At 42.1% G+C, this 121964-nt stretch overlaps 1 protein-coding gene across 1 annotated transcript; it reads right to left on the bottom strand.

Moving 5' to 3' along the window:
• Nucleotides 1-29592: 29592 nt before the first annotated feature.
• Nucleotides 29593-101549, bottom strand: TAF4B (TATA-box binding protein associated factor 4b). Its single transcript, XM_034060240.1, has 15 exons — nt 101255-101549; nt 86725-86873; nt 85774-85881; nt 81558-81725; nt 81335-81457; nt 79056-79145; nt 75266-75844; nt 70127-70259; nt 69448-69553; nt 63930-64102; nt 61094-61224; nt 55425-55550; nt 54311-54367; nt 42389-42508; nt 29593-31436 (listed from the first exon to the last, which is right to left on the bottom strand). Exons 1-15 carry the CDS (start codon nt 101547-101549, stop codon nt 31269-31271), a joined length of 2526 nt encoding a protein of 841 aa, XP_033916131.1. The 3' UTR covers nt 29593-31268.
• Between the last annotated feature and the right edge of the window lie 20415 nt (nt 101550-121964).

The following is a 121964-nucleotide window of genomic DNA, read 5'->3' on the forward strand; positions in this document are numbered from 1 at the left end:
CCAGGCTGGACAGGGCTGTAACCAGCCGGGTTTAGGGAAAGGTGTCCCTGCCTATGGCAGGGGGGTTGGTTCTAGATGATCTTTAAGGTCCTTTCCAACTCAAACCATTCTATGATTCTGTGTTGCTGATCTTCCTTCAGCACTGCCCTTTTTAAGCTTTGTCCCAGTTTTAAAAGATGCTGTTGATCAGCCTTAAAAATAACACCAGCTCAGCCCAGGGAAACCCATCAAGAGAGTACGCTTTCTTCTGTAACCTTCAATGGAGCAGTGAATAGTTGCATCCTTCCCTCTGGACTAAGGAGTTATCAGCTTCAACTCTCCAAGCCCTTGCCCTGCTGAGTGTTAGCCTGTTTTAATGTTGTTCATTTCCCTCATTTAAAGCTAGTATTCTTCTCCTGGAGAGTGAGATGGTCAGCCCCTTGCATTACACCTTCTGCTGCATTGCTCTTGATAGCAGGTGGTAAGTCAATGTCCTGCAAGTTATTCTCTTGCAGAGTCTCACCAAGGCCACCGCTGCAGCTGCCTGGTTCAGGATGGTGAGATTTTGCAAAGGCCCCACGCCACGATACTGCTGCATGGACTGTTCATGGGTTGATGCTTTCACCACCTAAAATGCACCAGCAACCACCACTTTTCCTCCAAAGCATCTTTTTATGCAAGATTCCAGAATATGACTGTGTATTCATCCTAGTACGGAAGTTTCTACTGATGCAATGGTGCCGGCATTCCGTTCATTTTGGTGACACTTTGCTATTTATTTAAGAAAAGGGGGGAAAAAAAGAAAAAAAAAAGAAATTGTTAAATACATGTAACAAGGTTTTTAATATAGTCTCGTAACTCAAAGTACCATTTTTCTGTTTTTTTATTAAGATATGTCAGAGGGCACACTTGAATAACTGTCTGGTAACACACAGCAATGGCTTTGATATTACTGAAATGTGGAAACGGGTGAGGGAGGGGGCTCCAAAAATTAAGATTCATTAGTGGGTTATTAGACCTTCAATGGGATGCTGATCTGTCTATTCACAGTACTGAAACAGCTGCCTCATTGAAAATGCTTGTTTTCAATTAGCAGCTAGTAGTCCTCTTGCAAAATAAACAAAGGGTTGCTCTTACTGCCCACAATTTGGTTGTTAGTTTGCATAGAAGTTGGAAAGCTAAAACCCTGGGGAATAAGGATTTTTAACAGCTCTTCAAACCATTGGAAGTGGTATGAAATTTGCCATGTCCAGAAAGGTGCCAGTGCCTGTGGATTTGAGAGTATGTGAGTACCAATGCACAGCAATGTGATGCTTCAGAGACCGTTAGCTACAGAAACCTCCCCTGTACTTCCAGGTGCAGCCCTGCCTTCCGGGGCCTCTACAGTATACCCAGGATATGTTTACACTGTCAAGCCCAAAGGTACTCTTGCACCCAGACTTGACATGCTGGCTGCCATGTGTATGTATGGACACATGTTTTGACGTAGGCTGGAGCCAAGGGGCTGCAGCTTCTTTCCCTGCTGCTTAGAGAGCAAGTACCCTAAGCCTGCCATTGTTGATGGGTCAAAACCCACTCTTGAGACCCTGAATGTGAATGTCTCTGCACTTTCAATGTGGTCATGGAGCAACAGGTCATGAATAAACAAAGTGATGGCTGATGAAAGATGTATGCAGGAAGAAACTAGATGTAGATTTTTAGAAAGCGAAGAGATTAGTCCCGTTTGCAAAAATTTAAAAACCATGTGTTTCTAAAATGTCCTTTAGAAAATATGATCAACAGACAAATGAACAATATATCTAGGAAGAGGGAAAATGGGGGAACCAAGAAGGCCCAAATCATGATCAGCTCATTTCTGGAGGTTAGTGATTTTGACATGTACAATAGTTGGAATTGATCTAATTTTCTATTAAAAAGTATTACTCCAATTTATGCTATCAGTGGTGCTGTATTTAATAACAAGAGGAAAAGCTGCAGTGGAACAGTAGCTGCCAGCATTGTACTTCAGCAATTTGGCTGAGCAGCTGCTGGGAGAACTGCTGTGAACATGCAGAGATTGCGGATGCTGCCCAACACCCATTCCCACAGTGAGACACAGGCAGAGGAACTGGGTCTTCACGTGTATTTTGGTAATGTGAATGGGTTTAGTTCTCCTGTTGACTCCTTAATGAACCAAACAGCTATGCAATGCAAGTGTGGATCCTGGCATGCTTGGATGAACCTTTAAACTGTGAGTGTCCCACTGAAGTTTACCCTGCACAAGAGAAACTGAAGTCCCATTTAGTCACTAGGTTAGTATCTCTTTACAGAAGCACTACTTGAAACAGGTTCTGCTAATTTATTCCATCTCCAGGTACTTATTGGCCAGATAGTCTGGCCTGGCAAAGGTTTTTCCTCTTCATTGCCGCATGTCTAAAGCAAGCTGATCATATATTTCAGTGCGCAGTTGGCACAAGCAGGTATAGTCAAAACATTGGGTTTTGATGCCTGATAGAATCCAATGAGGACAACCTACTACCCTCTGAAAACTTGAAAGCTGAGCCACGCATTCAATAATTTTTCTTTATGCTAAACAGGCACCAATTTCAATGTGAAGAGAAACATCTTGTTCATGAGCATATTTTTTTGCAGCAACCTTTAAAAATTGATTGCTGTACTAATTACAGGGTTCTTGCTTTCACCCAAATGACTTGTCAAGTGCATTTTTCTTTAACGTTCATGGTTTTGGAGACTTCTGCGAGGAAGGGTATGGTTTTTTGAGGGCAAGAAAAAAATACTTACTGACCAATGGACAGTCATACAGAGAAATAAAAACATTTCTTTCCATCTGTCATTTCTTGACTGCAGAGTTCTATATTATGAATTATTTCTCAGGACAACTGGTATTTGTATGTCGGCATTCATGTTGCCTGAGGTTTATTTACAGTGGAAATGAAACCAAGACATCCTTAGGGCCTGTGGACCAGTTGCTTTTTCTCAGGCTTCAGTTTGAGTGGTTTATTATTTCTTGAGGGTCTGGAGGGATCGCCGCCACCAAAAATCAATATATTGCATCAGGTCCCTGTGCTGGCTTTGGCTGCTACCTCATTGATCTGGTTATTGAAGACCCCAGAGCTGACTTAGCATTTGGGATCCTCTGTTTGAGATTGAAACTGCTAAAATCATATCCCCACTCTGCTTAAAAAAAAATACAAGATGCAGGCACATAGTACAGAAGTTCATCCTTTTATAAGAAGGGATGGAGCACCTCTCCTATGAGGAAAGGCCAAGAGAGTTGGGGTTGTTCAGCCTGGAGAAGAGAAAGCTCTGGCAAGACCTTACTGCAGCCTTTCAGTTTCAGCCTTTCATTTTCAGGCCCTACAGGGGCCTATAAGAAACATGGGGAGAGACTTTTTAGCAGGGCATATTGCAATAGGACAAGGGGTAATCATAGAATCATAGAATAGTTAGGGTTAGAAAGGACCTTAAGATCATCTAGTTCCAATCCCCCTGCCATGGGCAGGGACACCTCACACTAAACCATATCACCCAAGGCTCTGTCCAACCTGGCCTTGAACACTGCCAGAGATGGAGCATTCACAGCCTCCCTGGGCAACCCATTCCAGTACCTCACCACCCTCACAGTAAAGAATTTTTTCCTTATATCCAGTCTAAACCTCTGCTGTTTAAGTTTCAATGGTTTTAACCTGAAAGAGAGAGATTCAGGCTGGATGTGAAGAAAAAATTCTTTACAATGAGGGTGATGAAACACTGGCACAGGTTGCTCATAGAGGTGTTGGGTGCACCAGCCTTTAAGACATTCAAAACCAGGTTAGATGTGGGTCTGGGCAACCTGATCTAGTTGAAGATGTCCCTGTTCATTATGACCTCTGAAGGTCCCTTCCAGCCCAAACTATTCTATGATCTGATGAACTAGCTCTGCTAGCTGGTAACCGTGACACTAATGGTGATGCTGCGGGTGAAACCTTATTACCAACCTGCTGAAGCATTTTCTGTTTGTGCTAGAATGAACTCTGGAAACAGAAGTGTCCTCTGACAAATGGGGAAAACACCACTTTTCCTTGAATCTGTGATTTTATGTTTTCTGTTGTTTTCACATTTGTTGACTGGGGGTTTAGTATGTTGTTGAGTTCTTTGCCCTAAAGTAGTGTAGAGTGTTTTATTTTTCAACTGCTGTCAGATATTAAGGGCCAGATCCCATATTCTGCTCTCCATATTCATGGTGAACCTGCCCCACACTAAAGTTGTTATATGAATTACATATTCACATTGTAGTGTAGATCAGATTAGTGTAATTTAGGGATTATGAGAAGAGGGGTGACATGGTGATTGGCTGTCAGTATTGTTGCATCGACATCCATAGTATCTTGTCTCTGCTGCATTTCGCTTCTAAAATAGTGAAAAAAAGCTATTTTCCACATCAGGTCAGAGGAAGCATGGTTTGATCAGACTTGCCACGCAGCCCCACTGAAACTGTATGTGCATGGAATCTTCGCTCTGGAGCGGCTGTCACTAGGATGGGCAGCCTGGATTTGTGCGCCTCAGGGACCATGCGTGATGGTGCCCTTGCCCAACCCAGTGAGACCCATCTCCTGGTCCTCAGATCAAAGCTCTGGCTCGCTGAGGAATGATAGAGGGAGGGAGATTTGTCTCTGTACTCTGGAGTATGGGCTGACAAATGATCTAATCTGCAATCCAAAGTGGTCTTCTAGCTTCTGTTCTATTGTGTAGCTTGTCAGTGTTATTAATTGTGTAGTGTGGGATGGGTGGCCTTGTTTGCTTTTGGGATTCTGTGTAAGGGGCGGGACAGTAACCTGCCAAGTGGGCATGGATTTAAAACAAAACCTGCATGTGCTGAAGTCCCCTAAACTCATGTACTGCGCTCATTCTGGCTTCAGTTCAAAGCAGAGGGCTCAGCAAGGATCACCAGTGGATGTTTGATACTTCATTTGGTTAACCTCTAAGAAAGTGCTAACATAAAAGACAAAACAAACAGAGTACAGACATTAGTTCTGAAGATCTGAAGCCATGATTTCCCTAATCCCTACCTCTTTTAAATAAATACTTCAGCTCTGGTTGGCTCACCTTAAAATACTTAATACCAGAAAACAACAAAAATAGACTTGCCTTTTTCCCCCACTTTCTCCCATTCAGGAGCTTTGTTTTTCTTCTGCTTGGGTCTGTGCCTGGGCAGTTCAAGAATAATAATTTTGGCCCTAATGCCATGCTTGGTCTCTTCAAAGCATTGTACAAGCCTTCAATTAAGCACTTCTCTACCTGTAGGGGAAGAGGGTAGCAAGAAGCAGATCTTGCAGCTGGAGAGGCAGAAAAGACTTGATTTCTACCCACCCAGGTGGCCAGCTATGCTTCAAGAGTGGCACTCAGCTGCCACCCTCTTTCACAATCCCTCTTGCAGTACAGAAAGATGTTGGAATCGGTGAAGTGCTATGACACGGGGTTTTCAGCGCTGAGAGTTGCGAGCTATTCAAGCAAACACAAGGCATCCCCAAGATGTCTGAGTAAGCTCAAAAGGAACACCACATGATGCAGCTTGATGTGTCTTTGGGAATTTTTTTTTTACTAATTCCTTCCCAATTGAGAGAAAAACAAATGAAATAAAAGTCCCTTCATGTTTTAAGTAGGGTCTACCAATGTCTTCATCTCCTTCTTCTGGCTCAGCTCTTCTAATGACTATAATTTTCCATTTATGATGTTTTGGTTCCTCAGCACAGCACTCAGGTGTTATGACAGGGGAGGGAGAGGGGAATAACAACAGAAACCACCAGCGTGATTTATGGAAGAGCTTTGGTTTTTCGTATAGTGGTCACAACATAATCCTGATGCATGCCAGGGTGGTTGATGGCAGGAACATGTTTCAGGTGTGGTTGTTGAGATGGGGCAAGGCACAGCTGGCTCATGGCTTCAAACACTCCAAAATAAAAATGACAACAGCGGGAAACAAGGGCTCAAACCCTCATGGATTATCTTCCTCCTTGAGCATCTGCTTCTCTTTCTCACAGTTGTATCCTTTAGATAAGTAGTTTAAAAGCTGTGCTATCGTCTCCACTATAACCAGTGCAGCTATTCCAGGGGAGAGTTGCTTGGCTCAGGGACAGCTGTTCTGCAGAAAAATTCTCTTCTGATGCATTATTGATAGATGTAAGTTGAAGCCATAAAGCTCGCAGCTTTATCGGGCAATATCTACTAAATCCTGGAAGCATGTAAGATAACCTAAATGTAATCTACTGCATACCAGCTCCTTCAGTGATGGATAGCACAACAAAAGCAGGACTAATGAAAAATTAATGAAAACAGTTACTTCCATAAGAAAAATGATCTGCTTTCTCCCACCTTTGTATTGATTTTAACTGGCCCTGTAATTGGAAGTGTGTAATTTTTTCCTAAGGTAAAGGGGATTGAGGGCAAGGGAGAGCAAGCGTATAATTCTATTCATGTTTGTGACATACTTTCAGGCTACAAAAACAAAGCATTTTCCTTAGGATGTTGAAGCTGCCTGTGAGTGCAGACTTCAAGCATATTTTCCCAGCTCAGGCAAATTGTTTTTCAGGCTGGTTTGCCTGAAACCAGATACTGCATGAGCAGAGTACTTGGAGTACTTTGAAGCCTAGAGAGGAAGTACAAAGGAGCGATGTTTAAGAAAAATCAAATACAGTGCATGTAACTTGGTGGTTTTAACGTATTTCAAGCATTCCAGTTCATTCCTGGTTGATCTGCCACTTTCTGAAAGGGAAGAATCCTCCAGTTGCTCTATGGAGAGTGAATGGATGTCAGGCTCAGAGGAAGGACCTTCTCTGTGACACCAGTTGCACCACATTGCTCATACACAGGCTTTGCTGTGAATTCACTGCCATATGTAGTCTCACCACCTTCTCATCAACATACTCAAACACAACTGTCTTTGTCTATATTTAGCCAAACATTTCTTTTTCACCACACAACAGCAGAAATCAGTCTGTGATTGCTGTATTCTATTTTAAATTATTCTTAAGTCTTTACCTGCTAAATGTTAATATATCCACTAAGCCCAAAGGGCACTGCAGAGATAATAAATCAATCAGAGCAGCATATAGTTTGTTTTGGTAGGGGGAAAAGTGCATTTCTCAAAGTGTTTAGGAAATGTTTCTTTCCTGTTCTCTGTTGGTCTTTTTCTAATTTCTTCCAACAAAGACATTATACGGGGCCATGTTGTGATGAGGAACTGAGCAGTAATATGTTTTTGCATCCATTTGTAATAAATGTTATTTATTTCGACATCTTTTAGGCATTATGCATTCATCTAAAATATGTATCTATTTTTTAACTTGAGAGATTTAGCCATATCCTTGGTTGTTGGGGTTTTTTTGTTATGTTTCTCATTGGCCTGATAACAGCTGCAAACAAGATGAACCACCTCCTCCAAAGCATATCATTACAAATTAGGGCATTTTCTTGTCCTCAGTGTTTGCCTTGGCTTTGTTTTTGTGGCAGCAGTCTCAGTGGGTCTGGTCTCAGCTGGTGTTCCTCACAGCAGATGTGGTGACCAGTTGGCACGGGTGACCAAGGGCCCCATTGCAGTGGTCACCTCCACAGCTGGCTGTATGAGCCAGTGCTGCAAGAGCAATACCAGTGAGGAGAAACCACCTAGAAGTCACTGTGGCTGTGCTGCTGGCAGTGAGGTGTCCTGGGACCTCCAAGCAAGTCCTCCAGGTCTCCTGGAGATACTCAAAAGCCATCTGGCCACAGCCCTGGACAACTGGCACAAGGAGGCCCCTCAAGCAGGGGGCATGGACAAGATGATCTCCAGAGGTCCCTTCCAACTTCAACTGCTCTGTCATTTCCAAGAGGATTGGGCTGACTCAGGTGTGAAAGGTTTGCCAGGGAGAGTGAAACATGGCCCTACCTGCCTACTTGGTGCCGTCAAAGTCCTCTTCTTTTTGCAGAGCAGTGCACCAGTAATGCAAAAAAATTCCAGAGGGGTGATAGTGCTGGCTACAGAAGTGTGCATGAAACAGCATTGCTGTAAACCTGGTGCTCACAGCACCTTGAATAAACCAGCAAGACTTGTTTAAAACAATTACAGCAGGGAAAGCAGGCTGGAAAAAGGCATCAAAGCCTGTCATGGAAAGGTGCTGTGGCCTCCCTGGGGGCTTTGTGTGCTGGTGAAGCACTCTGGGGTGTGAGCAAGGCATTACTGGGATGGGCCAGCTGTATCCCCCACTGACAATTAGTGCATGCTTGAGTAGTTAGCTGGATGGAGGGCTCAGCGCCCTGGGTCCCAGTCCTGCTGCTCTTGTAGTGCAAACTCAGCTCTGCAGGGGTGAAAGTAGTGTATGGATGGAAGAACACTGTGTAAACAAGAAAGGATCTTGATGTGGGAAAACGAAGCTATAAGTCATCAAAAATGGTTAACAGCAATGTCACAGGTGAAACATTCAGGGTCATTGGCAACTCTGGTATTAGGTCTATGTTTTGTGTGATACTTGCTAATTCAGGTTAGCAATGGCAAAATGTGGGAATGATAAACAATAAGGGTGAGTAAAACATGCATGCAAGGAAGCGATTAGCACATACTTTCTCCTTAGCATGCCAGGGTGAGAGACAAGAGAGTAATCTGATTGAAATGCATGGAGGAGAAAATTATCTTGATTGCTTTCCTTCTTTAAAGAAGCAAAAGTTAACTGTTACACCCGTTAGTGCAACAGAAATTCAGGCCAGCCACTTCATGCTGGGCAAAAATGAAGATACATCCTTTTGTCTGCAGATTTTGTTCCAGATGCTGTTCTCATTGCTTTCTCCTACCGCCATCTGTACATTAATTACAAAGTCTGCTTGGCCATCACTTCATTCTGTCCTGATCAAAATGTGCTATGAACTGTAAGAAAGTTCATCAAAAGAAATAGAAACTATATAGGGATATTTTTTTCAGAAACGATCCTTATTTACACTAACACATGACTGCTTTTCTTAAAAGGATCTGTCCGTTCCCTCATATTGGTGCTTAATTGTGTTTTGAAGAGACCTGGGCAGGGCAGACCCTGAGTAAAGGTTTGCTTTGGGAAGTGCAGGAAGAACTTCTCCATGCACTGGGATAAAGTTGATACTCGCTTGCAGGAACAGCTCTTCTCCCAGGCAACAGCTAGGAGCTCATAAATGAAACAAGCATAAATAAAACCAGAGTCTCTCAAGCAGTGTCAGAAAGAGAATAGTCTGTGTGTGTTGCCTCAAAAATAAAAAACAGCAGGGAAAGGGCTTTCATGCTTCCTTGCACTTTGCAGCGATCCAAAGAGACCACAAACGCATTTCTTCCTTCAAGTGTCACTGTTATGTTACACTGTTTATTCCTGGAGCACCAAAATTGTCTTCCATCTTCCTAAAACTAAGACATCACTTCGTTCGGCTTTCTTCCCCTTGTCATATTATCTGATGGTTTAATGCTCTCCTCTCTTTTTTCTTTCAATCCAGAGAGATCATTTACAACGTTTTCTTCAGTAAGGAACAGGATAGGGATTCCATCCTAATGGGGGTTGAAAGCCATTGGGTGCCAGTGCCAAGCTTGGTGTAATAAACTATATTTAAAGTGTTACTCATAGAAATGCTATGGACAGCAAAGCTGCAGATCATAATTGCATGACTTTGTTGATGAAGAACGAGCAAACGAAGAGCAGAGCTTCAAGAAATGTAGAAAGATAGACCCAGTGCTCCTCACAGCTCCTTTGCGGAGCCCCAGCTTGGGAAAGCATTTCAGGGTGTCCTTAGCTGTTGGTACAGTAGAATTTTAGTCTTCATTTCAATGGGATACTCATAGTACTGAAATTGTGCATCTATTTCCACACTTCACCAAGTTAAGACACAGATGCCTAAAGGAAAGAGGGGCGAAAAGACACCAGAGAATGCTCCCCAAAGCTCATTCTTCCTGACTTCTTGTTTGTTTTAGTGATTGTAGGGCTAACTATTGACTTTTTCAGCTCTGATAAACTGAAGACAGCATCTTCTTTCTGCCATGTTCTCAATATGCTTAAAAAGAAAAACCACTTCATGACCACATTTTTCCCCTATAAAAATGTGAGCAATTAACACAGCAGGTTCTCAGTTCAATATGTATAATTTATCATAAAACATATATAATCAGTCTGGCAGACAGCAAATGTACCAACACAAGTGTAAACCTTTTTATGAATCCATATGTAATACTGGATGTGATGGATTATCACTACAGCAAGATGTCATGTTAAATAACTGATGTACAGTGGCAAATTCTTGGGTTTACCATTTTCATTTGAAAGAAAACAAACAAACAAGACCCCCCCGTTCACATCTCAATTATTTATTGGAGATTTTTCTTAATACACTCACTGCTGGAGCATCTGGATATATTAAACAGCTGAATTCTGTATCGCATTAAGCTAAATTGCCCACAATGGGCATCTGCCTCATTTCACTGTTCTTAAAAGTCCAAAATGTGTTTTCTGAACATGAAGCATTTGTCTCCTTGCTGAAGTGGTATGCTGGGGAGTATTTCACCAAAGGGAAGGGGAAACAGGAGGGAAGTATGTGTGTCTTGTGTGTCTGCTCCTGATACCTTGGCCAAACTGTGGCCAAAACTTTCCAAGTGCAGAGGAGAGGACAGAAAGAGGAGGAGAGGTCAAAACGGTGCTCCAAGGTTCATATGCATGGACCTGGTTTAAAACCTGGTGGCCAAGGAGCATGGTGTGCTGTCACTGAGCTGCCCAGCAGTTACAGGGCTGGGTCTGTGGGGAGAGCTGCCCTCTGGGGTTAGCTCAGCGACCTCTGAAGACCCCTGACTCCAGATAAATATAGCCACCTGGTTCTGCCCTACTCACTGTGCAGCACACCCCTGCCCTGTTCTCCTCAGTCCTTCAGGAAGAGCTAAAACCCCTCAGGATAAAGCTGAGGCTCCTGCAGCACCTTGGTCTTTGGGGCATGTCCAGCAAGGTGGGCAAGACAAGGGGACACCCTCCTCACTCCTTCCCTGGCCCATTATCCCTATATCCTTTTCTATCAAGGTCACAAAGAGCTTAGACATTTTCCAGCCTCTGGATGTGTAAATACTCCTCAGGCAAACCTTCTCCTGTCACTGATGAGGCTCAGATCCTGTATCAAAGCCCCTGTGTCCATCCTTATACCCAGAACCTCCTGTCTTTCACACCAGTGTTCCTCCACTTGTGTCCTCCTTTCACATCTTCTTTGTTCTCTCCCTCATCCTGGAGTGGATTTTCCCATCTTTTATATCTTCCTCCTCCCTTAGCCCATATTTTCATCATCTCTTTTCAGTTGTCTGTTTTCTTTCTTCTCTTATAATCCTCTACATTTGGATAATTTTAATTTGGACTGTTTAACATAACCACTAGATTTGTGTTTTAGCCTTGTTTGGCAGGTTAAGGGCTCCCTTTTCTATATTATGCCCTGCATTTTCTTCTCCCTCTTAGTATGTCAGGGTTTACAGACTTGGAATCCAGCTTCACTTTAGTGGGAAGCTTCACCAGTGATTTCCATAGGAGCAGGGGAAAACACTCAAAATGTTCCAATGTGAGAGGCTAAAACTAAGCGTCCGGGTTTGTCTGTGGCCAGATTTCCCAAGTTACTCCATGCTCCCAGCTCCGAAGGGAGCAGTAAGTAGAAAGAATAATGTTTCTGGAAAGCCCACCATGTTTCCCTAGGTTACAGATGACAGAGACAGCATCCTACCTTGTTTGATCCAACATATCAGAGCAGGGACCTTATCTCCAGTGAGCCTCTGCTAGGCATTGTGCCCAGTCCTTCTGCTACGTTTAGATTTATCACTAGTACATCTGGAATGAAGGATAAAATCTTTTTTGCCTTCCAACCTCTCCCTGTTGGCAGCTCATAGAGGTTCACATGTTTCAGGAAAGACAGAAATGTCTGTCCCATCACCCAGCTTACACACTCACATGTCGCCAGACTGTGGTGCTGCCCTACGGTAGTTCCCTGAGCACGTTTGTCCTGCAGACATGCTGTGGCTGTCCCAGACCAACAGCTATGGTGGGCGAAAACACTCATCCACATAGCTAATCCAACAAAACAACCCTGTAAAGTACACTCTGTGATATGCCAGGAAATGTGCTGGAAGGATTTATTCTGTGGTCCTGCTATCCTCAGACAGCAAAGCAGGGACAGACATGAGGGATGCACATGGGAAGCCCGCTCAGCCTCTGAATAACCTGTGTTGTCTGTGCTGGCAAAACAGACCTGTAAATAGGCAACCCTGGTTGTTTCTAGCCTTGGAGTGTAGAAGGAAAGACATTCACATTAAGCTCCCACTACATTCAGATGTTTTTTATTCTTCAATTGCAAAACACCACAGAAATGCAATCCAAACCAATCTCAGGAGTGAAAGAAAAATGAAGCAGCAGCTGGTTTTGAGCAAGGCTCCTTTATCAAAGGGGATCTGTACAAACACCTTCTGGTTAGCAGGAAACATCCCACTAGAAAAAGTCCCCATTTCCAGCTTATCTTTTCTGCAGCTGTCATTGCATTGCTCATTTGTGAAGTTACCGGCACCTGTGTCTCCCCTGCGATGATGTGATCTAGAGGCTCCCACTGTTTATTTCAATGTAAATATTTTTTTTGTTGAGAAACAAAAGGGCTGGAAAATGGGAGGTTATGGGAATATTCAGGATGAGATAAGGAATCTAAGGCAGAAAAGAACACACCAATTACCTCAGCTCACACGCTCATCTGCCAGATGAAACCAGTTTTACCGGCTGTTGCCCAAAGGCAAAACACCACAGGGCTTCTGATGTCATGTTGGCCTTTGGTTATGAGCCCGGGTAAATGGGTACCTGGCAGAGAGAGAAAAAGGTCTGTGCTGCTTAATGCCAGCTTCATCTATTTATGTTCGTCTAGCATCAATTAAAAATATCTCTGTCTCATTCTGCCTGCCTGCCTGCCTGCTAGTGTGGTATTCGTTTTCTTTCCATAACACTGTAAATTGCCTTGCCTTACAGTTTACAACAGTGAGAGCTGGCATTTGCCTTTGGCAGGGTGGAGGATGAGAAACCATTTTACTTTCATACCACTTTTCCTCTGCTCTGTCTCTCTGCAGAGCAGCGAAGGTGTTTGATGTGCCAGTTGTCATGGAGGGGTGATGTACAAGGCCAGGGGTGCTGTTAATTTGCAGTGCTTCAATAACATTAACTTTTTCCTTAGGATTTAAATTGAACTGGTGGCATTGCTGGGGCAATATAGTGCTGTATATCTGAACCATGTTCCATGTACTCATCTGTCTTTTTTTCCCTTTATTATATTAACCTTCTTTTTTTTCCTTTTTGTTTTTTTCCTTTTTATATCAGCAAGACCCAGTGAAGCAGACTTTATGTTGCAATAATTCTGCATGTTTTGGTTATAAATATCCTGAAGCAAAGTGAAGGTTTTTTTCATATAACTATCAAAGCAAGTGTCTGCTTCGGCACAGAGTGAAAGGGACGTTTTACACATAAAAGCTCATCAGTGGGTGGTAAACAGCTTTTGTTCTAATACATATTGCAAATACTCTGCTGCAGCACAGGATGGCTTTGGTGAAATTGGTAGCATCTGACTGAGACGCAACAGTTCCCTGTGCGAGCTGCTATCGTGGGAGCCTAACCAGGGTCTGAGCACTCAGGAAATCCTAGGAAAATCAAGTCTTTCGCCTGTTGCACTACAAAGGGCATCTTCTCGTGTTTTAAATTCCCAGTTGTCTCCTTGGGAGCAAATAACACCGCAAAGTAATTTAAAAACAGAGGAGGTAAAAATCAGTAACTTCAGCAGTAGCACTGTAGACAGTTTGCTCCATCACGATCTCCCATCTAGATTTTCCAAGCAGACCTGTGATTTCAGCAGCTGCCTTGGCAGGTGCCCAGCGTGATGCACCTGAAAGCAGTCAGGCTGTCTGAGAGCAGATGTGCAGTGGTTTCAGAAACCCAGAGTTCTTCAAGAGTTCTCGAGTTGATCATTGAAAACTACTAAATATTTCACATTTTTCTTCCTGCACACCCTCAGAATGGCAACATTTGAAGTCAACACAACAGCACTGTTGTATCGCTGGCTTGCAATAACATCTCTGTGAAAGGATTTCTTAAAGCAGTCTGCAGTGCTGGAAGGCGGCTTTTTCTGTACTGCTTCTAGCAAGGATGTGCTGATCTGAGCACTCGGTAGCATGATTTATTTATTAGAACTTCATACCATTTTTTTTCTTCCCATTGACACAGGATTAAAATTAAACATTCTCAACCTCACAAGATGAAAGAATAGCTTAGTTCAGTCAGGTACGTCTGCACTAGATACATGTGGAAGTGATTGCTCTCCACTAGCTTGGTCTTGCACTCCTGTACAGGCAGAACTCCAATGAGATGGGTCTCCTCAGCTGGATGTTCAGATGAACCACAACTGAACCAGGCCGGGACAAAGCTTTGCAGCCTTTGATTCTCCAAAGACCCCATCAATAGCTGTCATTAATACTAAGGGGGGCTGTAGTTAAGGCTGAGCTCCCTGGAGCTCAATAGTTAAAGATCATCCAACAATAATTAAAGCTCAGTAACTCACCTCTTCACCCCTTCACTTCATAACCCAAGACGAGTCCTTGGGTCATGCACCTGCCTGGCAACTGCTCTCCAGCGGTGCTGAGAGGCCATGGGGACACCCATGCTAGAGGAGTCTAGCCAGGCAAGAGGTACCTCCATGAGTGAGAGCCTTGTGGTGGGGTTTTGACATTGTAGGAGCACTGGAGCAGAACTCCATGCATTGGCAGCAAGTGGGGCTTGCATTCAAAGACCCATTAGAGGTGTGCTAAGCTGAGGATGATGCTTTAGCACATGCAGATTTTGCAGCTGATAGGAGCGGGGTGGGAGGTGGTCATCCATTCTGGCTGCAGGAAAGGGACCTGCTAGTCTTCTGCTGATGGACATGGTATGGAGAAGTCAGAATCAGACAAGATGGGGTGGTGTTTTTTGGCATGTTAAAAGCATGCATGGTGAGGACTTGCTTTGACTGAGTAAAGTCTGAAAGAGCCTTCTTGAGGATATAGAGGGTTTTTTGGAAGAGTGCTGCCCACAAGTGCCCTTAAGCTTTGCAAAGCACGGAAGCCAGCACAGTTCCTTCTAAAAGGAGAAGGAAGGACTGTGGTGGGAAGTGGGGTGTACTCAATCTGCCAGGGGGTCTGCACAGCATCCAGCAGAGCAGTGCGGATGTGGGTTTCAGAAGAAAGCAGCCCCTGGAAGTAGTGTTACCTGGAAACTGAATGCTCTCCCAGCAAGGATGACAAAGGAGAGATGAAATACACTTCTTGTTGGAAATACCATTGAATGCACAGCTTGTTGTCTTTTACACAAACTGTTTTGGAACACAACCTCATCCTGGTGCAACCATCTACGAAAGCAAGGTCTACTTTACCCTTCAGACTGCCCAGTTTCCCTCTGTGATAACTAACAAGTCTATTACTTTATCCATTGCTCTGTGCATACATTATGTGGTGGCATATGATGTGGTGATGGGACTGAAAACAGCTGCCCTGTGCTTGAGATTGCCCAAGGTTTGGAAAGATGGGCTGGAATGAAAGCCACCATCACAAAGACCTTCACACATGGGTTGGTTGGTCAGTGATTATAGAGTATGAAGGGATGCACTAGTAATGCTTGGGCAGTTAAATTGCAAACACTGTGGTGAAAGTTATGCTGTAAATTTTGTGGTGTCCTCATTCATGAAGCTTAAATCACCCAACAGGAGAAACAGCCATGCTACCAATGCTTGAAGAAATGTAATGTATATGAAAGTACTTCAAGTGCTTCCATCTCCCCAGAAGTAAACAGAAATTAAAATGTGCTCTAAGTTTGCACACACAGGATCATTAACTCTGTATAGTTAGGGACTAGAGGGAGGGAGGGAAGGGGATTTTTTGGTAGGTTTTTTTCCTTTTTTTTTTACTTATGCCCTGGGCAAAATTTTCAACATTAACTAATTAATGTTTATAAAGCACTTTGCATATATAGTGCCTTTCATCAGGGGATCTCCAAGTATTAGATTATATTATCTTGAAGGCCCCAGGCCTGTGCATACTAGCCCTATAAAGTATTAGCCTTATAAACTTCAGTAATGCGTTTTGGGTTTTTTGTGTTTTTGCTGGGCCTTTTTTGGTTGGGTTTTTAATCTTGCCTCTTCTGAAAATGTGCCGAGCAGTTTGGCTGCACATGTAAAAAGGCGGTGAAAAGGGTGGTGTCAGCCAGAATGACCATATGAAAAATCAGGGCCCCACAATGCACTTCTCAAATCCTCTAATTGCTGGAGTTGGGGAGCAGCAAACGTGCCAGGCTTAAATTGAACTATAAATCCCACACGTCAAGTAGGGATCAGGCGGAGGCATCATCACAGGTGGGGGAAGGAGCTCTGATATTTGCTCTGCATTACATGCTAATGACAACGGGGATAGGGAAAGAAAAGGAGACCTCTGATCTCCAGCAGCGTCACAAGGCAAACGCAAGTTCCAGTACAAGGCAAGCTGGTGGCTCTTCTGTGTCACATCAAGTTTCTGTTACTGGTGGCTGGGAGCTGGGAACCTGAGGATGGTCATGCAAATGGCCACATTTATCCCATCTGGCGTCTCCCTTGCTGTCACCACACTGGGGGGAGGCAGGAAGCAGAGTACCCCAAAGCCACGCCAACAGTAGTGAATCTCCCATGTGTTAAATATGAAAAGCCTGCCTGGGCGTGGGCTCAGTGGATGACTCAAACAATTACTTAACAATAGCTGGTTGCATGAGCTGGCAGGGATGTAGCCAGGTTCACAATGGAAAAAATGTGTGGGCATCTCGGCTTTGCAAAACACATGGGGAGCAGACTTGCTGCTGCATGCAGGAACTACCAACAGAGAAAGCAAGGCCTTGGGGAGCAGAAACTTGACAGGGACAAGGCAGAGGATGTCTTTGCCTTTACTTGCACATCTTACAGGTGGAATTCCCCCAGCTGAATTTAGCTGGGTAAGGGCTGCTGCTCCAAGGGCAAAGACCGAGCAGCAAATCCAGTCTTTCTAAGAGTCAGCGGTATTCAGAGGAACAGAACCACCTCCTCTGAGGCCATCCTGCTCTGACCAAAGCACCCTTGTGAGCAGTGAAAGTCCATAGCAAAGGGTGGGAAATCATAGAACAGTTTGGGTTGGAAGGGAACTTAAGCTCATCCAGTCCAACCTGGCCTTGAGCACTGCCAGGGATGGGACAACCATAACTTCCTTCCCCTCCAAACAAGGAGAGTTCAGAAGGCTGATGGCACATGTAGCTTAAATCAGACAGGTCATAAGACCTTCATTAGAGCTCTTCCAAAGCCTGCACACATTGATGAACTTGATGGGGAGATTAGAATGAATAAAACCACTCACTTGCCACTCATGGGCTGATGTTCTGAGTCCCAAAATAACCCCTGTGTGGGATTCCCAAGGGAGAGGCAGTTGGGAGAAGTGTGCCAGAGGTCTGTGAGGAATGTTTCTCCAGCCTGGGTGCAGGCAGCATTTGGACACGGAAAGTCATGTCAGGAAAATGAGCAAGTAGGATTCACTCACCAGGCCTGAAATGTGAACAAGAGGCTTGGGAGGCTGTCTTGCACCCTGCACTGTGTCCTGAGGAAGAGTGAGAATCCCATACAGATCTGCAGGGTGCTCACTGTGTTGACCTAGAGCAGCATTCAGTTGGAGGCATAGCTGTGGCACTGCAAGTCACAGCCAGAAATGGCTTTTCTGTGGAGCTCCGCATCCTCTATCCCTGGAGCCAACACTGTGAGAGGCCAAGAGACCTATGTGCTGTGCTAGCAGATCTCCTAAGAAGCATGGCCCACATGGGCTTCTCAACAGAGAAGCAAGCAAGCGAAGTCTGTGAGGGCCAGCTGTGGATTGAAAGTGAAGAAAGAGCTAACTTTCCTCCTCCTTTCCTCTTTCCTTTACAGTACAGAGTGAGCCTGGGAGCAAGCAAAGGTCTCGTCATCTTGCCCCAGCCAACAGTGTAGGCTGATGTATGTGACCCCAGGGAGCACTGAGAACAATGCTGCTCTTCTCTTCCCCCTTAGGTAGTTATGACGGAAGAGAGACTGGAAGAGGAACCAAAGCAAGAGCTATGCTGGGGTATGGCTGCATCTGTGCTCCTTGGCTCCAATGGTGCTCTTTTCCTGGGATTTCCACATGTGCTGGGCTCATTTTGCTCTTACATCTTCTCCTGCGCTACACACACTGTGCTCATCTTCCACTAGCAAGTTGTATTTACACTGGCAAATGAGACCATGCAGCAGACAAAGGGCATCTGATGAGGCAAGCAGGCACATCTGCAAAGTGTCACTGCCCCTGGCTGTGTGTGCATGTGTTATTCTCACCTCATCTTTGATACAGATGCTTTTCATTCGGGTCAAGCTAACATGCCTGGTCCTTCAGGCCAGGGTACTTCCACACTTGGTTGTTATGCAGCAGAAGGGAGAGCTTGGTCCTGTTGGCGTTACCTCCAACCTAGGGCAAGAGTGGATTAATCCACGCTCATCAATAAGGAGCAAGGCAGCTTTTCCCTTTCACTGAACTCAGGAAGCAGACGCTGCTGCACCAGGCCCGGAGGAGCCTGGAGCCAGTCATGATGGCTCACAGGTAACCATAAACTGGCTGTGAGTCACTCCAGTGCTGGAAGCCAACCAGCTCTCTCTCATAAGCTACCGTTGCAAGCACTACAGCCCCAGTTAGACACGAGTGGTTTCCCTGCCCGCTGGTTGCTGTCCCTGCCTAGTGGGTTGGAAGTCACCTGCATTCCTCTGCCATGGGTAGGTGGTACAAGTGTTTTGGAGCTAAATACAATGCTCAACTTGAAAGGATGTGAGGTTTTACCCATTGCCTGGCTGCAGCTCCACCCTTCACCAAGGCAGGTGCATTGCCAGCTGCAGACTTCAGCCTCAGCAGGGCTGGGAGAACCGGAGCCCTTTGGTTGCTCTTCCTATTTGCATTCAATTCCCTCTACCTCCTGAATCCTCTCCCTGTGACAGGTAATTTGCCTACCTGGCAGGAGCTTGGGAAGAGCCATGCAACCCGGGATTTCCCCACACTTCACACCAATGAGTCCTGGCTGGTATGTTCCTGTAACTGTGAGCTGGGGTGTAGAAGCAACAAGGGAGCAAAACACAGGGATGAGAGTGGCTTCTGCTGAAGTAGAAGAGATGTTGGTCCAGTGCAGGGAGGCAATGCTAACATGTGTGGGCTTGGGAAGACCATCTCATGATGCTGTGCAGGCACTCATCCATGGGAGCCCTCATCCACAGAGGTCACCCTGCTGCTCCTCTGATGTGTGCAGCTGTAGCTCAACTGAAGGGTTTGCAAGGACCAACATCTCAGCACTGGCAGTGGCTGAGGGACTCCGGAGGAACAGGCAAGAAAGGACTTGCAGCAGAGCTGACTCTGCAAGGCTGAGTTGGGCAACAGCAGTTTAGATCAGCTATAGATCTAGAGGCCCTCAAGTGAAGCAGGAGACAGAGGCAGCTTCCCTCTCCTGCCAGCACATCCCTGGTTGGAGGCGTGGGTGATGGCTGCTCACTGCCTAGAGGCTCAGGGGCCAGCAAATTGGGCAACCTAGTCTAGCACTGAGGAAGTTCTCCACAGCACTCTCCTTCTCACGTTTTGGGGCTTTGGAGTGACTTTGGAGGAAGAGGCATTAATTCATACCCCCCAGATGAAGGATCTTCAGCTCTGTCTTATAGTGAGCTCTTGTGTAGTTGTGGAAAGCAACTCATGTCCCTCCAAAATGGTTATTGTGGGCAGCTCTCCCTACCTTGGGCAGTGCTGCTTTGGTTTAAGGCCCAAGCTAAGTACATCTTTCCATTAGTCAAAAGAGTGGCTCTCTCTTACTAAGGTCAATGGTACAAAACAGAGATGCCACTTCCTCACCACCTATCCATGCAACCGGATAAATGCAAGTGGCTGGTTTTCCCCACTGTGTCAAGATGGGCACTGGGGCTCTACCACCCCTTCCAGGGAGCTCAGCAGGGATGTGGGGGAGCACAGTGGGGGTGAGCACTGCAGTGTTACAGGTTTAGGGGTTTGGGGGGTGGGATGTCTGTCAGGATGATCTCAAGATCCAGCATAGAGAGGCTGGGCTCACATAAGCACGTGTAAGCCTCAACTCCAGCTCATCAGGGCATTCTCTCCCCAATGGAGAGCGTGCAGATTCCCCTAGAGCACTGAAAACACGAGGGAAATACCCTTCAGAAACTGCCCAGATTTCATATTTGAAATTCAGACCACCAGTCTTGTGATTCCTGGAGATCTGATTCATGCTTTTTGAACGTGTGGGTTTGGCAATCCTGTGCTTGCACTTACAGCCATTTCCCAACCCCTTATTTTCCCCAGAGGTGTTCTTACTTTTCCCTTTTTTCACTCCTGTATACATAAAATAAACTGCTTGGGGGCTAGAGGAGTTGTTACCGATAGCAAAACTTATCTATTAAATCCACAGTGAGCTGCTCACTAAACAGCAACAACTAAAAAATCCCCCCAACTTCACAGTCTAAAATAACCACAGCGAATTGGAGCAACTCTTCCCTGCTCCTACTTTGCCTTGGGGTGGGTTAGACTGGGCAAGGGCTCTTTTCCCCAAGGAGCAGCAGGAAAATGATGTCTCCCACCGCAGCCATGCTGGTGGTGGCAGACAAACCCTGGACCATCGTGGTGGATGTGACGTGTCTGTCCCCATGTGTTGCTGTGGGGAAGCTGAGCTCCTCCCTGTCCACTGCTCTGGGGTGGGAGGTCTGGGATGCATGCAGGCACATAAGCCCCTAGGAGAGCATCTAAGGGCCTTTCCTGGGGTCACAAGAAGGATGGTTTTGTTTTGGGAGATTAAGTGTGGGAGTTTTGGACCTCTATTCAGTCAAGTAGCAAAAACCCCTTTTTTTCCTGTCAAAAGTTTTTTTCATCTTGTCATGGCAGGGACCATATTATTATAACCATAGATATCAATCGGGGCATGAATGCTACCTTAGCTCAAAGAAACAGTATTAATTATCCAAAGCCTGTGCTGAGCACCATTTATATTCCCATAGACAGCCTGTTGCTGGCACGATGGAAGGCAGAACCCCACACCCATGGGAGTGGAGACTGTTTTTCATTCCCTGTGAGGGATCCCTGCCCATTTGAAGAGAAAGCAGCCATCAGTGAGAAAAAAGGAGCCCCACTGAGAGGGAGAAGGGTTGTGGGGTGCTAACGCTGAGTGGGGCAGCAGCATCCATGGGAGGTGCTATGAGTGTAGCTTTGTTGGTGGGTTTGGGCTCGCAGCTAATTTCAGCAAAGGGCTTTGTTGTGGTAAATGTCAGGGAGGTATAAATAGCCCTGCTGCCCTTAGCTCCACTGCCTCCAGTGACATGCCAAAGAGATCCCCAGAGGGTGACACATTGGGAAGGGGAACTACCAAAACTAGATGGAGGGAAATTCCCAACACAGGGCTTTAGCTGTTGAGAAGCAAGTGCTTCCTTCCAGCAGCTTTCACTGTGATGCTGCAGAACCCTGACAGCAGCAAGTTTTTATTGGCATGGTAGCAAAGCCCAGCTTGAAGGAGACAATCGAAAGCTGCCTCCTTACTGCAGTGGGCATGCAGAGGGGTCTGGGAAAGGAAAACTGCTCCACCCCAGCTGCCCTTCATCTCTGACACCTTGGGAAGACAGAGATGATGGCAAAGACCTTTGCAGCCAGCACTCCTCAAGGTCCTCCAGAAGTCATGTCCCAGATTTGGAAGCTCTGGAGAGGGCAAATATAACAGGAGCAACATCACCTAGTCATTAACAAAGATCATAGGATGAGAATGTAGCTGAGCCTTATTTTTGCCCCATTGAATTTATCTGTCTCAGCATGCCCAGAGGATCTCCAGGTGATCACAGTTTCTACATATGTAGGGGACAACAGGTTTATGATCAAGATTTGTGAACCTTTAGCCCAGACAAGTGGCAGCTGAGGAGCTGCTTGCGCAGGAGGTGTCTTCTATGGGAGGCAATCAAGGCAGTGAGGCTGGGGAAGCCTGGGAAGGGATGGTAATCATCCAAGGGCAGCAGGTTATTTGAGGGATGGGGATAAGAACCAGGGGAGGCATGGAAGCTGATGAGGAAGGTGTTTTTTTTTTCGGAAGAGAAGTACCCAACAAGCTGTGCAACACAAAAGAAGCAGCACCTGGTCTGGGTATTTCTTGGACATGAGAATTGACTTTGGTTTCACCTGAGCAGAGAAGGTAAAGACAGACTGGAGGGTGCCTGGACAAAGCAGACAGTTTGCTCTGTATTTACAAGTCATTCCAGTTCTTAAAACACTGGGAAAGGGGAGTGGATAGGGAGACCAGAAAGGGAAGAAGGTTAACAGTGTTATAGAGTGCGTGAGCATGGGGGCAAAATACACCAGCATTCCAGTACCTAAAGGGGGCCTGCAAAATATCTGGAGAGGGGTTTTTACGAGGGCAGGTAGTGACAGCTTTAAACTGACGGAGAGAAGGTTTACGTTAGGTATTAGGAAGAAATATTTCCCTGTGAGGGTGGTGAAGCACTGGCACAGGGTGCCCAGAGAAGCTGTGGCTGCCCCACTCCTGACAATGCTCAAGGCCAGGTTGGACAGGGCTTTGAGCACCTTCATCTAGTGGAAGGTGTCCCTGCCCATGGCAGGGGTTGGAACTGGATGAGCTTTAAGGTCCCTTCCAACCCAAACCATTCTATGGTTCAATGAAAATGCAAAACTAAGGCAGCTGTGGGTGAGGAGGGAAGGGGAGGTGGGGAGGAGATCCAGTACCACAGAAAGCAGGTGGATGGAATGACAGATAAGAGTGGAAAAGGTGAGCAGGCTACCCTACATCTCAGCCAGAGGCATCTGGGAATTGTCACTCAAAGACCTGGGGAGCACTTGTGCCGCATTCTCATGTCAGGAGCTCGAGCCCCTTACATTTGGGTTTGCTGTCCATGACAGAGGCTGTCTTGTCAAGGAGACCTCCTCAGTGCGGAGTGTGCCTGAGCACAGGGTGCTGTGACAGAGCACCCAGGCGGACCAGAGGGGCCAACTAGGACTCACCCCCCCATCCAGGGCTCATCCCCCTGCCGGGACCCACCGTCCCCAGGCCGCTGCAGCCGAGGGGCAGGGCAGTCCCGCAGCAGCTCGCTGGCAGGCTGGGCCGGGCCGGGCATGCCGGCGGCCCGGGGCGGTGCTGGCTCCTCCGGGCCCTCCGCCAAGCGGGCGGCTTTCTCAAGGGCGCCTCCGCCAGCGCAGCCCCACCGCTCTTCCCGGGACCGGGACCCCATGCAGGAGACAAGGGAGAGTCGCCGCCAGCTCCTGCCGCTCGCTGTCCCCATGTCCCCTGCACTGTCCCCACCTCCATGTGCCATAGCACCTTCCAGGGCAGGCGGCAGACACACAGGGTTTAAAATCCCTTCTCCAGTAGCATCCTGTGCTTCTGGAGGAAAAGACCACTCCAAGAAGCAGCGCTCTGCTGCTGTCTCCCTTGATAGATGCTCCCCATGTATCCCCCTTTCCCAGCCATCCTCAGAATGCAGCTCAGGACTGCAAAACGTTTAGTCTCTTATGGAGAAAGAGCCTGAAAAGGCAGCTGTCCACCTCAGGAGGTGCAGCAGCCTCACCCAGGTATAGGGAGGTCTGAAAGAGTTGGGTCTCTGCAAAGTTTTCTTACATTTTGATCAAGATTATAAAGAAAAAGAAATCAAAAGCAAGCCTCCTGACTCATCCTCTTCCCAAGACTGCCCCAGCCCAGGGCATTTTCTCTGCCTTGGGAAGTGTTGCAAAATTTGAGCTTGCCCCGGAGGTATCTCTCACTAATTACTGGATATCCTGGTTTTGTGTAAGGACATAGGCAGAACCTTCCCACAGCTTCTTCTCTATGGCATGGGAAAAAAAGCTCGAAACACTGACTTCTGTTTCAGCATCCCCAGCAGACTGCTGTGAAGGGCTGATTGCACACTCGAGAGAATGGATCTCTTTCTGGAGCTATCCTCCCCAGCTCTGGGGCATCACTCACCAGCAGTATCTAAGCAGAGAGGAATTTCAAAGGCAAAACCAGCCTCACTTTTAATATTTGCCCTCTGTACCTGAAGTTTGGGTCACTTTCAGTTTTTTCCCCCTGTAATAAGGAAGGCTAAAGCTTTCAAATTAGAAGCAAAGACTGAGAGCTGTGTGAAATGAGGCCTGTTTCAGTTCGTACTGCTGCCAGCTGTGCTGCAAAGGGCTAATGAATTAGCTGGTGAAAGGCAGGGTACAGAAAATTACAGCCCTGGCCTTGACAAGAGGTAGCACAACCCTAATTACCATGTCAGCTTGATGCAAGGCAGATGCTGGCATGGGCTGTAAGCCTCCATCCATGGTTTATTCACATCAGGAGAGGCAAACTGCTTCAGCTCTGAGATGTTGAATAGCCCATGCTGTATCCGCTCTACACATCCTCTAGTATCTACCTTGTTCAACATCTTTGTCACTGACATGGGCAGTGGGATTGAGTGCGCCCTCAGCAAGTTTGCTGATGACACCAAGCTGTGTGGTTCGGTTGATACACTGGAGGGAAGGAATGCCATCCAGAGGGACCTTGACACACTTGTGAGGTGGCCTGATGCCAACCTCATGAAGTTTAACCATGACAAGTGCAAGGTCCTATACCTGGGTTGGAGCAATCCCAGGCACAGCCACAGGTTGGGCAGAGAAGAGATTCAGAGCAGCCCTAAGGAGAAGGACTTGGGGGTGTTGGTTGATGAGAAACTTAACATGATCCAGCAGTGTGCGCTTGCAGCTCAGAAAGCCAACCGTATCCTGGGCTGCATCAAAAGGAGCGTGACCAGCAGGTCGAAGGAGGTGATCCTGCCCCTCTACTCTGCTCTCTTGAGACCTCACTTGAAGTATTGTGTGCAGTTCTGGTGTCCTCAACATAAAAAGGACATGGAACTGTTAGAACAAGTCCAGAGGAGGTCCACGAGGATGATCAGGGGACTGGAGCACCTCATGTATGAAGACAGGCTGAGAAAGTTGGGGCTGTTCAGCCTGGAAGAGAAGGCTGCAGTGGAGACCTCATAGCAGCCTTCCAGTATCTGAAGGGGGCCTACAGGGATGCTGGTGAGGGACTATTCATTAGGGACTGTAGTGATAGGACAAGGGGTAACGGGTTGAAACTTAAACAGGGGAAGTTTGGATTGGATATAAGAAAGAAGTTCTTTACTGTAAGGGTGGTGAGGGACTGGAATGGGTTGCCCAAGGAAGTCATGACTGTTCCATCCCTGGTGGTGTTCAAGGCCAGGTTGGACAGAGCTTTGAGTGACATGGTTTAGTGTGAGGTGTCCCTGCCCATGGCAGGGGGGTTGGAACTGGATGATCTTAAGGTCCTTTCCAACCTTAACTGTTCTATGAGTCTATGATCTACTGTACCTACACATCTACATTCAAGGCCAGGCTGGATGTGGTTCTGGGAAGCCTCATCTAGTTGAAGATGCCCCTGCTCATTGCAAGGGGGTTGGACTAGATGACCTTTGAAGGTCTCTTTTAACCCAAACTATTCTATGACTCTATGATTCTATGATCTTCCACTTATTCCAGCCTCTTCTTTCTGTATCAGCCAGGCCACAGGCTCCCGTGAACAACATATGCGCCCCAGTCCTGCATCCAGTTCTGCGACTGGTCTGCAGCTGGCCATTGCCCTTCTTGCTGCTCCTTCAATGACAGATGAGATAATTACTGAGTGCTTCTCTAAGTTGTAACATTCTCTAAATTGTAATTGAATGAAGACTGCGTTGAACAGGAAGCAATGATTTAAGGATTTCTTCCTCAATAAATCATTAAATACACAGCCTGCACTCAAATACCCAACTACTTTGATGGATTTTTTATTTTATAGCTAGGCCCTTTTCTGTCATTTCTGTAAATGAAAGCCTCTGCCCGAACATACATAAAGGTATCACCAAAGGTCAAGGACAGAGGAGCGAGCTCTGTCTTCAATCCTCTGAGTGCCTTTTCCTTTCCTTACCCTCCTTCCTTGAGAAGCCCTGCTGATCACCTCTTCAAGAGACTCGTATTTTCTGCCCAAGTTTGCACAAAGGTATCAAAGGATTTTAACATCCTAAAACTGGCAACCGCACCAAGAATTTGTCCCCTTCCTCCTTCTCTCTGTGTTGCTGCAGTTTCACACCTAGGAGCTGCTGTAACTCAGTCTTTACAAGAAGTAGGGTATTTCTTTTTAGAAGTTACTCAGCCATCCTTAGACACACACAGTACATGTATATTCACACAGAATTCCTTGGGAAAAAAAAATACTTCCCCTCCTCCTTTCCAGCTTCTCAGGACAAAAATAAGAAACACCTTCAAATAACTGTAAATCATAAACCCCATCACGTTAACACTTCAAAGTGGAAGTGCAAATATCTCAAGGAGCTTGGGGAACTACACATAATTATGAATTAGCTCTCAAAAACAGACACAGATGATCTGTCAGATAATAATTCATTCCAAATAGATTAAAAATTATATTCCCTGTGATCTGGTAGAGAGAGTAACTGCTCACCGCTAACTGAAGCTCTCCAAGTACAGCCTGTGGAGTGGGAGCATGTGTGCCAAGCTGCTGCCATGAAGGTGACTTTTCTGCCTTAGCAGTGCCCATGTATAAGACTCCCACCTTTTCTCCCTCCCACCATGGCACAGCCCCAGGGAAGGCAGTGACAGTACTGATGGGCAGAGCTCTGGAGAAACATGTACTGGTCACCCGCTGGGTCCTCAGGGCAGGTCTAGATACCACTCAAGGTCCTCCTGAAACACACAAGATAGCTCTATACCCTTCCCTACTTGTGGGAGAAACAGACTGAAGAGGAGATACCTGGAAGAGATGTAGGACTGTGAGATCGGGGTTGGGGAAGAGAACGATGACTGACTCTAATGGGGTCTCCAGCATGAATTTTAGGTGTCTCTGCCAGGGAAGCATCTCTTGGAAGGTGGAAGCACCTACAGCTGCAAGGACATTGTAGAAAGCTCAAGTGAAGTAGTACTTAATGGTGTAAGTCTTGGCCAGCATGAAACACAAGCTTTCTGCAAGGAGCTGCTCCCTGCACAGAAAGGAGCAGCCTCAGGGCTGATGTGAGCTGACCTGCACCACCACCTCCTTCCACTCCACAATAGCCTTTCAAGTCCAGAACGGAGATCCTCCTTCACAGCAAAACCCCTTTCAAAAGCAGGCTGCCAGGCTGCTTGGAGACAACTTGGGATCTGTGAAGCAAGGGATCCTGAGGAGAGACTGAGTACCAAGGTTAGCAGCTGGCATGCCACAATAGTCACAGAGAGCAGGCAACGGGTGACCAACTCTTGCCTATAGTAGAAGAGGAAAGAAAAGCTGGTAGGAGCAAGGACTGATGTATTCAGAAGGAAAACACAGTGTTTCTTGCTTATTCCTTCAGTGTTACAAAGCCAACAGAGGTGGTCATCTACCTTACGAAAGGCCTGCACCAAGTGGAATGCTAGCACTGTGGCCTGCATACAGGCAGCCTTTTTGTCAGATGAGGATGGGACAAGCCCCTGACACGTGGTAATGACCCCAGTCCTGAAAGCTCCAAAACAGAGAGATCTGTTCTTCCACATTCTTCAGCCTTGGTACTCAGATTTGCATCCATCAAAGGAGTAAAGCCTTCATTGCACACTGTAGTTATCTCCACAGCTGTAGGCTCCAGCCATGAGACCTTGGATAAGAATGGCTGGATGCAGCTCTCAGAGAGAGCTATGTGTGCTATGTGCATGCAGAGGGAAGCATGTGCAGCATTTGGCCTCAGAAACCCAGCAGCCCTCATTTGAGAAGCTGCTGCAAGCAAGCCCGTTTTGCTAAGTCCAATCACTTGGACTGCCTGCCCCTTCAGGACATCCTCGTTTGCTTTAGTCTTTCCTTCTTCACCCCAGAGATTACAAATGAAGAGGAAAGCAAAGAACAGAGCAAAGAGATGAACCTGAAGAACAGCTGACAGCATTTTTGCTGAGCACAGTGCACTCACATGGCAAGACACAGGTGCCTACAAGAGAGTGGGCTTAGAACAACTTCATGCAAACAGTAGCCTTAAGCTACTCGTGTCAAAGTGTCCAAGAGAGTGCAATGGCTTTGAGGAATCATCTAGCAGTGTCTCACAGTTTCCCGCTACCTTCCTCATTAAACCTCGAACAAAGCTGCGGGGTGTGTTAGTGCACTCCAGCTAGTCTTTCCCAGGGGGAGAAGGGAAAAGCTGGAGTCAAAGACAGTGCAAAGGGCTGGATTCAGTGGTAAGACTTGAAAATGCCAATAAAAGGAAAAAGCAGCAGCTGGAGGAGAAAGAGTACAAAGCCCCTTTTGTTACCACGTAACATACAAAACTTGGCATACTACACTGCTAAGATAAGTAGTAGTCAAGAGCCAGCGACAACAGCTTTTCCCCCCACAACTGTATACAGTGTTTTCCCTAAAGGCTGAATACTTGAATGCCAGGGATAGCTGCCCAGATAGCTAGGTGCCACTAGGCTAGCAGACCATCTGGACAGCAAGAAGTGCCTGGAGCAAGCTTTAGAACCCTCGCAGCATCAGTGGCATAGACAGCTCTGCTGCTAGGCTCCCAGGCTTGAATATGAGCGTGCCAAGAACCAAGGGACTGTGATGGCAGGGTTTGTCCTCATCACCTTGTGACTGGGATTTTAGTATTCCCATAAAGTGCAGTAAGATTGTGGAAAGTGGGAAGTGAACTACTGGTTAACTCTCCTTCTACTCCTAATGTGCATGAGTAAAGCCCAAGTATCTGCTAAGTGCCACTCTGGAGGACACTTCTTATTCTCAGAAGCCAAGTTGTGCTTGAATGAGAGGCAGGCTGAACCCTTTGGAGGGAACAAGTACTTTCAGCGTTTGCACCACAGCCTTCTCTGTCCTGTCTGTAATTAGGCCTAAGGACTGGCTGAGAAACCTTTCTGAAAACATCTGCTACTCAGACTATTTATGTTACTACAGCCTAAATTTTTTGGGTTGGGTTATGGGGAGGTGGTGGACCACTGGTGAAAGAGCAGGGCAACAATGAAAACATGCGATCTGCATTGCACTTGAACCATCTATCATGTTTTTTAAGTACCTAGTTATCAATTATTGTCTCCAACATCTTTCATTTCAGTATCGCACTGATTTAAAGATGAGGAAGAGGCAGGCCAATGTGCAGATGCTCATTTTTGTTCTCCAACCTACACTTAATGAATTGGGAGTTGCTTTAAAAATAACTCAGGACTGTACAGTGCTGAAGTCTGTGTTTTTACTGCCCAGAACACATGCAAAGCACTAGCCTCTGCCCAGCTGTTAAGAAAGCCCCAACCAACAACAAACCCCAGCCTCTGCGCTGACTGACTGGGAAATCAGACAAATGACAGGTTGCTTTTTCTCCCTGCCCACTCCCCCTTCAAGTAAACATCTGCTCTGTCACCTCATTCTGTTTAAAAACCTTAAAATATAGATGTTTATCACTAATATGTCACGTGAGGCAACCGTGCCAAGCACTGCGATGGGCAGATAGACAGGGCTCTCTCTCAGAGCCACTCCAGAGTAATGGTGATGACTGCTTCAGATGCTGAATTTCTCATGTTAGGAAACAAAGATACTGATTTATTATTTTTAATAAAATAATTGCTTTGATGCAGTATTTAAAATAATTTTAAACATCTGCTCAATAAGATACAGTACACAAATATGGAAAATGCTGCACTTTACATAAAAAGTAAAGCTAAGCATTTAATTATACAAAACAATTTTGCCTGATGCCATCAATATCTTGCAAACTATAGCTTACTCAAAGTACTGCTCTTCTTTTATATATATATATGCTATATATACATATATAAATAATTTACAGCATTCATTTACTATATTTGTTTACTACTGTTTCAACAAAAAAAAACCCCATAACAGATTCAAAACTGAATGAATTTGGTAACTATCTTCAGTGGTTCTGAAAGTGGAAGGTGTTTGAATCATCGCTTCAAGTTTTGAAGTAGCATGCCAAGTAACCATAGGAAGCTCATTTCTTGAAAGAAAAGGTTTCAGCAGGAAGCCATTCAATACAGTCAGTGCCTTTCCCACCGATCCTGGGAAACAGCCATGCTATACAGCACTGTGCTATGGGAGGCAAAAAGTTTGGAGGCTGGGGAGAAGGGTGACCCTGAGGGTATTCCTTCCACCACAAGCCAAGCAAGTACAAAATCTCTGTATCTATCTTAGCAGTCTTAATAATTTGGAGCCCTCCTCCTTCTCACTGAATGGAAACCAGGCAACTACCTAAATACTTTCTATTTGGTAATTTTCCCTGTTACAGCACATTAAGGTATTAAATCAGTATTCTCAATAAAGCAGTGCATCTGGTGCTTTGTAAACACTGCTTTTCTCCTTAAGAGAGTCTCCAGCTGCAAAGTTACAATGCACCTCAAGCTTTTCCGTTTTTGTAGTCAGTAAAGGTTGCTTTTGTTAATTTCTTTCTACATCTATGCTCAAGTTGAATGCTACAGAAAAATAAACTGTTTCTTCTGTTTACTCTTCCTTTTTAGGGTCTTTCACTCCTTGTATTCAAGTTTATTAACTCCAGATTTTCCCCAAAGTATGTCCTAACTACACTGTCTAATGTACTTTAACCACAAGAACCACCAATTTTCTCACCTCCCGAGTCACTTTCTCAGAGGAAAGGGGGAGGGCAGCTGAGGCAAGGTGAGGGGGAGAAAACACCCCTCACTCCTTTTGCTTGTTACTTTGCTTTTCACAAATGAGCATCGAGTAGTAATTATAAACCCAGAAAATTTAAGGAGATGCTGAGCCTGATAGGCAATACATTAGCATATTGACTGACTGCTGGTTCATGATTACAGTTACCATGCTGTGCAGTGCATTTAAAGTGTTACTTGTCTCCCTAAATAAAGTTGGATTCAAAGAAGGCACTACATGTAGAACAGATGTGACAGACTCTGGAGTACTGAAGAAAGCGACATACATGAGCTAGGGACATGTATCAAGCCCTCAGACCCTGCATGACAGTTAAATGTAAGCAGGTAGTAGTCAAGTGCTTGTGTGTGCAGCTCAGAGTTTTCACTGTTTTAGAGACTGGTTTAAGCCAAGTATTATTAAAACCCCTATAGGTGCTAGGTTAAGCATTTAATAAAAATGTTTATCTGTAAACAAGAGTTATCCTTACAACGGATCATTTTCCAGAAATTGGAATTTCAAGACAGTGCAACAATGCTTCAGTGTTTTCTTTGGCAGTAGACAGCAAGGTGAAATGTAAAATTCAAATCACTTCAGAAGAGCGCGGTACAAGGTTAGAGAATGCTTCATGTCCCTCTCTTGTTCCATGCAGAATATCAAGTCCCTGAGACAAACACGGGTTATTCTTGGAGAGAGCAGCTGTTTCGTAAGGCTAAAACCCGATGATCCAGGAGCAACTCCATTGCTATTCAAACCCTAAATAGGGGAGAGACCAAGAAAAAATTATTACAATTCCATGTAAATACATGTTTTTAACTGAACTTGTTGGATTATACTGCCTGCTTGTATAAACCTAGCCTGCTGATGTTCAGCTTTACATGTTGAAACCCAGTCCTTGCACATTAGATAGTTTAAAAGACAAAGCAAGCACTTGCCAGTTACTGCTTTATTTCAGTCAAAGCAGCCAGAAAAATTCATTCTTTAGACAAATCTTTCTTTAAAACTATACTGTTATGGTAAGATGAATAACAGCCATTTCACTGAAGTCATATAACACAGATGCTTGCACTGAGAAAGAACAAGCTAACTATGAAGAAGGTACTACCATAGTTCCTGTGCACAGCTATTACTCCCACTTGCAGACCCCTAAGCCAGATGTTCATGTCTCTTCTTGAAGAAGTCCATCACTGCGAGTGGGCTCTAGCCTTGCAACACAGGCAGAAGAAACTCTTACCCTGGCCATCACCTGTGAATTGTCCTTTAAAGGGAGCAACAAATACACACAGTCAAAGCATCTGCATGTTCAGAAAACTGTATCTGAGTCTATCCATCTCAGTCGGCTGCCTCGCTTGGTTATGAAAACACAATTGGTAGGAGATGATGATGTTGAGTAGTTGTACATTCAGGCTACTGGAATGAGCAACCCCCACGCATTCCAAAATGCCCCAAGATTTATTATTAGGGGCAGGGAGGAGGAAGATTACCATGAGCTGCACAATAGACTGGCTACTTATCTTGGAGCCAATCTATGCTACACAGCCAGTCTCTTATCACTACTGGAGGGTTCTTGGTAATGAATGCAATTTGTACAAATACGAGTGCTCAGTCTCTGTAACTTCAGGAAGGCAATGCCTGCCAGCATCAACACCACTTGAAGACAGTGTTGCTGGGATGCCGTGTTAACTATATCAGTTCTTAGCCTAACACTCTCCACAAGACTTCTGCAAAATGACTTTGCCCACTTTGCTTAGAGAAATCTGGTTAAAACCCCCGTGTATTAGAAACAAATACCAGTGCTGGACTATCTGTAGCAGTGAATGCCACTGTTGTTTGGGGGGAAGCATTGAAATTTATTTAAAAAATAAGAGATTCACCAGAGAGCACATGCTAACCACAGAAAACCCAGGGCATACTGCAGAAATGGAAGCTGTATTTCTTCCTAGCAGCATGCAGGGTATTCAGCACCATTTCATTTGCTTTACAGTCGATACTATTAAACACTATGAAATGCCATCATTTGAAACTTTCAGTTTGTTAAATGGCTTGGAACAAATGCGTGCGTGGGGAAGACTGCTGGCCACATCGCACAGAGAGGGCACTGCTGGCCTGGTAAGACACAAAAGGGTCACAGTTCAAGTTTGTCATATGACAACCCTGAAGGATCCAGGGAAAAGATAACTCTGCAATGCAGCTGCCAGCACGGGTTGAAAAGGAGGTCAATCCAACAGGATGCAGCAGAAGGCCTGAGGCAATGTTATAAATGAAACAAACCCCAAGGGTTTTCAGTAACCCAACAGCAATGTCCTTTATAATTCAAAGAACTTTATTGAGGTGAAACTCTCTAAACAGTTATTAGACTAGAAGTCTTACCTTTAAAGGGACACCAAACAAAGCCACCTCAATCCTGTTCACTCCCTTACAAAAAGGAGGCAGGCAGCACAAATCCCCCAGCCTGCTTTGGATGCTGTTGGGAGCTGCAAGATGCTACAATAGGGCAGAAGTGCCAAGCTGCCTGCATCTGAGACAGTTACAGATTTGTTTATTCTTAAATTCTTACCCATCATGCCCAGTGCAGAGATGTAAAGTGATGTTATGCTGTAATAACACATCCAAAGCTTGTCCTGGAATCCTGTTTGCTAAGCCAGACAGTTCATACTTCTAAGTTCCATGTAGCATCATACCAGTTTATCAGAGCTACTGAGTAGAGCCTTACAGAGGCCAGGTGCTCTTTGAATAGTTACTGAATACATTTAAAGCAATCAACAGGTGCCACCACATCCAAATTAAAAGAAAAGGTCCTTCTCTCAAAGCCTCAAAAGGTTTAAAATTAAAGAAGCCAACAGATAACCTAGGTCATTCCAGACTAGACTGGGATTGTGTTGGGGGACTCACTCTAAGTTTATAGGGAGATGAGCACTAATTCCATTTAGCTACTGTCCTGCACAGCTGCATCAAAACATTGGTCTTTCATGGTTTGGTTTTGGACCAAGCAGTGGAGGGTGAGGAGTCCTAACTTTTTGTAGTAAAACATTTAGAGAACCAAAAGTTCCTGTTGGGCAAAAGGTTGATCTTGTCTGGCCCTAGGCAACAGCCAGAAGGCCTCTCCCTTACATCTCGTATACCCCTTTCTGCACAGAAGCTTCCTCACACTGCTTCTGAGACTTTAAATACTCTGTTTAGAAAATCAGTCTGCTCCCTGTTCCCAACCATCTCTATTATGTTCCTTCCAGTTGGGCAGCAGCTGTTTCTTGCATCTTGCTGTAGTGGGGGTTTCTTCACTGCAAAAGTCTTCAGCCTACCCCAAGACAGCCTCTTCTGAGGGGAAGTGACCAGTGCTACTTTTCAACCAGGCTACAGACAAGTACAAAAGCAAGTGAATACAAAATGTGTCCTTGTAGGTCCAATGTTAGCAAAGGGTGCTGCCATCAGCCTGCACTCCCCCTTCTGCAACATCTAATTATTAGTGCCTTAATTAGCAACTGATGTCAGCCATATCCTGAAGTTCCTAACTTCCACTGAACCCCCAGCACCCTGCTTTCCTTCTGAAAGAGAAATGACAGAGACATGTAGCTCAGGAAGGGCAACTACCAGCACAGATACGACCAGTCAACCTGGGTACCAACAGCTGATAGATCCTGTTCACATGCCAGGTAAGGTGCTTATGGCAATGGCACTGGAAACCACCCTTCATAGCAACAGGAACACCAGCTGGCTTAAAACAGTCCCAGGAAGCCACAACAGTAGCAGTCCTGCTTTCAGCCTATCCTCAGAGTCAAGCCAAACCAGCAACTTTTCCAAAGCAATGTGCTGTCTCTCTTTCTTCATCCTTAGAGCCTCTTATACACAGCTGACAGCGATCAGTTGCTCTCACTTATCTGGGCAGAATACACTGTGGAGCTCCTGTTGTAGTCCCATGCCTGTTGTGAAGCTAGTTTTGTTGAGAAGTTGCTCTTGAAACCTGTTTTAAGATCTCTAGAGCTCTCTCCAGTGGCTGGACTGAGAATTAAATACCAACTCTGAAAAGGCAAGAGCCAAGTTGGTACAGAGCCACAGATTACACCAAGGCTCTTAATTTACCCGAGCTACCATCACCACCTTATTCCTAGTCTCTGAGGTATCTGGAGTACGTGACCTACAAGTCTGCATCACAAATATTGACATGGATATCAAAGTTGCACAGAGCTACTCTACAGGCCTTGAAACAAAGTTCAGAGGGGTCAGCAGACAACTTCCCTCCCATCAAGTTCAGGTGAGGCTCACTGAGCTGTTCCTGGCTCCCTTCTCAAATTCAGTGGCTTCACACCAATCAGTTGTAAAACTTTAAACTCTTGAGAGGGGGACACTTTAAGGCAGCAAAGTGCTCAGTCAGAAGTCAAGCCAAGAGTTCTCATTTCAGCTTCAGGTGTGGCACAAACATATTCCAGTCCCAGAGTTAAGATCCTAAGAGAGCAAACTGTCACTGCAGCTCTGCCGCACATTATAAAGAACACCACCAGCAGAAGGAAGCAAAGTCACTAGAGTTTTCAATGACATCTCCAAACACTGAAATATCACAGCTGCATGCAGCAGAGACATTGTCAGAAGGTGGTAAGAGCATCTAGCAAGTCAGAGCCAAAAGCATCCAGGTTCAACCCCCAGCTCTGTCACCTGTGGTCACACTGAGGTTGGTGGTGTCTAGTGTACCCTGTATGGCAGTTTCTCAACTGTAAAAGACAGGACACATTCCTGTCTCACAGAAGGAAAAAAGGTTAAAAATCATTAACACACTGTGGAGCACAAAAACACTTTCCTGGGTCTCCCTCAGCAGCAAGGGGGAAAAAAGAGACCCTGTCAGAATTGTGACAGTTTTGCTCGTACAAATAAGTGCTTAATTTAAGCCTGAGAAAACAAAGTGAAAGAAGTTGATAATACTTTGGTTACAAGCCAGCCTACTGATGCTCCCTTTTCTAACAAACCTTAGCCTAACAGAAACACTCTCACATTCACAATACTAAATATCACACTGCTCAATATTTACATGATTCTTTTTTAAAAATAAAGTTGGATGTGTTAAATGGTTGGGATTTGGGAGAGCTGGGTTTTTTTTAACCTTATAGACTATTAAGGTAGATCAATCCAATGACTGAAAGGCTTCAGATCTTTTTCTAGGCTGCTTCTCATGGTGCTGAAAACAAACATGTATATTTATGATGTTATCTGCAGCACAAAGCTGTCAGATCTATGTAATAGAGAACTCTATTCAACTACACATTTTTCCTCAGATTTCATTGCAACATTCCTACAAGTCCTTTCAAAAGTAGGCAACAACATGTTTTACATATTGAAACAAATTACTGTGAATGTAACGTCAGTTTATTCACTATTATGCCCAAGATTCATGTACGCATGTCACTTTGTATGGGTACATCAGATGCTTAATCTGTACCTGGAGGTAATGAGTACTATACAAATATGTCATGTTAGTTAATAGACAATTATTAAGCTGAAATTTTCTGGCTCTTTGCCACTTCATTTTAAGCAATGTATTGTCAACTAAATTATAAATCTCTTGACCCTTCACATGTCATCAACATTTGCACGTTACCAATATGCTCAGCCTAAAGCTACAATGCAATTAGTCATTTAAATTGCAGATATCTTTCACACGTAAGAAGAATTAAGTTCATCCCTAGCACAGAGAAGGCACAATATGGGCCAAAGAACTGTATTTCTGAAGTGTGTGAATGGCAGATGAGAATAATTTTGCCTATTTACATGGGGAAAATTCACATCAATTGTATGGCCTAGACTGACAGTAACCAGGAAAATCAGCACTGAAACTGAAACTCTCTAGCTGACAGGGCTGTACTTTGTACTTAGATAAGCACATATCTATGTGCTTATCTTGCAGTAGATATAAAGATTCTGAAGACTTATTTTATAATTGCAGTAACACTTTCAGCTCCCCTCTTTCCCCAAGGTATGATCCCACTGTAGACACTTCCATTGTCTGGTAGCTTAAATAAGAAACAGAAACTGAAATCAAGAGTCTGCATATGTTAAGCCTAAGCAAAGAACCTTCCTCCTCCCCCCCACCCCTTCCCCACACCAACACTGCCCTCCTGTACTGCTTCAGACCTATAGACCATGTGGTTGTAGAGACACAAACTCGGAGAAATCCCTCCAGTATAGAACAGATTTTGTAACCTGGCTCTGAACACCTACTTACATGCAAGTCAATCTAGGTCCAATTTAAAGTGATTGCTTTTAACTTCATTTTCTGCAGCTTTTAAGAAATTATTTTAGCAGACTATCACATACCACTGCCAAGCACCACCAGCCAGCAGCCTCCCTGCACCTTCTGGATATACAGGGAACAGCAAACTTATCATGATTCACTACAGAGACTTCTGCATTTAACTCACATTTAGACACAATCACAACCTTAACAATGCTGAAGTTGATGAATTGTGCTAGTGGGTTCTCTCATCAGAAGAGCTTATGGCCAAAAAGGTGGCAGTAATTTCTACAGCTACTGTTTTTAAGAGTGTAAAGCCACATAACCTTTAACTATCACACATCTCTCCTGAAAACGTCAAAAAACCCGAACGCGATTTGATTGTCACACAGTGGGGAAAAAAAGGCCAAAACAACCTCTCTTCTCCAATCATAAAGCAGAGTTGGGGTTTTCTTTCATTCTGCAGAAAAGGGCTTGCTGCTCAGAGGTTTAATACCTCCTAGGTCAGCCTAGAGAGCGTTTCTAAAGCTTAAACAAGCACCATATACAGAATACATTTAATCAGCATGCATTCCAACATCCCGAGCTGTAAAGCAAGGCAGTTAAGTTTAAGTTCTACTAACAATGATCAGATGTGGCAGAGACCTAGCCCTAGAAGAGATCTGGAGAGTTATTTTCTCCACTCACAATCAATATTTAAAATGGAACAATGACCAGTGTGGTAAGCAAGACATTCCTCCCATTTATTGACAAACTTCTTCCCAGAAGAATACAAGCTTATTTGTGAACTGCTGTGTTAGATCACCCTGGAAGTATCACATTCTTTTAAGTACGTTGACCAGAAGTAGAATTTTGACAAAAAGACGGTACTTGAATGGCTCTGTACTGACCTGAGGATGTCAGCTGCACCATTTGCTTCTGCAGCAGCTACTTGCAGTAGCTTAAGTTTCTACAGCGGAGCTAGACTACAGGTGGCAAGGCAAAACCCACACTTCATAACAGCAGCCAGTCTTGGCAATGGACAGAACAGCTACAAACAGTGTCTGTGAGGAAGAAATTTCCTTTGAAACTGGATCAGGGGAAAGAAAGAATATTTAACTCAAGATTTACCCCTGAGTCAGTCAATGTGACCAACATGGAAGAAGGACACACCAACAGCAGCACTTCAAGGCAAGACAGACTGCACCACTTCCAAGTAGTTAATGTAAAAATTACACAAAAGTGCAGGCATTCAACTGAGTTTTCCTGTATAAAGCAGAATGATGGTCCCACCAGTCTTCAGAAGCTGGCCATAAGACCAACAGCCAAGTCTCCTAGCCATATATAGGCTTTTTCCTCTCCCTGCTGCATGACAACACACAAATATACAGCTCTCAGTTCCAGGCCAAAGACTACCTTGGCCCCAGAACACCTTTGGATAAAAGCAAAGAAAGTTTAAGGGCTCAGAACTGCAGCCTGTTTCTCACAGAAATAAGCTTTAAATGTCTGCAAGGGTTTTCAAACTTCTAAGACTCCACAGTTACAGTGGGAATGAGACAAAGCTGTTTCCAAAGCAGCTTTGTCATCAGAAAAGCAATAAAACTTAATCCAAAAATATCTTTGGCTATTTGTCAGCATTGGAAACATTATGGGGCATGTTACCAACCAATAAAGACTATGAGACAGAACACAGAACTGGGAAAATGAGTCTGTGGCTTCAAGTTTACTTTTTTCTGATTTGTTTTAGAAGTGTTCTCCCTTCTCAAGATGAGTTATTTTTCAGTTCTTCCCACCCTTTAATTTATTGCTGTTCACCACATGCCGCCAAATGGTGGGAGGGAGGGAGAAGAGGTGGGTTACAAATACACAAACCCGAAAATGCACATGAATCAAATCCAAAGGCCTCTCCCCCTCACTGTATCCAAAAGTGTCCAGAGGGACCACAGTGAGAGAGATGAAGATATCACCACCTCTGGAATACAAGTAGAAGCAATTAACACATTTTCACAATACAGAGATTTTCTTACCAGGGCTTTCTCAAATTGCTCTTTCTGAACAATACCATTCAAATGTTAAGTTGCAGTGAAAAGAACAAGCAGAACTACCCAAACAAGTGTTTCCAACAAGAAGGAGAAAAAAGCTCCCATTATACTAATGCCTTTTTCTTTTTTAATTAGGCCTAGAGCATTAGCCTTTTTTTTCCCTTCCATGAACACCATGGATTTGCCCCTACTGCTTCTTCAAGTTTAGGGATACATAAGCAGTAATCATGGCAAGATAGAGTGCACCCTTTTTATATGCTTTTAGGTCCAAATTAGTTGACAGACTCCTTGGGGCAAGAACCTGTTTATTTGTTACCTGCCACACTATGAAGTGATGTGGCTGCTGATAAGCAGGCTTCTAGCTGTAAAGCAAATGCTTGTGTCACCATATGTGCTAGTTCCAAAATTAAAATAATCCATAACAGGTCTCCCTAAAAGACCAAGTACAGAAAGCAGAATTTCAAATAACAAGATTAAATGAACGTGCAGGAATCAGGCATTCAACTACCACAGGAAAAAGACTTTCCAGACAAGATGCAAAGTCAGGTAGCACAGTTCAGAGAAACAGATACCTAGGGCTGAAAAACCATCCCAATTAAGCACAGATACTTGCCTGTGGAGAAAGGAAACATGGTATGCTAACAAAATGCCCTTCACACTGAAACAGAAGGCAGCAAATCCATACCAACACAGTCTGCTAAGCTGCTCTCTTCCAGTACCCATTACATTTTGGTACTGAATAATGAAAGGCAAATAGGTAACAAATTTGCTTACAGAGTTTCACTTTTTTTAATACATACTACAACTGATTATTTCTTCCCTGGCTCCTGAAATACCTTACGGCTTCTTTTTACATCAATAATGACTTGAAACAATGTCTTTCCTTTAATTATTGCAGTAGGCAACAGTAAGAAGAGGCTGAACAGAGTCAACTTTGCTCTAATATGCATACCAATAAGAAATACAAGCATTGTACAAAGAACATTATCCAAGGAAAGTTGAAGTCTTGAGTTAAAAAACTTAATGCGGTTAGCACCAGTGATATCATTCAATACTGTCAGAAGATCACCCATATCCACGAATAACTTCTTCCATCATTCCTGTCTACCAAGATATCAGGCTTAAAAAAAAAGGTCACAGGAGTATTATGCAGAGATTTACTCCTTGCCATTGCAGTCAGAAAGTTCTGACATTTAAGATTACTTGAGAGTAAAGCTGTCTCTATTTGCAATTTGAAATGAGAAAGTACATCCTGCCTCTTTAAATTATTCTCAGACAGGTTGCCCAAAAAGATGATTTTAAAGATGCCCAAATGTGCATCAGCCTAAGGCCATATTGTACTTGCTTTCAGTTTCAAAGACCTCCTTTCATCTTTGAAGAATGGAATGTTGTTTACTGCTTAGGATGTTTTGCCATGTTATCATGAATGTATTACAAATGTTCTGCTTCTTGAATTAGAGTGTTTGTCAAAACCATTCTTTATTCTACATGAGAAGTCTTAAGCCCTTTATAAATCCTTCCCAGATATATTTGGACACTTAAACATCTAAATCTAAACATCCCTCCCAAGTTTGCTATCCTGCATCATTTCACAAAAAAGAGAAGAAGGTCTGCAGAGAATTGCTTTCTGGTAGCATGAAGCCTACGTACTAGGTACTGGAAGAATGCAAGATTGCAAGTGAGAAAAGTAGTTTCAGTGGCAGAATTGCTTCCACCTACTGCCCTTACAACTCAGTCTAATAAAGCAACCTATATGAGAAGCATCTTAAAATACAGCAGGTAAATTTGTGACAATGAAATACTGCCAAGGCTTATGGTCAGTTTGAGGCACGTTATGTCTGTGCTCTTTTAAACTGGCAATGTAAATAATGGATCACCACCTTTTAATAGCAACACTGTTATCTGTCTCATTCTGGCACAATCTTATGAAGCTTTTAATAACCCAGACACACCGCAGACGATGAGAAATAACTGAAAAGCACCTAACAGGCAGACTTGTTAAATATTCAGAAACAAATCCGGCAATAATTATAGAAAACCACTACGAAGAACAGGAATAGTTACTCGATAGAAGCTCGGGGGAAGAGGAGAAAAGGATGGGGAAAGCCATTCTTGTGCTAGACTCATTTTTTCAAGTTTTTCCAGTGGTATTATAAAAAAGTAACTATACCTTCAGCTTGATGTGAAAGTACATTTAAAAACTTCAAAGAAATGAAGAATAGCTGCTCAAAAGCTGGGAACACTGCTTTCTGCGGCTTGTTAGGTACAGATTCCTTCACTTGCAGTAAATGAAGTATTCAAGGAGCTAACTGTGTCTCCATGTCAGGAAGAAAAATAAAAATCAGAAAAACAAGTCTACCCTGGCTCCTTAGGTCTCTTGTCACAGTCCAGGCTGAGGGAAAACCTACAGGACAGATGCCACCATTGTCTCAGTTACACTGCAAATAACTGAGCTTTATACAAGGTCCTTCTAGGCTACGATATGCAAAAACGCTGGAGTGCGTTCAATCCTAGCATCTATTTTAGCTTCCTAAGCCACAACAATGAAAAAGACTTAATGAAAAAGACATAAGGTTTATCAGAAAGGACAACTTTACTACCACTTCTTCCACATGAGAGTTACTTTCCAGGCTTCTGCTCACTGTGCTTGGGTCAGCCGCCAACCAGTCATCCACTTGAGCAATATTAAGGCTTTATGAGAAAAAGGGGCAAAACTAGCAATAGCACTTGAATGGCAGCCTGCAATACACGTTCTCTGTCTCCAGCGAAGATTATGGCCTCTTAACAGAAGCAGGCTGTTAGTCTCCTCGGAAAGAACTTCTACAGTCCCACAGGTTTCCCAGGTCCCAGAAACTTAATCTTCAACACAACATTGTGAGATTTGTTCAGACAAAGATTTGCTAAAAGCACCTTCAAGGCAATTTTAAAACGCACCATGAGCCAGAAAAGATTATCTGTCTTACTGCAGGAACTGAATGGCCTAGCTTTATTTATTTATTGGTTGATGGGGGGATCTAGCCAAGGTGAACTCACAGGTCACTTGAACAGAATGCCTATGCACTATTCGCAGACGAAAGTCCACAGCCAAATGCGAAAGCAAGAGCCATTTCAAAAGCCACCCAAAACAGCCATCGTGAGCAAAACCGAGGGGCCACAGCAACTAGCTGCTGTGAGAGGTCACCACAGCTTTGTTACCCTCCCATGCAGGTGGAAGTTACTGAGCCATCATTTCATTCAGTCCTTTACACAGTGCTCTTATCCACAGTTCTTCCTATACACACAAGTAAACATCCCCATCAAATTTACCAGAAACAATCCTTTCAAGCATCTAACACACAGACTAGTTTTCTTATAGTATGTAACCAGAATTTTGTGTAAGAGAAACCTCACTTCTTCCCACAAGGAAAGATAAAAATAATTCAGTATGAAGATTCAACACCATGCAAGTAACTGTAAAGCCATCTACATACCTCCAGCCCAGATCCAACGTTTGCTGAATCCAGGGGTCTTTTCTTCCTTGATCCAATGGCTGCCAAAGCTGTGAGGTTGGCTTCTCTTTTTTGTATTTGTGCTAACTCCAACTGTTGCATCTAATTTTAAAAGAAAACATCTACATTAATTATGACACACAGTATTGTAAAGGTCTTGTTCTCTTTATGGCAACTTCAGACAGCTTTGCAGCCCCTACTGAAGGAATGTATCTCACAGGATCTTCTCCTGTCTTTCCAGACACTTTTGACAAATTCCAGTACTCAGTCATGCTCAGAGCCTTGAAATGCTAGTGACCCTATAGGTAGCACTGGGTAAGTAACTCTTTTCATGGAGTCTGCATTGCGGTATCAACGCAGCCTTAACAGGAGCCTTGCTGCCGGTTCCTCAGCTCATAAGTTTTGCCATTTCTGATTAATAGAAAACATTGATCAGAACTGGTTTGAGGCCAGAACAGTCTTAAAATTTGAAGTTACCGAGTTCTTTGAACTGGGCATATTCTTAATTCAAAATCTCAATTCATGACTGCACAAGCAAGACACTCAATTTCTTCATGCTGTATTACCTGAGCCCAGCACCCAATGTTGCCATTTTGAAGCATCTTATAATCAAGTGAACAGGATGCTGTCAGCTCACTTTTTCTCTTTTCTCGGAACACATTTGAATGTTTAGGCATACCTGAAGCAAGTTAGAAATACACTGCATGCATCTACTCTCACTCATCTCCAAAAGCTGTTCAATACACAAAATCTTTAGAAAGAACCCTTCAGGTAAACTTGGGATGGGAGAAAACCCCATAGTCAAGAGGATTAAGGAGAAAAAAAAAATTATGTCTGAATTCCAGGTACATACTCCTTCATTCCATTTTATAACTATAGATACCAGCTGCCTTAGCACTCAAACTAGTCAAGTCTGCTAATAGATTTAGTAGCTTGGATTGGCCATTTTAGTAATGCAACCACACTGCTTTGAGATCTGCTAGCTGTCCCACTTGGAACATGGGTGGAAGGCAATGCTCTCTTCTCTGTAGAGAAGGAAGCTTTTCTGTTTACTCTGGTTGAGGTTGTCCTTAAACATAAACTTCTGGGTTTGATGCTAACCCTTAGGTGATCTGACATACAACTAGAGAGCTCCCTAGCCCATGCTCATGTTTCAGTTGCAAAAACAACACTATTTGCAAGTCAGCTTTGATCACACTACGTAGGCTTTTACTTACAGAAATGCAGTAGCACTTTTTCAGTGCTAGATACCACATTCACTTACCAGACAACCTATTCTTACTTTTGTGTGTTCAGTGAAATCACGTATAACCTTATTTATCAGAACTGATTCTATTCTGAGTGGGGGTTTGTTTGGCTTTGTTTCAAAGCATATAGTATTGCTTTCAATAATATTTTAGAGACTGTAAGGTTTTATGTCTGTGAAACTTGGGAACTTCCGGCATTCCGTAATTATCTGAGGCTACCTCCAGCCAGCTTACTTGCATAAAATGCAAGTCAGGAAGACACTGAAAACAATCAGGGATGGGGGAAAACAAGATTACATCCAAAGTAGTAACCCAAAGTTTCACAAACTGTGTGAAATGCTGAGGCTTAGGAACTATTTCATGTGACGTCTTCATCATTCCCTGGGTTGATTTGGAACAGTAAAACACCAAGATTCTTTAGCAGAGGCATGTGCTGACTTCCAGTCCCAGCTACCCAGGCCTCCAACACCTGCAGCCACCCTGTAACTGGCTTACAGGCAGTTAAGGAGCATCCCTGTAGAAGTACCCCTTCCTACTAGCCATGTAGTTCAGTCATCACAGTAGCTGCATGTATACCACAGTTTCCTTGCCAAGAGGCATTACAACATGCCATGAACATGGCATTTGTCTGGGGCAAATTTCCAAAAGGCTACAGTGGCAAACGAAGCCAGAAGGGGGAAGATTATTTGCTTTACTTTTAAGAATCATTACACTTAAAATGAAGAGGACTTTTAAAACCATTTAACTTAAACCAAGAAAATGAAACAGAAACCTTTATTAGCCTAACCTTATGCTTTCATCCCTGGGAGTCATTAGAAAACATATCTTCCCTCTCCATCAACCCTATCAAACACATAAAACCAGCTCAGTGCAGTTAAATATGTCAAAAAGGGGTGGCTGCTGAACATTTGGTCACTGGCTTGAAGAGCACTGAAAGAAGACCCCATCACCTTTTTTTTACAGCTGATGTTCATGGGCAGCCATGGTTAAGACTAAGGACAAGGGACTTTTTAGAAGGGCAGGTTGTGACAGAACAAGGGGAAATGGCTTTAAACTGAAAGCTAGGAGATTTACATTAGGTATTAGGAAGAAATTTTTCACTAGGAAGCTGGTGATGCACTGGCACAGGTTGCCCAGAGAAGCTGTGGCTGGCACTGTTCAAGGCCAGGCTGGATAGAGCTTTGAGCAACCTGGACTAGTGAAAGGTATCCCGAAACTGGATGATCCTTAAGTTCCCTTCCAACCCAAAACATTTTGATTTCATGATAATACCAAGGGGTTTTGGGCTGGCAATCAGCACAAGGTACAGGGGACTGACTGTGTTGAATGCCTCTTGACAGAGTGGCAGAATGCTGCTCTGGCTAAGGACTGGGTAGTGCCCAGGCACCATCCCCATTTACCCCACACAATTCAAGCTGACAAAGCATGCTGTTGCCACAGACACCCTGCAGAAGCAAGCACTGCTGCTGAAGGGCAGTGCTGGCAGATAGCCAGACAGGATGACACTTGGTGAACAGTAAGGAAAAGATGAGCTTTCCAGAAACGGAACTGGTACACCTTTGACATGCGGTTCCAAGGACAATGCTGGAAATGGATGTCATCATCTGCTCCCCTCAGTACATTTTCAACCCTGCAAACCATCAGAGGATTTTTCAAATCAGAGAGAATCTCACCATGGTTTTGGAGCAAAAGGAAAAAAGAAATCAGTTTTGTTGCATTCTAGGCATCTCGGGGATTTTTCTGAGAACCTAATTAAGACAAATGAATTTAAACAATCTCCATAATGGAGTCAACAGATCCCCATTAAGCAATATGGGCAGACATCCAAATTACCATGCTGAAGCCAGCAAAAATAATTTTTTCCTCAAGTTTTGTTCCATTAAATAGTGTGAGATGAAATGTCCAAACATTGTGTGAGCAGTTAAAAGCACAGGATCAGAAGACAAGCAGATAACGTCAAGGGATACCCGAGGATACTGGCTGGCTAAATACTGCCAGATTTTCCTAAGCGAGTTTAGGAAAGAGTAAGAGGCAACTATGTGGAGTCAAATCTGTCTTTTAACAGTTTTGTAGCACACAAGTTAGGGCAGAAAGAGCACTGCGGCAAGTGAAAGACAGTAAAAGTAGTATATATACTTTATTAAAATATAACATAGAGAAGCTGCATCTAGTATTGTTTCCCTTCCAGGGGCCAGTTTTATTAATATTGGTGTCTCTGACTAAAATAGAATATAAATATAAACTGTCATACCCAGGTTTGTATCTTGAAACTGGATGATTTTTTTTTTCCCTTGAAGACAGAAGTGTGTAATGGCAACTCAGGAGGAGCAAGGGGAACTTGCACCATACATTAGACCCACAGACTACTAGGATTCCCCTCAATCCAACCTACTTGGATCTGCTGAAAGATGCTGCTATTCCACCACAACACAGGAGTCCAACACACGTTCTGTTCAAAATTCATTCCTCAAGATGGGCATTGAGAGGGGACAGTCTCCAGGCAAGAAGTAAATGAATATTCATGCTCCTTCTCCCCCCTTTATTATTTTTACATACACTAAGAATTGCAGTACAAGGAGTTTTAAAAAACTTGTGTATAAAGATCAAATTGCTATGAAAACGTCTCAGAACTTGTAAAATAGTCTTTGTTGCTGCTGGCCTTTTTAATAATAAAAATAGGGTTTAAAGTCTGGTCTTGCAGCAAGCTGGAATCTCTAGGGTGACACAATAACCGTTTTAGTTAATCTGACCTGCAGCACAAATCAAGAAATAAGGTATGATTTAAAGTCCTCCCTTATAGTGAAATGGCATTTGCAGCATGGCTGTAATCACACAAAATGAAAGGTTTTAAAATTGACCTCTCTGTTCTGTACTCAATCCTCTACTGAGAAAAATATTTCTTTTCCTGCTCACGGAAATTCTATCTCACTTATGTCTCATACTCCACATTTCAGAAAATGTGCAAAATCTATTTTTACTACTACACCAGTGACATTTTGGTGGCATTTTAATATTAAAAATTAAATTTCAAGTTGCACAAGAAGACAAGAAGTACTTCAGCTATGAGACGCTGAGACTTTCTTTTTAAAGCAATACTGCAAGTTAGTTTTACACTCTGCCTGTTAACAAAGTGCATGGTATGTGATTGTTCACATTATCAGAGCTCCATTAATTCAAGTCATAGAAATTTTGGAAGATTTTCCCTAAGCACTGTTTCCCTAACAGGAAAAATCCCTTCAACACAGCTGAAGTATTTGGTATAAGCTTTTGCAGAAAACAAAGCACATGAAACCTTTGCTCTCTAGATCCTCAAGAACAGTGTTATTGGGGAAGGTTTACCTTTAGAAAAAGACAGAGATAAGAAATTAAGCATCTGTATTAGCCAGGGCTCACAGAGCAGTAATAGGACTGGGGTTACAGAAAAACCAAGACAGAAGGCACTTGTCCAGCACAATGTTGGCAGACAACATACATCTGAAGAAATTCATACCATTGTCCACTTATACAGCAGCTTCAATACACAAAGTGCTAGGAAATAAATGAAGAGATTTTTTATCTTGACTTAAAATGCTAGGAATTTATACTTAAAAAAAATAGACTTGGAAATGCAATAACAAATAAATACAGCAATATGGATGTAAATGAGCTCAGAAGAAATGTCGGTAAGACAGATGGGGAACCTACACACCACAGTTCTTGACTTGGTTATAATTAATGTAAGGGAAAGACCAAGAAGTATATGTACAGGATACTGGGTTTAATATGAAGCAAAAGGTGCGGATGTCTCCTCATACGACATTGTAGGCTGATAAGAGAATGGGACAGATTAAATAAATATTTCAAGTAACAGAAGAACTGGCAGGAAAGGGAACCAGGGAAGGCTGAAGACAAGTTAACGTATGCCTAAGGGTTATGTGTGCTATCCACCAATAAGTACATCAGGAGTAATAAAAGCACTAAAGCAGATGAACAAGAATTTGTGTAAGACTTGCAGGGGCTAAAAAAGCAAGGAATATAGGCATACCAAAGAGGCAGAAGCTTTCTGCTTCGTTTCTGCTTCCCTATAAAAAAAAAACCAAAAAATTAATGAACATTAAAATTCAAAGTACGCCAAAGCAACTGTGACCAACCATCGACATGTATTTTTAATAGATTGCACCAGTGAAAAAGGAACCTGAACACCTACATGGGTCTTTACTATCACCCTTCACTGTAAATTTTAAAGAACTAAATACTGAGGTGCCTTTTAAGTGGGGCCACTTACGCCACTGAAATGACTTCTCTCTCTTCTTTCTCACCATTATTTTTTCTGACTAGCTTTTCCAAAGTTTCACTGGGGTTTCATTGTGTCCTCCATTTAGCGCTTTGAAAGTTTTCTGCTCTTCTCAGTTGCTTCTGCCTTCATTGTCTTTGGAAGAAAGCACTCCATTTTTTTTCAAATTCCCTTTAAGCACTTTATGGAACTTGTGACGAAAATGAAAAATAAACCTTAAAAATCTGTTTTCAATCCCAAGACTCTCGCACTGGTTGTCATTACTGCCTCCAGCCTCTACCTTTCCTGTACAAAACTTTCTGCCCTACAGGTTGAATGCAGCTGAATAGCAGACTTCTCATATGGGGGGCATTCTCTGAGGAAAACTGACATTTGAAAGCTGCATATTTAAACATTTACCATCCTCTCCTCTTGCCTATAATGCAATTTCTCTTCTCGCAATTGCTTCCTTTCAAACTGTTTTAATTAGCCATACAATTAGTTTCCACTGACTTTTCCCTCTGTTGTAATTTAGATTTAACGGCAGAAAGGCAGAATAGCATGCACTGGCTTAATATGTGGTCCTAACTTATAATAGGGCTGTATGTAATTCTGTAAATTTCTTTCAGATTAATATTCCACATATATGCTTCAGTGGCAGAACAGGCCCTATCATGGCTACGTTCCCCCAAGTTCAGGTGCCTTGCCTGCGTCGGAACTCAAGGGTGCAATAGGATGCTTTGGATAACAACAGTAAATTTCTCAAGGATAGTCATGAAGCAACCTAGCCATAGGGTCAGGGGGAAGGAAATCCTTCAGCTGATATTTCCTAACATATAAATAATTAACTCCCCATACAAATTTAAGGGAAAAAAATCCAGGGTGCGGTGACTTCCTGACTCCTTCTCCATTCTTGAATTTCCCAGGTGTGCAATGTTTGTTGCCTTTTACCAGTGTTCTGGTTTGTTTAACAATTACTGATGCATTTCTGCGTATTCTAGACCACCTGGAGCATGCCATGTGCAATCCCATCAGCTTGCCTTGCTTTGAGGACCAGGGAACTTCCAGGATATCCAGCATCTAGCAATGAGCTCTTTACACGTGTTTTCAAACACTGCCTAGGCTACTTTTGTTGCAAGACCAAGAAGGTGGCTGCAGCACGCCACCCGAAAGCAGTATATTCTGTAGTTTTTCTTTCAGATGCTATCACTTGTGAGATGGCTGCTCAGTGACTGTCAGCTGACCTGCATTATCACAATGGGACAGTGTCCAACCCTTGCAAGATATGACTTTAAAATCAAAGTTCTCCCAAACACATGGTATTGTGAATGATTTTTATCATCTGTAATATTGTGTATTCATTCACCCATGCTTGAGGTCTCAAAAATGTTTAAGACTCATCTTCCACCCACAGGTTTCTCCATCTCATCATGCAGTCCACCCAACACTTGTTCTTGGCACAGAACTCTCTGGCTCTCCATCTCTTTCATCATTTTGTCGTACTTTTAGTCCTAAAACTTCCTCTATTAGCAAGCTTCTAATCCAAGGCCATCCTTTCACCTCATTAGATGCCCATTATAGTCTCTCAGAGAAACTGAGAAAAGACTATTATTTGAAATCCAAGAACAGGCTTAATGGAGTTTTGAGGGAGCTTCTGGTTTTCATCAGATGAAAGACAGTTGCTACCATCTTCCAGATGGTTTTAGAGTATCTGATGCAGTATCTCAGCTGCTGTTTTCTTACACTCCTTCCAAACACCAATATGAATGCCACATAAACAGGGATTTGGTTCACTTTTTAGCTTGCTCGATAATCTAGCACTATATAGGATTTCCATCCCTGACCTTCTGCAAGACTCATAACACAAAATCTCTGATGACAGTCCTTTGTGATTTGTAGGGCTACACTGCAGGTAACAAAAGGTATGTTTGTTCAATAACCATGTCTGGGTTTTTTGCTTTCTTTTTTTCCTCAGAACATGCAGAAGCAGGTAATAAACACTAACAGAACAATAAAGATAATATAAATCAGATAATTAAGCAGAAGCTCTCAGGATGTCACTAAAGGCTCATAAAAAGCCAACCGATCACAATGAGATGTTATTTTGCTCACAGTATCTTCTTTGCTTTTTTGAGAGGCTGTGGTTAACGAGGGAGTTTCCTTTTCCCCTGCCACAAGAGTGGTCTTAAAGAATTTGAACCATTAAGTCCAGAAGACTAAATATAGAAGCAGCATAAGAGGTGTGGGGAGGAAAAAGGGAACAATCAGCTTGAAATCATGGGTTGGAAACAGTAGTGAGAGCAGCAAAGAATCAAGTTACTTGTTATCTGAGAATGAGAGAGGAAATAAGGGGAAGAGTTAGGATGGAGAGATGAAAATAGGCAAAAAGCCCAGATCATTTTTGAAAAAGATACTACAGACAACTAAATTTCAGTCATTATTATAGCAACCACAAACTCACTGGAATCATGCAGGCTTTTTATCTTATGTTTTTGATAGGGTTTGTTTTGCTGCTGCTGCAAAAAAAAAAACCCTCAGGTTTGCTATTTTCCTCCCAGCCAGTTGACACTAAAGGTATTGAATTTCCTCAGCACCTCATCTACTGCTGCCTTGTGACATCTGTGTCAAAACTATAACAGGGAAATGCACAAGTGCATCAAGCAGGCAGAAACAAGGATCTGTGCAGTCAATAAGTGAGCAGAGCTGCTTGAAAAGCAAGGAATGGGGCAGGTAAGTCTGCTGTCCATCAGGTGCTTGCTCCACATGCTCTCCCCCTTAATCCAGGATGTGGCTGCTCACCTCTGTCCAATGTAGATGCTGCAAGGTGCCACAAGGTAAGATCAGAGGAAGGTAGATACTACAGAATAAGCAAAGATGCTATCAGTATGATACCTGCCCAATCCCAAGCAGCAATCTTGCACACACATACAATCTGAAAGATTTGTCCAGGTTCAGCCTTAAGCTTCCTGAAGCTGTATTGCAAGCACACTCACTTTTGAAGGTAAGACAGAAGTACAAAAGATTAGGGTTTATATTTAGATTTACAGTACACACTGTTTAATACTGACATTTTCACAGGTCTTCTGGGATGCACTGTTCATATGGCATATTTGCACATTTGACAGTATCCTACACCTGGTCAATTTAAGTAAACTCATTTCAGAAAAGGCAAGAATCCAGAGAAAGTATAAATACAGCTACAAGAATTGCATCAAGACAACATATTCTTTGTAGCTGGAAGTATAGTTGAAAGTAGAAGAAGAAATAACAGAAGGCACCTAAAACCGGTTACAGTTTAAAAGTACAAGTGTCAGGGACAATGCAAGGACTGTATCCTCTCAGCTTGAAGTAACAGATAAGGCTGAATGAAAAGCAGGGGTCATTTACCCAGACTTCAGGAAGGTGTTGCACAAAGAGCAGACCCATGAGGTGAGAAAGGACAAAATTCTTGATTGCACAAAGGAGCAGCCTGGGGCAAGCCTTGCAGCTGCCTCAGAAGGAATGCACACTTTCCATAGGTATTAAAATCTGCTGAAACAGGTGAAAGGGGAAAGTAAATAAAGACTTAATTCATAGCAAGCTACACAGACTAAGAATATAGGAAAGTAAATGACTTGGCATAGGGGAAGTTCGAGGCAATAGGTCACGCAAAAAGGAATGAAAAGGTCACAGCAATTATGTATAGCCTTTTGGGTAAAAGAATCCACTGCAGAGTCTCTGGATATACTTCCAGCAATGTTAAGATGTTGCCTCCAGCTGCCGGATGACAGCACATCCTGGATTTGTAAGTATTCATTGTTAGGATGCACAGCCTGCATTTTGGGAAACTTCACTTTAGAACATGCTCCAGTGCCATTACCCCACACCCTCTCCCTTCCCCTGAGGCATCATCACCAACAGATAAAAGACAGCTTTAATGAAGGAAGGTGCATATTCATTGTTAAAGAACTATAAGCAGACAGTCAGATCAGGATTTCCAATGGATACTCAACCAGAGTTGCCTGGAAAGGATCTGATTTCAGCTGACAGTTATCTAAGATCCCAAGTTTGGTTTCTTAGGAACAGTCTATAATTACAATATGATAAGACAGACAGACAATGGTGAGCCATTTCAGGCTTTCATCCCAATATATTGTACTTCTGCATTACCAGTTTCAGCCTTGGGATATTTGTTGATTCTTATTTTGCTCTTATTCCAGCTCTACTTACATTTTTTAATGCAAATGTGTGTTGACCATCTATATCCAAACTGTCAATGAAGCGCCCAAACTAGCCAGCTACATTTGGGCTCACTTCCACTCAAGGTCGAGATGGTCTCAGAGATAAGAAAACACCCCTGGCACAGAAAGTGTGCTTCCCATGTGGCATGTGAAGCCTAGAGAAGTTCTGCTGCCTCATTCACAGAGAACAAAGCAGCAGGACAGAGGGCAGTACAATACCAACACAAAGATCTTTGTTGTCCAAGAGGCACATCTGCTGCTGCTTCTTTTGGTGAAGCAGTTGGAGACCATCACTCTGAGAGCAGCACAGCATGGAGAAATATGCAGTACAAGTGCGACAAAAGCTGTGTTAGTCTGGCACAAGATAAGATGCGCTGAAGGAGGTCAACTCAAGCACTTAGTAGAACACCAAGCGCTAAACTTAATACCTTCTCCACTCCATTAGCTCCTTCTCTGTATACCTATATGCCACTTTTTAAAAGAGATCAAAAAAAAAAAGACCCAGATCATATACCTAACTTCTGTCTGTCCTAAATATCCAAATCACTGAGTATTTTTCAAGATGATAGAATCATAGAAGGGTTAGGGTTGGAAAGGACCTTAAGATCATCTAGTTCCAACCCCCTACCTACACATTAGAGGAAAAGAGAAAAGAAGCTGCATGAATTAATTGCTTTGCAGTGTTGTATTAAAAGAATCTCTAGAAATGACCAAATGATACAGAGGTAAAGCCACCTACAAAACAAATTAGCATCACCAACTGAGTGTTGATATTGGTGGCACTAGCAGCAAACTAGGAAGGGCTTTAGGGCAACTCTGTACTCACAGATTGGAAGCATGAAGAAAGTTATAAGCAGAAAGAAAGAATTAAAAGAGAGATAATAAAGGAAGTTCCTTCTCTCCTCTTATTTTACAAATTTCTTTTACTGTGGTGCAAATCCAGAGCATTGATTCTAATACTATTTTACTGTATTTCCATTTGTTTTGCCTGGGCTCCTACATTAATCCAAACAATAAGGGCCTTTAAAGCATTCATAAATAACCTGCTGCTGCTGCTGGCACCTAGGAGCCAAGTGCAGCAATGTTAAGCAACAACGAATTTCATAGTTCAAGAGGCACAGTTAAGGAAAAAGGTTGCTCAGGAAATCACTCTCATTTAGCACAAAGATCCTTAAAAATTGCATGAAATCAGTCAAGTAACTATAGAAACCAATTTCTTCAGCTCTGTATCACACGTCTCACACCTCAATTGTCTTTATTATCGTCTGCTGTCAGATCCTTAATCAGAAATGTGAACAGGCTTGATGATTTATTCAGCAGGGAAAAGAATCTGTAGGTCAAGTGAAAAATTTCACACACACATACACATGCATACACATCTTCAACCTTAGGTACTTTCATTTCATTCTGTTCCCAGTAGCTCTGGGGGCAACTCCAGTGAGATCCAATATTAAGGCTCAATTAAAATAAGCTCCAATTAGTGGAGCTTTTTTCTCCCAGGCTAGAAAAGTCAGGAAATGGATATTGGGAAATGTAAAAAGTCAGCTACTGAGAGGAGGCTGCAGACATAAATGAACTTATTTGTTGATTTCTACAGTTGCTATGCAGAGGCCTCTGGGAGTAAAAGCTTAACCAGTCTAAGCTATAAACTAAAACCCCTGCAGCTAAACATGAACTGTGTGAAACAAGGGCTCCATTCCAGAACAGAAAACTGCTGGGCCCAGAAAATTAAAAGCCAGAGGCGTTTTCCATTTAAAACTAAATCCCAGTACCGCCTCCCAGCCAAAGAATTATAAGCAGTATCAGATTTACAAAACGAACAATTACCCTGGAAAAACGTAGCCTATTGTACAGTCCCAGATGCTAAATCTCAAAGTTTCTTTCTTTTTCCTTTTTTTTTTTTCTCTAATCCCACATTATATTCCTACCAAGTGAACTGCTGCAGTTTACAAAGGACCATTTCTAGACAGGACTGAAACTACAAAAATAAAATGTTAAGAAAGAGAGCTCATAATTCATTGACCTCATTTGAAGCACTGCCCTTGCCTGTGGCAGTTCCTGTCCTTCCCCAAGGCCTCTGCAAATGGTATGCAGCAGCAAAATAAACCCTGACCTAATTGCCAGGACAGGGCTGCCAACCTTCTCTCAACACACAAAGGCAAGCATGGTAACTGGAAAGTCCTACCTCTTTTGCTTTCTGCTTTAACCGCAGTTGCTCTGGATCCTCTTTATTGGAACGGCTCTACCAAAGGAAGAGGGGAAAAAATTGAACAGAAATTACTGGCATCCAAACACCATCGTATCCGTTAAATATTTAATAAATGACAATTTTCTCTGGTGATTGAAAGATTTAGCTCCAGGGGCGAATGCCTCAATCCAGACTGCCTTCCCTCCCCCTCCACACGCATACACGCACCCCCCTCCTCATCTGGGCCAGCTGCCTCTGCTCTAGCCTGAAGCAAGATTAAGCTGAAAATGATGCTAACACTGTCAGTCAGGTCCAGTCTAGGCATGATGTTGTTCATGTCAGCAGCAGACACTTAAAAAGGACAGGAAGTATAGGAAAGAAAGGGAGTCATACTCATGCAAGTACAACATGATTCTTTCAACTCAAGATTAGGCTACCACCCAAGGGGCTTCAGAATTCAGCTTGAAACAAAACAGAAACAAAAAAAAGGATCAAGTCACACCTGATGGAACAACATCTATGGATATTTTTTTTTTCTCTTCCTGTTCTTGAGAGGAGGGAAGGGGGAAGAAGGGTACTTTTACTGTACTAGCAGTGGCTACATCAGGGTTCACGGATGCTAGGGTACCAGCTCCAAGGACAGCTCCAAGACTAGCCTTCTGATCTCGACTACAGAAAATAAATACCCCTGGCAGGATGGTGGATCTCACCAGGCTCCAGCTTGGTGAGATAGTGAACCCATATTTTCAGTGCTCAGTATGTGATGGAGAATAACATACTGAACCAGAAGCAGAGACAGGAAGAACGTTTATGGCTATATGAATACTGCTTTTATTTCATTTTGACCAGCAGGAGTATCCTCCAAAGAAGAGTTCACACCACCACACATGTGAAAGAACTGCTTTGATTACTTTTTTTTGGGAATGTAAAAAGCTAAAATCCTTTTTTGTATAGCCTAAGCTGTCCTAAATACTACAGATTTCCTGTTACAGGGTTAATGGTTACTGCATTTAAAGCAGAAATAGGGAAACCTGAAATTGTTCACCAGTCTAAGTTTGCCAACCTAAAGAACAATACTATTTCCTTGGAAAGCAAGAAGTAAAGTTCTTACCTTTGCTGCTCGAAGCAACATTTCACGTTCCTCTTCATCCCTTCTCCGTTTTTCTAGGTGATCAAGCTCTTCAAGAAATCTCAGCTGTGCTTTGGTGTCACTAGATACGATGTAGCTATCACTCCCCTGGAAATAGAAGTTTGTTATAGACAACCAGGCTTTCATATACACCACTGGGGCTAATAAACCCAATGGGAACAATCTGACAAGAACAACACTATTTTTCAAAGCTAGCAAGTATAGGCTGTTTCTGAAAGACTTCAGGTGGTAGGCAGTCATTTACAAATCTCTCCACTGAAGTATGTTTCTTGGCATCTGCGATGACTAAGAGGTTACTGAACAAGTGACAACTAAGAGGTTACTGAACAAGTCTATACTGACAAGAATAAAGTCTTTTAGATTTAAAGCCTAAAATTTTGTTTTAAACAGTAGTTTCATACCCAGTAAACATACGTACAAGGCTGCCTTTTAGACAGGTTAAGAGGGGAAAAAAAACCCAATTGTGAAGCAACAGAGTATCATATCCTCTCCCCTTTAATAAAAGTGAAATTTGTCATTTGAGTGTTTGGCGTTGTAGTTACATACATAATCCAGAGTTTTAAGTAAGTATCACCTAGTATTTCCAAAAAATATGGTTTAGAACTAGTTACAATGAATCTTGTGGGTGTAGAAAGTGAGGTAAATTATATAGGATTTATTACAGCTTTAGTAATACGTATTTTTGCCTCGGTGGATGCTCTCAAGTTATTAGAATAGTTTATGTTGAAAGGTGACCTCTGGAAGTCATCTGGTCCAGCTCCTGTACAAAGCTGGGCTAGTGAATAATAATGACTAGTTCAAACAGTAACTGAACATGTATGCATCAAAACACAACTAAGATCCTTTTGGTCTAAAACCCAGCAATTAGTAGCTTGGTTTTCACACTATTTTTATCCTCACTGGAAAGCCTGAGTTTAGCTTTACTTTACCTATGAAAGATGACAAAGAAAGGAAAGATCTAAAACATGGTCAACTGGCAATGAAAAGCTTTTTTTTACTATTCAGCCTGTCTCTGGAAGAGCAATTTAAGCCATGTGTTGCCCAGAGTTCATTAGGCAAAACAAGGCAGGGAGCCCATTCTACATGAGACATGTCTGTGTCACCTGTCTGTACCACTCTTTAATGCATGTCTTAGAGTCATCTTATTTCCCTGTTACTTTATGAACTTGTCTGTTTCTGAGAAACTCATCCTTGAGCTTTTATCAGTCAAACACACTATGTATTTTCAGCAACTCTTCTTTCCACCCTACTCCAATTTCACTTTTTTAATGAAGCAACCTTGACACACAACTGTTCTGGAGCAAGCATACGATGTTTTACAGCTGTATTTCAGGCAAGGGTATATTTTAAGCTTATGGACTCTCAGTGACTTCAGATGCTAAATTTTTAGTTATTAAATACACTATACTCAGGCTTTTCTTCCCACAGTGATACACTTTTAAAAGCTGTAAGGAAAGTAAAAGTCTTCTTGCGGGGCACCATTGTCTCCTGATCTGAATTCTCACAACCCAGCCCAAAGAATGAAATCAATCCCTCCTCTGGTATTAAGTTTGGTCCTCTTCAATGAGCCGCCATGTTGTCACGTATCACCAATTGTGGCTCAGACCACATCATGTGTTGCAACCAAGGAGGCTTTCCAAAGAAGAGTCTGTGGCTCTGCAAAAAGTCCAAACAACCTTTTCCCCCCTCTTCTGTTCCTACTCACGATTTTTTTTCCCCATGGCTCCCCACAACACATACACTACTTTGACTCAGTCTCAGTACATTAGTACAATTTGTTTTGAAACAGCAGTTTATAATAATCCACCACCATGCCGCAATCCTTTTAAAGGGACAAAGACGAAAGCCGTATTACCAGAAGATTATTTTTTCCAAAGTTTAGAAGAATTTTGCTTTGGAATGCTCAAAGTCAGAGTCAGATTACATTTTTAAAGCCAAATCCAAGACCTTATGCCAATTAGATATGCAAGCCTCTCAACCAGAAGCACTCTACCATGTTCTTATATGGGATAAGAAATGGGTGCATCCGTAATAGTATTTCAGCTCATCAACAACTGTTTTAAGATACTTTATTTCAGGAATTTTTAGAAAACAAGCACCTATAGTTATATTTTGTCCAAAATAAACTTGTTATCTAAAATCATTTAGCACTGACTTACTTAGACAGAAAACATTATATACCCGTTCATAAATTGTAGCCATTATTGTTATGATGGAACAAGCTGGATTCACTTGTTCATGCAACAGTTTAATTTCCTTACATAAGGCCAAAGTGTCCCCAGCTACAACAGTGCAACCCCAACCAAACTAAAGTTAAAAGTGTAATCACAGACAGGATTTAAGCTACTGATAATGCACATAACCACAATAACGAGCATGGTTAGATTCATACATGTGAAAGCTGACCTTGTATATCTGACAGTTAAAAAGTTAGGTTTACTTTATCTGAGCTACACTTAATCTGCAGTTCACTAAAAGTGAAAGAAAGTTATTCTGCTATCCTAAAATAAATTATTGCTTTCAAACAACAATAGCACATCTATATAATCTTGTCATAAAATTATTTTTTCCCTGCCTTTTTTTTTTCCATCTAAAGAAATAAAGAAATGCATACAGTCTAGACTCTGCCACAAATGTGCTCTAAAGCACAGCCAATTCCTACCAAACTTTTTACGTTAGGTTTACACATATTTGAGACATGCAGCTTTGAAGCAAAGCATTCCCAGGTACATCTTTAGCAAGAAGAGAACTAGTAACAAATTCAAGAGCAGCTCTATGCCTTGTCTGTGATTTGCAACTTCCTTCTTAGGTTGTCACATGCCCAGAAATGAATCTGAAACCTGACTAAGGTACTTGTGTTTTAGTGCCAGGAATGTATTGTATGTCCAGGGGCAGAAAGGAAAAACCACACACAGCAAAGCTGTGCTTTACTTCAGTCCACGAGGAAAGAAGTTGAAAGAATCCCACAAAGACCAGCTCTCCCACAAAATCTGAACAGTTTAAGTCACACTGAACAGCCTCGCTGAGGACAGAACAGGGATAAGCAGTTGCAGAGGTTCAGCTACTACTTCTTAAGCTCTGGCTTTATATAGTCAACTCCTAAACCAGGTTGATAACAGAAGAGCTTCTGGTAAGTAATTTCTGCACTCCACAGTTTGCTGGCGGCATGGGGTAGGTAGGAGAAGGCTGGCTGCTACCACATCTAGGAGTGCTCACTCCTTGCTGTGTTTAAAGCTTATCCCTAAAACCAGTTCAGTGCCACACCACATCGCTCTACAGATAGTGCAGTTTAGGGTTGCAGTATTTTACAGCTACTGCACATGGGGAAGATGTTTGCATGAAGCAGTGTTTATAGCACAGCATGGTACCATGCCTCTCATGTGCTCATGGGTTCCAACCACAGGAACACAGCAGCCATGCTGTGCTGAACCCATCCACATAAAAAACATTTTTTTAATCACTGTACTCTTCAGATGCCATTATTAATTCTGGTCTTGGGTATCATATTATGTCACATATTCTTTTACCTCAGCAGTTCTCCAGACTGCAGGAGGGAAGCAGCCAAGGAACCAAACCAGCAAGCTAATTACCTTTGTGGTCTTAGCAAGGCTCTATAAAGGCACTGCAACAAGAATCGCAACAGAGAGCAGTTTACAACAATCTGACAGGCTATTCCTACTTCAGATAAAGAGACTGCCATGATAGTTTTATCCCAATTTAAGTTAGTGACTTCCAAAGGCAGACTCCTCTATCTCCCTGCTCCAGAATTTAGCAAAAAAGGGCAAAAGTTGCAAGTATGGCTGCATGATATGAACCTTTTACTATGCCAACTCTCCTTGCAGGGGTACTGATCAGACGTAAGCTGCTAGGCCTGAGCTGAGCAAACTGGGAAGAAGAGTTTCCCAAGTATGATCTCATGAATTACTGGCTTTTTACACCAACTTCTACCCTAACAATACTTACCCTAGTTTCACCCCACCTACCCCCATTACTGTACATCTTTTTGTCATGGACATAAGCAAATACAAAGCCTTACAGAGCAACTTGAAAAGGCTCTGGAAAATTCCCTGAAAAACTTGCTGCCCACATTGCACACTGATACCTATCAATAGCCTAGAGGGAAAAGAGGATGGGGAAGCACTGGGGGAAGTGGAATACAGGGCTGTGTAAATACATAAATAAATACACAGCAGGGCTCCAAAACCCTGTAGTGTTCTGTTCTTGAACATTTAAAAGCCAGTCAGTATCTTTCACAATACTGTAACTCACAAACATAACCCTAAAGACACTCCTGTAGTGTAATACCATCTTCCTGACAGAAGAGGGTCCCTGTGCCTCTAGGATTATTATGCCCATTACTTGTTTGTTTTGTTTATGAGAAAAAAAGGACAAGAAAGCAAGCTTATTGTAAGACTGCAATCTTATCATTGCTCCTGGCAATTCAATCAGACAAAAACCTATCAGTTTTCCTACTGCTTTAGTTCAATGAGAAAGAAATCAGCCCTATCAAGCCCACTGTCCAAGAACATTCCCTTGTGTCCTTCGTGTCTGCAGGACACAAAGTCCTACTGGTTATCTAGGACTTCAACTTCCACCTCACTTTTGCTCAGGATCGTTACTGGATCTCCCATGTCGGAGAGACAACATGGAACATGTACAGATTTCTAAAGACTTCTCATTAAAAACTCTATTCTTTTTCTGCATTGATTTTCTACCACGTCATCTTCTGGCAAGGAACAAGATACTCCAACTGCTCCAGACATCACTATAAATACTTGGAAGTTTCCAAAAAGTTTCTGCTCTTTACTATTGCTTCTTCAGTGCTTAAAAGCCTATAAAAAGTGTTCAGTCAAAAATGACTCCTATCCCACCAGTTAGTAGCTCTTGTTAAATTTCACTAAGCATAAGTTCCTGTAAAAAAAAAAACAACAATAAACTAAACCTTCTTGATATTGAAAACATGTGGAGTAATATCTTATTATTGAATGACAAAAAAAACCCCAAACTATTTTGGCCAGTAAGTTATTGCTTCCCATTTGTACCATACAAGTATCTTAAGGGATACTGGCTCACTGTAACCCAATTTACTTGATAATGAATGGAGCTAACACAAGAAGGAGGGCAGGGAATTTTAAGTAGCACTGGCAGAAAAAATGCTCTGGAAACTTTAAGATCAAAGGGGTCTCTGCCTTCACATGGAGCACGTTCTAAAAATAAAAAACTTCATTCAGTTTCCCAAGGCTTTTTTACTGAGCCAATACTGCAATTTCATCAACAGTAAATGCATAAAGAAAACATAAGCCCCTAAATCAACCCGACCACCAACAGCAGTCAAAAATAGCTTTACATTTAACCATGCAAGACAGATTTTTGTATAACAGCCACCGCTTTTGTGGAAGAGGAGAAACACATGCATTTAGTCTTATGCTGGGTTTTAAAAGCATCTATCCAACAAGCTGAATGGAAAACCTAAGGACCAGTTAGAGGCTAAAAACAGTTAAAACCAGCCTTTGGTAGATACTGCAAACACACATACCGCGTATGATGTGGCTATACCTGGAAAAGGTTTACCTTCAAGGCTGCAAAGCAGGAAAACTTTGGTGCAAAACTTGCTTAATGATTTCCTTTACCTTGTGGGTTGACACTCTGTGCTGAGCAATTACAGTTAGCTTTTCTAGGAGCCCTCGTAATCTCTCCTGTGTAGCATGGGAGATCAAGTTCACAACATCAGAGTTAAGTTCCATAATGTCATGCCTTTTACCTGTGGAAGCAGAGAAAATCCATTACGTGTTTTAGTAGTAGCTGATAATTGAAATAATTAGCACAGCAGGTATTCTGTTCCCCCTGGAAGTCATACCCATTATGAATAAAGGTTTGGAGATTATGATTTTCCTGGTAAAGTCACAACTTCAAAGATCTTAGACATTACATTAATAAAACTTAGCCTGGAGCTTCAGAAAATATAGACATTGTTTCACTTAGCCTCCAGAACCACTCTCCTTGCAAGGTCATTTATAGGACAAAGTTAATAAGAACACAAATCAAGCTTCATGTTCGGGGAGGGGGAGAAGCGGTAGCTGTAGAAATTAGTGCCATATTCTGTTAATTCCAGTAATTAAAAAAAAATAGAGAATTACATTGTGCCCTGCTTGACACCGTGCTTGTTAACAACTCATGACATTTATTCGATGAGCAGAGATGATTTTTGCAGCCCACTCCCGGCACACAGGACCCTCTCACCTGCCTCAGCCAACCAGCACAGGGCAGGCAGACCCATCCATCCCATGGCAGTGGCTCAGACAACACAGATCAAGTCCAGCCAGGGTCATCATGCCATCACCTTCAACCTTTTCTCTCGGGCTGCTGCTGCCTCTCTGCATTTCAGCAGCTGCGACTGAGGCTGGTGACAGCTCCAGGCAAAGCTGTGCCAGCCCCGCACCCAGAGCTGGGCATCACCTCTGCAACCTTCCTGCGGCTGCAGGCTGCCGACAGAGAAGCCTGCCCATGGTTGACACCATCGATCACTCAGCGTGACTCTGTCGAGACACCTGGATGGCAATGATTTTTCCCTGGTAGGCACAGCAGGCAGCAGTTTCACATGCCTCATATGCTGTACCTGTCAGAAGCACTTTCCCTTGCCCCTCGCTGCATTTACAGCGGCTGTAATATTTTATGATGCAATATACAGCACGCCTTCAAAACCCATTTCAGTATTTATTGCCAAGCAGAGTGTTAAGAATGGATAAACACTACACAGTAAAAAAAACCTAATCACCTATTTCATTTGCTTTTGCTACTCTAACTGAAAACGAAACAGTCTCATGAGACAGGGAGGATCTACAATGCTTTCCCAGATATAATCTAAGTGTTCCCACTACTTGATCTTGGAGAGTGAGCACTGGCCTGTACCCTAACCGAGTGTAAAGCTCATTTTGTTCAAGCACCTTTCAACACTTCTGCAGCAGTTTCTCGCTAGACTATCAGAATACATTTTAGCATGCCAACTTGAAGACAAAATAAAACGTCCCAAATCTCAAGACCTCCCTTCACACACGATTCCTAAATAAAAAAGGGCCTGGTTCAAAAGCAGAAGTGTTCATTTTCTGAATTGCTGTATTCCCTGACTGTAATATTTTCCTTGAAACCAAAACGCTCTTCATTTACAACATGAATTATTATTAGTAGTAATGTGAAACAGCTACCACACCAGCCATGAAACAGCCAGGCTTGTATTCATTCATCTTTCAATGAATTGTCTTCACACTCCAAATGAAAAAATTATTCTAGAAGTACTTTATGTTTTTGTACAGCTCTTCATTTTTCCTTACACCCACTTCCCATGAATGACTGGTTAATGCTCTACTGAATTTTGGGAGTCTTCTAGGTACCAGTTTTGATGTGTATTTTCTCTTTTCCACTACTAACACAGCACTTACTTCCCTCAACTACGCTGTATACAGCTCAGATGGCACATCTGCACTAGTGCAGAATGCATGGAGGTAGCAGGTAGCATTTTCAGGCTACATGCTCATCACATGCTAGCTGCTCAGTCTGGACCACGAACCAGTTGCATGTAGAAACAGAAAGACTTTATGATCATGTAGTTAAACCACTGTGACAGAATTACGACTGCATGTACAAACAACAGGCTTTCTTGAACGCTCAGCTGTAAAACTCACTGTTCCAGTATGGCAAGGTACCATGAGCATGAGCATGGAGTTGAGCAATATTCATCCAGTTTGCTGTAGACGGCAATGGTACCAATCAGCGTGGTGCTATGCAAATACATGCACCCTGCTCTGACATAATACAACGTTGCTAAGCACCAGTTGTTTTGCTCAGAAACTAACAGCTGAAATAATATATACACTAAAAGCTTCCTGTAAGAGTTTAGTCACAGGCATTTAACATACATTCCAGTATTATTCAATAATACAGACAAACAGCTTTAATGTCTCTTTCACATAAAATTAAAGTTTTTTCCATAGAAGGAGTTATAAACTAAAGGTCAGCTCTATGTGTATTGGCAGTTTGAAACTTTTAACGTCAGTCAATAGAATACATATACCTGAGCAGGCTGAGGAATGCAAAAACTGTTAGGAAAGTCAAGCTGGGCATCAAGTTGGGAGCTGCAGAAATAGAAAAGCACACTTCAAGTGTTTTGACACCAGCATCTATATGGTTATCAAATGTTCCATTAAGTTTCAGAGTCATAAAGATGCTCACTTCTCACATGTTAAAGTGGCACCAGTTTGTTTCTTCTGGTTGTGCTTCCGACTACTTACATGTAAAAGAAAGCCTTACAGAAAAGCTGTTTTCTAGAAGCTGAAGTAAAAACTCAGTATATTTTGGTAGAAACACATGAATTGAGATGATTGATCAAAGTAGTTCCAGCTCCTCCTTCAAAGACTGGAGGCTAGCTAATGAAGCAGACAAGGAAATCTGTTGCACACACTTTGTTCTCACCTATGTTCAAGATCTTCTTCTGAAGTGCTTCCGAGGAGAGAAAAGGTTCATCTGCACAAGAGTGGATCACAGTACCAATGAGCTCAGAGTTTGTTGCCAAAATGCATGCGTTCTCCTCTTTAAGATTGACCCCAGCCATAGAAGTCACATCATTTATGTTATCTTCAACTCTACTAAAGAGAAAAACAACACTTAATGCTTTGCTCAGAACAGATAGAAAGAAAAGCCTCTTGACTACCAACTGCCACATTGTGTATCTTGGAGGCTACCCCTATACAATAGATGTTTAGTGTGGGTGTGGACAAGGACAGGTGGAAGTTAACAGCTTTCACACTTCAGTGAAGTGCCTCTCAAACATTAGATTGACTAATGTCTCAGTTGCTAGGCATGCAAATCCTTTATATGAAACTGAAATTATGAGCAAGCTCAAAAGCCAGGGGCTGATGTAAACCTGGATTAAAAGTTCCCCAAAACCCCCTGCCCTGCACTACCACTCTTACAGCTTGAAATTTGTTTCAAAAGTCCAATTCATCAGGTAGAACTAGGTGCTGAAGGAAACTGAATATTGACTCATAAAGAAGCCCACTTTCTAACTGAGATACCTACACTATGAACTAAAGCTTACAGCACGTTAGCACAGACCTTTTCTTTTAGTGAGCTTTCTTAAAAAATAAGATACAAACACTCCTTTGTCTATCTACTAGAACCAACACAGACCTTGCCCTTTGAATCAGTCCTTATCATACAGTACTTAGCAGGGGGGATGTCATGCTTTTGAAGAACAACAGCAGAGCTCTAGCTTCAGCTCAATTTGCTGGATTCTGCTGTAGCAGTTTTGGACTATGTGTTTAAAATAAAACCTCAAATCTGGCATACTGAGCACTAACACATACTCATAGCAAAGCTCATGTTAAGCAAATAGCCTGTGTGCCTCAGCTTTTTTTTTTTTTTTTTGAAAAAAAAGATCATTTAAGTTAAAATACTGAATGAATCTTATATGGGAAAATATTTGTCAGGACTTTGGCAGTGAAACAATCCAAGTTATTTTCAAGTAAGTTTAAATCATCAAGAGAAAGCCTTCTCTTTCTTCATAAAGTGACAAACACCCTGACAGTGGCTTCAAGAACTAATCCAGAATAGATGTCTGCAATAGTAATAAAGGTAAGTGAAAGCACTCAATCTGAAGGAGTTTTGATTTGGAAAACAAAGAAAACAAAACTAAAACACACACCTCTCCTCTTGAACAGTATTCTCTGGCAAGGTTTGATAAAGTTCACCTTCAGAAAATACTGTGTGGCCTACCTCACTCTCGAACAAGGGGTTAGCCAGAAACATGCCTTTCTTAAGTGAAATGTCATCTCTTAGGGCTGGCCATAGGTAAAAGCTGATGTTACTAAAATGTAGGTTGGGTTTGAGCCATACTAAAATGCACAAGAAAGCGTTGGGATTTTTTTCCTTAGGGATCTTCTCCTTTGGGCTTCAGTAAGTTTCTATGGTGCAAGTTGTGTATGACAAATTTCTGGAGATAAGCCTGGCTAGGAAAGGAGTCCAGCCTTTTCCTACTCCTCCTTCTATTTATTTGTGTGCACTCATGGCTGGGAGTTATACAGAAGTGATTCATTCAGGAATAGAGACCCAAAGAATTCTCAAACCAGCTTCATTCATTAAGTCTAACTAGACACGATAGCTTCCTGACTAGGCTTGTGCCCCAAATCCATTGTACTTAAACTGTTAACCCCAGGACTGCCAGAGCTGTTAGATGACCATGATCAGGATTCAAAGCTGAAGTTACCGCTGCCAGAACTATTTCTCCCTCCCTACCCTTTCACACCCAGCAACCGAGCATATAGTCATGCCCTATCAGCCTAACAGAGACCCTGATCTTTCAGCAAGTGTGTAAATGAGATTCACTGCATGATAATTGAGTGCTAACTGATTTTCACAAGCACACTCCTGTTTCCTCTTCGTAATGACCACTACTTTGCTGATGGCAGAGACAAGAAGTGGACACTGCCACCAATCTGCTGATAAAGGGGATTACAAAAATCAGCATAACTAGCACCAAGAACAAACATCAGAAAATATCAGAGCTAGATGCTGGAACCTGACATTACTGCAGTGGAGCTGTTAACAAAATCCAGGTACGGATGCTCGCACCTCACGTACAACTGCATAGCACACAGTTTTAGGAAACCATTTTAGCTTTCAATCTGGCCACATACTCCAAATACTCAACATGAAGGAGGTAAACTTCTACACTACATATCTATCCACCTTTCTACATACCTTAGTTTCCTCTTATCAGTTTATTATTTTCTTTAATACTTCCATGCATATTTCCATTTCTCACTGTCTCTCTTGTGAGTACTCATGTACAAGAGCTTATATGCAAGCAAACATCTTCACCTGTACTGTCTTTAAGGACCAATTCTAATTTCTTCATAACTTTGCATTAAATCACCAAGTCACTAGCCTTGATGGAAGATTAATTTTCACTTATGAAAGCACTGCAGCACTTATTTTACCTAACCCAAGGAAACTATAATTATATTTCCTTAGAAGTAGTACACACTAAAGAAAACATAAGTTTCAGAAGCCATGTTAAGTCTTTACTTTTTACTATTCTTTTTTCCTTTGCTGTTCCAACAAATCTCACTCATTTTAGTTAAGGTATCTTGTACTTCGAGGAAGAGATAGAAATCATTCTACTAAAGTGACAAATTTAAAATATTCCAGAGCATACACACATTCCTGTTGGATACTGACTTGCCCTCATTTCAGCAATGCCTCCATAAAGCCCCTCTTCCACACCACTTTCTTTAATGCTTTTTATATTTCACATATCACACCCAGAAACCAACAAGAAAAAACTCTCCCAGCTGTTTTAAGTCTCCAATGATTTAAGTTTATTGGGACAATGGGGAAACAGAACAGAGTGCTACCCTGTATGAAGTATAAGTTTTGACACTTATACTGAACGTTCTCTTGGAAAAGAGGAGCAAGCAATGCAGATGCACCACACATCTGTAAATGTGCCTGCACTGGCTTGAAAAGTGAGGCTGTGGCACCCTCTGGTGTTCGACCAACGCACGTGTATTCTTCTGAATCCATCTTTACCCCATTTTATACAACAGCCAAAAGGAAAACTGAGAAGGGCATGTGTAACCCAAACCTCCCTGCATCATCACAGACAACTCCAGTGGGGCAAGAACCACCAGCACTCACCACCAGTATGGGGGAGGAGGAGCAGCTGCCCAAACATTCTCCACTCTGCTACCTCACTCCCATTTGTCTTCTGACTGAGATTGCTAGTCCCTTCTGGACGAAATACACAGAAGAGTTGTCTGTGCTTTGGAGAACAACTCTGCTAGACAGAATAGATGCACAAAGATGCAAGCACGTGTCTCATTTTTTCCAGAGTGCTCTAGCATATACTTTACAGAAGTATACAAAGCGGTTTATAAAATCTTGATGCTTTTAAAACAGACTGCCCTTTACAATACATGCCATGGGGCAATCAAGTGACAGTGATGCCCATGCTTAGCTGAAATAATTTCTAGAAGTTTTTTTCCTTTTTTTTTTTTTTTTAGTTGGGAGATAAGGAATCACAATTTTTATTACTGCTCATCTCAAGCAAGCTAAACCAGCCCATTAAAGGAGCACACATGGTCAAAATGCAGCCTATTAAGTACAGCTTAGTGAGTACACTTGAGCTCAAATCCTAACCTAACCAAGTCACACAGTAGCAGAGGGAGCCAGGCTCAGTGACATACTGCAATGAGAGTATACATTTTGAAGTGCCACAAGTACAATCACATCAATTACAAGACACTCTCTGCCCATAATGAATCTCATCACAACACCTGAAAGAGGGCCATGGTGCTTCTCTCCATCTCACACATGATCAGCAGGTCATGCATGATGGATCACAGGTCACAACAGCCGTGCTGGGAATACTGAAAGCCAAGACAGAAAAGAACAACCCACTTCATAGCTTACTGGGGAACATCTATTGCCCAGGACAGATTAACCCTATGTGGTGTTAGGCCTGCTTGCAGAACACACTTAATGGAGGGAAGCCAAAAGCTCAGGTACATGCTGCCCAAGTTCAGATATAAGATGATGCTCATATGTAGGTTTTGAAGTTGGAAATTTTAGTTATAGCAGTGAATAGAAGAAGCACCAAGGATATAGGAATGCTTATTAGAAAAATTTAAGGCAAGTTAGAGATTGTAAATATGAATGCTCATTGAATTAAGCTACTTTGAAAATCATAATCCAAAAGCAAGAACAGAAATCCATCTTGGATCACACTATAAAAGCAGAGTTTTTCCTACACTAAGAATTCAACAATTTGGAAAAGGAACTTCAAGAATTCAAACTTTTTCATGTGAGACAGTTAATATATTCCAACCGGAAGAGAAAAAAAAGGTTCTTTTTTTAAATTTAATTTATTTGTTGTTTTGGCTTTTTTTCTATTAATTATATTTATGAAGTGATTTTCTTTTTCCCAAACATCACTACCCAAAATTACATCACAAATTATATTCTGAAGTGTATTTCATAAGAGCTTGAGGCAGCTGAACAGAACTATTGCTTTAACATCAGCTTTTCATTTCAACTTCTGGCTACCTGTGTTCTGGTGTTTACTATATACTGTATGTTACTATAAACAACAACAGCTCTCTGTCTTATATCAGTGCACACAAAGCTGTATGTAGCTTTCAAGAGATGAGAAGACAACTGGTCAACAAGACAAAGGTGTCATATCTGCTTTTATCCCCAGAAGAGCAAATTCATGCTTGCCTTAAAGTCATAAGACCAATAATGCTTACAGCAGTCTGTACCTCTGTTCCAACATGACATTTCAGAGCTACAAAAATAATTTCTGCTTTTGAAAAGTTAATCAGTTACCAGAACTAAAAGCTTTAAGCACTCTTGTAATCTAAATGCCTAGGAGAATGTGCCAGAAGTCATAATTAGTGGTGTAGTCAAAGACTTTCACCTCTACATACAGGAACAAGCTTGTAAGAGGAACTAATAAAAGACTTTGAAATACAGCAGAGAGCTTTAGATAGGTTACCAGCCAGTCCAAATAACAGTTCAATGCTATCTTTCCATCTGTAAAAAACAGGTTATATCTTCTTTGATTCTACAGAAAGCTTTTAATACAAGGTAACTGCTTTAGATTAGTTAACAGTACTCATAGGATGCCTCCTCTACAAGTGAAACACTGGTAATAGCGATGCACACTGTTTATATAATTACACTCTTGTGACAGCATGATAAAAATCCAACCTCATCAAGATAATTTTCTTACATTAAAAATAATTAACATCTGATAAGAAGTCAAAAGTTTTAGGTTTCCCCTTGCCAACTGGTATTATAAATTGAAAAACACCTATCATAAACAAGTTTCTAAAGAAGGTTGCTTTGATTTGGGTTCTGTTCCCACTTCTATACTGTCTGTTTCTTTTGTTCCTTCCTATAGTAAACTTCTGATATTGTTTATTTTTACCTGAAGGATGTTGCTCCATTTGCTTTTATTTCAGTTTTCTGAACAGGAGATGCTTGAAGCGACAGAATTTTATTTCCTGGCAAGGTAATTTGTTTCAGAATGGAACCTAAAACAAAACAAAGAATATGCCATGGTAGAAAGCAAAATGCTAAAACAACTGTTTAATCAGTTCATGCTTCTAGCAAAGGCTACTGCAGTCTCAATAACTACTCAGATCCATGGAAAATTAAGACACTCTACTAGGATCTTACAGTCTACATGTTCTGTGCGGTCCAAACCACTACACAATGTCAGCAAAAATCTCCTCTCTGCTGACCAGTGAAAGGTTTTAGTGAAAACTGACTGCCTGAGACAAACTCACATTATGCATCAACCTGGATCTATTGAAGGAAAACAATTCTCAAAAGCATCACATTTTAAAGGAATTTCGCTGCAAGGAGCTTACTCACAGTATTTTTAACAAGTACATATGTTTGACTGACATGCTTGTAACAGGTTCCATAAGTTGACATGGCACTCTCATCAGAGCTGCAAGCAAAGATGTTCAACTTATCACATGCAGCTGGCTGCTCCCGACAGACAACCACCTTCTTATACTCCTACAATCCACCAACAGCCTGCACTTACTTCTATACTTCAGTGGTCTTCTCCCTTCTCCATTAAAAATGTTTCACTTTACCTGCAGGAAACTGGCTAGTCTGAACAAGTGTATTCAATGGCATCCTTTTCTGAGATGTCTGTAGTGTCAGTGTTGAGGGTTGCGGGAGTGAAGATACTTGCTTTACAGTGGTCCCTGATGGTTGTTGGACTACCTGGAAGTGCAATATACAATATCACAGAGTGAGAAGGGTAAAACATACATAGAAGTAAATAGTATCAATGTATTAACATGTTCAATTAGCTTTAAGCTCCAGCTCAGTGAGTTCTAACAGATACTTCACCTTTACTCACTACTGAAAACCATATTAGACAAGTTTCACTGAGTATTACACGATCCATTACATTAAGAGGCCTTTCTCTATGTATTTCCTCCTTAACAAAACAGTTGAATATTGAGTCTGTGTGCCATTAAGTTCAAAAGGGTAGGTAGGTATCACATACACCTAGTTAAAAAGAGAGAACACCAAAACAGTTAGAAGTCAAACATGAAATCCTTTTCCTGTCAGGAATTAAGAGTATACACTGTAAAGTTACTAAGGCATTTTTTGTAAATTGAGATGCTGCGTTTCAAAGTGTTAAGCAAAAGTAAACTGAACACATCAGCTAGCTGGAACATGAAGTACTAACCAGCAACAGCTATAGTGAGTACAGCCTCTACACAAAAACATCAGTACGCTGCTGAAGGGTAGAAATGAAAGGGGATGATAGGTTTGTTTTGTTTAAAGAGGCTCTTGAAAGAAACAAAACCAGACAGCAGGATGTTGTCACACAGGCCTATAGGCACAGCCCATAAATACTAATTCTTCCTCTTCAGGGGCACATATTAAAATGCAAGAAAGTAACAAAATTACCCTACCCCTAAAAGCCCATTTCTAAGCCTCCTAGCTAGCAGAATGTGGGCTGCAGATTTTGTTACATCCTTTGGAAAAGTTCTTAATTACAAGTAATAGAAAGATGTGCTTTTAGCAAAACACAGAATTATCAACATCTTCAGATTAACTTTTGTCAGCAAAAGTTAATATAAAGGAAGTTCTGGAATCAAGAAGTCACATTTTCTCTTCTACATCTTTTTTTCTGACTTCAGAAAGAAAGAGTGCTTGTACAGCAATATTGCACAAGTTTAATTACAAAAATAATTTATTATACTTCAGAAATTAGTCTGTCTCCTTCTGTCATCTAACTTCATATTTGTCAGTAAACATCATCAAGATAAGCATCACTCACAAAAAGAGGCATTTTGTGTATCAAATACTCAACATACACCCCATCCATGCCCATATTAATAGCATCACGGTTTGGCATAGCAACATGAAAGTAAAATAACTGAGCTGAAGGTGGTGTCTGAGAACTACACAACAGAGAGCTCTTGAGAAGAAACCTAAGTTCCAGAAAAGTTAAAAACCATGGGAGTACATGAATGGGCAGACCGTGGACAGAGTCAAGGTTCACACACACAGCACTTGCTCATGAAGTAATGCAGACATGAACATTAGCTGCCATGTGTTTTACCAAAGTGCAGTTAGAGCCTTCTGAGAGATCCAGCTTCCATGTGCTGGAAGTTGTAAATAACATTAACAGCATCATTTAGGTGTTCAGGTAATTACTGAGCCACCGATCGACCAGCTTGGACAAACTACTCGCAAAGCTCTGCCAGCACCCACACTGACATGCACCAAGAGATCCTCCCTACCACCAGTGAGACTAATGCTTCATCTTCAGCATCGAAACACTGAAACAGCACAAGAGGAAACAGCAGCATTCAAGATTAAGGTACAGCAGACAAAAGAACAGAGATTGGCAATGTTAAATCAACAGTCTAGGTGGAGGTTGGGAAATAAGCCAAGTAACAGAGGAGACTAGATCAACAAGACACAGAAAGGATGTATTGGCAGTAAAGCTAATTTTCTGTTTGCCATTCTAGCTGCTAGACTAACAAAAGCTGCAGTCCTTGGGAGTTGCTACAGGGAGGGCAACAATGCTAGAAATTTCAACAAGGATCTAAAGTCAGAAAGAAGTATTACAAATGTAGGTAATACCTGCGAGAAAGAGTTATTGTCTCTTTTTGCCAAGGTTAGCATCAAGGAGTAATAAAAGCATAAGGACTGTTCTTTTGTGCCCCATTGAAGAGATAGACAGAGCCATCAGAATAAAAAGCACCAACACTCTTAAGTAAAACAAAATTACAATACAACATCCAGACAACGGCATAAAGGCAGCTGCCTGAGAGAGACTTTGATTAGCCTTACTTGCACCTGTTCTACATTCATAAAGCAAAATTCAGAGAGCAGCAGAGGAATGTTGCAGTATCATCACACATCTCAAGAAGGACTCCTTCAGGAAGGAAGCCCCACCAGCTGAATGCAAAAGCATACATCCAAGACAAAAATCTCTTGAAAAATAACAGACTCTATTCAAAAAAGCTCAGCTCTGAAGGGACTCAACAACTCACTAAGAACAAGTAGCTGGAACAGCACCACTTCACTTCTTTCTTCAATCATCAGCAACGTCCAGGGAGTGCATCTCACTGGTAATTGTGGGGACTACACCACAAAACTCCTGTTCTTTAAGCTTATGAAATTGTAGTCTCACAGCAACTTTCCTGCCATTGGAGGCCAGCAGCTGGTAATGCAGGTTTTCATTTATTGTATTTTAACAAGAGATACAGAAATACGGCAGCAAGACAAGCCTTATTTCCAGGATGAAACTTATTTGTGAGTCAATGCCCTTAAATGAGGCTGTATAAAAAGAGTCATCAGGAGGGAACCCTTCCAAGGTGTACCTCTCGCAGCACAGGCATGCAATCAATCCCAACAGCATTCACGAAGAACAGGTCCCTCTGTATCCGTCATACAAATCTAGAGTTTTGATAGTTACACTATAGAAATGAAAGTTCCATGGTACATCACTCTGGTCACAATTTTGATATTAAAATACTGCAGTACTGCATTCTTAAGCACCACCAACATTACAACAGAGCTGGCACATGAAAGTTCATTTCACATTCATCAAGCACAAGAGTCCTAAATTAGAAATGGGCACGTAGAGGGAGTGCATGGCATCAGACAACCCTGTGGGCTGGAAAGGGAAAGAAATTGCTGGCAGCATTATATGGACAGATTTGCACAGCTGGCATGTGCTTCCTTTCAGCTGCCAGCAGGACCCTTCTGTTAGGGAGGGGAGATCCAGATTTGTTTTCTTGCGGGAGGAAACAGATCCTCTGTCCTTTCAAGGAAAGGCATCAGGGAAGCCCAAGAAGATGCAGCCACTTCTACTAACTTGCTCTTTGTGTTAATATGTTGTTTGAACAAACATCAAGCTCCTGATAAGGCTAAGCTGCAAAGTGGTTAACTCAGCCTTTCTACAGCAAGTATTTTAATCACTGTGCCTGGGATCTACCCAAATGAGGATAAAAACATGTTTTATATGCAAGTCAATGTTTGCAAGGCACAGTGAAGAAAAAGAATTGCAACAGGCTGCCATAATGCAGTGGTGGAGGAAGCCGGAGTAATTTCCTGAGTTCATCAATATCATACTCAAGAAGTGTTTTGACTCCCCAGTGTAGAGTTAAGCTTCCTCATCTATTTGTACAGATGGTCAACCTTTCCCCTGGATTACATGGCTTGCTGTGTAGCCAACAAACTGCTCTCCAGCCTTTGTACAACCTAAGAAGCCCCCATTTTCTTCTGGCTGGAATTTCAAATTGAATCCTCAAAGACAGTGAGGGTATCAACTTCTTTTCCAATTTGGCTTTATCTATTACTATTGAAGACTATCAGTGCATATGCTTATAACTGGTTTTGGTGGGTTTTATTTGTTTTTAAAATAAATGCACTCATAAAAAGGACCCTTCATCTCCTCCAAGATGTGCTGTTCCTTTCAAGCAAGTCTGGAAAGGTGAAATGCTCATAGCATAAGCACTTTATTTAGACTCTAGGATTCTTGCATTATGTCCACCATCATAACGATATACCAGCTGAAACCAGGACCCTTATGTACTTTGAAAGGAAGAAAACTAAAAAAGCAAAACATTTTAGGGGTCTGCATACTGTTAAATCAAGTATACACAATTAATTACATAGGAAATTCACACACTAAATGTCCTACCATACCTGTGAAAACTAAATCTGGCTTCACAGCAAGACTAATGTTTTTCTCTCCTTTTAAGGAAGAAATCTTTACAAGGAAGTCCTGTTCAAGAACTGGAGTTCGTTAACTGCCAAAGGGAAACTGTTGTCTCAAAACACTTGGGAACATTATTTACAGGTAAGTCAATTAAACGGCATACTACTTGGTATCTCAAACACCCATAAACCAAACCTCATGTATTTCACAACGTTGGTCTTTTGGGTATACCTGCAATCTATTGTTTGCTGGTATTTAATATTAACTGTAGCAAGAGGTTAACTTCTGCCAAGACAAAAAAGTTAACACATTGCTTTTGAGGGTATTGTTTTAATAAGACATCTATTTCTCCTCAAATCTATTAGCTAATGAGGCCTAAGAGAAAAAAACTCACTTTTGGATGACTTCATAATTAACATGTCTTAGTAAATGTGGAGGTCAGAACTCCACTCTGAAAAGTTCATTTAGCTAGTTCGTACATTTCAGTTAACATATAACTAAACATCATCAAGTCACCTGTGCCTGCAAAGTATCCAGGTATATCCAGGGTAGGAACTGGTAGAGAGACTGGAATCCCTGGTGGCTAGCTGAGGCACAGCCCTAACAGGGCATCTAATAGTAATTAACACAAGCATCCCATGAGTAGTTTCTATTTCTGACACTAGCATTTCATGCCTTTTCTTTCAGATACCAACTTACCGCGGCTGCACACATAGCAGGGGTCAGAACTCATATTCCCTCATGTCTCCAGCTCTGTGTTTGGTCTGGTGAAATGGTGGTCAGCCTATCTTGCAAGAGACCAAGCTTACAGTTTGGCTTTCACCTTTTCAGCATGGGCTCAGTATCCCTAAGCTATGAAAAACATAACTGATTAACTTACGACAGACGAGCTTCTGGTTAGCTCATGGCAGACTGATTTCATAAGGTAAGGAAAAAAAACCAAACCAAACCAGTTAAAATCCAAATTGACATCCTCTTTACAAAATGGTAGAAGCAAAGAAGCCTGGTTACAGAGACACAGAGAAACTCATCTTACCAACTGTTTCGTTTTAACCACTTGCTGAGCACCCACTGACTGTGCAGCGACAGAGGTCGGCTGTGAGATTTTAATAGTGATTGGGGTTCCAGTGACTGATTTCAGATGCTGGAGAGGGGACGTTGCTGAAGATGCCACTGTAGAGACCAGCACTGGCTTTGGAGACTGGAGAGTGGATGTTGGTACCACAGAAGTGAAGATTGGCTTGACAGTTTGGATAGCAGTCAGCCCTGATGTTGCTGTCGTGGTGGTGAGGGCTGAAGCTGCAGGCCGAAGAGATGCCGTCATCACTGCAGAGGAAGGAACAGACTTTACTGTCTGCGGAGATGCCGTCACTGATGCGCTGACAAGGACTGGTTTTATAGCTGGAGAGGCTGTGACTGTTACAGAGGCAGATACTGGTTTTATAACTGGACGAGAAGTTGTTGCTACAGCTGAGGTTACCACCCCTCTCAAAGTAGCTGGTGCTGCAGAGATACTAGTCAAAACAGCTTCTCGGGTTGGAGCTGGCTGCTGCATACACTGCTGGATAAAGCTCTGAGCATTGGGCATTAGCTGCCGTAAAGCAAACATGCTTTTCTAGAAGAAAAAACAAAAAAACACTTGATGCAATATTAGCAGAATCTTCTACAGTACTGATACATTAGCAAATCCTCATATTCTGATTTAATTTTTCATGAGACAATGAATTGCTTACATCACACTAGTTTTGCTAGAATTCAGGGATTCTTAACTTGATGATGCTACTGCTCAGTGAAGACCACAAGAATCACCCAACGCAGACTGAACAAATGTCAACAGTCACAATGGCTTCACTGTACATAGCAAACCCCATCTATAGGAAACTCACTCATAACCTGGTTCTCTTGTTCAGATTTTTCATTTTGGAATTTATGTTTCACAGTAAGGCCATTCTAACTGCTTTCCTAACTCAAAAAAATCTGTTTTGCCAAAAACCTGCTATATTGTAACAGCTGTGTTTATTCCGCCAAGCATGTCTGACAAAGAACCACAAACTATCCACCAAAGTCAGAAACAAGCTCTGAAGACAGGAGCACTTCTATACCAATACAGCTGTATCTACACTAGGGGGGGATACCACTTTAATAATGTCTGCATTGCTCCAGCAGCAGGACAAGCCAGACAGTTCTTCGCAAGAGAACAACAGTAAAGGTATATGGCAACTCCTCATTTTCACTACAGCTGTGTTTGAGAAGGTTAATGGACAGAATAATCTTCAAACCCTCTAAAAATTTTTCTCCCTCACTATGTACAATCTGTTATGGCTCAGAACCAGAGGAAATCAATTCTGCAACTACCTGTATATTCTCACAACCCCCCCTTTTTTTATACCCTTGTCAGTTTTGAAGTTTCTAAGAGTCTGCAGCATAGTGCTGTTGCTCTGGGCTTCATACAAATGGAGTGTGCCTCACACAAGTGAACAAATTGTTTGCACACCTGCACCATCTGCAGCATGCCTACGTTTAACATTCACTTTCTTTTCTTTTAAAAGCTGCTCGGCATTCCACATGCTCCTGATGCAATTTGTTTACCAAAAGCATCCATCAGAGATTTGAAAAATCAAGCAGGCTTCACAGCCAAAGTCACTGTACTTTTCCACCTATTGGAACAGACAAAACAAAATGTGCACCAATTTCATCAAAAACCTGCAGCTCAAAGATAACTCTAGAGAGTGCTCCCTAAATTCCACTTCACTAGCTAAAAGTAAATTGGCAACAAGCTGTACCACATTTCTTTACAGACTCAAGCTGCAAGTGTTTCCCCCACAACAAAGCCAGCACAGATCCTTGTAGCACTTTAGAGAAGCACTCCTGAAGTCAGCTTCCATTTGGCACTCAGTCCTGTTATAGCTGCACAGAGTTACAGACCAGACCCAACTTGTGTGTATCAACCTTAAGATATTTCACATAAAACAGAGTGCAAGATGTTTTAAAGGATGGATAACACTACAAAGTCCGCTAACTTTGATCACAACGATGTTTAAATGTATCTGAAATCCCAGTCTTTCTTTGTTAATGTAAGTGTACAACGGGGAGAGAGCATCTTGTCAAGGATTATGGGGTACGGATACTGCACAAAACAGAAAAGCCTGGATGATGCCAGTACCTGGCAGTGTGCCACAGTGGCTCTACTGTGATGGGTCGGAGTCTGATCCATGCTGATAAACCCAACTTAACTCCTGTGGAACTGCTTAGAGGTCTGTGCCCCGAATGTAGCAACACTCCACATTGTGAGATGGCTTACTAGCTCAAGCTGAGCAATTCTGTATGTGCATGAGGACAGTGCTGTGCCTGAGCTAAAAAAACCTTGGGGGACCCCAAGGAAGCATTTGCACAGTGCTGCCACCCCTCCACCAGGGCTCACCAGCCCCAGACAAGGTCTAGCTGTGCTAGATTCAAGCTGCATCTGAGCAAAGCTTCTGAGGTTCAACTGCACTGTTTTGGGAACACAGCAACACTTAAGCTGGCCCCATGCAAGCACAGTCAGCCCATGTCCAGTGGCTTTCACCAGCCAGGGCCCCTGCAGGAAGCAGCTATGCTACTCTTGAAGCCAAACTTGCCCTGGTAGTCAGCAGGGCTCTGCTAAGACTCCACACAGCTCATAGGAAACCGCTGCCAGTCACACTGACCCTGCACTCACAGCCTGGTCCTTCTGCAGCCAGAGATGCACTGGGTGCAGGAAAGCCCATATAAACTGTTCTTCTAGATTTTACATGGGCATTTAAGAAGCCTCCAGGAAATTAAACAGAATAAAGTAAGTGATCAAAATTTTCCATCAAGCCTCACAGAAATTACTGTAGTCTTCAAGACTCATGGAAAACTTGCTAGCAAAGCATTTCAAGATTGACACTAACAAAAATACTTATTCCATACTTGAACAGATTAACACCAACCATTTAAAGTAGCATCAATATTACCACATGCATTGTTATATGTGCTGTCAAATACGAAAGAAGAGGACAAGGTCCAGAAAACCTTTATCTCAGTTTCACCACTTAACTATTCTTCCTCAATTCTCCATCATGCCTATAAAGAACGGCAAAGAAAAGTACACACGTATCAAGCTTAAGAATACTGCGTACATTGCAATTAAATAAGTGTAGCCAAGTTTTACATGCTTCCACCGGGATTTAATGCTTGCTGTGCAACAAGCGTGTTAATTTTTATTTTATTGCTACCATTCTACCATGTGATTAGAAGTGTTAAAAAAGAATTTTTAATTTACATGATTAGTTGCTTGAATGGAAGTAAGAGCTGTTCTTGGTTATTTTTCCTAAGCTGCAGTAGCCCTGTCAGACCCTTTCTGGAGAAACGGGTGGCGTTTTCTTCTGCGTCCAATCAAACACAAACCAGCAGGCATATGAATAGCTTTGTGTAGATACTCTGAGATTAAATACTGCATAAACTGTACACAGCCACTGTTGTCAGTCTTGTGTATTAGAACTCAGAATAGCTAGTTTTGACGAGAAAGTAAGAGGTCATCTTGGTATAGTTGCTCTACTGGAGATGTACCAGTTTAAAAACATTAGTCTCTGACAGTGACTTAGAGGGTAATTACTCTACAATTTAAGAACACAGCATAAATCACTCCTCTGAAATCCTCTGTTCCCCCAAAAACTGTCTTTCCAAGAGTAACAGTCACACAGGGCCAGGTTAACTACCATTTCCTCAAGTAACCTGAGAAAACACCTATTTGAATGCTCTCTTGATTTTCTTTCCTTGTCCTCCTCCCTCCCCTCAATAAATATTATATATCCACAGACACTTACCTTGAGAAAAGGAACTAAATATGGTTGTGGAGATGACTTGAGCTCTATGTATAGCTTTTTTGTAAATTCTTCTGGTTCAATTTTTGCTTCCTAAGAGGAAAGTATAATTACAATGGTAAGTTATAACTATGAATCTACCATATTTTTCCCCCAGATGTATCAAAAATTCATGAAAATTTAAATGATTATTAAATTGTTCAATTTCAGTACTCAATTGCTTTTCTCCTCTTGTAGTTTTAAACAAAACGTTTTAGGATAGAATGATGTTGTAATTTAAATATACTATTATCAAATTAAATTACTTTCTTCAGCTATAAGCAGTTAACACACTGAAGTGAACTGACAGAAACAAGTAGTACTGATTCATTTGAGTACCTTGCTGTTACACAGAGATATTTAAAATCTACTTTGAGTACTTTTTTCTTTAAAGGTAGTTTATCTGTATAAAGATCAATTTAAAGAAACCAGGGTCAAAAGACAACTCAGTAGCTTTTATAAGACAATTCTAGTCTAATGTATACCTAGCATAATAGAGCAGAACACTTAACACTGTTTTTCAAAAGCAGGAGAAATTGAACATTAGAACACCACTCCGGCATACCACTACAGAAACAGTCTTCTGGCCTGGAGAGTCTCCTTTCTTAATGCTTTCCACTCTTCCCCCAGCACAAGCACCTGACTCAAGGGCTCGGGAGTGTTAGGAAGCTGCAGCAGACTTCTGAGACCCTCTGCTTACTACTTCAGTGTCACTATGATGCAGGTAAGGTGATGGGTAGCCCCAGACACTGCTGCCCTTTCTCACCCTCCCATGTGAGACCCTGCCACAGTGTCCCCAAGAACATTAAGTCCTCTGAGAAGGTACAGACATACAAGGAAGAGGAACCCAGCACCAATCTCTGTCTCCACAGAGAAATTCCTCCTTTCAGCCATATTCTCATTCAGAACCACCATCCCAAGGAGTTACATGATCAGAGCAGGAGTTATAAGAACTATATATTCACAGACAGAACTTGCAGCAGCTCTCCTATCTAGTCATTTGATCTGCAACCTGTTAGGTCTCACTGAGCTGTGGATGCAGATCACCAAGTTTGCACTGATACAGATGCAATGATTTGGTACACTACTTCTCAGTGCATACAAGGCTCTTGACACCCACTTCACAAGATGCTGCCTTAAGGACCATTTTACTTCACAGCTGCCATTTCCCTCATACATACAAAACATTAATTTATTTCACATTCAAATCATATACAGGTACTGGATGGCAGAATAACAGCATTTTTTACAGTACTACAAAAAGCAAACAAGCGCACAGTTAACGATGTATTAATGTCTGGTAATAAATGTGCTTAAAAATAAAGTAATGTAAGCACAGTAAGGAACAATTCTAGTATTTTCCTACAGAAGGAGTCCAGCAGGACCACAAACACAAAGGGCTCAAACTTTTGCATGGCTGCATCTTCAAACAGTCTGCTCTCTGAAATTACACCTCTTGTCTAGACCATACTTTTCTAGTCTGAAAAGCTCTTTGGTACCACTAGCAAAGCCATCCCCCTCCACCAGCCCACAGCCTTCTGCTATGGGGGAACAACAGAACAGCAGCAGCGGTCAAATGCCAAGACAAGAAGTAGCAGGAGAAATCGTTACTGAGAAAACCCAGCTGCGCTAGGGTGCAGCACAAAGCAGCATAAAGAAACCACCTGCAAGGAGAGAGACAGGTTGGCAGACACCACGTTATTTTCTCCATCTCACTGTCTAAAGACATATATAATGTGATGCTTGTTCCACAGGAGCTTCACTATCAACATGTAAATCAGTTCTGTCTTGGAATAAAGTAGTATGTAAAAAAGTAATAATAATAATTAGTATGGACTTAGCACAGCACTACAAGCTCCACAGTAGTACTTTTGCCATTGAGGACTCAATACTATATTAACATGATAAAATGAAAAAAGCAGCTTAGACCCAGAAGCTGTGTTAGCACTATCATTTTTTTTCTGCTGTCACTTACCTGCATGCATAAAATGAAACAGGAAGGGGTGGGCAATACAACATGTATTTAAACACAGTTAAATTAAGAGTTATACTGTAAGGCTTAAAGGGTCAGATGTACACAGCTGCAAGTCCAACTCTTCAGCTGTTTACAAAAAAAATAAAAGGAAAATAAAAAAAGACAAAGAACAAACCTATGATGAAGTCAATGTCAAAAACAGTAACACAAATGATGCCAACTTCCAGACTTTGTTAAAAATAATAAATAAATAAATAAATAGTCTCACCAGTAGATTTTGCACCAGATTCTTCACATTCTGCCCTGTCTCAGGTGCTTGAGGTCCACTAGATGCCAGTTTTATTAATGTAGCAAGAAAATTCTTGCATTTCTTCACATTCTCTAGCATCTCCTAGCGTGGAAATAAAGAGAAGACTGTTAGATGTTGCACTGGCTCTCCAACCTCTGATGAATATACAGAATGTTAATTAAAAACTTTTTTTTTCCCTTACTGTAGAAGCACTGGTCTGTGCTACTGCTGTGCCCTCTGCTTTCACAGAGACTGCCTTTTGGGAGATAGCTTGTGCAGGTGGTCCTGTAACTGGAAGTTTTACAGGTGTTCCAGTACTCGAAGGCTTTACAGCAGTAACTGTAGTAACACTAGCTGTTGCAGCTGCTGTCTGGAAAGAAAAATTAACACTTTTCAACCAAAGACTAACGTGACAAACATACTGTATTCTGCTAGTGTATAAGGTAGCACCCTCCCTCCACACAACTATTTGAAACATAAATAAACAACATTTATCTTTGGTTTTAAAGCTTTGATTCATGTGCTTTGAGAGGCTCTATTTAATAGAGGAAGTAACTGAACCCTCATAGCCATAATTTTGTTTTTAAATTAAACTTTAGTGATTATTTATCTTCCCCTCTTCACCTGCAGTTTCTCTCTTAATTGCAGTATCTCTTACTCTTCCTACCACATGCACAGTAAGCAAAAGGCATCGTGTCCAGTTCGGAAGGATGCATGTTCCAGCAAAAGCAGCCAGGTGAGCAAATGCACCTAACCAGTTCTTCCTGCTTTTCCTTACATCCAGCAATTTGGATCTCCCTCCTTTGCCCAGACACAAATCCTCACAAAATTCAGTTATGTTGAGACCTCTTTTTAAAATCTCATTAGAATATGTCAACAGATTCAGAAACTCCAGCAAGAGGAATAATGGTTTATGAAAAAATAAGAACAAAATTGCCTCTCTCACCTTTGTAAATTAGACTAAATAGCAGTTTCCAGAGGAAAATCTACTAAACTGAAGTATTTCTACTTCAGATTTTAAAGAAAGAAAAAAAAAACAAAAAATCACCCCAACTCACACCCCAAAACCCCAATACAGTTCTTCTGATACAACAGAATACAGTAAGTAAAAGATTTTGCCTCTATAATACCTACAACTTTTGATTTCCCAACTTGCACACTAAAAACCCAGACTGAACCTGCAGCTTACAGAAAAGCAAGAGTTTCAGGTTAGCATTTGAAACCTGAAGTTGGGTGTTGTTTTCCCTCCAATCTTCTCAAGAGAAAGGGAAAGTCTGGTTTTGTAGCTGAATTTCTAGGTTGAGATCTGCACAACACAATTGCTTTCACTGACTCTTAACACATTTAAATGACCCAGTTTAGTGCAACAGTCACAAATTATTACTTGCTAATTGCATTAATGATAAGACAGTAACACAAATGCTTAACACCCTACCATGGATTAAACAAAAAGCAATCAGAGCACGATAGACATCATGTAGAATATCAGAGGCCATTTAAGTCTTTCAGGATAGGGAGAATTAATGAGCAAACATAAAAGGTAAAAGAAAACCACTGTCACTTTATTGATTTATTTATAAATTATATTTTTCCTGGGTGGGTGTTCCCCCATCCCCAGGCTGCTGCCAGCTTGACATGAAAGAAGCAGGCAGCTACCAGAAAGCATTCCAGCTTAGGCTCCCACTGTTGGTAACACTTTAATAGCTCTCTGCAGGATCTTTGCCACCACTGCCTCTTCCAAGGATGAGGCTCAACAGCTCTAAGACCACAGGGAGGCAAACTGGGCACGAGAATCCCACAAACAGATGGATGGGAGGAAGACGGAAGGGGACAGAGCACAGATCTGCCAAGCTGCAATGCCCTGGGCATTTAAAAGTCGAAAACATGAGGTTCGCAGGAGCTGATCTCTTGCAAACTCCAGCATGTTTATACATCAAGACCAGAACGGCATTTTATCAACTGAGGGAGGGAACAACAGGAAGTCTGCTGGATCTTTTTCCCAGGAAGATGAGTATATGGGAATTAACTTCTGTCATCTGCCCTTAGCCTTTTTCACTACTGACAACTCTCATTCTCACTTTGAGCAACAGAGAAATAGTCACCACAAAAAATGGCATTAATCCTGCATATTTTGAAGTCATTTCAAGAGAAGAAGTGCTCTGCATCTAAATAAAAGTGCCCCAGCATGATGCTAATTAGATACTTTGCAGCTTTGTTACCCCATCTGGGAAGAAGGTAAAAAAATAAAAATGTGCAGGTATTTTGTCTAACCTCAGAGCTTAAATATTGAGGAATGTCAAAAACCAGAAATGTTTTTGTAGATGAGGAGAATAATCCTAGAGTCAGCAACTATACAAGAGTGTTGCAGATGGTAGTGTTCCAATTAGTACTTCACAGAGGATAGGGGACACACAACCAAGCCAAGGATAATTTCCTCTCTGGTGTCTCCCACTTTTTGTGATGACATCATGTTTCCACACCAACACTCCTCTCCTGTGACCTCAAAAAATCTGTCACGATTAACATCAGCAAATTCTTTTTGGACTGATAAATCAATCACTGCCAAGGAAATCAGACCCCTGGGCTCTCCCTTCCCCAGACTAAGGTTCCTGCAACCTTATGCACAGATTCCTCTGCCATCACTCTTCTCTTGTCCATCCCAGGGTGGGGAGTGAAGTGTCCTTGTAATGACAGTATGTATCCATACTGCACCTATTTACTCTTTATTGTACAAGGAGGTTGTACAGAGGGCTTTACAATCCTCTGCAAAACAGAGGGGCTCCAAGGAAGCCACTCCAAACAAAACAGCACTATTAATTTTTCCTACAGTCATCATTCCTGCTATTTAAATCCAGTCCCATGGCTCATTAGAAGTCTTTCAGTTTCTACAACAGAAAAAGACATAGCTTATTCTACTTAATCCATGCCTACCTCTTTAAGTATCTCAGAGGAACACAACTAAAACTGGTTACATTAAAACTGAACTAAGAAAGTACAGAAGAACGAAGTCAAAGGCAGATATAAGTTAAAAATGGAAAAGTTAATAGCATGATGAATCTCAATGCTTATCCACACAAGAGTGTGAAGATGCAGGTAGATTCAGACATCAGATGATGGATGAATTTTGCCTCTTCTCCCCAGTGCAAGGGTAGTATAGTTGATGACTTGCTTTTATATCCTGAAGATCTCTATGCACAGATCACAAGCACATGGTTTGCAAGCTAGTATTCCAAAATAAAACCAGGTAAGGGTTATCCATTACTGTTCTTAGACACAAAGCATATGTTGTTTCCATTCTAAGCAAAACAAAAAATGTATTAAGAGGCATCTGGGTTTTCCCCTCTAGCCCCAGCATTATCCACCTGTAGTGAGAAGTAAAAGAAAAAAGAAGGTCAGAGCTGTGAGTAACTTTCAGTTACAGCTAAGAGAAACAGCAGGATGATGAATTTTTAAGTCAGATTGCTAGTTACCACTGTCAGGAAACATCTCCCCGAATAATTCAAATACCCTCAAGGTCAAGAGCATACATGCAGCAATGTTTTTTTTGAATGACTGATCCTGCTCATTTACTGAGTGCTTGGTCAACAGCTATGGCCCTGTCTTCTTCAAGCTCTTGTTCACAAAAGTTATGTACAAGCCAGACTTCTTCCCAATTTCTCCTCCAGATTACAATAAGAACAGAAAACTTCAGCTGCAGAAAGAAGTAGTTTTCTTTTCATCACACATATTTATCCAGACCTCTGGTCCCCAAGAACAGAGGATGAACTGTATCTGAAATTCTCATACTCTTCAGGTAGCAAGAGCTTTTTCAGAAGAGTCCCACAATATTTTTCTCTGGAAAAACAGAAATAATACCTAGGAAACAAGACTGTCTATTCACAGTCATATTTGTGGAATCTGTCTACCAAACTCAGAGAACAGAGGTCTTCAGCTATGACCTTCCTTCAGTTTTTAATGAGAGCTAAAAAAAAACCTACACATGAAAAACAGCTTGATTGGTGCACACAGCTCATTTTCCACTCAACATCATCTTAGGTATACTTTTTTTCCCCTAAGGAATCAGGGAATCCCAACAGAGAGCATTAGGAATTCTCCATTTCCCAGAAAGGCTTCAGCCTGAAGGAGCTCTGTCACAGGATACAAAAGCACTGGAAATGGCTCTCTGAACTATTTATTCTATCCATTGTTCATGTGTTTTTTTACTGTAGTGAGACAAAATGATCTGACATCCACTAGCAGAAGCATAATTAAATTATGCGTTTAAAAAAAGACATTCAGGAATTAATTTATTGTGAGGACAGAAGTTATCAAGATTACTGAAAAACTGATTAGAGTAAGAAATAACAAGAGTGCATCTGTATCTTCTTCAGTTCTTTCACTTATTCTTATTCCACCACATTATAAAGTTTGCCACCTACCTGTATTACGGCAAGTGGCCGAACAGTAGAAGCCACAGCATTTGTTGTCTGAGACACTGTTTTCACAGAAGTAGCTGCTACTTTCTTTAGTAACTGGGGAGCAGAGTTCTTAAAAATAATTAAGAAAAAAATTATACATATGAAGAGAACAGCTGTCAGACAAATCAGTGACAAAACGGACATTGAAGTTAATACCTGCTCTTGTCCGATATAAACCAAGACACACACTCCTACAATAACAATAGGCATCACTCACATAGTCCATATAGTTTAATAATTTTCAACAAAGTTATTTATCTACCAGTTTAATACTCAAGAACTGATTCAGAGGCATTTAGACACAATGCCTAAATCAGAATAAAACAGTTAAGGGATGAGCATTTTGGCAAGAAATATGCAGATAGTCACATTTTTGTATCTACTCTTACGTGCTGACCACATTAGACGAGGTGAAAGCAAACAGCCATCAGAGCTCAGGGAAGGAGAATCATCCTGGGGACATGGAAAAGGTCCTCAGCTCCACTCAGCCTTACAGAAGTATCCAACCAGAGGACTGCAAGGCTGCAGTTATTGACAGTAACCATTCATGCAGGGTCTTTTTTCTTTTGGAGTTGTGTGGGTTTTATTTTTGTTGTGGTAGTTTGGGGTTTTTTGGGGGGACAGGGGACAGGAGGGAGGAAGTGGTGGGTTTTTTTCTCAAAACCCTTTACATCATCATCATCATCAGTGAGGAACTCCTTAATTTGAACTATACCATATGTAATAGAAAGCAGGATTTTTTTAAAACTAAGAAAGCAAACTATATGGTGATGCTTATGTGCAAAACTAAATACCGTCCTGCTGATCAGAAAGTGTTCAAATGCTTATTTAGCTCTCCCTAACTTCTTTGCAAACACTGTTGTAACTACATAACATACAGCTACACCAAATTAAAGCTGTAAGAGCAGTTACCTGTACAGCACATATTCTGATTGCAGGTGTGGTGGTCGGTGCAGATGGTCTCACACTTGTGTTATTTTGTGGCTGATTCTGTGCTTGTGCTATTGCTTGTTGAGATACTAGCATTAGCTGGCCACTACTGCTTCTGATAAGAACTGTTCCTGTTGGAGAAAAACATCCAGACTGTTAAAAATTAAGCAGTATTATGGCTTTCCCATGCTTTTGCAGAAGAAATAACTAGACCACACTGATAAGGTAATGTAATATTTAGTTTCTTACTCCAAGAAACAGCTGCCAGATATGTAAGAGCTAAGCTTACATCAGCTTTACTCTGCATTTTATGACAGAAAACAATTCTTAAAGTCAAGAGAAAAACTTAACTAGACAGCCACATCAAAACACTATATGCATGCAAGATGCAAAGTGCATCATTTGAGTCAAAAAGATATTCTGGACATGAAAAAGACAGACACACCCCACACACACTCGGCAATGACTTTAACAGTAACTCCTTTAAGCTGTTCTTCAATCTGCAAAATTCATTGCCACTATCATACTTGGCTGCCTCTACACATTTTTACTTTCTGAACATCTAGGCACATACTTGGTGAAGATATGGTTTAGAGTAAACCAGCAATGGGAACTGAAGGCTGATTAATACCTGTTCATCTGCCTATATCAAGACAATCCCCATCAGTCAGAGAGCAGCCGGTATCCAGTTAAAGCCAAGGGCACATATGAAGCTGTCCCTCTGTCAAGGGTCTGTCCAGAAGCCTTAAAATGAATGTTTTTAATCAAAGCAGCTTACAACCAAATAGGGAGATTCCAACGGGAAAGAGAAAAAAAAAAAGGGGGGGGGGGAGGGAGAGAAGGGCAAGAGACTCTTCTGCCTTGTTTCCTTCATTATGTTTTCGTTTCAAACCTACAGCAATGTCAGCCCATCATGATTCAACTCTTACCACCTTTCTCATACCCCATCAGCTATAATCATAAGCAATTAAACAGATAAATAATGAACATTTCTACTAAAGCTTTCAAGTGAAAACTACCTTAACAAGAATCAGTCAGATGCCACAACACAACCCCATGGTCCCTTGTTTGGAAACCATTCAGCTACCCATGCCTCCTCCTCCTCCTCCCCTAAGGGCTAGTGGAAAATCCAGTTTCATCAGAATCACAAACACAAAATGCCAGCTGGATCCCCAGGCTGAATAGCTTCAGATCCTTCAAGGGAGCAGATACATTGCATCCTACCTTTGCTGTTGCCTCACATCTCCTTTACCTTCAACAGCAGCTGCTGCAGCGTCCACCACTAAAACCACCATCCTCTAACACCTCACTTAAAGGCTTCATTAAACTTTCTTACGAGCTATCCAGTATCTGAAAAATAAAAACCAAACCAGATCTCCCATGCACACTCACGAACTTGCCTAGTGTAAAACAAGGCTGCATCAATGAAACAGTCTTTTTACCATGTGGTTAGTCTGGAAGCTGTCAAAACATTCTGTATAATACAGACTATAACACTGCTTCTAAGTTTAAATGAATGCAACAGGAAAAGCCACAAGCTCTGCAAGTTGTGTTCTGTTTAAAAAGAAAAAAGATCAAGCTATAACCACATGCTTAGAATCAGCTTTTCATCCTCCACATCTAAAAACATAAGAGGATTATTGCAAGACAACTCAAAATATGGTATAAAACTCTAACGTCAACATATTGCCATTTACATAGCACACAGAAACTGACACTGCAAGAGTAGCATCCAGACATTCCTTCCTTTCTCAAGCAGCCTTTACTAGATGGGGCAGATGCACAAGACAGTTGCATATGCAGAAAAATCCTGTTACTCCATCTGACAACTCAGCCTTCTCCTGCTCCACTGAAGTCTTGACTATTGACCATATTCAGGTACAGATGGATCTTTTAATTTAAGAAATGAATAGCTGTAATCACAGAAAACAGATCAGTTTTCTAATTCTCTTTTCATGCCATCTTACTCAGACAGTGATTTGTGGCATAAAACTTATCATCAGTCAGAAAAAGGGCAGTTTTTTCCCTGTTCACACACTCATGCAGATTCTCAGAGAAGAGAGCTGACGTTACCATACATTTTGATAGCAATAGCTTTTCCCTGTAGGTCTACATTCAGGATGGCAGAATGTTGCTACTGGAGGTTTAAGGCTTTTCTTTCCTACACTTGCTTAAAAATGTTGTTGCTAGCTCTACTCTTTGAGAGGGCACATATCAGTTTATCATTTAATTGCCATAGAGATTTTGGAATGCATTAAGTGGTTTGCTTTCATGTATCTGGCTATTTTGTCACTACTCATTAAATTCGCCTTTTAAGCCAAGCTGTCAAAAGCACAACTGCACAATCTCTACTCCTCTGAATCATACTGTGTACCAGAAACAGCATCATTGGCAGTCAACTCGGTTATAAGGGTTGGAGCTTTTTGCCTGCTCTTGGTTGAAACTCTTCTGAAGTTTCAGGTAACATTTGGCAGAGATGGAGACTCTGCCTGAAGAGTATTCCATCCTCCAGTCACTTGAATGGGGGAGAGTTTCCTTGACAAAACTGACTCAAGGGCAATACAGCTAGCAAGCTTATACAAATACAATACAGTTCATATGCAAATTCATGAACATCTCAGAAAACAAAAGTAAACAAAAAACAACCACTAAAATATTAACAAGTCCCAGCAGTCCCTTACATTTGACCATCACCAACAGCACTGTACCCTGAAATATAAATCAACTTTCCTCCTAGTAACAGGATTAGTCAATATAAGGACATCCGTACTTCACCAGAATACTGTAAAATAACTTCAGGCTTATTCTTGGTGCAAGCATCCACAGAAGTTACCTAAGGCCACTCCAGCGGTTATAGCCTCGACTGGAATATATGACTGAGATGATACCTGTCTACTTCCATGTAAGTCATGGTAAGAACCTGTTCCATTTGGAACAAACATTAATTTCCCTGTACCTGTTCCATTTGGCAGTGTCCTGGGTTCAGCTTAACCATGACAGGCAGAATTTTTAATATGGTGGTAGCCTTTTCATGTCAGCAGCTCTTCTGACAGCTAGCAAAGTTAGAACTCCCAAAATCAACAAACCCAGTATCATAGTAATCTACCAACTGGCTTTTGCAGGCTTAATACTGTAAATTCCTGATGCTAGCAAGAATAAAGCTGAAAACAAATTTGAAATGGCTGTCATAGCTACAGACTTGTACAGTGAAGAGCCACAAGACATCACTTCAAGCATGAAACAGGATTCTGGACAGTTACAACCTATTGTCATGAAGTGACAGTAAACTGACGCATGGATTGTCTGAAACAGTTTGAAAGCTGTTGAGAATGGCATTTATTTTTTTACTTCTGGTGCCATAATTTATGTATACTTTCATGACTTAAAAATACCCCCAGGTCTTTTGGTACACCCTTTCTGCCTTCAAACAAAAGCAACAACCTGACACTGAAGTCAGTAGTGCAGACTCCAAGAGGAGACACAGAAAGTGTCTTCTGCCAGAAGGAAAGGATCCATGGTATTCAAACTCAATGTCTGAAGTCTTATACACCACATACATTTGCACAACTTTGAAACAGGGAACAGCAGGTGATGGTAACCTTGAGGTTATCAATAAAAAGGTCACATAAACAGACTCATGCAGCTACCAAGATAGACTACTCCCAGAAATGAAGATAAGTGCAAGAATCCACATTCTTCACTTGGGGGGGGGAGGAAGGAAAAGATAATATTTCTTATCAAGAGCTGTTACATTCACTAGAAAGCAATTTTTGACAAACCAAAAGTGAAAACAGATCAGGTCTTGCAGTCACTGCAACTCCACAGCAAAATGGGGGTTGGAACTGACTTCTGAACAGCTGAAACAATGAAGTTTCAGGTAACACCACTCAGCACAGCATTTAAAACCAGAAAAAGTATCTGCAATCTTGGACTAAAATATCAGAACTAACTGTAGTTACTGAACAGCAATGAGGCATCTTCATAACAGCAAAGGTGCCCTCTTTTAGGCAACACTTCCAAGAAAGACGGTTTTACTGAAGTTGTTTCAGAGAACAGGAAGAACTTTCTCACCAATTATGCACCCTGATAGTAACAGTAAGGCTACAAGGCTGTTCCCATTTTCCAGTCACAAACAGAAAACCTAAAGTGACCAGTTACCAGCAGGGATGAGTTCTTGCATGTTGTGCTGGAGGACTCTGGTGTCTCGCAGATTAACAAACAGCCCTTTAAAAAATAAATTGAGACTCCTGCCTCTGGGTATATTCTGCCTATCCTGCCAAGAAAAAAAAATCATTTGGAAAGTTATTTCTCTCCTGACTGCCAGACAGGACAGTTAAACTAAAATCAGCTATTTCAGCCCTTTGTTCCCTGCACACCTTCCTTCAGCAAGTCTGAAGGGGAAGGAACTGACAACCAAACCCCAGCTCAGCTTCCTCCAGAGCTACAGAGCAGCCATGCTATAGCTGCTCACCTTAAAGAGGTCTCATTGAGACCTATTCCCTTTCTCCCCAGTGACCTGACCTCCTGAAACAGGGGCTCCAGGAACCATGCCTCCAGAAAGCGTGGCCAGCATCACTCCTGCAAAGCTCAGGCAACTACAACCTAGAATAGCCTCTTCCTAGGCATGCCAATAGTGTGTGCCAAGGAAAACCAGAGGCCTTTTATTAAAATTCTATTTGCTGTTCAAACCCAAGATACCTCCACTATGAATTTTTGTTGTCCCAGTACCACCACTATGAATTTTTGTTGTCCCAGTACCACCAATGAGGAAAACCATCTTCTTCAGAACTTGGTTAGAATACACTTCAAATTTTCTAAGCTGTAGCTGTGTTTAACATTTCACCTGGAATCAAGTAACAGAGGTTATAAGGAAGAGCAGCTTCCAGATACCTCTTCATTGTAACTACAGACAGAGAACCAAAAATTCACCAGAGACAGGAGCAAGGTGCTGTGGGATCATGGCAGAGATCTGTTTATGCTACTGAACATAAGGCCACCTGCACGGGCTTCACTGTAGTTCAGGGAATGGTGTCAAGGAAACCACACTATTGTTAATGTAAGCTGTGCTGCCAACCAAACCTCAGGGTTTCATCTATGAGCACTGAACACCAATGTATGCTAAAAGCATCCCACATAAGGACAACTTTCACCACATAAGACAAGCCTGAGGCTGTTTCTGAAGGGGAATATCCAGAAGGAATCTCCTGAGATGAGCCAGCCAGGAGGTGTGCTCCAGTGGAGATACACCACATGCTGTTTGTTACACATGAAGCTGAAGTTGTCCAGTTAAGCCATGACTTCAGTTACATGGTTTCCAACAAAACTGCTCAACACAACAGCCCTTCAGAACAGCCAGCTGGGGAGAAACACGAGGAAACAAAAATAAGCCTCTTGCTCCTAAAATAAAGTACAAGCAAGAACTAACTGCATTAGATACAACCCGTTTAAGAGAACACAAGTTATAACAGCTGCTTTCAAGCAAGGATAAAATTTAGCTTATTTCAAAACAAGGGGTGCCTGCATCAGGTTTGTAGCCAATATCAGAAACGTTGACTTTAACATCAATTAGAAATACAGGGCTAAATGAGACTTTCAAGTCCCAAAACTGTGAGTGAGCAGCAAAAAATATTTTACAACAGTAATGTTTCAGTGCTCTCTGTTCCTGAACAAATATCATTCTTTCAATAAACTACTGAAAATAAAGGAATAGCTTTTAAGGCAGTTACAAAGCAAGACCAAGCTTTAAAGGGGATGTTTCAGCAGGAAACTGAATGGCAAATACAAAGGAATACTGGTTTTAAGTTTCTTAGCCCAACTAAAGGTATTCTTAAAAAAAAAATGCATTTTTCCTTCTTTAAGCCCATTTATTGAGCCCCACAGAACACATCACTCAAAGTTACAAAAACACATTACAGGCCTGAGTAAGACAGACCCAGACTGGACACTATTAGAGACCCAGAGTGTTTAGGTAGCGATCATATCAAGGTGATGTTTTGTTGCAGACTGACTGCTAAAGAGGCAGAAAGTGTTAATGAAATACTATGAAAGACACAATAGGCAAGTTTGACACTGAAGTGACTTAATTTTTACATTACTTGCATAATCCCTCTAACATGTTGGGGCTGTACGTTTTTCAGATGAAATATTGACATATCTCAGATATCACTCTCTGTGCTCTTTTCCTCTGTTCCAGGGAAGTTTCTGTATTAACAGGTCTTTGACTATCTAGTGCATAGATATTGTAGTCTCACAAATGAGATGGCCCAATTCTGAGTTCCAGTGAAAGACACCTTGTTTTGGCCAAGATATGTAGTTCACTAATTTCCAGGACAGGAGAAAAGTTCAAAAGGCATAATCTCAGTATGTTTTCATGCCATAACAGAACATAGACAACCTAAGTAAAATGCAACACAATGTTATACCCGCAAGTTTATTAAAGAAGTTGATTCAATCTTTCCCAACTGCATAAACACTACATTGCAGATTCCTGCAGACTCTGACTTAAACTTTTAAGGTTGCACTAGCCAGGGACTAGCCCTAACCACAGACATCACTATCCAGTTGACAGAACTGTTTCACTAGCATTAATGTCTCCCAGATTGCCCGGGTTGCTGTGAGCAGCATTTCAAACCACCACCAGGCATTCACAGCTCTGTCACACTAAGAGCTCGAGGGGAACACAGCCCCAGGGAAGTCTCCAGGAACTCCAACCTTTCTCTAGCAAGGTTCTGGGCATCAGCTTCTGAGACGTCCAGTACAGATACAGCCTTGTCAAATACAGGAAGCCAGGAAAGGGATGATGGTATCTCTTCTAGGCAGGATGGAGCACAGTCTGATAACCTATTGTTTCACATGGTCTGGAATAATGGGCACCATGCATCTTTCTGAAGAGCATAAACAATGTCCCCTCTCCCTCCCTTCCTCCAGAAAATAGACACTAAGTGCTAAAAATGCAAAAGTCTGAAGTAAAGTTTCACACACTGCTTCATCACTAAGCCTTATCCAAGCTGTTAGAGGCTAGCTGTTCACCAATGCATTTTGGTGCCCAGATGAGTATCTATTTAACAGACTAGCAATTGGGCCCCCACAGTGCTGATGCCTTTTCATAGAGTATAGGCCCATGTTTCAGCTCTCCTTGACTGCACACACAGTTGAGCTTTATTACTTGAGAATATACTTATATCCACACAATTTTAAAGTTACAGTAGGACTCTTGTGCAAAAATATAACTGTCCCAGTTGCAAGGTAGTATACCTTTTATTTATAGCAAACAACAGATGTTCATACAAACCATCTAAAGAAAATCTGGACATTGCATTGATTCTTGAAGGGGCTGTAAGTAACTGACAGGTCATAGATATTTTCTAGGCATAGTTCCAAGATGGCACTACTGTTTCTATTCTAACTCAAAATACATTTATCACACTCGAATCCCAAGAGGTTTTGGTTTTATTGTGTGTAGGCACACAGGATTCCTGGCCAATAATGCATCCCACAACGCAGAGTCTCACTTGATACTGTGAAAACATCTAGCTCTTGTCCTTGGGCCATGTCTTTCAGCATCTGGGATAGTTTCCCATCAGGGTTTCCCCACCTTATCTTTGTGGTTTACAACTTCGCTACTTGAGGCTTGGTTGCTTTCCTACCCAGTAATCAGACAATTCCAGGATTGTCTACAGATAAGATGCTCTGACTTTAAAGTTTCCTGGGACCCAAGTTACCTCATGAAGGATCTTCAAATATTTGCAGAGCTGATGGAAGTGAAATAGTCCCTCAAAAGAGTCAAAGTGACACTTCCTTACTTTCAAGGCAATTCTTAGAGCACTGGAAAAGGCACTGAATCTATACACCACAACCTCTTCTAGTTTGCTGTGTACTCCTAGTATTCTCTGGAGTCAAATTCTTTAAACAGCAAGTCAGATGCTGGGCACATTGCAGCCATATATATATTCAGTGCACAGCTCCATAAGGACCAGAAGGTATGCTAACACCCTGAACTTCCCATTTCTAGAAAACTGTGAACTATTGCGCTGCTACAGAGAAAACTGAAATTTACACAGTGTTGTAGCATAAGACTTGATTTTAAACCAACAGATGCTAAAAACGTAACAGCTGCCTTGTTACAGTTCTGATAAAAGACTACATCAGTCCCCTTTAAATCTCTGTCTCCTTTAAATAAGAGACTCAGTAGAGATTAGTTTTGCAATGGAACACTTGTTTCTTTGGTGTTCGCATGAGGACTAGCAGAAGGTTGAATTTCACTTAATTTCCTTTAGAAATACATACACACCTCACTGTTGGATGGGTTTTCACTTATTTCAGAGAGGCCAAACAAGGGTTTAACACTGAATTTTAACACCGATTATCACCCAGCTCTAAGTGGGATGGAGAAAACAAAAATTCTTACAGAAGACAGCAAAACCTTCATGGAAGAATTAGCTTCTGCCTACACAGATACTGTGGAAACTATCATCAAAATAGTGTGATATTTATCAAGTGGCTAGTATGTAAGCTACATACATGAAGGTGGTCTGAATGGACTTACCCCCTCCAGCACATGCCATCAGCTGCCCCAGGCAGACCACCAAGTAAGACACCACCAAGCAGTCAGCTGGACCTGGCACAAGGAACTTTGATTTCCCAGTAAACTTCTTGGAGCCGCCAGTACTAACAAAGCAATCTCCTCTGCCTCCACCAAACTGGAAGCATGCACTAGAAGAGGTCTGCAAACACAAGCTATGAAAACCAAGTGCCATCATTACATCTGACTGTTTTTAGTTCACCAAATCACCCCAGTAAGATGACTGAGATTCACGAGTTCTCCAGCCTTAACAGACCCTAGATTTTCTCATCAGCATCAAGGATATTCCACCTGCTGCCATATTTGCCTTGCTTCAGTTGTGATCAGAGACTATCAAGACACTGGTGGAAAAGATCAGTTAGTGGACTTTGTTCAAAAGGTGACCCAGATGGCAGAACATGCCTTAATCCTGACAAAGCACTTAGAAACATCTACTGTGATCTCTTCCACTTTGGAATTATATATATATTTCTTCTGAAGTTATCACGGTTTTCAGAGAAGTTGGCTTTTATAGAAGTTAGCTTCAAGCAAAAAGAATTAAGAAAGTAAGTATTTGCCTTCGGGTTTTTGTTTAAGTGGTTCAGGCAGTACTAATTACTCATCTTTGATAGCCATCAGAAGCTTTGCAACTTTCAGCAACACTCACATATCCAACTGTAGCATCCAATCCTACCCACAAAGCACAGCAGACTTGTACCACATGGCATGACAAATACTTGGTTCTCTAAGACGACTTAAAAAAGTATCTGGCATTGCAAACTACTCAACATGACAACTCATGAGCTTACCTACTTTATCAGCATCTCTGGGAAAAGAATGCTGAAATACAATTAGCGCTTCTTCCAGCTGTCACTTGCATGTAGATGATGCCATTTTTACTTCTACAAGCTGAGGGGCAAAAGCCACAGAAGTCAGGCTCGCATTCTCTCCCTTCTAAGGATTAAAAAAGTTTACTATTCACCAATCTGTAGCTGTAATTTTTTGCAATACACTCCAATTGATTGTAAAATCTGAACAGGATTTAACATTAATTTTGCTAAGCATCATATTTCAGCGCTTCACTATTCAGAATGCATCTGGGGTTTGTGAAAATCGTAAATCCTGAAGCTAGCTTTATACCTTCTGCCAAGATTTAAATCTTAATTCCCACAGGGCTGTGCATTTAATGATATGAAGGCATTGTTTTGCTAGACACATTCAGTCCTGAAAGCAAAATCAAGCCCTACAGGGCAGCTGAAATCTCTGCTTTCTTACAGCAGAAGACATTTACTCACTATTTTTTAAGTTTGACTTAGTTCCTCAAGCCTGACAAAGCTTTGCTGACCCCTCCTCAGAAATAAGTAAATAAAGTTGACTGGTATTGCCTAATGTGAAAAGTTTGCAAAGAATCTATCTGTATAAACCTGCTAAACAGAGGATGCTACTGGGATGTAAAAGATTGCAACCATGTATTATTTAGCTCCTACTGGTCATCCTACAGAACAAGTATTATGTTCAGACTTCATGATATTATCAACATCCAGAAACTGCAGACTTTGAAGGATTTTCTAGGGGTTTTTCTGTCATGTTGAAACAAGAAATCTTTAGATAGCCTCCTCCTACTTACTCAAACATATTACTACTTAATTTGTATCTTAAAATCAGCCCTTTCTCCTATTCCAAAGTGGGAATATGAAAATAATTAATTCCTTGTGTGGTTTTACAACTGACATAACTACAACATGAAGAGGAGGATGAGTATGCACTTGAGAGGTACTAGGCCAACTTCAAGAGCAGAAGGCAGCAGCATCCAGATGTTCACCAACCTTTCTATATCCAATTAAGAGAAACCTCATGAGATCAGGCTCTGTACCCCCCCCCCAGCAGTTTTGGGATACCCACATCAGTGCTCTCCCTCCCACCTGCAGGTGTCCACATGCCAACCACCCGCCCCCTGCCATGCAGCCCTGGCCTTCTGCCATGAGCAGTTCTGCTTCCTGAGCAGTTACCCATTATCAGCCTTGATAAGCTGTAGGCAGTGGAAAACCTGCCAGGGACAACGCAAAACATCAACAAAGACAACAGAACTGCACACAGAAACCAAGGACCTGTACCTGCTGCCATCCCCCTCCAAGTCAGGTGTAAAGGAAACTATACAGCAGCCATGTCCTGCACCAGCTTACTAGTGCAAATGAAGGCAGACACAGGGCAACTTCTCTTTGTTGACCACACACCTGCTCAGGCCCATTGGGGTTAGCAATAACAGAAAGCATAAAACAGAAATAAACACACCAGAGGCAGCTGATGCTACAGTGAAGAAAGCTGGCAGCTGCTGTCATAGCCCTGACAGCAGCAGCAGTGGGATCAGGTATGATTTTTGAAGAGCTTCCTGCTGTAAGCAGATCCTAAGGTAAACAATGGTGGATCCCTAGCATCCAGTCGAGTCCTTTGTTCCTTTATCCCTCCACAAGAGAATCAGATAGATCTGCTAATTGTCCTCTGAATGCCTGCCTGGACATTTCAGGGCCAGGGACAGAATGAAAGCTACAAGAACAGAGACAGAAGTGACAAAAAATAAGTCAAGAAAAGTAAAGGAGAAATCAAGGAACAACAACATTCTGTTACTTTTATGCTCTTGCTCTACCATCCATGCCTCCAAAGTGGTGCAGGGCCCAAAGACCCCAAGGTGAGATTAAAGGCATTTGTCATGGCCCATAGAAAAGTTGTCACTCCTTCCCCTTCCCAAGCCTTTAACTATTTCTTCCTGTTTACAGCACAGACAAACCATTTTTGCTCCCAACAGTAAGCTCAAGTTAACCAAGGACCCAATTTGTTAAGCAGATGGCCCATGACACAAGACATTTGCAGTTTTGCAAGCATCAGCACAGACCACACAAACAGCAGAACTCAGGACTGAGGCAGTACTGCATTCACTCATGCTACTCTGCTCACTGCCAGCACCACATACTGCTACAAGCCCTCTGAAATGCTACTGTCGTGTTCTTGTCAACAGAAAGGGCAACTGACAAAGTGCTCCTTCTGTAGATGATACAAATTCCTTGCATTTAGGAAGATAACAGCCCAACCATTCAGTCTATGAGCTGACAGCATGCCAGGTGAAAATACCACAACCAAACCTTCAAAGCACAATTTTTCCCTATATATAAGGTCCCCTGCTGGAGTTCTGCTGAGTGCTCAAACCCCTGGTGGTGGCCAGACATGAGCCAGGGCTGGACTTAACACCTCCTGACTGCTGGTACAGGAGATACCCTGGGCGTGAAGGAGGATGCACTGGTCCAAGCATTTGGCTACTCAGCTGAAAACTGGCACTCTGTAGAGGAAAACATTGGAAGGTGATGGGTTTGATGTTCAAAGGCAGTGTCTCCTCTACACAGCACTGCACCTGCTACTAGGAAGGAGAAAAAAATAACTTAAAGCTGAACCCAGGACAGTGAAAAAAAAACTGTTACTCATGAGCAAGCCTGGGTCCTGCAAGACCTGCAGAACTTGTGAAGCTCAATGATCTTTCCTGTGTAACTGGGTAAAGTGGTCCTGGACAAAGGGACAATCTGTGCTCAGAGAAGCGAAAAGTTATACCTGGTCATCTGTCCTTCCCTCTCCTCCCTCCTGGCTTTATTCTGGACAAGAGAGAGGGGGAGGTAGAGATGGAAGAGAAAGAACAGTCTAAATCCATGACTCACTGCCCTCCAAGCTGGGCTGACAAACACAGTCCCCTTGATGCCTTTCTCCCTTCCCAGACTGCAGTCCTGTAGAAGCACAGGGGCAATGCAAGCTCCAGGCCACAAATCGTTCATGACTACTTCAGGATGACCAGTAAGGGCAGTGCTATCCAGCCTTCCTCCAAACAAGCTAGTTCAAGTATCTCCCTTTGAAACTCAGGGGGAGGATGCTTTCCATATGCATTTTTCTTAACAGGTGCCCCAGGTTCAATGCCATGATTTTAAAGCCAAGTGCATTACCCCTTTTCTATGTTATGCTGCTTGTCTAGAAATTTTGCAGTTTATTTGAAACAAAAACTTTCCAACCCTAAAAGTTTGTTGCTTTATTCCGCTTCCTTTTTTAGGAGACTAACACTTGTAGATTTAATGCTATTCATCCTGCATTTAAATTTCTGAATGACTTGATTATTCATTACATATTGAATCCACATAGAAGACAGAGGTGGAATCCTAATGCTTGCTCTAGCCAGAATGCACTTTTACATTGTCGTTAGGACAATTATTTAGTCAGGCTTCCCTGAAACACTGCTCCATTTGAGATTTGACAACTTCCGTGCTCCTTCTGGAGCAGCAAGCTCCGTACAGCTACATTGACAATGCTGCACACTATCGGCACCTCTGAACTTCCAATACAAAGTCTGCTCATTGTGCTTCTTGTCCCAGGAGAAAGGAAAATAAGCTGATGCAACCAAGGGGTAACGCTACTTTTGTTACACCTGCCTACTGCCACGATACAAGTCAGATGACAGGCAGCAGCATTCCTTGAAGCAATCGGCCCCAAGCTACTACAGAAAGCAAAAGTTTTGCTAATTTGTAGTTCCCAAACTATAAGCAACTTGCATTAGCATTCACCCCCATGGAATGATGTTTAACTCAATGCTGATACATTCCAGAAAATGAAGTATTAGATAGAAATTATGAACATCTGTGGAGACCTACTACAAAAGAATTAATATATTTCCATCACAATTCATTTCAGAGGAAAGTTGGCAAGGATTTAGCCTCATCCTTGACTGCCGACTACTCAGATATTATAGCATCATCATGTGAGTGCTGGGAAATCTACAGTGAAACTTACTGATTAAAAACATTTATTTTTCTAATTACATTAGCATTATATATTTCCTTGAGAGCTGCAGGTCTTTGATAAAGATGGGAAGGGAGGGGGGAGAACAGAAAGAATTAAAGAAAAAACGAAAACAAAAATGCAAATATGCACCAGCAGCACAGGAATGAAATGTAAAATCAGTCATCCTTTCAGGCAACATCCTACCTGAAAGTAATTGCAACAGATTGCTCCAACAAAGGAACCATCCTGGCACGAAATAAGTACAGCAACAAATGGTAATCAAGTGATTACATTACATCTTGGGTCTCAATATAGTGAGAACAAGACTAGTGGAATAAAATTCACTTTTAGGGGGTTTTTGTAACAAAAAACAAACAAACAAACAGAAAACCACCCCACAACATTTAAATATAGCCTGACAGGGAAGTTTAGAATAGACAGTACCTTCTTCCTCTTGTGTGGCAGTGCAGGTAGGAGCCCTGGCTAGCCCTTTGCTGCTATCCCGAGTATCAAGCCATCTTTATTAGCACTACACAATTCCTACATTAGTATTTTCTTTGCTGCTGCTTCAGTAACACTTCACATCGGCCTGACTGCAATAGTGAGAAAGACTCTAACAGGACAGCTTGCTTAAAGGGGGACCAAGAGCCGTGTGATGCACAGTGGGAGCAGGAGTTACTTTGCAGTCTCTAACACACGCTCCCACTTCTCCGCGTTACTCGTTCACCCGAGTTCCACGAAAGCCTCGATTTAATCTTTTCCAAGTCACAAATTAAGGCAACTTGGCCACTGTTTTTTTGCTTAGTCCTCTTGCTCCTCGTGCTATACAGCAAAGGAAAAAAGTTGCCTTAATCCAGAGACTTCCAGATCCATCCCTCCACATACGCTACAAGCATCCCCAAGTGCTTCACCCATTCCCGCCTCCTGTGCCCTGAAGGCCAGGCGAACACCTCAATTCCCACAACAGCGACTCGCACCAAACTTTCGGGGCAGCCCCGGAAAACTCCCTCCCGCCGCGGAGACTGCCTCGTCAGCCCGTCCGTCCGCTCCAGCTCGTCCCCAGCACCAAGGGCAGGATGGCTGCCCCTCCAATGCTGCCGACCCGCTCCCATGCCCGCTCAGTCACGACACGGGCTCACTCACCTGGGGACAGCTGGAAGTTGGCCGGTAACTGGAGAGTGGCCGCGGGCGAACCCTTGGGTGCCACTGGCCGTGGGCCCCCGGTGGCGACCACACGCACGGCCGGGGCGCCGCCGGTGCCAGCCGCCTGCCGCGGCGGCTGAGGGGCGGCGGAGGGCGCCGGGCCGCCGGGTACCTTGGCGGCGAGGCTGTCGGCGGCAGGGGTGCCGGGGAGCGCGGCGGGCGGCGCGGCAGCGGCCGCCTGCTCCGGGTGCCCGCCGGGCATCAGCCTGACGGGGGCCGCCGCCGAGGTGCTCATGGAGGAGGAGGAGGCGACGGGACGGGGGACGGCCGCGCCGCGTAGCCCCGCAGCATCGCGGGCAGAGAAGGCTCAGGCGCTGCCCCGGCCGCCGGCTCGCTCGGGGGAACACATGGTGACCGCGCGCTGCCGGCTCCGGGCGCCGCGCACGTGGGCCCGGCCGGCCCGGCCTCCCCTGCCGGCGGCGGGAGGGAGGGAAGGCGGGCGGGAGAGGGCGGTGGGAGGGCGGTGGGAGGACGGGCAAAGGGCGGGCCCACGCCGCCGAGCGCGACCTACTGCGGCGGCGCTCGGGCCGGCCCCGCCGCGCCTCAGAGCCAGCGCCGGCCGTGTTTACCGGGCCACGCGGTGCCGGAGCCCGGCTCCTCCGCCGCGGCTGAGGGGAATGTGGCGGCACCCTGCGGGACGGGGAGGGTCTCGTTACAGGGAGACGGGACGGGACGGCGCAGCCGCCCCCCCGCCCCTCGTTGCGGGACCCGGCTGCCGTCCCCGCCTGCGCCCGCGGCGTAGGTTTTAGTGGTTCGGGCAGGTAAAGCCGGGCGCTGTGCCTGCAGCCAGCCGCCTCCCTGCGGCAGACAGGGGCTGCAGGTGTTCTGCGCTGCCTCTGGTAACGGGAGCGCCAGCGAGGGTAAGGATCCCCGGGTGGCGTTACGCTCAGGAGCGCGGCTGAACTTGCCGACAGGCCGAAAAGGCGAAAGCAGAGCGTACCTGTGGGGAGGAAGGGGACAGGGATGTCCCGTTCGACCTTCAAGCCCTGGGCTCAGTGTGGAGGAGGGCTGAGGAGGGACGTGCCACCTGCCTCCCCTGTAAAGCAAGCGTGATGGTTAACAGGACATACGTAACACAGACTTTAAAGTCAACAGAGTATAGCTGAAAGCCTTTGCTCTTTTGACTGGGATGTTAGCATGACCTTCAGTAATACAGTGGTACATCATAGCCAAGTTTGGGCTAAATTCCGATAGGATTTGAAGGATGCTTATGTGCTTGTTTCTCTTTACCCATAAAACTTGAGGGGTGTTGCCCATACGCCCAAGTTGACATCAAAAATTAATATAAAAACCAAGGCCTGATGTACAGTTCCTTATAGAGGTGCAAAAAGCAGAGTCCGACAAAATGTTACAAGAGGAAAAAAAAGTCCTTTTGATTACCCTTTGAAACTACATTTTTTAGATAGAAACATAGACAATAAACTCTAATACTTGATGATATGCTGAAAATTGCGTAAAATGTGAACAGAATGCAAAAACATACACAAATTCTTTTCCCATGCTCCAATAGATGAACCATGCCCAAATAGGTGCAGTTCCATGCTCTGCTGCTTCATGAGAGTGAGGGAGCAAAGGAAACACTCCTCTCTTTGACCATATCCTTTCTCAGCCTTGCTTGATTTCATAGGATCGCTGCTTTAAAATGCAGTCAGCATTTTAACTGATACAGCTACAAAGCAGAAATTGCTTAAGATGAGAACTGAAGGCATATGGCCACATTGATTTCCAGTGCAGTCACAACACAGTACAGTCACAACCCTACCCTCCCAAAGTCCACTAGTAACAGTAGCCATGAAGATAAACCACATGGACTGGCAGGCTAAGTACCTGAAGCTTTTACATGCATGTCAGGTTTGCCCTGCTGTGCTTTCACTATTGCTACACTGGTAGCTTTGACAGATTGCAGAAAGTGCAGCTATCACACCTGCATTCACAACATACGAGGTAAGAAACACTCATTCAAGCCTCTATGCAGGAACACAAAAACCCAACCCTATTTAGGATCCAAAGACGATATTTTCTCTCTCACATGGCATCCCTTCTCCCTCATCACTGCAGCTCTTTGCCTTACCTGAGCTTCACTGTGCCTACCATTCCAGAACAAACTCATCCTAAAATCCGAAAGGGGTGACAGCAGCAGCAATGGTTACAAGTCCCAAGAGTGAGAGCAGACAAGATGATAACACAGGAGGGAGGCAGTCTCTGTATCCCTTAGAGCTTTGCCAAGTCTGAGCAAATTACAGCACTTCTTAACACATAGGAAGCTGCATTAGACACACAGAGTAATGACCAGGGTACAATGAGTTATCTCCCACCTGCCAAAGGATGCTCAGAGACCAGGAGACATGGAAGCTGTAGTTACAGTAAAGACTAACAGTGACCAATAGCAGGAGGACGATGCAAGGGAAAGCACACTGCCCACTCTTCTTGGACTTCAGAAGAACAACTGGCTTATTCCTTAAGGCCAAGTTTTTCCTCTTGTTGGGGCCATTTAGCTTCTGAAGGAATCTTTGAGATCCCCATGATAATGCTCAGGAGTGAAAGCATATCTGAAAGATACAAAAACAGCTGAAGGAGACAGAAGGTATGCACTAAAGCTGTGAGGCACAGCAGATTGTGGAAAGAAGTTGAAGATACAGCATAGTGAAAGAAAAACAGAAGGAGCCTGCAAAAGAGGCAAAGGAAGTTATATGAAAGACAACCCAGGAAAAGGTATTATAGCACAATGATAATAAAGAGAAAAGAAAAACTAACCAGTGCACAAAGCCTAGAAGATTTAGAAACATGTATGTCTTAAAAAAATTCTGGGCTAACAAAGTGCCCAAGTGTCCTCTCCAAATGAAGCAGATACACCCATAATTCTACAAAACTGCACAGGAAATAAAAGGAAGAGTCTTTTTTCCCCACTGGAAAAATGTGTTACAATAAGGACTAAACATACTAATATGCAGTCTTCATTACCCAAGCTAAGAGAAATGCAAAAAGAATAGCAAGGAATAAGTGATCTGGAATTTTTAAAGTATTTTCATAATTGAACAAGTTACAGCACATGGAGAAAAGTTACTTTTTTACTACCTAGGGCTTGTTGGTTTTATTTTTAAATGATCTTTATTTTCTTGGGTGACTGCTATGACAAAAAAAATCCCATGCACTGAAAAACTCTGACTAAAGTCATCATCTTGTCCGCAGTTTTTCCTCCCTGCCATGACCTAGTCCAGGAGATACTGATGAACATGGTAACTGCTTTTCGAAGTCAGACAAAGATACATCGAGTGTTCATTCTGTGAATGCCCAGCCTTGGCTAATTGACATGCTTCGTTTCCTCATATAACCAATGAATGGATTAATCTGATGTTCACACAGAAGTATCTTCTTTACCGTCTGGGCATAGGAAAGCATTACTGCAGACAACAGTTAAGATTTCTTCTCCAGGAGTCATTAGGTTATATACTGCCTAGAGTTTGGTCTGTGTAACCTGTTTTCAACAGCCAAGACCTATACAGCATAGACTTAATTGGTCTCTGCTATTCTAAGCTTTCTTGAGGCTTTCAAATAGCATATTTGAAACCAAACATCCACCCTCCAAAATTTCTGTCCAGACAGCAGGTCTTCACTCTTCCAAAGATGGACTTTATTTATAAAGTCCTTAAAATTTTACATCAGTTTCACATCCAGTGCTTTGGTTTTAGTTTCCTACAATCCTAATAAACCCATCTCATATGCTTTAGGGTTTTTAATCTGTCAGTGATCCAATTTACAGAAGTTTTATTTCCCCTGATTGATAAATCATCAATTAAATACTACCAGTAAATTAGCTGGAATGAGAAACTTGTAATATTTGCCTTAAGCTTTTCTTAAATGACAGAGACTTGGCAGCACTATGGAATTAACTTAAGCATGTAACAGCAACATAAAGGGAAGAAAAAGGTGTGAAGATTTAATCTCATTAGTTAAAATGGTTAATGGGAAAAAATAAAAGCTTACCATGGAACAAGTTTAATAGTAACAAAGAACACTTGCTCTTTAGGAAAAGATACTGAAATAAATGAGATACTGTAGTTAAAAGCAGTAAAATTCACAGAATAGAATTTTTCATTAAAAAAATAAATTAAAAAATGAGAGTGGGTTAACTGGAGGTGCCAGCATAGAAGATATGGCTAAAAAGATTAAGTAATGGGAACACAGTTGCAAATGTGAATTTATTTATTAATTAAAACAACAGAGTGAAATCACAGCTGGGTATTTAATATCCTCAGTAACCCCACCCCTACATCAAGTTTGCAATTTGAGTAGATTTTTTTTCTGACTTTACAGTCAGTGTTACAGTCTACTCTGTTTTTCTGTCTCAACTGATGATCTTTTATGGATGTGCCAGCTTCTTTTGGACATTCAGGACACAAGTGCCAATCAAGCATCACATTTATGTAAGTCAAGCTTTTTGTTCCATGAGTTACAATCCACTGTGTGGCTTTAAAAACCTTATACATCATTTAAAACTACATCAGGAAGGTACAACAAAATAATTAGACATATACTTTTACATTATTCTAAGCCGTAAAGCTTTGGGTGACTATAATGACCTACTCATAACAACGTAACTAACTGAACAGGGAGCTTAGCTGTACAGTGGGACATTTTAAGTCCCAGCAGAGGAAAGGCTACTTGGCTGCTTGTCTGGGGAACCCGAAGCTACATCATGAAGCCACAAAAATGATCTAATGAGGTTTGGAGGGTCAGGGAAGCACACATACCTCACAGACTGGGCTTTAAGTGACAGAAAAAGAAGGGAGGAGTGTGTAAAAGCAATAGAAATGGGTGGCTGAAAATAGACAGTAACAGGGAATAGGTAGAGTTAAAATCATAGATCACAGAATGATATGGGTTGGAAGGGACCTTAAAGATCATCCAGTTCCAACCCCCCTGCCATGGGCAGGTACACCTTCCACTAGACCAGGTTGCTCAAAGTCTTGTCCAACCTGGGCTTGAACACTTCCAGGGAAAGGCTTAGCCACTGAACACAAATTAATTCTCAGTGGATCAGAAAGAGTAAAAAATAAATAAATAAGCTAAGACTTAGCATTTTAAGACTTACATAACTGCATTAATAAATTGTACTTGCTGTCCAGTAGAATTCACTAAAAGCAAGCAGGTTTATCACTGCAGCTGCAGTGGCCTGTAATAATACAGCATTATGTAAAGCAATAGTGCTAATCTAATTGTCATGAGTTATGTGACCCTTTTTTCTATTTGTCATTGTACAGGGTTACAACACTTAGTAAATGAAACAGAACATAAAATTGGAACTTTACTGGACTTGTAATACCACTGAGCATTAATTATCCCATTTGCAAAGAGTTACAGAATCATAGAATAACTTCAGTTGGAAGGGACCCATAAGGATTCTGAGTCCAATACCCTGCTCCTCACAGGATGACCTAAAACTAAACTATATGACAAAGAGTGTTGTCCAGATGCTCCTTGAACTGTGACAGGCTTGGTGCTATGACTGCTTCCCTGGGGAGCCTGTTTCAGAGACCAGCCATCTTCTCAGTGAAGTTACAGTACAAAAGGGGAAAAAAATGTTGGGATTCTGTTGACAGATTTTACGTATCCTGTAACAACACCAACTGAGGGCAGTCATCAGCTTCTGGAAAACATGTTAGTAACTTTCTGTGGCAAATACATGTGCAAGAAAAAATGAGTATGTGAATATATGCCTCTTTGCACAGTGCAAGCATACTGAGTTTAGCACAACTGAAGCTCCATCAAGTTTCAGGAAACATGCAGAACTCAGCTTAAGAAGAAACAAGTTAATTCAGCAACTCTGCACTGCAGACAATTACTGCCTCTTAGAACTTCACAGATGTAACAGCTATTATCATTGTTCTGTGACTTGGGTATTATTTTTTTTTTTCTTCTCAGATTTTTTTCCCTTCCCTATTTCTGCAACTCGCATTTCAGTATCTTTTGCACTAGACAGCTGAGTAAGACAAAATGATTAATACCACTGATTACCAGTTGTGATGCTCTAATCTATTTAGTTGCATCCTATTTAGTTAATCTGTTTAGCAGCAAAAACGGTGCTGCTAAATATTTGTAAAGCATTTCAAAGCGATGCAGTCAGAATCACGTATGAGTCAGGTGCTGGTGAATTAAAAGACCACCAACAACCAGTAGTGGAGTTGCCAGAGGGGCTAAAAGGGGCTGCATCTCCTTCCCACTGCTTAAAATCAGCCACAATAGGGCTGAGCAAAAGCTGTAACAAAAACTACACCAGTAAAAACTGAAATGCAACTGCAGACAAATTAAAACTGGTGTTAGTGTTAAACCTACCTCCTTACACACATATAGGATGTCTTTCTGTGCTTTCATGCTGTGTACTAGTATTAAACAAGCTCAGATGTCAGTAGGAAATACACTCCACTAGGTACTTTCCCAAATTTAAATATATGCAAATATTTAATTGTGTTCCTCAGCTTTTTATAAACATATGGGTAGTTATGCCAGCTGTTAGAAATTTTCATTTCTAAAATAAAATACTCGAGGATTAACACTCTGGTAGTATTCCAACTTTTTTGGGGAAAACAAGCCTACAGCACTATTTGTTTTCTCTGAAAAAAAAATCAAAACCAAACCAAAAACAAAAAATCCCACTCCTGGCTGGAAAAAGGACATAGCAAATAAGAATTTTCCTTCAAATGACAAGGTTGTATCCTTGTTTTTCTTTATCCTCATAAGTATCATGTTGTAGGAAACTATTGCTGGAGTGGTGCACTTAATTTCCACCTCCCTGTGTTTGTATATTATCTTGGATTAAGCAGGTGCATCCTTTTTAGCTGAAATGCTGACCTTCTACTGGGAATTCATAATTTGATTCACCCTTAACACACAAAGCATTAAAGCATGGAAATACATGATTTCTGAACCTGGAACTGCAATCTTCTTTCCTTCTAGTAGTTCTATGAATGTTTCAAATAAGCTGGTTTGCTTGATCAAAAATAAAAAGTGTCTGAAAAGTATACCTGGGTTTATCTTATCTCTTTTTGTGAATAATAAGAAAATTTACATTCCTACCTCCCCTCTTTTTGAAGGGGTGGAGCGGTATTTAAAACTCTGAGCACAGGGGGAAAAAAAAACAAAACAGAAAAACTAAAAAACAACCAACAACCCACAACAACAAAAAACCAAAAACCCCAAACCAAAAATGTATTTCCTGGTGTTTAGAGAAAATCTTCTGTTGTTTCAGACTGCTACCTCAAGTCCTGCTGCTGGGCACCTCGGACAAAAGCCTGGCTCCATCCTCTTCATACCCTCCCTTCAGGTATTTATAGACATTGACTGGGTCTCCTGGTACCTTCACTTCTCCAGGGTAAGCAGTCCCAGCTCTCTGAGCCTTTCCTCACAGGAGGGATCATCTTCATCATCTTCAAAGCCCTTTGGTGGACTCTTTCCAGTTTGTCCATGTCTACCTTGCACTGCAGGGCCTGGAACTGCACCTGTCACTCCAGCTGAGGCCTCACCAGTGCTGAGCAGAGAGGATGACCTCTATCAATCTGCTGGTAATACTTTGTAGTATGTAGTAAGTATTAAAGTAACTAATAAAAAAAATAAAATGTATTCTGGTAACCTTTTTAGTGTAAACTTTTGTATATTCTCTAAAGCCTGTATTTTCCGTTTGTGATAGAAACAGACTCTATTAAGCTATGAAGAGACCACAGCATGTCAGAAATACTGTGATAAGAATCACTACAGGATAAAACACTGCTATCATTTTCATCATTTTCAAAGACAGTAATAACATCTAATAGAACCCACAAAAGTAGCAGGTTGCCATACACCTTCCTACACTGCTTCCTGCATGGAATGTTCCCAACAGTGTTTTACACTATTACAAATTAGCTGCAATCACTATAGCTCCCAGCACTATCAATCTACAGAGACACTACAAAAGTCACCTAACATTGTACCACCAGATGTTAGGGGAGATTTCATACATCAAGTTGAATGCACAGGTGTCACCTGGAATAATTTCTGTGAGAAGATTCTGTGTACCAGTTATATCATTGTTTCCTATAAAGACGTTAACACATACCTGTCTTGACTAGTTTCTTCTTATTATAGCAAGTTCAGTGTTTTTTCCACCAAATTTCGCATCATAGCATACAGTGAAACCATTAAACTGAGTATATTTATCAAATGTTTCACAATTTCATGAAGGAAAGAAGCTCAAGGTTTTCTTCAAGCATTTATTATGTGCTTTGTACTGGATTTCTTATTTGAAAAGCTAACTGCTAATGCAGTGGTGTTCTTTTGAGCTCCTGTAGCTTCCCTTGGGTAACTCTTTTCCAAAAACTCTTCCCCAGTTTTAGCACTGCCACCAATTGTGTTGGCCTGTGGAGGACAGAAATGAAGTTATAAATCTCACCACCACATACATTAACTAACCTGCTGTAATCAATCAATTGTAAACAATTCATACTGGGACTTCCTCACTACCACTCTGTGATATGCAATACACAACTTGCCTGCCTGCAAGGTCAATGATTTCCCCTTGCAGCTTCTACTTGGACTCTGCTAATGTTTCAGTCCTTGATCTTAGGGTATCTGGGAACATAAATGTGTGTTCTCAACTTTTAAGGCCAGCCATGTGTATGTAAACTGTTCTAGCAATTCTGTTTGGCAAAACCTCTTTTGATGTAGAACTAAAGGAAGGACAGAAATTTCAAAATCGTAAAAAGGCATGCACAAGGTTTCTCTCAAATAGAGTTCAGAACCTTTTCCAGTTTCATTGGCATCTAAATTGCTGTCAGAGCTTCCTTGTGAATTGAAGTGTACACATGTGTAGTGAGCAAGACTGGCTTCTAATGCTGCAGCTATTGTCTTTTCTTCCAGTATGTGGTGAATAAATGTTTGTAGTGATTCAAGAATTATCTTTCCCTCTCTGACATTTAATAATAATAAAGTTATTCTAATGTACTACTAATAAAAAAAATCACTAACATTTGTTCATGCAAAAGGGAAGTGTAAGGTGGGCAGAAGTTTCAGCTGGGTTTGCTGAGAAGTGGATTATGATCATGTCCACCCATGCCATGGCTTTGTCAACTCACCATATCCCTGGTGGCTCAACTGCCAACACATCTCTGTCAATCCTGCAGACAAGGTTCCATCAGCATTTTCTCATATTAAAATTAGAATGTCAAGAACAGTGTGTTGCACTGTTTACAGTGAAGCAAATACATTCAGAAAGTTGTTTTTGTTTTCATGTTTACAATACTGTCATTAATAAACCAGTTCTCAGATTCTGTAAATCCTCAGCTTTTCACGGGCTCATTGCTTGATCTATCCAGTATCTATCTGCATGCTCCAGAACTCTTTCTCAGCTAGTTCAAAACCACCTTTGCAGTATTATAATAGCTCATGAGCACAGTGGCCTGTGTTTTGGTCTGAATTCATTAGAGATGAAAGAAATCCACAGAATGTGAGAAAAGCAGATGGTGGCTAGGACTTCCCTGCTTTCTGGCTCTTGGGAATCAAGCAGAAAACATGAACCATAATCCAATTAACTACACCCTTGAGGCAAAAACTAGGGAATAAGAAGCAGCTACAGGCAGGAACAAGGAACCAAGAAAATGTGATGGGCACATCACAGTATAGAACAATAGGACGCTGCAAAGCAAAAACACTCCACTTGCATCAGTAAGTAATTCTGCTACTCTACACTCACCTTGGGAAAAATAAAAACTAACAAACATGCAATAATTAGGAAAGGAGGAATTAGGACTTCTTGTTACCTTCTGTCATAAGCTTTGCATTAAGAATCAAAATCTCAGAGCAAAAGGGGAACCGGGAGAGAGATAATGTTAACAGCAAGAATGGCTATTATCCTACATATTAAATTATCTAAAAGGCAACTTTCCACACAAAGTTGCTTAACTAGAAACAATGCAAAGTGTTTACTTACTTGCCAATGCCAGAAGCTATGTTAAAGCCATCAAGCACATTAAAAGGTGTCAGAAAAAATGGCAAAAAATATCAAATTGATAGAACTAGCATTTACAGTATCAACACAGTAACGAGGAATACTTATATGACAAAACTCCACTTGGAAACAAAGGTCAATACAGAAGTGATATTCACTATTTACCATTTTCTTTGGATTTTTTATTTCATTGGTGGACAGACAGAAATGAATAAAATATGCAACAAAACATCAAACTAATGTAATACGTTAAAGGCTTCTTACACCCTTCAGTCCTTTGCCTCACAGCAAATGTGATCTTTGATTTTGCCTTCACCAAAGGCACATACACTTGTAAGTCTGGGGGAGTTTTAGTCTATTCTGCAGAAAAATTGCTCCCATTTATACATAACCAAAGTACGGAAACTATTACAACATGCTGGCATATTATCTCTCTCCACCCTTTTCTCCTACAAAGTTTGGTAGCTACTTACCAAAGAGAATTAATCCAAAGCCTTCTGAGCAGTGAAGGTGCTCATCACTCCTATTGGTATAGATCAACCCACGCCATCAGCTTTTTTTTCAGCTGCCTTAGCTATACCTATGCCAGAACTTGAAAGTCATCAGTGTGTGCGTACAGAGCCTGGTTATCTCTATTGCTACAATGGCCTCTGGCACACATGGGGAGCCATGACACAGATGGTCCATTTTGGAGGTAAGGAGAGTCTGGTACAAATGTGGTCTCAAGGGACAAAAAGGGTGCTTTAGCAATTTTTTCACTAATGAGGAGTACCCCGTGAGCTCAGGCATTGTAAGAGCTTTCAGCAACCATTAGGCACAAACTCAGAAGTGACATTACTCCAGTAAACTGAGGTGGTAAATATCCGATTGACTGAGTACAAAGTATGGATGACACCAGCTGCAGTCAGGTGTGACCATTCCTTTCTTCAACTCTGCCTCTACCTGTCTTCATTTAATAATATTACTTCTACTCTTGGTCATTGCCTCCGTGACCAATCAAGATACTCAACAGTTTCCCAGCAATTGGAATGGAAGCCTGAATATAGTAATCCAGATTGCTCTCTTGCTTCTGCTTCCTGCAGCACAGCTGCAACACCAGTAGGGAGAGCTTCTAGTGTCAACAGGCCATACGCCATGGTTGTTCCAGTCCTGCTTGAGTCAATTGCAAACACCTGTGATCAAGAGCAAGGTATGACTCAAAATTCTATGGTACAAAACTCAACTAATGGCCTAGCTGCGATTTGTGTTCTTTCAAATTCAGTGGATATGAGAATTTTAAGTAGCTATACAGAAAAGTGTCTATAAAAAGTGACAAGTGAACAAAAGAATCACAAAGAAAGACAAAACACATCAGATGGATATTATTTTCCTGCATGAACAGGCTACCATTTCTTGCAGCAAGCATGAAGCCTTTGTAAAGGTTTTACATCTCTTGATGTATTTTGGCTACAGGTTATTACAACTTTGTTTCTAAAGCCAAGCATGCTTCAATGAGTTGGCTTGAAACTTCTTTCTGTTGCAGTTTGGTTCAGAATTCAACATTGAGTGTGAGAGACATGCACTGACTATGCAAAAACTTCTAAATATAAAATTGATTCTTCGTGCAGTCCATATATGCAGTATTTACATATAAGTACTTAGATATTACAGACTATTTGTAATACACATAAGGTCGACATTTATCTTCCAAGACTGGTAGGTACCAGATGTATCTGTCTGATGTAGTTCAAGACTCCCACTGCTATCAAAGCCCACAGTCAAGGCAGGCAATACCAAGCAGTCTACATCCATTGCTTTGTGTGTAGCATCCTAGGAAAGCTAAAAGGTTTTAACATCCCAGAAAATTAAGAAATTTACTCTCAGAATACACCAGGAAAGCACAAGACTGAAAAGGCTAGATGCAGGTATTCAACATAAACATTTTCATTTCCAGTCCATCAACAGCTTATTTCTGATGCTCAGACATTAGTCTGTGGTCAGTGTTCTGGTTGGGCAACTCTATTCAAATCACACCTAAGTAACTGAGGCAAAACAGGCTTCACTTTACAGTGAAACTACTCCCTGTTAAAACCACACAGACTACAGGAATTAAGGTTTAATCAGATTATCCTTTAACGTGATCTCAGGCACAGTTTTGAAAAGATTTGAAGGACCATCTCAGATGGTTGCAATCAATCAGCCTGCTCACAGGTGTTCTGCTAGTCTTAAAAGTATTTGAAAATGTATCTGTGAGTTTTACATTCAGTTTGACCTTTCACACTGCTCTCTGGTTTTCTTTTTACATTTATATTTTTATCTCAGCTGTTTATACAGTAACATGTTTTGGTCACTGTGTTATTATTTCCAAATTATACAATATTTGCAGATCTATACATACAAGGAGCAGTTGTTTGCTGCTTACCTGCTAAAGGTGCAAAGCAGTGTGTAGTATATTTTGTGACTGGACCCTCAAGAGTCAGTTTATGGTGCTGTTATTCACTATACTGGCATCAGTAGCTAGGTCTGCATAGTCGTAATGGTAAAGTCATCACACAGCCTCTTTAATTAATTAGCAACAAATTATTATTATTATTCAAAAAGAAGCAAACCATTGCACCTTTTTTTCTTTTTTTTTCCAGTAAAAAACTGCTGAAAAACAATGCAGATGAAGACAGGAACAAATTCAAAACAGCACACAGAGATAGCCTTATGCCATCTGAGAAACAGCAATTTTAAGTAAATTTCAGGCCATAACAGTTTTAAGTTTACAGAAAATTAACTTACGTAATTAAACATATATTTAGCACCTCCAAAAACACACGTAAGAAGTTCCCTGCTCCCTACCATACCACATTACATGGTTTTGGTATTGTACCACCCCTTCTATCCCACACTACCAGGAAATGGGAGTTATAGCACCACAATAGTGTGAAGAAGTGAGAGATGCTGAGGTACCTCCTTATTCTTCTTGATTAAATACAGTTGAGTAGATTCCCAATTTCCCAATTTCCTAGTCCTAGTTGCTCATTCTCCCACAATTTCACCTGCTTGTGAGATCAGTGAAAACACTCAGCTTCAGAAAGTAAAAGATAAATATTTAAATTTGTTTGTATTTTTTTTAAGTCGGATCATTTTGGTGATGTTTACTATAAAAACCTGAAAATTTCTTCCATCACTTGGGATCCCAATCTTGGGAAGAAGCTCCATGTTCAGCATCAGCCAAGCTATGAGCACACTGCTATCAGGAGAGATTTCCCCCATCTCCTGTCCCTTACTGCATCTTCTCATTCGCTCCCTGTGTTAGAACAAGCTGTTCTGCAGTTGCTAAGTCATATAATTGTGTTCACCTAACTCACAACTAAATTTCTTCTGACAAGCTGAGTTTTGTTTTCACCCCATCTGAAAGCATGCAGAGAGGATAGTTTCACATCCTTGTAGCATGAGCTAAATGGAGATTGACACAAAAAGCAGCAGTTCTGTTCTTCCCAACCACTTCCATGCAGACATTCCTGCAGCTTCCCCTGAACTGTGTTTAACAATATAGTTGGGGCAATTCACCAAAAAAAGAATTCAGTTTGCATCAGATCATTGAATTTAGGACTATTTGCTTCAGTAGTGGCTTGCATGCACAGTTGTTTAGGTGTAACATCAAATTGCACCCTTGGTGGGAGGTGATGATGGCCTGACCATCAAAAAAAGGACAATTCCATTTCCTCTCCCAACTTCTCCTCCACTCCACCTTTCCCTCACAGAGTTACGGGATTCATACAGTTGCACACTGAATCAATTCAGAAAGCAAATGAAGTGTTTCTTACTTTTAGGTTAGTGAGTTGAGTCAACTCAAAAGGGGTCAAGGAAGCATCAGCAAGAACACCAAGGATGATGACAGTGCCTAGGGTAAAGCAGAAAGAGGAGGAAGAAGTGCCACCACCTAGGAGCACACACTCATATAGGAGTATTTGCAAAGGAAGAACTGTAAGTGTGAGTCTTCCCTTGTCTTAAAATGAAAGCAAAAAGGGATGCATGTTAGAAATAGGAAAACAGCCTTTGGATTACCCTAAAAAGAGGAATTTACTGTAATTGCCTCTAAGCAACATAGTAAAATAGAAAGAAAATAGTAACTGTGTTGACTTCTAGTATTAATTTTGTCATCCTTATGCCTGCCTGGATCAGTTATACACCTGCTTTCCTCAGTGGCATAACAGGGAAAGAGCAGCACCCCAGGAGCTATCATCCCTGCAGGCCAGATTTCTCCCCACAGATGCAGCCTCCTATTCTCTTCCTTTTTGCTCCTACTTGAAAAGAAACACACATGCATGGGTGCAAAGAGGCCTGCATGCATGAACACAAGCAAGGAGGCCTGCAGAGATAAACAACCAGCTCCTGACAAAACCCCAAACATAAAATGGGAGCACACTAGAGGTGGAAGTAGGGACAGGTGATTTTGAGGAATACAGAGACACTGTCTGATCATGCTGAAAGGGGAGAGCAGTGGATTATGTTTTTATTCCAACCTTAGTAAGTCTTTAGACAGTACGTCCCATAACCTTCCCATGGGCAAACTGATGAAGTTATAGACTAAATGAGTGTACAGTGGCTGAACTGCCAGGCTCATAGGGTTGTGGTCAGTACCATGGAGTCCAGCTGGGGTGCCAGTCAACAGTGATATATCTTAGGGGTCAATACTGGGGTGAATACTGTTTAACTTCATTTATGATATAGATGATGGCAGAGAGTGGACCCTCAGCAACTTTGAAGATGCTACAAGACTTGGAGGAGTGGCTGATACACCAAGTGGTTGTGTTGCCATTCAAAGGACCTCAACTGGTTGAAGAAATAGGCAGATGTGGCCCTCATAAAGGTCCATAAAGGGAAGTGCAAAATCCTGCACCTGGGAAGGACCAACCACACATACCAGTACGTGCTGGGAGATGACTGTCGGAGAGCAGCTTTGTAGAAAAGATCCGTGAGTCCTGATGGAAAAGGTGAATGTGAGCCAGCAATGTGCCCTTGCAGCAAAGACTAACAGCATTTTGGGCAGTAATGGAAGGAGCATTGCCCGCAGAAGGAGGGAGGTCTTCTTTAGGTCACGGGATCAAACTGAAAGAAAATTGCACTTTACATAATTTGCACTTTCTATATTTCCTTAGTAAGTTGTGGATTTGTAAAAGGACTGTAGTAATTCAGTCATCTCCTCTGTCCTTCATGGTTTTGAGTCTTGAGAAGGCAGTAATTGAAGATGATGCAGATGATGCAGAAGTGAGAGTCCCCAGCAGCATCTCCAGGAGCACAGTCTACCTCTCCATTGCAAACATGTTGCTTTTCAACAGATCTGCATGTTCAGTGATTGCCAAGATCATTGCTACCTTTTCTTCAGCACTGCTTGGCAGTGCCTTCTCCTGTTTAAGCTTTCTGCTTTGCTTTCAACATTAAAAAATGAGAAAGTTAGTGACGTACAGCACTTTGCTTCTGTGTCCCAAAATAAAATATTAACTTCTAAGAATTCTCGAAAAATTTCAGCTAAGGAGGCTCAGATTACATGTGCTGCTATCCTTTATTTACAGCATATGTTCCTAGTTGCTGGAGATTCCCTTTTGAAGAATAAAATCAGGACATGGAAAGATTTTCTCACTGCAGCCGTTGTACTTACTCCCATCAGTGCCAACCACTGAACCCGCTGTTTCTTTAGTCTAAATATTTGTATTTGCAGACTAAAATGACAGATATTAGAAGAAAAATTTAGCACTCCAATGATTTTTTTTTCTGGATTTTTTATTGCTTTTTTCTGTTTTTTTTTTTTTTTTTTTTTTTTTTTATTGCTCCTCTGGGATATGGCAGAGCCACCAATATCCTTATAGTGTGCATATCTGTTTGGGTCCTTTACACCAAAAACAGGCTTGCATTTCAGGTGCTACTTCTTATTAATATTCTACATAGTAGTCAGTGCAGAATATAAATGACAAAACTGGGAAAACAAACAAACCAAGAAGCTGACAGAATAAATTGAAGACAAATTTATCCTGTTACTATGATCCCTTTTAGGAAGAAAAAAAAAAAAGAACTATTTACCCTAAAACCACTCTGATATTGTTGTGTATTTTGATAACAAGTTACTGGTTTTTAAACAGAATCATAGAGTAGTTGGCTTTGGAAAAGACCTTAAGGTCATCCAGTTTCAACCCCTTTGCCATGGGCAGGTATGCTTCACCCTAGACCATGTCACCCAAGGCCCTATCCAACCTGGCCTTTGACCACTGCCAGGGATGGAGCATTTACCACTTATTTTGGCAACCTGTTCCATAAATTATTTTCAAAACTATTTCCAAAACTATCTCCAATACAAGCATTTACGTAGGCAGACCTTCAAGAGCAAGCTTCATTTTGCAACAAGGTGAATCAACACAGAGACTGGGCACAGTGGAAATGCCACTAAGGTTATGAGATTACACCAAGATCAGCTGATGAAGAAATGCTATAACAAAAATAGCATTCCTTGCCTTTGGTAGCTTCCTTTTTCATCTGCTGAAAGAGGCTCCTTCCTCAGGACTTGCCCTGTTACCTTATTGCACTGCTATGTTACAAAATATACAAAAAAAGCAATGTTACAAAACACAGGTGTGCAAATACCCTTTGTTTTTTTCTAGTTAAAAGATGAAAAAGTAGTCTACCCTGAAAAAGAGGCTCAAATTCACCCTCTCAGCCTGTTAACAGGATAGATCCTGAGCTACCATACTCATTATAGTAGAGAAGATGGGGTTATTTTTGTCAAAGTGAATGCACAAAATGAGGTGCTGTCACCAACATGTTAAAGGTTTTGCCTGAGAAATGTCTAACTCTCAAGAACTAATCTCAGCTTTCGTGAGGACACCTTTGGTCAAGCAGATGGTGCTACCAGAACATTATTTGCTGTCCTCTTTGCTGTATGTATAGCTTTGTAAATGCTAAGTTTGAATTTTTCATTTTACATGCAAATTTGAAAATGTTGATGAATCAGCGTTCTGCATTTTCCCACTTATGGATGGGAAAGTCTGTGGGTTCCTTCTCTTACTTCTCTCTCCTATTCCAGAGAATTTATAGAAACTCAGATAATAAAAATGGCAAAAAATACAGAAACTGAAGATCACTTACCATTTTTTTCTCAGAATTGTTGGAAGACTGGATTGCTGCAAATATTATAGGTTTCTCCAAAACTAAATGAATTTATCTGCAATGAGAAATTCTGACACAATCCTGAGAGGACTAAAATTGCTCTACTGTTAGCATTTAATTTCAAACAAATAGCTTTCACTAGGAACTAAATGTTAATGCTTTCCAGACCATAGTTTCAGGAACTGTATCTCTACCTACTACTTGTTACTGACAAATGTGAGCTGGAAACATGGTGAAAACATACTGGAAAAGGACTCATCCTCCTCTGTCTACACATTTTTCTCCCCCCAGAATATGACATACTCAAATGAACATCAACAAAAAAAAGACAGTACACTGACAAAAGTTGGAACAGAGGTGGAAGAAAGATCCAACTGAAACATATTTGCATTTCAAACTCTTGATGATGCTCTAGATTTATGCATCTAAATTACAATTAAATAATGTTAAGGTTGTGAGTAACTCACAAGAGCAAAGAAATGTGCAATTAAAGAGGAAATATACCATATGTCCTTTGATATCTAGGCATATTGCAGTGCATTAAGAAAGTCGTAAAAGAGACACCCTGTTGTGGTTATGTGTTCTGAGACATGTGGCCCATTTCCATTGCAGCTATCTATTTCCCTGCTTGTATGCATCTGTGCCATCATTTAAATGTTGATTCTGAGTGTGAATTTCCCTTTCCATGGTAAAAGAAAAGGGAGCTGCAGACTCTTTTTTCAACATTTCTTTAGATCTGATGCTATTTATGTGTGTGAAAGTCAAAAATGAGAAACACATGAATGAAAAATCATCACAGAGGGAAACTAATTTAATCGTCAGACAAAATTAGGCAAGGAGATGGTTTTAATTACTACAAAATAATGATCTTATATCTTCGTCTAAAAATGGATACAGTTGAATCCCAAACACTGTTCTTCTGTATTTTGCATGGAAATAGGCATGTGCTAAAAAGTTTCACATATTTAACTTGTATCATTTTAGGAAATACAATAAGAAGTTACTCCTTTAATTTTAAGGTTCATCACCTATTTTTTTTCCTCTATGCAAAACCAACCTGAAAATGTGGGAGAATATGTTGGAACATTCAGATTGATAGGACAAGGGGGAATGGCTTTAAGCTGAAGGAGGGTAGATTTAGATTAAACATTACAAAGAATTTCTTTCTTGTGAGGGTGGTGATGCACTGACACAGGTTGTCCAGAGAAACTGTGGCTGCCCCATTCCTGGCAGTGTTCATGGCCAGGTTGGATAGGGCTTTGAGCTATCTCATCTAGTGGAAGGTGTCCCTGCTTATGGCAGGGGGTTGGAATTGGATGATCATTAAAGTCCCTCCCAGCCCAAAGCATTCTACGGTTCTATGATCTTAAAAGCAGTATGTATGTGCCTGACATTGTACCCACATTGTGTCAAATGCTGTGATCACCAAGAAACCCTAATATGAAGTATTTTATAAACAGTGGTTGGGTAACCAGACTATGAGAGCAAGATATTAGACTTGTGGGAAGAGGAAAACATTTTGGGGAACTCCCAGTGTTCAAAGTATTTAATGAGAATATGCTTGCCTTCCAGTTGCTGAAGATGCCTGTAGTCTTGGGGCATTTTCAGACACGTCACCAGCTCTCCAGAGCCTACTATATACTTCTGCTGAAAAAAATAAATCCTCCTAATTCTATTTGCAACTGGCTAGGAGATGATTCCTCTGATTATATACCTATATGACCATGGCTGTCTTGCATTTTTCATTCCTGATTCTTTGTTGTTGTTTGTAGCAATTAGAAATAGTATCAGTGTGAGCACAGAGCTATTAGGACAGTTATAAGTTCACTCCAAGATCCTACAATAATAACTGTGAATCACCATGAAGCATATCAACTTTAGAAAAAACAGGTTTCTTCAACCCTTTCTTTTTTTTTGCTTTTGGTTTCCTACAAGTGGAATAGTGATGATGATGATAAAGTATGCGTGTGAGACAGAAAAAAACCCCCAACCAAACAACCTACTAATCCAAAAATGGTCCCAGATACCATGGTGACGAGTCAAATGGTTAGAAACACAGCCTAATGGATATGCTGGCATCACTCCTCTTCCTCAGCATGATGTACAGCGCAAGGACTGGGCCAGAGACCTTTTCTGGAGAGGAGAGCAAGCCAAGTTAGTATCACATCAAGTCAGGCTCCTGTATAATCTGAAGAGACAGGGCAGAAACAGTGCCATTTTGGTAACAGAGAGCATCAGGCCCAGGTGGTGGGCCTTTGGAGAAAGGGATGCTGTAGGAATACAGGAACAGCTTGGAGCCAGCAGACTGGGAACTGGCTGTCAAAGAAAAAAAGCAGAGGGTGATGGGCAGTCTCAGTAAATCCTACAGCAGCAGAGCTAGGAACAGTGATCTTCATGGGGCTGGGGAAAGGAGCCAGCCTAGGAACAGTCTGAGGGGAGAGCATGACAGTTGGGAAGCAGCTGTACAGCCACGGGGTGGCCATGGATGCCACTGACAAATGTGTGCTGTAACCAAAAGGGTTAGGGCTTGAGGGAACAGCCAGGGACTTCAGCCAGCAATAGCTGAGAAACAGAGCAAGCAATGCACTGAGTAAGGAACAAGATTCATTTATGGTGTCATGTCATGTTAGTGGGTAGTGTCCCGTCAGCAACAGCAGCACATGCGTCTGAACTGTGAGAGCAGAAAGCAGCTTATAGGACGCTACAGCTTGGAAAGGGGACAATCCTCAGAGCTTGTAGTGGGGCACTTGAAAAACACACAGACTAAGAGCAGGGGATGTGCCCAGACATGCTTTAGCTGGGCTTTTCAGCTTTACTGTGAGACCCCACCTGCAGTGCTGTGTTCAGCTCTGGGGCCCCTAACACAAGAAGGGCATGGAGCTATCGGAGTGAGTCCAGAGGAGGGACATGAAGATGATCAGGGGGCTGGAGCATCTCTCCTGTGAAGACAAGTTGAGAGACCTGAGCTTGTTCAGCCTGGAGAAGGCTCCGGGGAGACCTTAGAGCAGCTTCCAGTGCCTAGAAGGGGGCTACAGGAAATCTGGAGATGGACTTTTTACAAGGGCAGGTAGTGACAGGACAAGGGGGAATGGGGTTAAACTGAAAGAGGGGAGATTTAGAATAGGCATTATGAAGTTCTTTATTGTCAGGGTGGTGAGGCACTGGCACAGGCTGCCCAGAGAAAGCTGTGGCTGCCCCATCCCTGGCAGTGTTCAAGGCCAGGTTGGAAGAGGCTTTTAACAACATGGTCTAGAGGAAGGTGTCCCTGCCCATGGCAGGGGTTGGAACTGGACGATCTCTAAGGTCCCTTCCAACCCAAAACATTCTATGATTCTGGGGCTCTATGATTATGTTTTGAAACTCTCATCTTTGTACAGAACAGTCTGACTTTGCAAACAGACATCCCCTCCAAAGGCCTCACTGAAAAAAATCAACGCGGGTTTTTAGCACTTTCAGTGTCTATAATTTATTTAAAGTTGCAGCAGTAACTGCTTCTCGTTACACCATGCCGTACTCACGCCAGGGAAGCTGCGGCAGCCGGGG

Source organism: Melopsittacus undulatus, chromosome 1 (genome assembly GCF_012275295.1).
Source record: "Melopsittacus undulatus isolate bMelUnd1 chromosome 1, bMelUnd1.mat.Z, whole genome shotgun sequence".
In the NCBI taxonomy this organism is placed as follows: domain Eukaryota; kingdom Metazoa; phylum Chordata; class Aves; order Psittaciformes; family Psittaculidae; genus Melopsittacus; species Melopsittacus undulatus.

What these genes read in the sequence shown, in the direction of transcription:
- TAF4B (XM_034060240.1), bottom strand. Translation starts at nt 101,549, where the DNA reads ATGAGCACCTCGGCGGCGGCCCCCGTCAGGCTGATGCCCGGCGGGCAC. An exon ending in ATTTAGTTCCTTTTCTCAAG is followed by an intron (nt 75,845 to 79,055) that starts GTAAGTGTCTGT and finishes TTTTTCTTCTAG; the next exon opens with AAAAGCATGTTTGCTTTACG. An exon ending in GACTAGCCAGTTTCCTGCAG is followed by an intron (nt 69,554 to 70,126) that starts GTAAAGTGAAAC and finishes GTTTTGTTTTAG; the next exon opens with GTTCCATTCTGAAACAAATT.